The 137,589-nt window shown below is 40.0% G+C and overlaps 3 protein-coding genes and 1 pseudogene across 3 annotated transcripts; 1 reads left to right on the forward strand and 3 right to left on the reverse strand.

Annotated features, from left to right (window-relative positions):
• The first annotated feature begins 961 nt into the window (after nt 1-961).
• EIF3J (eukaryotic translation initiation factor 3 subunit J) lies at nt 962-20,539 on the forward strand. The gene is made up of 8 exons (XM_049613540.1): nt 962-1,097; nt 1,185-1,288; nt 10,121-10,175; nt 10,673-10,764; nt 15,900-16,014; nt 18,394-18,555; nt 20,013-20,086; nt 20,401-20,539. Exons 1-8 carry the CDS (start codon nt 1,061-1,063, stop codon nt 20,530-20,532), a joined length of 771 nt encoding a protein of 256 aa, XP_049469497.1. The 5' UTR covers nt 962-1,060; the 3' UTR covers nt 20,533-20,539.
• Nucleotides 20,540-22,086: 1,547 nt separating this feature from the next.
• On the reverse strand, nt 22,087-108,147 carry SPG11 (SPG11 vesicle trafficking associated, spatacsin). The gene is made up of 40 exons (XM_049613539.1): nt 107,858-108,147; nt 105,198-105,382; nt 103,979-104,203; nt 102,356-102,557; nt 94,570-94,707; nt 93,928-94,376; nt 92,503-92,648; nt 82,143-82,275; nt 76,725-76,880; nt 76,132-76,307; nt 73,654-73,830; nt 72,740-72,811; nt 72,327-72,454; nt 71,853-72,028; nt 70,732-70,945; nt 65,645-65,848; nt 64,246-64,352; nt 62,653-62,798; nt 60,908-61,069; nt 58,645-58,711; nt 55,462-55,627; nt 54,078-54,283; nt 53,706-53,814; nt 52,528-52,687; nt 51,653-51,925; nt 50,829-51,029; nt 49,957-50,064; nt 39,637-39,799; nt 37,223-37,437; nt 36,026-36,776; nt 30,234-30,373; nt 29,139-29,337; nt 28,600-28,737; nt 27,550-27,683; nt 26,727-26,834; nt 25,042-25,210; nt 24,517-24,605; nt 24,159-24,314; nt 23,337-23,488; nt 22,087-22,708 (listed from the first exon to the last, which is right to left on the reverse strand). Exons 1-40 carry the CDS (start codon nt 108,049-108,051, stop codon nt 22,528-22,530), a joined length of 7,275 nt encoding a protein of 2,424 aa, XP_049469496.1. The 5' UTR covers nt 108,052-108,147; the 3' UTR covers nt 22,087-22,527.
• Nucleotides 76,793-82,136, reverse strand: LOC125909952 (F-actin-capping protein subunit alpha-1-like; annotated as a pseudogene).
• Nucleotides 108,148-110,449: 2,302 nt separating the features above from the next.
• PATL2 (PAT1 homolog 2) lies at nt 110,450-120,088 on the reverse strand. The gene is made up of 16 exons (XM_049613542.1): nt 120,008-120,088; nt 119,662-119,752; nt 118,861-119,078; nt 118,134-118,214; nt 117,300-117,463; nt 116,710-116,787; nt 116,336-116,477; nt 114,938-115,058; nt 114,741-114,838; nt 114,475-114,528; nt 114,240-114,373; nt 113,938-114,097; nt 113,311-113,451; nt 112,139-112,236; nt 111,148-111,297; nt 110,450-110,704 (listed from the first exon to the last, which is right to left on the reverse strand). Exons 1-16 carry the CDS (start codon nt 120,086-120,088, stop codon nt 110,686-110,688), a joined length of 1,830 nt encoding a protein of 609 aa, XP_049469499.1. The 3' UTR covers nt 110,450-110,685.
• Between the last annotated feature and the right edge of the window lie 17,501 nt (nt 120,089-137,589).

Consider the following 137,589-nt stretch of genomic DNA (forward strand, 5'->3'; position numbering starts at 1 on the left):
GTCTTTCAAACTCCAGGTTCCGCAGAACTTACCCCAGGAAGCCTTTCATGCATCCTCCCGCCCCCCGCCTCCGCCGTTAAATTTACCTTTTTACATTTAACCTCATAATGCTTCTTTTTGTTGCAATCATCACACTGTGTCGAAATTTTGTTTACATGTCTATCTTTGCTACTTGATTGTGCGCTCCTTGAGGACAAGGCTAGAGAGGACAAGGCCTAGCGCAGACCGACTTCCGAAATTATTCTGCGAAAGAATCATGTACTGGCTGGCCTCAAGGGGCTCACAGGAAGGGACAATCCTCGAGTTCTGGGGCTCTCTTCGATCCCTTCGTGAATAACTCAAGGCAAACGCGCCAGGAGCTGAATTCGAGTACCTTGGCTGAGAAGGCCGCCAAGAATGCGGCCCTGTCCACTTGCTCCTTCCCGGGCGCCCGGTCCTAGCCGGCGTCCAGAGCAATCTCCCCTCGTCCAGCGCGCGACGCCTCCTCCGGGGGTCGGGGCCGCGGGTCCGCCGCCCCCACTGGCGGGCGCGGCTTGGAAAGCTTGGGGGTCTCCTTGGTATCCGCCAACAGCTCCGGGCGGCGGCCACAGTGAAGACAGGGAGGGCGCACCCGGCCGGTCGGGGCGGGGCTGCAGTTGGCAGGGAAAGGGTAGCAACGACGGGCGAGCACCAAGCGCCAAGGAAGGCGCGCTTCTAACTTCCTCGCACGTATGTTTCCTCGCCGGGACCCACGCTGGGGCAGCCGTCTCCTGTGCGATTCCTCTCTCCCCGCCCCGCTACCTCCAGGACCACTACCTCCACGCTGTGGGGTAAGGAACACTCAGTCTCCCTCTCCCGCCGACTCCCGCGCTGTCGGCCGCATTCCACGCCCCCTTCACGCCCGCGCGCGCGTCGCCGCTGCCGCCGCCGCCAGAAGAGGCGGGGCCTGGGCCCCGGCGCAGAGTCAGCCACGGTCCCAGCCTGCCCCGCGCCGGCCAACGAGAGCAAAGTCAGTGACTCACCTCCGCCGCGCTAACTCCTCGCTAGCTCTCCCCTCACACACGCTCACACCCGGTTCGAGATGGCGGCGGCAGCAGCGGGGGACTCTGACTCCTGGGGTGAGGGGAAGTTACGAGGGACAGGGGCTGGGCCGGCGCTGGCCCCAAGCTGAATCGGGCACTAACGCGGCTCGCTCTCTTCCGTAGACGCTGACACGTTCTCCGTGGAAGACCCGGTGCGGAAGGTGGGGGGCGGCGGCACCGCCGGTGGGGACCGCTGGGAAGGCGAGGACGAGGACGAGGACGTCAAGGTGGGTGCGGGCCGGTACTCCGGGCCTCGCGGGAGCGAACTGGCGCTGTCTCGGGCGGGGATGCCCGCCGAGGGGCGAGCTGGTGGACTCTGGGCCCAGGGGCGCCGCCCGAGCCTGCGGTCTACGGGTCCAGACGCGAGCGTAGGGCCCCCCGGTGCCCTCCTCCCCTACGCTCGCCGGCCATTTGGGCCGGAGTCGAGCAGCGTGGCCTTTTGGATTTCCTTGGCGAGGGCGGTGGCGGCCCCGGCCCCAGCCCTTCTTTAAGGGTCTGCGTCCCGGCCTGGATCCCACCCTCCAGTTGGCGACGGGAGGTGACAGCAGCGGCCGGGCCCGGCCCACGTGCAAACTTCGCGGTCTGGAGCCACTCGCCAGAATGATCTGGGAAGTTGGGCATTGAGCCCAATGGTTTATCCCATATGGAAAGTCTTACAACCACCTGCCTGTTTGAGCTCAGGTATCCCTAGGGACAGTAACTCATTTTTGTTTCTGAAGGCCCATTTGTAGAGTTTGTTGGAGCAGTTTGATGAATGAAATATTGTGCTTTAATTTTAGCCTTCCCCCCCCCCCACAAGACAAGTAGAAACAGTAAAGTTTACAAAATAACTTTAGACTACCCTCTCCCCACCTTGTTGTAAAAACCGAGTACTGAGATAGCCAGCAGTTAAGTTGTCAGAAACCTAGGTAGTCCTGGGAAAACGGAGAGTTGACGGAGTGAGTTATTTATTCGCATACGAACGACGCTTAAGAAAATATTGGTTAGAATAGAGGAGGGGGCCAGTGTTTTTTTCCTATGCCTTGTTGATCTGAACCAGATTTATCCTTATCGTTTGTTGTTGAAAACTCCTGGGGACTCATATTGGTCCAGATGACATTATGACTAGTGCATTCATTTTTTTTTTTTTGTTTTTAGTAGTTAACAAACATCTCAAGCCCAGAATGTTAAGATTCTTTCTAACAGAACTCTCAAAATCTTTTTACATTTGTGCAGAGTTTTTATGAATTGAGAAGATGGTTTCTCTTGGTTTTGATTCACTTAGTGTTTTACTTTCCTGACTTATACCCTTCAACACATATTGGGAGTCCTGTTAAGTCCTTCTGCTTGAGCTGAAAAAATTTAAATAGGTATCACTATGAACTTAATACTACTTATGTTTGGATTTTTTTTTTCTCCTGAGTCTGATGAGGTGGATGTCTACTTTATTGAACAGCTTGAGGTCCAGAAATAATGTGAGTTCTGCACACATTGGGGTTAATAAATGAGTAGTGCTATTGTGCATATACTTAGATGCTTCATTTACTTGTTGTATAGACATGGGAATGGATTGTGTATCATTCTCATTGCAAGATATTAGTTACCTTACTACATTGTAACAGATTTTCTATTTTGAGCATTTAGTTCACATTTGTCCTTTCACTTTTTCTGTGCTTACTGGATGCAGCAGTTAGGACATCTGTTCTGACTATTGGGAATAATTCAGCAAATGAGTACCAGAAAATGAAGCTTGAAGGGAGTAGTCTGGACTAATGCTATGAAGTAACCTGTCTGTGATTATTGGATCTAAATGGTGTCATTCCTGATAAATATAATTCTTACCACTTGGAACTAATTTTGGAGATTTACAGGTTGTAAGGGACCATAAAGGTCATCTTGTCCAGTCACTCTTTTAGTGCAGAATTTTTCTTTTATGCAAATATCTTATTTCTTTTACATAAACATTGAAGTTGATCTTGGAGAAAAAAGCTGAACTTGTCCATTTTATTTCTCACTTGAAATGTTGGTTTATTTCTATTGAATTTCTTCAAGATTCCCAAGGTATTTTATTCATGGAGTAATTTGATTCCTCTGCTTTAGAATCAGACAGACCTAGGTGTATATTATTGCCTTGACATTTTCTATATTTGTGGTCATAAACAAGTTTTTTACTCTTTCCTTTTAGTTCCCCAATCTAAATTGTCCTTACAGGAGATAACTTCAGGGGGTTGTTCTGCATTTTAAATGATCTAATATGTCTAGCATTAGGCATAGTTGCCTAGCACTTGGGAGGCACGCAAACGTTAATACTCTCTTACTTCAGGATGTTGCCTTAATTTTTCTGGCTTGTGGGAAATACCCTGTTTAGATCCAGTATCTGGGTTTATTTTGTGCCACATTTTGTGATTTCCTGAGCTCCAGGGGACTCTCCACGATGGCTCTTTACTGTGAATTTTGTGTTTTGAATGGAATGATTAACAAGCAAGTTTTTGCTTTTTCAGTTTACCAGTCTAGAGTTGAATTTTGTCACTTTGGATGGTAATGAGTAGTACCAAATTTCTGAATTTTGATGTTTTAATACATAATCCTTTTGTAAATATATGAAAACAAAGCTTAGTTTTCACAAGATCAAATAATCATAGCCTTTAAATAGTATAATATATGCATTTTTTTAAGTCTTCAAAGGTAAGATGTAGAAACAGAATAAGTTCTTTGCTTTGTGTTGTCATCTAGTGTTTAACTTTTAAGAATATAGATTTAGTGTCATTTGTAATATCCTGAGAAATGAAAGGAAAACTGAGGTCTTTGTTGCAGTAATTTGCTTCAGTAGTTTACTGTTCTTCAGTAGACATTATAACATTTTGCTGTCCTTGACTTAGTTGTCTGGCAGTGACAGAAATGGATTTAGGAGAAACTATAGAATTGTTAATCATGAGGAGAGAAGGGAGAGAAGCTGTGCTTCTTCCCAATTAAAAACAAGAGAACTAGGTGTGCCTGCTTGGCTCAGTCAGTAGAGCATGAGACTCTTGATCTCTGGGTTGTAAATTTGAGTCAACTGTTGGGTATAGAGATTACTTAAAAATAAAATCTTAAAAAAAAAAAAAAGAAAAGAAAAGATGAGAACTAGGAAAATAGTCTCATGTCACGGGCTGGCTTTATTTTACCTTTCTTGCTATCCTGATGTTATGCAGAGGTAGGGAGGAAGTGTTCACTTGGCATATGTCACTGGGCTCCTTCCCCATTGCTGGAGTGATGTGTAGGTTGTGTTAAGGCAATGAGTGCATATCCCCTGCAAGCAGGGACAATACAACTTTTACTTTATTTTACTAGTCTCCTAGTATTTCAATAGAATAGACTAAAAGCCGGATTTATTCAAGTTGTATAGAATTGTTTTGAGAAAACTGGCTGTGTTCAAGCATCTCTGGCATTTGCACATATAATGTTATTATACAATTCTTTTTAAAAGATCCGAGAATAAACTTAGTTGAAAACTGCCTGACTCATCCTACCCATTCAACTATCTGTTAGGATCGTATCCTGCTTAATAGCCTAAATCTACCAGAGTAAGGACATTTTTCAAGCATTAGAAATAGCATTTCTGAAGAAGGGGAGATTTTTGGGAAATACTCAGAAGGTGGGCATTTTGCCAGGAAATGGGTATCTTGAAGTGTGTAAGTTCTCATGAAAAATTCCAAACATAAACAGAACTAAAGAGAAATTTAAATAAATCCATGAGCAATCTTATTTCTTCTGTATCTCCACTTAACTATTCTCCCCTAACCAGGTTATTTTGAGGAAAATCTCAATTATATCATTTCAGTACCCTGACGGTTTTTATAACTAGTAAGTTTTTAGTTAGGAAGTGTTTTGTTTTGTTTTTTTTTAACGTTTATTTTTGAGAGAGAGAGGGAGACAGAGGATCCAAAACAGGCTCTGTGCTGTCAGCACAGAGCCCAATGCAGGGCTCGAACCCACAAACCATGAGATCATGACCTGAACCGAAGTGTAACGCTTAACTGACTGAGTCACCCAGGCGTCTCAGTTAGGAAGGATGTTTGGTGTTGAAAATGTGTTTGTCATGCTGGATGACTGAAAATAAATAAGCCATTTGTTTAGTGTTCGTTGTCTTGATATTGCTTTAGCCAGGCATTTGAAGTAGGATTGATTAATAATAGTTCCACATGTGAAACTGGTAGGCATTGAGATGGAATTCAACGGAGTGCTTAGCCATAATACATAGTAGGATGTTAAAAACTTAATGAATAGAATTAAATGAAGTAGACTTTAGAGGCAGGTACCTTAGCTTCCAGAAACCAGCATAGTTTTGAGATGATGGAAGAACATTTAGGCTTCTTTTAGGAACTGAACTTTGCTGGGAAGTCTAGACTTGCCAGAAGCCTGTTACACAGTTGTGAAGCCTCTTAGAGCACGTCAGTACAGCTTACAGAACATCAGTAAAAGACTCTTTTTCTGCAAAAGGTTATTTATCTAAACCAAATTACTTAAAGGGAAGTAAAAGAGTATATGTTAATTAATGGACTCTTGCTATGGGGCAGAAGAATTTTACTGCTCCTTTGAAGCTACTTCTGTTTGATGATCTATAAATACATCTTGCTTAAGTTGGAAAGCATTTTCAGCCCTAAATGTGTTCTCTGATTGCATGTGACATTCTGTAGTTGTGCATTGTAAAAATGACAGATCAGCCAACTACTGGCTGTATTATTAGAAATGTTTAAAAAGCAGGGTTTAAAAATTTTGTTTTCAGTTCTCAGTCATGTTCAATTGGGAAGTAGGTTTTAAACTTGAAAAGCAGCCATCTCTTTCAGAGCAAAGGCTCAAATGATGTTGGGTGTGTATCTGTAGAAGAGTGTAGATTAGCAAGAGATTTATAAACTGCCTCTGTTCTTTTTTTTTTCTTTTAATTTTTTTTAATGCTTATTTTTGAGAGAGAAACAGAGCACAGGTGGGGGAGGGGCAGAAAGGGAGGGAGACAGATTCCAAAGCAGGCTTCAGGCTCTGAGCTGTCAGCACTGTGCCAGATGTGGGGCTCGAATCCACAAACCATGAGATCATGACCTGAGACGAAGTTGGACGCTTAACTGACCAAGCCACCCAGGTGCCCCTAAACTGCCTCTGTTCTAAGGAAGGTAGCTAGCCATTTTAGGAGAGCAGCCTGGGTGGCTCAGCCAGTTGGGTGTCCAACTTCAGCTCAGGTCATGATCTCCTGGCTCGTGAGTTCAAGCCCCATGTCAGGCTCCGTGCTGACAGCTCAGAGCCTGGGGCCTGCTTCGGATTCTGTGTCTCCCTCTTTCTCTGCCCCTCCCCTGCTCACGCTCTGTCTCTGTCTCTCCTTCAAGAATAAATAAACATCAGAAAAAAATTTTTTAATTGAATATTACAGTTGGAAGATCTATTAGCTACCAAAAATTGGGTAAGGAATTTACTTGGTTATTGATAAGTATTCTCTGGAACCAAATAACCATTTAGAGCTTACTAAATTACAGACTTACTCTCTGTTTAAACGTGTTAAATTTTAGGTGTTTCTCTAAGAACGTTTTTTAAATTTTATCTGAACTTACTGTCAGCATTTACAAAGTCCTAGTGTTTACAGCAAATTGGGCAGATTTTGACCTTACGTTTACTTTTTAGGCGCTGGCAAATTTTATAACTAAGGAAACAAAAACTCTAGTTCTTGGGGAAAACTACCTGGCCTTATGCTGTGGGAATTACGTCTATTTGGAAGTCTCTCTGTTGACTTCACTATGCTCCCTTCTTTGGGGACTTGTCCCCAGTCAGGGCAGCCTTGTTTCAAGCACTTTGGGGTGAGGGTGACAGGCAGAGCTTGCCTTTCATGGTCCTTTTATGAACGCAGGAGCAGGTGCCATAGCTGTTCCCAGGACTTGTTGATAGGACCACTGCTTTTGCTACTAAAATCCATTCTGTGGTGGAATCTAGGTAGCCTCATTATGTCAGCCCTGATGGGACAGTTTAACTTGAGTGTCTGGAATAAGATTTATACTTTGATTTAGGGAAACCAGGAACTGGGATAGGGGTGGTACATAGAGTTGGTATAAATGAGATATTGAGGGCGCAGGGATATGGATGGGGGTTGGGTGATGTTTTACTGGGAAAGGGAACTGAGAAATGCTCCTGATGTATCTGTTTCTCCATGTTGGAGGTATTGGGATGGAGCTGCTCATTTTTAGCTATACCTCTCCCCTCTTGGCCTCCTGGTACCAGAGGCTGCTAGACTTGTTTCTTAAAATTAATAGAAAACCATCACAGGCAATTTGAGGTAGGTAACTGGTATAGTTGTAGCTGGACACATCACTCTGTGCCATACCCTTCCTTTGATGAGCTTTCCTGCAATTCCAGGGGAGCTCATTCCAGAACTGATTGATAGAATGAATTTTAGTGGGGAGGGACCTAGTTCTCAGATAGTTATGGTATACTTCAGGACTCCAGTAAGAAGTTGTTTACTATGACACTTTAAACCTGGTTCCTTCATTTGTTTTGTTTTGTTTTGTTTTGTTTTTGTTGGTTGGTTTGGTTCATTCATTACTTTTCACTGAGATTTTGGGATAGCTATCTGAGGGCCTAATGTTCTTACCTATAAAATGGAGAAACCACCATCTTACAGGACTTCGTGAGGGTTAACTGTGTTACTACATGTAAGGCCCTTTGCACAGTGCTTGGTGCAGAGTAAACACTTAGTAAATGCTTTATCATCATCATCATCATCATCATCACTATCATTAATAGAGAGTGGTGAATATGTACCCCTTTGAAGTAAGCAAATGGTCTTCCTGTCTGGAGCACCACCTAAGCAGGATATCACTCACAGACCCAGCTTTCTATATTATGTGAAGATTAAAACAATAACAAAAAACTCCTAGTAGTTAATTTTTATTTTCAACTCTAGGGTTCCTTTTGTACTGTGGTGTATTGATAACAAGCACTTAAGCAAACCAGTCAGATTATACAAACATTTGCTTTTTAATTTCTAACTCTTGTGTCTTAGATGTCCAAATAATGACTAGCAGGTTTGTTTTCAGTCTGTTAACCTTGACCTGTGAGTTAAATTGCCAAGGTGAGGTGATTATAAAAATATTTTACTTTTATCCAAATTTCTTTCTACTCTGCTTGCAGAGCCTATGATAGCCTTAATCAGGATTTTTTAGTTCTCTGGTGGACTTAGAGAGTTTTATTAAAATCGAGGTTTGGTTAGTTTAAATACCTAGACTGATTCATTATGAGCTGTCTTGTTATAAAACAGAAGCTTGGTGTCATAGTTATGGCACATTAGTCAGCCTCTACATCTTCCAGCAGCAGCAGAGCCTCTTGCAATCCTGTGGTTCAGCTTCAAATGGCTATCCCTATTAAACTTAAACATTCTAAAGTCTCTGGAACCTTTAGAAAATTGTTTGATAATCAGTTTATATTTAGTTCAATGACTGTGTTAGGTGTAGAAAAGACAAGAGTGTAGATCAACCTTAAAGTGCCCTACCCAAGTTAGGGAGTGGGTTCAATAAGCTATTGATCAGCTCTTGACTGCTCTTAAATACTGGGCTTAAATATTATATAGATTTAATTCATTAATCAGGGTTGTGTTGTATACCAATAATTGTGTTGTATAGGTTGTGTTGTATATCAGTAATTGAGCCATTGGCTAGAATGTTGGATGTTTTCACATTTGGGAAAGTAAGAAATATAAAGTCCTTTTAATTTTTTATTTAAAACAACTGCAAATTACTTTAAGAGAAGTAGTTTTGGCTTGGTTGTCTTGTGTTGTGTTAACAGACAAGTTGATATACAATTTCATATGGAAAAACAAACATGCAAGAATGGCCAGGAGAACACTAAAAAGCCTGAAAACCTATAAGAGAGGGAACCAGCCTTGACCTACATAAAAACATACTATAATTAATTAAAGTAATGAAAGCAGTGTGGTATTGGTGCATGAAGAGACAGTAGACCTGTGGGAAAGCAGAAGTAGACCAAGTACCTGTGAAAACTTAGTATGTGGCAAATCACAGGGCTCAGGTATACTTTTTAATAACTGAGGCTATGACAATTAGGTAACCATTTAGAAAAAGAGTTAGATCCATACTTCATACCACACAAAAGAAAAAATTCCATATGGACTAGAGATCTAAATAAAAAACAATGAAAGCATACATGTTTTAGAAGAAACTGACTTGATGAAATTCACCGACAATAAAAAGAAAAGACTGATAAATTTTACTGCATAAATGTGGTGGGGTGCATATGCTTCGTAGGGAAACACTAGAAATATTTCCATTAAGAACAACAAGGCAGGGGTGCCTGAGTGGCTCAGTTGGTTAAGCTTCTGACTCTTGGTTTTGGTTCAGGTCATGATCTCAAGTTTTGTGAGTTCAAGCCCTGCATTAGGCTCTGTGCTGACATCACTGGAGCCTGCTTGGGATTCTGTCTCCCTCTCTCTCTGCCCCTCCCCCACTTGCTCTCTATCTCTCAAAAAAAAAACCAAAAAACAATAATGATGCCCATTATCTCTGCCATTATTCACAGTGTACTAGAGGTTTAGCCAGTGCAGTTAGATAAATCAGTTGTGGAAGCATAAGAATTGGTAAAGAAGTAAAGCCATTTTCATTTACAGATGATATTATAGTACACCTGGAAAACCCTAGAGAATCAATGAAAGTGAGAAATTAACATGTAAAAACCAATTGTATACACAAATAATAACCAGTTAGAGGACATAACAGGGAAGAAAAAAAAAAAACCCTCCAATTTACAGTAGGAACACATAAGAGAAATACTTAGGAACAAACTTGAAGAGAAATTCACAAAATCTCCAAGAAGGAAACTTTAAAACATTCCTTGAAAGATACAGAAATAGACTTGAACAAATGGAAAAACAGCCCTTTTCCTTGGCTAGGATGGCTCAACATTATGAAGATGTGCATTTTCCTAACATTAATTTACAATTTTAATGCAGTACAAAAAAAAAAAATACAAACTTCTTTCTGTGGAGTTAGATAAGTTGCACATGGAAAAGTAAACAGGCAAGAATTATTAATAGAAGTCCTTTTCTTCAGGATAACTGGGATGATGATGATGATGAAAAAAAGGAGGAAGCAGAAATAAAACCAGGTGAGCCACTGGGGTTCCTTCATTTTTGGTTTTATATCTTGGTGAGCATGTAATACTTAAGACAAATGACAAAATGCTTGCAAAATTGAAAATTTTTGTGTTGAGAAACCAAACACCCTTCCATTCTCACTTTATTCTCTTCTCCTCCCATCTCTTCTCTCCCCTCAAAACATAATCAGATTGGATACTGCCTGCCACTTTCTGTTTGAGTGCTGCTGTTAGGAGACAGTAGAGAAGGGTGTGATCTCATATTTTAAAATCTAAATCCTGCTGAAAGCACTGGGGAAATATGAAGGGAGATGTTTGGGTCCTAGGGGTCAGATCAGAGAAGAGAAAGGAAGCGTCCCAGAACTTTCCCATTGTTATTCACGAGTAAATCACCATACGAAATTGGAGCTAGGAGAAGTTTGGTCTTTTGAAGTATATTATTGTTATGTCTGTCTCATCCACAAACTGGAAAATATTCAAGGTAACTGTGATTAAAACATTTCTTTCAGAAGTAAAAATTTCAGAAAAGAAAAAAATAGCAGAGAAAATAAAAGAGAAAGAACGGCAGCAGAAAAAAAGGCAAGAAGAAATTAAAAAGAGGGTAAGTAATATTCATTTCCTGAAATACAGAATTCTCACATCAGTAATGCTACATTGTCTTAATAGACAGTAAGTATTACCTAGCAGTCTGACGGGCTTTGTAAAGACTATAAATGGACACTATTAGAGAAGTAAATCCCCAAACTGAAATCTGTGTCTCCCTCTCTCTTTGCCCCTCTGCCTCTTGCGCGTGCTCTCTCTTTCAAAAATAAATATTTAAAAAAGCCCCTCAAAATAAAAGTAGATAAATTATCATAATGAATAATCATGTATGTCACCTAAATTTAACAGTTGCTAATATTTTGCCATATTTGCTTCATCTTTTTTTGTTAAAATCAAGTAAATAAAATGTGCATTTTATCTTTAAATACTTCAGTATGCATCTTTGAAAAATCAAAGCTGTTTCTCACATGATTACGTATCTAATAGGATGAACAGTAATTTTTTAATGTCATCTAATATTCAGTGTATATGGGTTGGTTTTTTTGTTTGTTGTTTTGTTTTATTTTGTTTTTTGAGAGAGAGAGAGTGCACAGACAGGGAAGGGGCAGAGGAAGACAGAATCTCAAGCAGGCTCCACGCTCAATGTGGAGTCTAATGTTGGGCTTGATCTCATGACCGTGGGTTCGTGACCTGAGCTGAGATTGAGTCGTACCCTTAACGAACTGAGCCACCCAGGTACCCCTATATGTGCCCAATTTCTAATTGTCCCAAGATATCTTTTACATATGGTTTGTTTAAACAAGGACCTTAGATTCATTGCATTAGGTTGTTAACATATCCTAAGTCTCCTAGAGTATCTTTCTTTCTGTCTTAAAATGACAGTAAGGGCGCCTGGGTGGCTCAGTTGCTTAAGCATCCAACTCTTGATCTTGGCTCAGGTCATGATCTCATGGTTCATGAGTTCAAGCCCTGCATCAGGCTCTGGGCTGATAGCTCAGAACCTGCCTGGAGTTCTGTTTCTTCTTCTCTCTGCCCCTCCCTTGCTTATGCACATGCATGTGCTCTGTCTCTCAAATACACTTGAAAACAAAAAGTAAAATGACATTCACTTATTGAAGGGAGGAGCCCATTTGTCGTGTAGAATATCCCACCTTTTTGATTTGTCTGATTGCTTACAGTTGCAATTTCCTGTAACTTGGCCAGTAAGTCTAAAAGTTTGATTGGATTCAGATTAAACATTTTTAATTGGAATGCTTTAGAGGTCATGCTATGTGCTTCATATTGCATCATATCACATCAAGAGTCACGTAATATCTGTCCTATTATTAGTGATGCTAAAATTGATGACTGGGTTAAGGTGGTAACAGTCTGATCCTTCTATTATAAAATTACATATTCTTGTAAGTAATCCAATTTCACATCAAGCTCCCACCCATTAGTTTAGTGTTAGTAATGATTGTTGCCTAATTATTTTATTATGGACTGCAGAATGGTGATTTTTCTCATCCAGTGACTTCTCTTCCATTTGTTACTGGCTGGCTTTTCTTCCTCCTCTTCTACTTGCTTTGCTGTTTGATTACTTTGATATGGTTTGTGCTAGAAAAGCAGAGTAAAAGCTTAATTGTTTTCTTGTGATCACTAATTTCCAGAGTAAGGAGGGAGTGTAATAGTAACTTCAAAGGGTTGAAAAATGAGGGGTTTGTGGGTTTTTTTCTTTTGAGTAAATTTGTAGATGTACAGGTTTTTATAAATTTTACTCAGATACAGTAATTATTCTTTTGATGCTCAAATTTTCCCAACTTTGGCCAGTAGGAAACCCTTTGAGTTGTTCTAATGTTCATCCTTTTGACAGAACCCTATTAGTCTTTGAAAATTTCTTGCTTTCTGGCACAATAAGTGCTGGGCTCACCTGGTAAACTCTCTTCTTTAAGCCTGGAATGTGCTACTTCCCTGAGGTTTTTAGTGGAAATGATGTTTAGAAGCCAAATCTAGTTGCTAGTAGTACTCAGCATTATTGAGGTGGCCTTGCCTTCTAGACCCATTTTTATAGGTGAAGGTAGGAAAGAAATAAATGCATGAGTATATGTGTTGTGTATGTCAGCGTTAGTTCATGGATTCTAATAATGGTAACATAATTGTTTATTTGCTTTTCTACAATACCAGTAATACTAACAATGTTTGTAGGATTTCTTTGCAATTCTTTTTGTATTGAGAATATATCCTCTAAGGATGTATAATTATGTTCTGGGTTCTAAAGTCATTTGTATTATTTTGTGTCAGTATGTCTTTTGATACACATTTTAGAGTCATTTGTTACCGTTTCCATTTTTAAAGTTTTATTTTTTATGTAACTTTATTTTTTAAACATGAAATAATGTTCAGAAGGCAAAACCATACAAAAATGGTACACTCAGAAAAGTCGCAAACATCCATTCCTGTCCTGTCCTCTCCTCTCCATCCTGTTCCCTGTCACCACCTATAAGAAAGCATTTTCACTAGTTTTTGGTTTATTCTTTTTTTTTTGTTTTTTGTAGCTGTATGGTATTCTGTTGCTACAAATATGTACCATATTTTATTTCACCAGTCTTCTAGTCATGGGCAGCTGGATCTTTTTTCCCCATTCCTGTACTTGAACTAACAGTGCTTCCATGAATAGCCGTATCTGTGTGTCATTTTTAATGGGTATAGTCATATTTGTAGGATAGATTGTCAAATGAGAGATTGATGGGTCAGAGGGCAAATTACATTTGTAGTCTTGCCAAGGGTTCTCAAATTGCCCTCTGTATGGGGTTGTACCAGTTTGCATTTGCCAACAATGTATCAGAGTGTGTTTCCCCAGTCAGGGACATTTTAGATACTTTTAAAATAATTTATACTTGCATATCAAAAATATTTACATGTGTGTTTCTATGATGGGAACAAGCAATAGAAACTTAGAACTCAGTCTAAGAAGCCATCTTGGTTAGATCTTTCTTGGTCATTGAAGTTAGAATTTGTACTTCCTTTGTTGGGTCTTGGTATTTATATCCAACAAAAAGAAACCTTATTAGAGTGTGCTCAGTTTGTCTTAAGTAAAATATTGAGTTAAGATGAGTTCAGTTTTGATGCAGGAAATACTTAATAATGTCCAGGTCTACAAAGACAGTTGAGTCAAGATATTTCCTTTTTTCTTTCTAGAAAGTATTCTGAGATTTCCTAACTTGGCATAATGACATTTCTCATTTTATCCTCTCCATGAGAAACAAAATATGATGTATTTCAGAAGTGGACTTGTGAGTCAGAATCTGCAAGCTGCATAGACATAGTTAACTATGAATAGCACAAGTTCCCTTTACTTTTTTCCCACTTTAATGAATACTGTCATAGATTCTCCTTCATAGTAAAAGTGATACATTTGTTGTAGGAAGTATCACAGTATAAAGAAATGATATTCACTAAACTGTTGACTGTCAGAGAAGTAGAACTGGAAAATAACTGACAACTTCTGTTGTGTGTCTTTAAAATTTGTTGACAATGATAATGTGTTACTTTTATAATAATATAAAAATGTAAAAGGAAAACTTTTTTTAAATTTTTTTATTGTGTATTTGCTTTTGAAAGACAGAAATGGAGCATGAGTAGGGGAGGGGCAGAGAGAGAGGGAGACACAGAATCTGAAGCAGGTTCCAGGCTCTGAGCTGTCAGCCTAGAGCCCGACATGGGGCTTGACCTCATGAACTGTGAAGTCATGACCTGAGCTGGAGTGGGATGCGTAACCTACTGAGCCACGCAGGTGCCCCAAGAGGAAAACTTTTTTTGGTGTTTTTGTTTTGTTTTGTTTTGTTTTACATTTTTATTTATTTTTGAGAGACAGAGACAGAGCAGATCTGGGGGACGGGCAGAGAGAATGAGACACAGAATCCGAAGCAGGCTCCAGGCTCCAAGCTGTCAGCACAGAGCCCGATGCAGGGCTCGAATTCACAAACTGTGAGATCGTGACCTGAGCCGAAGTCGGATGCTTAACTGACTGAGCCACCCAGGCGCCCCCAATTTTTTTTTTTTTTTTTTAATTAGAATGTGTGTGTGCACAAGTGGGGGATGGGCAGAGGAAGAGAGAGAATATTAAGCAGGCTCCTCACTCAGCATGTAGCCTGATGTGGGGCCCCATCCCATGACCCTGGGGGATCATGACCTGGATGGAAATCAACAAGAGTTGGATGCTCAACTGACTGAGCCACCGTGTGCCCCCAAAACATTTTTTTTATGTTTGCATAGTACAGTTGGCCTTTGAACAATGTGAGGGCTAGGGGTGCTGACCCCTGCACAGTCAAAAAGCTACATACAACTTTTGACTTCCCCCAAACTTAACTATTAATAGCCTACTATTGACTGGAAACCTTACTGCTAACACAGTCATCACATAATTTTGTAGTTGTGTGTATTATATATCATATTCTTCCAGTAAAGTAAACTAGAGAAAAGAAAATGTTAAGAAAATCATGAAGAGAAAAATGCATTTGCTGTACTGTAAATACCAGAAAAAGTCTGAATAAGTGGACCCATGCTTTTCAGACCTGTTTTATTCAAGGGCCATCTGTATTGTCATATGGCTGTGCCATGTTTTATTTATTCTTTTGTTGAACATTTGGGTTATCTCTAAATTTATTGGAAATTATAAGTAATACTCCAATGGACATCCTTGTGGCTAAATGTTAGTGTGCATCTTTGGTTTCTTAAGATAAATACCTAGAAGTGCAATTGAGTCCATAAAGCATATAAAAGTTATTTTAAGACTTGATGCACATTACCAAGTTGCCCTAGAAAAGTTGTTTCAATCAATATACAGTCTTTAGCAGCAGAATGTGAGTGTGATTTTTCCCTTGTCTACAGTCTCAATTCCATATTTTTTAAAAAGGCTGTGGAAATAAACTCAGTCTTCTTGGGTTCTTAACTCAGCTCTCTCACATTAGCAGCTGTGTTAACCTTCTGTTACCATGGACAGGTTGCTTAACCTCTCTGTGCCTCAAATTTTTTTGTGTAAAATCAGGATAAGAACATCTGAGGTGTTTAGAAGGATGCCTGAAATAAACACTTTATAAGTATTTGCTATTATTTATAATTTTGTGTTTATTAAAAAAAGTTCACACAATTCAAAAATGTACTGGTCATTCGTAATCCCAGCCGTTTTAAAATTTTCTTTCTATCTCATTTTAGTTAGAAGAACCTGAAGAAACTAAAGTGCTAACACCAGAAGAACAATTAGCAGATAAACTGCGGCTAAAGAAATTACAGGAAGAGTCAGACCTTGAATTAGCAAAAGAAACTTTTGGTAAGGTGCAGGGAGGGGGTGATTGCAGTGAAGTATTGAAGTTCCAAGTGCATGCGTGGAAGTCTTACTAGTTATGAAAGTTTAGAAAACATCTCCATTTTTGGCATAACAATACTGGTGAACTTAGATATTCAAAAGTAGTTTTTATTTTATATTTGAGGTTTCATTGCTTAAGGCAGAGTGAAATACATTTTCAGATTTTTTAATGATTATGTTCCGAGTATCACATAAAAGGTTATTAAGATAAATCATTGGACCTTTTCAAATAAAGTTTCCTGCTCCTTTAAATATATCAGCTGGATGAAATTTGGATGAAATGTGAGGTCTGTAGCTTTGAGGTTTAAATATTGAACTGACTATAGGGCTGTCCTATTGTCTTAAATCTGGATAAGAATGTCCCTGTGGCGCATTCACCTTCAGCTGTGCCTCTGCTCAGGATCATTCCTTTCTGTGACCCTTCTTGGCCCTCGCCATACCCAGTCTTTAGAGGGCTTCCATTTCTGTGTGTCATGCTACAGTTGTGAGTGGTACATGAGATAAAAAACATATTCAGGATCCTGTATGTATGGAAGTTCAGAGTGTTCTAGGGGGAGAGTAACATGACATGAAGGGGAAAGTAAGAAACATGGCCAAAGAAATAGTTAAAAGTTCTCCCTTTGTTTAATTAAGCTCATTGTTGTCATTACCTATTGTGTACTTTTCAGAGTAGAAGATTATGTTGAAAGAGTTAAAGAGCTTTGAAACCTATAGCTAATTGTATCCCCATCCTTCCTGTTCTTTAAAATGGATCAGGAAGGCTGACAAGTGATCATTGTCCTTTCTGTGGGAGATGTGATTTTCTCACTCCGGGAGTTGCTGGCAACCTGAGGAGTTACTTTGGGTGCTCCTGTGCACTGGCGTGTGCTTGGCAGATCTTAACCTGCAGAGGGCAAGCAGCCATTATCCAGTGTCTTCATAGCATGGTAACAGCCAGCCAAGTGTTTATTAAAGAAAAGAGTTTACATGCTACTTAAAAATTCTAAAATGGGACAATTATGGATTGCAAGGCAAAAACATGGATTCATACAGCCATCATTTAGTTAATAGGGTTTTAATGTCGTATTTCTCATACTAAAATACTAAATCAGTGATACTGTTAACTCAATTTGCTATTGAGGAAGATACAAAGTGTACTGTCTCTTAGCCTAGAATCCTTTTAGGCCAGATTCTTTCTGTTGGGATTTTTTAAAAATTTTTTTAAATGTTTATTTACTTTTGAGAGAGAGACAGAGCATGAATGGGGGAAGGGCAGAGAAGGAGGGAGACACAGGATCCGAAGCTGGCTTCAGGCTCTGAGCCGTCAGCACAGAGCCCGACGCGGGGCTCGAACTCACAGACCATGAGATCATGACCTGAGGCGAAGTCGGATGCTTAACCAACTGAGCCACCCAGGTGCCCCTCTGTTGGGATTTTAATACATGGCTTACCCCTCTTAGCTTCTGGAGTCAGCTGCATACTTTGACAGGAGCCATCTGGGTTTTTGTTTTGTTTGCTTTTTCCTTCTCTCCCCATTTTACTGTGGCCTATTTTTTTTTTTTTTTAAGTTTATTTATTTTGAGAAAGGAACAGGGGAAGAGGGGCAGAGAGAGAGAATCCCAAGCAGGTTCCATGCTCAGCATGGAGCCCGACGTAGGGCTTGATCCCATGACAGTGGGATCATGACCTGATCCGAAAGCAACAGTCAGCCAACAGTCAGCCGCTCAGCTGATCCACCCAGGCCCTCCCCTGCTGCAGGCTATTCTTAGACATAGACTTTAAAAACATCCTTTTTGTGCCAGGGACGCTTTTGGTGCTGTGGTGAAAACTACAGGTTTCCTCTTAATATGATGTTTTTTTAAATGCAGAAAATAAAATACATAGAATTTTACTTACTAAGGAAGTCTGTTATATTGAAATAGGTATAATGTTAAAAAGACGAGATACAGTAATAATGTGTTTTTATTAATGCAGTAAATAAGATCTAGTGGCAGGTCTATCTAATAAGTAATGTGATTTGAAAGTAATGATGACCGAAACAATATTTTAAGAGAACTACAACTGTAATGTGATATGAAAATATCTGATCTTTACTAGTAACAGGTTTTTGCTAGTTATAACCACTGTGATTTATTGCCTATAATCAAAATGGAAGGAAATGCTAAATTAGAGGTTAATGAAATTAAAGTTGTAATCTTTGATCCAAATTTGCAGACCTGCTGAATTCTGTCCAAGAACTCCAGTGGACCCAGGTTAAGAAACTCTGCTTTAGCATGAAATAACAGCGTTGTTCAGATACCGAATTGGTTTATAAACCTAAAAAAAATCTTTCTGATATTTTTAGTGCTCCCTCTTCTCCTGCAGGTGTTAATAATACAGTTTATGGAATAGATGCTATGAACCCATCTTCAAGAGATGACTTCACAGAGTTTGGAAAGTTACTAAAAGATAAAATTACACAATATGAAAAGTCACTATATTATGCCAGTTTTTTGGAAGCCTTAGTTCGAGATGTGTGTATTTCACGTAAGTAATTCTAATCTCTACTTCTGTAGGTGGATTTTAGTAACAGCCCATCATAGGAGGATGGAGGTTGAGTTTTTTTGGGATGCTATAATAGACTTAGGATTTCCTTTTCAGAAGTTACCTTGGGAATGTTCTGCAAATACCCAGTGAGTTTGAGTGGTTTTGTTTTTTTGAGGCTCTCTTCTTAATTTTTTTAAAATGGCTTCCCAAAGGGACATCTGGACTTTGCTGATACAAAGCTGATAAAACACTAGCTTATTCTTTTATCTAATTATATCTTTAAAAAAAATTTTTTTTTTAACGTTTATTTTGAGACAGAGAGTGCAAGCAGGGTTGGGGCAGAGAGAGAGGGAGACACAGAATCCGATGCAGGCTCTGAGCTGTTGGCTCCCCTTATCTAATTATATCTTAAATGGACAAGGAAGTATCTTTTGGGGAAAATTGTCTCTCCCCATACGGAATTTTAGAGCTGAGTGCAACCATAGTAAGTGTTCATTTTACAAACAAGGAAGCCTGTGACTCTAGGTTTAAGTTGCTCAACAGAACAGGTACCTATATTCTGGGTCTGTGGGTGTGGTGCCATGCCCTGAAAGGAGTCATACATTTCAGAGACAGGGTGTGTGGGAGTAAAAACCAGGGGTGGTGTGGCACTAATGTGGAAGGGACTGTTTTTGCTAGCACTGCTGTTTTTAAGATCGAGAAAAAGGAATTCTACACAATGAACTTTCAATTGGGATTTCCTTGAGAAATCATTACTAATTTGGGTGTTCTGAATTTGATTAGTGATATACCCATAGTTGGTATTTTATTTACATATACTTTTTTTCTTCTTTTTGAAGGTGCTCTCCAACCAAAACTGAAACTCTTTTTTGGTAGCTAAAAACTGCTGTGTTTCAGCTTGGTATTTTTATAAGGATCAAAGGATGTGTTGTCCACTAATCAGACTTGTCTCCTAGTAGGATACTGAGATTTCTGAGATAACCTGTTTTCATTCTGGTTCCTGTGGTAGAAGTGGTAGAAAATAGAGACCCTAAAGGGTGGGGAGTTGTAATTTGTAGTTTTAAGAATGGTTGTTCCATGTTCATTCAGCCACTCCTCAGTGTGCATCGAGGATGTGTTGTGGAAAGGCATGGTGGTCCTCCGTGTGTTTATTTTTTTGCCCCCTCACATGTTTAGATTGAGTTAAGGAGGTATGGTAGGGGACAGTATGAGCTCTAAAGACACTTTGGGTTTCTTTTTGAACAATGGTGTCTTGGTTATTTCAGGTCATTATAAAATTTTTGTTGCTGAGTTTTCTATTTTACGTTAAATAGTTCTGATTTGTGAGCCTAGCCATAGACTGAATCGTGATTCTTTACCATCTTATGTTTAACAGGACAAATTCATAGCCTTTTTAAAGTTACTGAAGCTAATGATGGACAAAGTAGAGGTGGTAATTCCTTTTTCTTTTTTTTTAGTGGAAATTGATGACTTGAAAAAGATTACCAATTCATTGACTGTGCTTTGCAGTGAAAAACAAAAGCAAGAAAAGGTAAGGGCAAACATGCAAGGGAGATGCCTATCACATTAGGATGGGGGTGTGGGGCATAATATTCTCAGTGTACTGGGAGCCTGAACTAAAATTTAAATTGGAATAGAGCTGGAGCCTGAGTGCCATTACTGTCCTTTTGTTCACAGACATGGTCAGAGTTTTCTTTTGGAACAGAAATTGCTTTGGGTTAGGTCTGAGATCTCCCCTAAAGTTTTTTTGTTGCCAGAGGCTTTAGTGTCTCTGTGAGGGTTTCTGTACCAGAAAAAGGTGCCCACAGTGGACAGTCTCATGAATTAACTCTCTTTTGTCCTTAGCAAAGCAAAGCCAAAAAGAAGAAGAAAGGCGTGGTTCCTGGAGGGGGATTAAAGGCCACCATGAAAGACGATCTGGCAGATTATGGTGGTTATGATGGAGGATATGTACAAGACTATGAAGACTTCATGTGACATTTTATCTTCTCCTGGTGTCTTCTTTCTGTTGCCCACAATCCCTTCAACATGTAGCACAACTTCCTTTCCTTTCAGTTCTGCCAAATGCTACAATCAGAAGTGCAGTATCTTTTGTGCTGGTTATTTAACCCCTTGACACTTAGGTGCTAATGTGCGAATGAGGGAACTTGGATCTTGCTGCCAAGGGGTTAAAATTGGGAACCTCAGTTGCTACTAAATCATAGTTTAAAAAAAACAAGCGTAATAATGTTGTCATTGTTGCTCTCTGATTCCATAGCGGCAGTCACTGAATTGGAAACAAAGGTTGCAACATGACAAAAATTGTGTAGTATTTACCAGCACCATTCAGTAATACAGCCTTAACCATACCTCCTTGAACTACTTCATAACTTGTCAAGAAAAGCAGTTTGCAGCAAGGGCATGCCGTGTGCACCTAGTATTAAAATTGCTTTGTCTTAAAATTGAGCGTGAGGATATTAAAAATACATTGTGAAGAAGACTGCTTATCTCAGAGTGAAGATACAACGGCTGAAAAGCACTAGCTTGATACTTAAAAATCAAATGACCAAAACCCTCCAACTTTGAAGCTGAAGAAGGTAGACCTCCATTATTGTGTTGCATTACAAGTTGTGGAATCTCTTGAATGCATAGACTGTCTAGTTTCTATTTATCAGACTGTTCTGACGGAGTGCTTCAGACGGGGGAGGGAAGCTCTTTACCTGTTTCATTTCCCTGATTTCAGTGTCTGAACAATCCTCCTTTGTTCTCCTGGGCTGCAATGGAACAACTTTAACAGGGTTTTGGCATTTCCTTTCCTTTATAAAACATGCTCAGCAAACTGCACCAGTTGACTACAGTTTGGTAAATTGTTATGTTAACAATTATGACATCTGCAATGTTTTATAAAGCAACTAATTTAATAAAATCACTATTGTGAGGACTTAAATTTTGTGTTAACTCCCAAGAGATATTTTTGGAGAGTATAGAACAACAGCTCTTGGGACTAGAGTTCTCTGTATACTTACAAAGCTATTAATAAATGCCTGATGAGCAGTTAACAGCTTTAAGACAAAAATGATGTGCCAGGCCTGATTAGTGTCACCCTAGAGCGACAAAGGTATAGGGCTGCCTTCCTCTCTTTATTTGGGCAAATTATTTGCTTGTTTAGATAGTAAGGCCTAACTCAGTACGGAGAAGAGCTTATTTATTTGGAGTAATTGAGCTTATTACTCAGGTTACGGCTGTAAAAGCATAGATTGGGTGATCCTCTTTATTATATATTTTAAGTAATTTAACCAAATTTGTGGTTGGAGTCTTTTTGAAACTGTCAGAGAATCAAAAGTAGGGACAACAAAACATGTTTTAAGTTTCTCTTAAATAGGAAATAGGAACCTCAATCAAAGCTCTGTAGACTACTAAGTGTAAGAACCGTCTAAATGATTGGAGGAATTAACAGAAAGCAATGACTACACAGCAATAATTACAGTAAATAAAGATTGTTTTAGGGCAGACAAGGGCTAAGATTTCCTTGGCAGTAATGATGACATACAATGAATTTAAAATCTATTTTATTATAGAGATCAGTTTCTAACAAATGGAAATGTATCATCTGTTCCTTAACTGTGTAAATAATATTAAATTCCTTTGAAACTGGAATCTGCAGGCACAGATATTCTTTAATCAATATTGCATATCTAAATAGAAGCCATCTTCAGGAAGATGGAGCTTTTGATCTTTATACCAATACTATACTATCTGAAGTGGTATAGATGAACAATCACTTTTAAGTAAGAATTTCCTCGTGAAAATTCTCTCATTTACCCACTATTCACAGAGGACTGGTTATGGTCAGTCCTGGGGTTTTACAACTTGACAACACATACCCCCACCACATTATTCTGAACAAACATCTGTCAGTACCTCACTTCAGTACAAGAAAACAGGCATCTATGACATCTCGGCAGTAACCACCCTCCTATCATCTGCATCCACCTAACCTGCTAGCATGTCCTTTAGACAGCAGCCAGTTTGAGGGTCCTTCAGAAGCATATTTACAATGTCATAAAATTTGTGTTCGTATGCAAGTTTGTAATACAAGTAGACATCTTCACAATAAGTGAATAACTTCTTCAGGTTTTTCACAGCTGTGTCAGTAGGCTGATGCTGTTTGTATCTAGAAAAGAAACAGAAGAATGTACAGGTTAAGATACTGTATCTGAGTGAGAGCTGTCTACTCTGACACAGCTACTTACATAGGAGATGATGCTGGAATCTGAGAAATTCGATCTATGGTATTAGGGGTCCTGGATAAACATGAAATTATTTCATTAAAAATGTTATCTTAATGCTCACTTTAATTGCAGTAAGTTCAGTACTCCAAAGGAGGCCTCTGAGGTTTACAGTTTGGCACCTTGGGCAAGCTGAACAGCTGTCCTCCCATTTTAAATTCAGAGTGCTGTAAGTAAACTGTTCTCATTCATCTATTTGCATACGTTTGTTAAAAAAACATCCAGAAGCAAGAGATCTTTTAAGTTGATTTATTTTGAGGGGAAGAGAGAATCACACACAGGCTCTGCACTGTCAGTGCAGAGTCTGACGCAGGGCTCTACCTCACGAACTGCGAGATCATGACCTGAGCCGAAACCAAAAGTTCTGATGCTCAACCGGCTGAGCCACCCAGGTGCCCCTGGCGATTCTTGACATCTGTTTGCCATCTCAGAGAGGCAGCTACAGACATGTTCTATTTAGCCATAGAATTCTTAACATGCCTTATCTCAAAGCAGAGTCATTTTAATACTTACTTTTTTGAAATCTCTTCAAATACACTAGATCTTAATAACCTTTGCTGCTTAAATTCTTCCAAGTAATTAAAGTCTCCTTTAACAATCACTTGTTGGTATAGAATTTCAGCCCAATCAGGAACAAAGTCATAGGCCTCAGCCACAATAGAAGCCTTATAAAAAGGATGGAGGGGAAGAAGGATACCATTAGAACCCTATCTGATATAAAATTGAAGGCAAGGGGTTCTAAAAAACAACTTCCTACTGTTACATTCATGGTGAATGTGACCATCAGGAAAGACTATTAGCATTAGCATTGGGAAGTTTGGTGTTCGTTTGACATTTCTCTTCCCTTAAACCCCAAACATTTTCCTGCGGTATTTTTAATCTTCACAATGAGTTAGTAAAACTACTGAGAAATGGTATTTTTCCCACTAACTCAACTGTGTAAGGAACAGGGAAGGGGCTGATTCCCTGGTAACCTAAGTGCTAAAGCCAGCCTCCCAGCAGCCCTGATCCCTATGCTAACCCAGGTGTCCCATCCTAGAAACAGTGGGGCTAAGAGATAGCCCATTAGCAGGAATGTTTCTCCAAAGGTTGTCTGCCTCTCTGCTGGCCTAGCAGCAAGCTCCAACCTCTGTCCAAACAATGTGCTAACAAATCCTGCCATGAAAAGCAATTTGGTGTATCGGACAGCTAAAAGTAAAAGCTTAGAATTACCCTGATTCTGTCTCTAGTCCTGACATTCCAGGCAAGTGACTCAACCTGTGGGCCCCAGGAGAGGGGTGGCAGGAAGGGGTGCTGGCAACAAAGCTGACTTCTAGAGTTTCCTTCCTTGCTTACCTGGTAGAACCGAGGTAGAGCAATGATGCAGTCCATCAGCCTGTGGCGGCCCAGGTTGATGAGCATTGTGTTCTGGCCAGTGTTCAGAAAGTGAATCTGCAGTGTTATCAACTTGGTGAGCCGGTGACAGTGCAGGGCCTGTCGCACACAGGAGTCCTGAGAGACAAGGGTAGAGGGAGGCACAGGGGACATGTTGGCATGTCCCCTGGGAACCTTCCAGCAACCGAACTCACCCCTTCTGCCCCCCGTTGGCCCAAGGCTGCGTCTCCTTTCACTTGGAAGAGCCCAGGGAGATCAGATAACTCCTACTGCAGACACCAAGCTCTAAGGCCGTTCTGGAATGAGACTCCACTGTTACCTTGGCATAACTCTCTGCTGCATCCAGCATCAGAGTCAGGGCTTTCAGCAGCAGCTGCTTCAGGTGGTGCCCGTCCTTGAGGCGGTCCTCTGCGGGAGAGAAGGGGAAACCTGTGGGGTGTGTCTGACTCTGGAGACGGGCTGCTCCCATCCCACTCAGTGATGGTGGGCTGGACTAGAAACATCCAGCTCACATTCACTAGGAGGCAGGCATGTCTTACTCAGCTAAAGGCTACTGGACCAGAAGCACACACTTTGGAGCAGGGTTCATCTAGTTCTCAGAAGCATCAAGGCAGGCTCACCCAGCCTAAGTGTACACATTGCTTCCGGATGGATGTCACCCCGGGTGCATGGGCTACAAGAGGGGCAAATGCCTTCCAAATCCCCTTCCGTCTCTTGTCTGCCCAGCTGGGGCCCCACTGAGTGGCAGTTAATAGCTGAAGTGGGTATTAATCCCCTTCTTAGTCCCAAAAACCTCTCCTGGCTGGCAGCACTGGCCTGAGGGCACTGCTGTGACCTCTCTCACCCCAGGGCTGAGACTCGATCAATTTCAGTTGGATGCAGGCAGCTGCCTCGTGATTCTCCCCGATCTCCCGGCACATGCTGAAGCACAGAGCAATCATGTTGTGCTTCTCACTGTCTCCCGGGCGACAGCGTTTGATGTAGTCCAGCAGGGCTGTCTTCAGGGTACCGCTCTGCCCAGGGAAAAAGGGGAGTACCAAGGTCAACCAGTGACTGCGAGGGGGCATGACTGGCTGAGTCCCTTGGTTCTGAAAGTTCCTTGAAAACTCCCAAGAAAAAGGAAAAGATAAGCAAAAATGAACACAAAAGTTTATGCTACCCTAAGAAAACAGGCACATCCTCTCTGCTGGTACAAATGTGAACGGTGAAACCTGTCAGAAGGGAGAACCCTCAAAAATGTGCACATGTGCATTACTCTAACAGTTCCATTTTTTAGGAATCTATCCCTTAAGAAGTAAGCAGAGAAACGTGCTGAGATGGATGTACCACAGGTATTCAATAGCAAACAACTGGAAAGAATCCAGATGTCCAGAATAAGGACTAAGAGAATACCATGTAGCCATTACAGCCAGTGTTGGTTTGGGAAATATTCATGGCATGCTTATTAAGTGAGAAAAGCAGGCTATTTTATATCTACACACCATGATAAAAGTTTTGCTAAAAAATACATAACTATGTGTATATATGTTTCTGGCTACATGTGCAGAGAAAGGGCCTACACCAGACTGTTAGCAGTGGCTGTCTCCTGGTGAGGACTTTTTTCTGTGCATTGTTTTCCAAGCGTCTCTATAGTGAATATGCGTTACTTTTGTTATCAGGAAAAAAACTTATTAAAAGAATATTTACATGCACAAACCAAAATGCCTTGGAAACAATTTTAAAAAAACCCTCTGGGGTATCCTGCAGGTGTACCTCGGCCCAGGACTTGCTCCTCTCCTGACAATTGGACTGGTCTGTCCTGAAACTAGCCCAGCACTGGGGAGAGTTTTTCTGCTTTATCTCTTAGTCCTGATTGGCTGAGCTCAAGTTCCCAGAAGCCAAAAATGTGCCTTGGTTTTTAAATCTTCAGAGGTGAAAGAGGCTGAAGCAATCAATCAGCCAAATGAATGATTTGGGAACAGAAGCTCCGTAAGTGACATGCCTGGGGTCACATGGCACGCCGAAGACAGAGAAGTGCCCGGAGCCTAGAGGGCTGACAGGTCAGGCCTTGGCTTCCAGGCCTCCTTCCTGGTCATCACTGTAAGCTGCCCCACAGCCTTCTAAGCCCAGGCCTGGGCATTCCATTCACTTCCTAGCGGCTCTTGGCAACACGCAGTCTCATGGTCCCTTGAAAACTCTCCACTCAAAGCCATCAGACACAGCATTCTGAGCTGGTTAATCTACTTTCGCATGGCTCCCAGGAAGGGTTTTTGCTTCCCCGGAGCCAGCATTCAGACAGCCGAGGCAGGTGACAGGCTGACAGGAAGTGCACAAACTTGTTTTCCTCATTATTTAACATCTATCGGCATAATTGCTACCTAGTCTGAACTCTGTAACTTAAAGCTACTGGTTACGGTGTGTGTCCTAGGAAGTTCTTTAATTCTCTCCCTTTGATCCCAGGGGGCCGCCCTGACTGGGATTATTCCTGAGAAGTCAGCTGTAAAGTCAACAATATATGCCGTCCTGGAGCTCAAAATACTGTACACCTACCGGATCCAACTTCTTCCTCATCAGCACTTCAAAGTAGTGCTTTTTATGCAGCAAATCAAATATGTAGGTCATCTCATTGTACCTTCCAATGCCAGTGAGCAGGCGCACCTGGAAAGGGTGAGGGCAGCTTGCATCAGTGTCAGCTGGATCACCGCTGCTCACATCATTTCGGTTGCTTTCAGATGCCAACCTCCAGGGAGCAGAAGGGCTAATGGCAAGGCTGCCATTCTTAGCTCCCTCCCTCCCTTCCCATGTACCCATTGGGACCTCCTCTGGAGGACTCAGAAATGCTCGCCATTGGGTCACCACTGGCTGTTGCCTCCTCAGTCGTCTATAAACCTAAGTGTTGACGTGACATGGTAGGCAGGCACGCTTCCTCTTCCCACCACGCCTTATTACAGGGCCCGGTGGCTTGCTCACCCACACGGGTCAGTTCCAAGCCTGGGGAGATTGGGGAGGCACAGGAGGTGTGAGCTGTCAGCTCATTTCAGTTCAGAGACAACACTGAACCTTGTTTTGGGGGGAAACAGAGCTGTCTCAGCCCTCTAGATGAATGAACTGCCCTGGCAAGGGGGAAGGACAGCCCTGGAGCATGGCACAGACCCTCTTGATATCTGCTCCTTTGGGGCAGTCTCTGCTCTGATTTTGACAGTAATCCTAACCTAGAGCAGAGGGTTGAGTTGCCCAGCCAGCTCCCAAGTAGGCAGTGGTATCCAGAGGAGCAAATGCCCTAAGACCATGTCAGCTCTGAACTGGTCCCCGGCCTATCTGTTCTCTCAAAGGTAGCCTCAGAATGGAGGGTGGGGGTTCAGGGGTGACTTACCATCAGCCCATACTCCTCACTGGGGGCCAAGTGTTTGTCTGTAAGCAGCCGGGCAGCCTGCAGGACTCGGCTGATGCCCTCCATGTGGCATGTCAGCGTGAAGCAGTGATGGGCCAGGATCAGCAGCTCCGTGGCTGGATAGGTGAGGCAGTCAGGGTAAGAAAGGATTGCGAACCCTGGCAGCAGGGTGGAGGGGCCTATATAGACAGCCTGTCTGGAGAAGACTCTGAGATCCCTGACCTCACCACCTTTGGAGTAAAGTGTGGCAACAGACATATAAAGCTAAAAATAGGCATACTTTTGAATCAGGAATTTATCTTAGGGAGATAATCATGAATGTGCATATAAATGTGCCTATAAGGATGCTTGTCACGGTGTTGCAAACAGAAATTTGGAAGCAATCTTAAGGTCCCAAAGTAAGGTATAAAATGTTTTAATTACATGAGAAATACTGTGTAACCAGTGACAATGATATAGAAGAATATGGTCATGGAAAGATGTTAATGACAGCATGTCCATAAAGTAATTATAAACAGTATACACAGGATAATGCCATTTTTGAAAAAATGCCTATAGACTTCCATAGAGAAAGATCAGATGGACACATACTCCCGAATGCCTAGAATGAACTAGATATTGTGGAAAGCGAGCAGGCTTTCAAGTCACAGGGACTGGGTTCAAGTAACGCTTCTGACACGTAACAGTTACAAATCAATCAACTTCTCTCAGCTTCAGTTACCTTCTAAAATGGGGACTGTAATATCCCCATTTTAGGGGATAACGTGAGAGTAAGGTAAGGTAAATGTTATATAAATGTTATAAGGTTACCTTCTTGTGTAAATTTTACATTTTGGGCAGCATTCCCATATTTATTTTCTGAATTTTCTTCAATGACTGATGGCTCTCCACCAAGAACTTATAAACTATGCTGGAAGGGAAGGGATCCAGAGAGGGAACAAGGATCCAAGTTGTTTTGGAAAGACTAACTTGGGGAGACTTCTTGGAGACCGGCTTGGGCCCAAACATGTAAGAAAACGGCCAACAACTTACTGCAAGACAACTCCCCATGGGGAACGGAGGAAATCTTGTCTAATAGCTTCATGCCTACCAACGTGCGGTCTTGACACAGAGTGGTCAGCTGAAGAAACGTCTGGCTTTCCTCTGCTGGGGTGAACATCTGCTTAAGTCCTGTATAAAAAGGCGGTGAGAAAGGGGCTGCTTTTAGCCTTGAGAGTTGAGAGAAAGCTAAGAACCCCATGCCAGGCACTCTGCCCAGTAATGCGGAAGGAGCTCCCAGTGCAGCTGTCTGCTTCGCTGAGCTCCGACACGTTGGCCTAGTGGTCACCTTATAGGTCAGCAGGAGTTCGTTAGCTCCAAGAAAGGCATAGTTACTCTAAGTATAATCATAAAATAATAAACAAAAAGCAACAATAACAAAATAAATGCAGTGTGTTCTCTCCTCTGACAAGTGCAGCCTGGTAGTCTCAGAGGCAGCATGCACGATGCACATGAACATGACATCCAGATTCCTTATGCTGGCAACGTGGGAATGTGGTCTGAAAGACGTGGAGGCATGTAGGGTGGAGCACCTGTTCCCTCCAATGGGGTCAGCAGCTCCCGGGTCACCTCTTCGGCCACAAGTTCAGCCACTGTGTCTGGCTCGAGGCCCTGGGTGCTGATGAAAGCCTGGGCCTGCCTGCATCGGTCGGGCCGCTGAGAGGCCAAGATCGTCCTGAGCATGGCCTCACCGTCCTGAGCGGCCACATCTGCGTAGGAACAGCCCAACTCCTGAGAGGAAGGCAAAGTTGGTCAAAGCTACTGTTAGGAGCCAGGAAAAAAGCTAGCAAAAGGCATCCCTTTCTGAAATCCCATGTGGACAGACTCCACTATTTTTTCTGAGGTTAAAGATCCCTCACCCTGGGCAGAAACCTTAGAAGAAGGAAGCACTGTTTTCTAGCCCTTTCTTTCTCTTCACCAATGAGCTGAATCCAAGCAAGAGAAAGAAAGGCTTGTCTTCAGAAACCATCAGGTGACTCACCTCTTGTTGAACACTGAGCTTTTCAAATGTTATGAAATGTAAGAAAGTTGAATAAAAGGCAAGAGCCTCAACTCTGCTGTTCCCACAGCAGCAGCAAAACCCTCAATCTCCAAAGAAGCCCTTCCAAAGGGCTTTAGTGCCTGCCATTATTTCTCCTGTGTTCTTCCACTTCTCAGTGTCTATTATTTTCTCCCCTCAATCAGCTCAAAGCCACAAACAATTTCTGGCTGCTCTGGTTCCTGTCTTTACAGTCATCACATTCCATTTTATTTTATAACTTATTTTAGGCTCTCCCGCATATGGAGACCTCCAAACAATCCTGAAGCTAACTAAGATATTATGGCTAGAAGGGACCTTCATGATTAAGTCATTTATAGATGGAGAATCAGGAGCCCAGAAAAGTGAAATTTCTTGCCCTCACTTCTGGTTGGCTGGGGCACAGCCAGGACTCAAAAGGCCTGGCACTTGGCCTGGAGTCCCCGGTATTCCCAGGGATGGATTTACAGGGGCTGACATCCTGATGAGCCATCTGCCCTCATGTCATGGTTATCACGTGAAGGGCCAACTTGGCAGCGTTCAAAATCTATCTCCATCTTCCTGCTTCCCTCCCTCAGCTGCCCCAGAGGCCCCACCATTGGGCACATACCTTGGCAAGTTCATACAGACACAGGACCTGCCGACAGTAGTTCTTCCCATGGAGGCATTTGCTTGTCAGAGTTTCCAGATTAGTCACCACTTCATCCCTGGGGGGCAGCATCACAAGTGACTGACTATCCAAACTTGAAGCTGGAAGCAGATACAGGTTTGAGGGGGCTTTAAGCTGGCAAGTAAAGGCCTCTCCCAAGCCCCCTATGGCACAATCTGTTTGCTCACACTTTCCTCCCGTTACACCTCCATGACTCCCCCTGGGTCTGGGACCACTTGTGACTGGGCCCACACCCCACTATTTCATTGCCTTCTTCCAGGAAATCCTGGCCAGGAGACTTCAAAGGCCTCAGAGGCTACACAAGACTCCAAGCCACCCAATGAACACTCTAGATAATTACCAAAGATGTCTGCTGAACCCTCCTCCACACACCCTCCCAATTTCCTCTCGTACCACCTAAGTCACCAGATCTAGCTGACTGAGTCTCTAAAACATCTCCCTGGTCACTGCCTGAGGTACAGTCTTCACAACCCTGCATCTACGAGGCTGGCACCAGCCCCTGCCGCCAGCCTCCCCCTCCCCAACTCAATCTTCTACGGACCCTGAAGGATTTTTCCAAATCAGAAATGAGAAAAACCAAGGGTCAACTGGATAGAGGCCTGAAGCGCATGATAAAAATTAAAATCCATTCCTGACTTAAAAAAGAAAAAAATGAAAACAACCTCTCAGCCAAAAATAGAAGAAAGTGGTCTTGAATTGAGAAAGGGTTTCTATTAGGAAAAAAAGTAGAAGGGAGAATTTAGATCACAGTGTTCCTAACAGCAAAAACAAAATTGAAGAATTTAAGTATGTATCAATACAGTACTATTGGGGCGCCTGGGTGGCTCAGTCGGTTGAGCAGCCGACTTCGGCTCAGGTCATGATCTCGTGGTCCATGAGTTCGAGCCCCGTGTCGGGCTCTGTGCTGACAGCTCAGAGCCTGGAGCCTGTTTCAGATTCTGTGTCTCCCTCTCTCCGACCCTCCCCTGTTCATGCTTTGTCTCTCTCTGTCTCAAAAATAAATAAACGTTAAAAAAAAATTAAAACAAACAAAAATACAGTACTATTAAACAATAAAGTCTTAAGTAAAATTAGTGTATTCATATAGAATGCTCTGCAGCCATTAAAAAGAATGAGGTCCAGAGGTGCTGGGCGGCTCACTCAGTTAAGTGTCCAACTCTTGATTTTTGGCTCAGGTCATGATCTTGCAGTTGTGGGATCGGGCCCCGTGACAGGCTCTGCACTGACAGCTCAGAGCCTGCTTGGGTTCTCTCTCTGCCCCTCCCCTGCTTTCTAAATACACAAAAATACACCCGGTACTAAAGTGACAAAATGTTGGAATTACCATTTATTGAACAAACTATCTTTCAAAGTAGCTATCATACAAATTGTTCCAACAAGCAATTATAAGTGTTCTTGAGACAAAAAGAAAAACAGAGTCTCAAAGAAACAAGGTATAAAGGATAAAATAGAAATTCTGGAAGTGAAAAATAACTGAAAATTTAAAAGCACAGAAATAAACTCAAGAGCAGCATGCAAATGCCAGAGAAAAGAGTCCGTGAAATTGAAAATGGACAGACAGAAATGATCCAATCTGAAAACAAGGAAAGAAAAATGATCCAATCTGAATAAAGACGAAAAAAAATGAAAAAAAAACTGAATAAAGTCACAAGAACTTGTGAGACAGTAACAAAAGTTCTATGATTTGCATCACTGGAGTCCCAAAAGGAGAGGACTATGAGGACAGTATTGAAAAAATATCTGAAAACATAAGGTCTGAAAACTACCTACATTTGGTGAAACACATAACACCTAAATGTTCAAGTAATTTCAAGTTGCATCGTGGACATTTTGAATAGTATGAGACTCTGATTCTTGTTTAAATCTTATGAAGAATGTTGGTTTTGTTTTAAGCAGGCAGTTGACCTGGTTAGGTTTCCGCTACGATATCCAACCCACGTTCTGTAGACTGTGTCGGTTCTTTTTTTTTTTTTTTTTTAAGGACCATTTTTTAAAAATGTTTTTTTTTTTATTTTTTTTTAATGTTTATTTTTTGAGAGAGAGAGAGTGTGAGCAGGGGAGGGGCAGAGAGAGAGGGAAACACAGAATCTGGAGCAGGCTTCAGGCTCCGAGCTGTCACCACAGAGCCGACGCAGGGCTTGAACCCATGAACCATGAGATCATGACGTGAGCCTAAGTTGGATGCTTAACCAACTGAGCCACCCAGGCACCCCATGTTTTTTATTTATTTTTGAGAGAGAGTGAGAGTGTGAGCAGGGGAGGGGCAGAGAGTGAGGGAGGCAGAAGATCCAAAGGAAGCTCTGCCCTGACAGCAGACAGCCCAATTCAGGGCTTGACCTCAGAACTGCAAGATCATGACCTGAGCCAAAGTCGGATGCTTAACTGACTGAGCCACCCAGTGGCTGTGATTTTAATATCAGTTTTCAAATCCTTTGCAGTGCCATTCAGATCTAGCCTGCATGTGTGTAACATCCTATGCTCAGTCTGCAGCCTGGGTAGTGTAGTTGTTAATTCAGTTCTCAGAGTCTTGATATGCTGATTAGGAGCAGGTCTATATACGCAAAGCCCAGGATTGAGCCCTGGGCTTTACAATTTTATTGTCGGGTTTCCTGAATCTCTCTCCCAAGTATTTTCCGGTTCCCTGAGGCTTCACTTTTCAACCTTCTGGCCAACAGCTGGAAGTTTAGCAGCCTCATTCTATCCTGCACTTTCCCTGACTGTGCCTGCATCCTGGGCCAGCAGACAGGATAATGCAAAAGAGAACAGGGGTTCACTGCATCGTCTTGAGACCAGGACACCTCGAATTCAAAAATAAAGTTCCTCTCTGAGTTTTGGATCTTACCAGCTGCGGCTCCAGCCTCTACTACTACAGCCAAAGGGCTTCTTAGGAGCTGAGATTAGAGAGAAAGGGTGTTAGGAGTTCCCTTTCCTGCTCCTTGAGCCCGTTCTACAGGGCTTCTCCTGGAACACGTGCTCTGTCAGGCTTAGTGCTTAGTTTTGGGTTTCAGACAGCATCACATTCAGGCTGGAGGTGATGGGAGGTGGGGGCGGGGGGGGGGGGATCATAATTTGTGTCACTCAGTGCTGCCTGCTGTGTGCCAGGTTTTACGTTGATTTCAACAGGTAGAGCGAGCTCGTTCTGCCTTACCTACAACCACAACCCCAGGGAAGGGTTTTAAGCAGGGGATAACGTGGTCTGAGTTGCTATTTACTTTTTTCTTTTTAAGGCATATTTTTAATATGTAGTATCTTAAATGCAAAAGTATTACATGCTTAGTGTAATGAATCACAGTAGAGAAGTGCATAAAGTAACAAGTGAAAGTCATTTATCCATTCAATACCACCCCCACCAAATTTGCCAGAATAATGTCTCTTACTTGCTTGGTATGCATTATTTTCTGTGGGTGGGTTTGCACAGGTACATGGGCACATGCACACCATTTATTTTTTACAAAAATAAAGTTACGTTGTTGTACATTTTTTCCTGTCAGTACACATATATTGACCTCATTTAAAGAGAGAGAGAGAGAGAGAGAGAGAGAGAGAGAGAGAGAAAGCATACACACACAAAAAATTCAAAATGGATTAAAGACCTAAATGTCAGACCTGAAACCATAAAATTCCTAGAAGAAAACATAGGCAGTAATCTCTCTGACATCAGCTGTAGAAACCTCTTTCTACATATGTCTCCTCAGGCAAGGGAAAAAAAAGCAAAATTAAACTATTGAGACTAACACCAAAATAAAAAGCTTTTACACAGCAAAAGAAACCATCAACAAAACAAAAAAAAAGCCTATTGAATGGGAGAAGATATTTGTGAATAAAATATCCCATTAGGGGGTTAATCTCCAAAATATATAAACAACTCAACACCAAAAAACACAAATAATCCAACTAAAAATATGTAAGATGTGAATAGACATTTTCCCAAAGACATCCAGATGGCCAACAGACACATGAAAAGATGCTCAACATCCCCCTCATCACCAGGGAAATTCAAATCAAAACCACAATGAGATATCACTTTACACCTGTCAGAATGGCTAAAATAAAAAACATAAGAAATAGCAAGTGTTGGTGAGGAAAAGGAACCCTGGTGCAATCCTGCTGGGAATGCAAGGTGATGCAGCCACTGTGGAAGACAGTATGGAGGTTCCTCAAAAAATTAAAAATAGACCTACCATATGATCTAGTATTCCACTATTGGGTATTTACCCAAAGAATACAAAAACACTAATTTGAAAAGATATACGACCCCTATGTTTACAGAAGCATTATGTATAATAAGCAAGATATAGAACCAAGCCAAGTGTCCATTCATAGATGGATGGATAAAGAAGATGAGGTATATACACACAATGGAATATTACTCAGCCATAAAAAAAGAACACAATCGGGGTGCCTGGGTGGCTCAGTAGGTTGAGTGCCCAACTTTGACTCAGGTCATGATCTCACAGTTTGTGAGTTCGAGCCCCGCCTCGGGCTCTGTGCTGACAGCTCAGAGCCTGGAGCCTGCTTCAGATTCTGCATCTCCCTCTCTCTCTGCCCCTTCCCTGCTCATGCTCTGTCTCTCTCTGTCTCTCAAAAATGAATAAACATTAAAAAAAAAAAAAGAAAAAAAAGAACACAATCTGGCCATTTGCAACAATATGGATGGATCTAGAGGGTATAATGCTAAGTGAAGTAAGGTCAGTGAAAGAAATACAATTTTACTCACGTGGAATTTAAGAAACAAATAAAGAATAAAAGAGGCAAAAAAAATAGACTCTTAACTATAGAGAACAGGGGAGCCTGGGTGGTTCAGTCAGTTAAGCATCCGAGTCTTGATTTCGGCTCAGGTCATGATCTCACAGTTCGGGGGTCTGAGCCCCACATTGGGTTCTGTGCTGACAGTGCAGAGCTTATTTGAGATTCTCTCTTTCTCTCTCTCTGTCCCTCCCCAACTTACACTGTCTCTCTCCAAATAAATAAGTAAACTTAAAAACAAAGTAGAAAAAGAAAAAAACTATAGAGCAAACTGGTAGTTACCACAGGTGAGGTGGGGAGGGGGGATGGGTGAAATAGGTGAAGAGGATTAAGAGTACATTTATTGTGATGAGCACTGAATAACGTATAGAACCGTTGAATCATATTATATACCTGAAACCATGTAACACTGTATATTAATTATATTTGAATTAAAAATAAAAAGACTGAATGCTTTCTCCCTAAGATCAGTAACAAGGTAAGTATGTCCACTCTTACCATTCTTCCCCAATATCATACTGGAAGTCCTAGCCAGTGCAATAAAACAAGAAAAAGAAATAATAGTCATTCAGATTGGAGAGGAAGAAATAAAACGGTCTCTATTCACAGAGAGTATTGTCTGTAGAAAATTCCAAGGAATCTATAAGAAATCCACTGAGATGAGCAAGTTTAGCAAGGGCACAGGATACAAGATTAACACAAAAATCAGCCTATGTCTATATACTATCAATGTATAATTAGAAACATGATTACTGGTACAGAAAAATTTCAATGGAGTAGCTACAAGTCAGATAGATTCCCTCTAACTTTGATATACAGCTAGTTAAAAGACACAAGTGTTGCTATTTCATTGACTAGTTAATTACCTAGTTTATGGATTACCCTGAACTTATGTAACTAGTATGCCAATAGGGACCCTTTCTTTCTGGGAAAGAGTGCCAACAGCTCCATTCAGGACTCAGGGAGGTTTGATCTCTTTCACTTACTGCTCCGGGCTTTCCTGAGTGGCATGCCAGGTTCCTCCTCGTCAGGCAGCTCAGCACTTTGCAGGACAGCATGGACTTCTGGGTGCAGGTCACCCACACTAGCTTCCCCTGAAGCCAGTGCTCTGCAGTGCAACACCAAGGCAACATCTTGGTTATAGAAATGAAAATACCGACATATTCTACTTGCTTCATGCACACACCCAACGTCCAATAGGCGCCCGATCAGGAAGTTCAGCGATTCCTGCTCCTTCCGACCCAGTGTGTTATCACAAGTCTCTTTGGATGGAAGGCCATTAAGTTCTAAGTATTTTGATGTGTTCAGAGCGGCCAACATGGAGATTGAAAACTCACTCGCTACACTTTCAAAGGAAAGTTCCCCACTAGTTGAGATCTGTTGAGAAAACCTGGGCTCTGTTTCCTCTGGGTTTTCCCTGAGGGTGTGCTGGGCGATGCGGCAGAGCCAGATCCGCTTCTCCAGCTCCTCCAGCTCATCCACGGGCACCAGGCCCTCCTGAGCAAGCCAGTGTGCAGCCAGTGTCAGCAGCAGATGGGCCTCCTCAATGCTGCTCAGTGCCCCCTCAGCTGGGCACTCACATGCCTCAGGGGCCTGGGCTGAGAAAAAGGAGGAAGCTGCTTTGCTTGAAATGGAATTTCTCTTAAAATTCTCGTGACATTTTTTCCAGAAGCCAATTCTTGCTTGTTTCAGGGACCACTGGTCAATGTGTTTTAAGGTCTGCATTTCCTGTGTTATCTGTGAAATTTAACAAAGCAATTTTTAGTCCTTCCTAGATATAAAAGTGTCACGAATGCGAATGCTCCGAAGAATGCCATACTTGTCAAAACCAAATCAAGTCAGAGAACATGAGACTTGGCTACAGATGATCCTGAATATCTTATCTGGAAAGTTAAAGTATGAAAAGCAATTCTCAATTTATGTAATTGAAGGGGGGTTCAAGATGAAGCCACCCTGTATTTAATTCTATTCAAAGCACAACAGTTGCAGCATATCCTATAAGCTGACCTGAATTTAAAACACACACTCTTTGCTAACGGGCATCCTAGGCTCATCCATTTCTGAAAGTAAGGTGTGTGTCAAAAGTAAAAAACCCTCTTCTATAAATCATCTATCTCATTTGATTCTGTTTAATGCTGGTTTAAAAAGCTAACATTTTAAGTAACTTAAGAGACTAATGATACCTCTTCAATAACCAAGTTGTCCACAGGTAGCTCAGCTAATTCTGCTACCCTCCTGGCCAAAGCAAACTGTCCCTCTGTCTCCAGTTTTTCCAAAATAGATCTGCATTCATGCTGAAAATTCTCAGGGCTGTAGCTGCTAATAACTACAGGATTAATGGCTATGGATGTATCCTTCAAAATTTTGCTAAGGACACAGAGCTTCTTCACATCTGGACCTGTGCCAAAGAGAAAAGGATATATACATTTAATCAGGAAAATGCTGCCATGGCCTTTCCAGAGTAAATATCAGGGGGAAAGCATGTATGTTTAACACAATTACGTAATCAAAGGAAAAACACAAACCTATTTTTCTTCTCTGGTTTGCTAGCAAATGAAGCTATAAGGGCATCTCCTACATCGTAAGAACCACTAAAGATTCGCGCAGGGACTCCATCTACACATGTGGCTTTATATACACGGCAGAAGTTGGTGGCCTGCAGTAGCAACTCAGTCGACCTTGGGAAGATCTGACCAGTCATTCAGGCTAATCCCAACTCTTTTGGATTCTTCTCCTACCTTGAACAAATCTGTTTTTATGATTGCTCACTTGCTCATTCGGTGCAGGCATCATGTGGATTAAGACACAGAACTGGCAGGACAGTTGAAACTGTAGCTGACCAATAGCCAAGCCCCTTAATGCAGCACACCGTATCCAGAATGGAGCATCACTTTCTCCTTCGCACAACTGCTTAACCCAGGGAGACCCAGCTGAGTTCTTCTTCATATCCCTAGGAAGTCCTTTTCCTCAGTGACATTTGGAATTCTCTGCCCATAGCAGACCTATGTGGCTGGGTCTGCTCCCATTCCCACATAGTCTGTGTAGAGCTGATGTGTGCCCTACCATAAAAGAGGGGCATGAAAAATATTCTGTAGGGGCCATCTGCTGGGCTGCGGTCTGATTTAGGTGGTTCTGGGGACAGTGAGACACCTTGCACAATAACCACCAGTATGGAGATGCTGGGCTTCTTTTCTTCATATAAAACACAGGTTTTTTATAGGAACAATTTCTAGGGGCACGTGGGTGGCTTAGTCAGTTAAGCATCTGACTCTTGATTTTGGCTCAGGTCACGATCTCATAGTTCATGAGTTCGAGCCCCGTGTTGGGCTCTGGGCTGGCAGTGAGGAGCCTGCTTGGTTTTCTCTCTCTCCCCCTGCCCCACTCTCTCTCTATGCCCCTCCCCCTCCCACACTTATTCTTTCTCTCAAAAATAAACTTAAAAAACATAATTTCTTTTCTCTAAGCACATACATGTTACACACAGAGCACAAATGTTCTATAAAAACAGAAAATGTTTATATGAATCAAAGCATAATAATAGTTAACAACACAATCCTTATAATTTCTCAAGGATACAGTAATTCTGGCAAGAAAACTGGAAATTCATTTCTGAAAAAAATTAAGATTACTACAGACCAATAAAAACACCTATACGTAAAAAGGATCTATTTGGTGTACAAAGTAATTGACAAGTCCCATGTGACATACACTGCATTTTGGAAACACCCCTCTTTATTTCCAGTCGTCAGCCCTGAGAGCCTACAATCCAGGCATTGAGCCCAGTATTCTGTCAGTGTTTGGTACAGATGTGAGTTCTCCAGATGAATATCTATGAATTTAAATGTGATAAAATAACCCTAGTAGTGAAAATGTCAGAATCTAGTATAAAAACTTGAAATTATCAAATAGAAAAGAGGGTAAGGCAGTAACTGGTTTCTTTCAATCCGTAACAACCTTAGAGACTGCCCGTGTCTGGAGGAGTCTGCAAAAAATAAGCATAATTTGTCTGAAACCTTCAAAATGAGTTAGACATTCCTGAAACAGTTTGTGACCCTGAGCAATGATGACATGTTAAGGTGACTTGTCAGAAAAAAGAATGACAGTGACAGGGTGCAGACTAGCCAAGGGGAACGTAGCTGACAAGGACTCAGAAGGAGCAGACAGCTGTATTATTTAGGTTATATCTTGTTGTGCTATGTTTTGAATGTTTTCACCATGATTGAAGATTCCTGTAACCTCTTCTTCATACCTCATTATGGACTATAAATGTAATGTTATATGTATTTTATTTTCCTGAATGCCCTTCTAAAATATTTTCAAGATTAAGAAAGCTAATTTGGGGGTGCCTGGGTGGCTCAGTCGGTTAAGCGTCTGACTCTGTTTTGGGTCCTGTCATAATCTCATGGTTTGTGCGTCCAAGCCCCACATGGGGCTCTACGCTGACAGTGCAGAGCCTGTTTGGAATTCTTGCACTCTCTGCCCCTCCCCTGCTTGCTCTTTCTCTCTCTCAAAATAAATAAACTAAAAAAAAAAAAAAAAAAAAAAAAAAAAAAAAAGCTAATTTCCTAACAACTTTAGTTTAAGGACTGTCTCTTACCATCACAGAAGAGATGTTCTATTCCAACAAATAGCTGTAAAAGCTTCCCCAGTTCATACTGGGTCCCACACTGCTGCAGCATAAGCTTCAAAAGAAAACACACCTGCTCCTTCAGCCACGCAGCAGGGATGGTAGCATGGACCCTTGTGGCTGTTGTTTCAACCTATGAAAATAAAAGGGGGTCAGGAAAGGTGATTTCACAGCAAATCAAAACCCCCAAATTTGGGAACGTCTAAGAAAGCCAAGGTACCACCAAAAGTCATTTCCTGTCACAAAGGGGGACACTTATTCAGGTCCTTTCCACATGACAGGAAATGGAAGTATGCCTCAGAGGAGTGCAAAAATAAGCCCTCCTTGGCAGCTTTGCAGATACGCTGTGAGATGTCCTGCTGTAGAGAGCTGTGTGTGTCAAAGTCAAAGATGGACTAGAGACCTAAAGACTGAACGCTAACCATGGAGTGAACTGAGGCGAATACCCCCAAGTCAGTGACAGCCAAACTAACAATGCTGTGAGTTGCTGTGAAATTAAACTGACATGTTTCACCTAACAGCTTTGGAGAGGGATCTAGGGCTGCCCTGGAGTCCAGAAGATCTGAAATTCATATATCAAGACCTCTTAGAAAGATTTAACATTGCCCAACTTGTTCTACCACTTTGCATGTAGTTTATATTATCATTAGAAAAGGATCTCAATTAAGAAGCCTAGACTTATGTCATTACAATCAAATGCTGGCAATATTAATAGGAAGATGATCCCAAGTAGCAGGCTACATTAGTTTGAATTAGAGAATTAGTTCTTAGTCTTTATTTACTTGTTTACCTACTCCTGCTGCTGTTACAAGAGAGTCTATAGCAGGCAGGTGATGGAACTGGTCAGAAGAAAAGATACATGAAAGTAAAGGGCTGAGGCAAGGATGGAACAGGTGCGCTGCCCCTCCACAGGAAACTGGAGCAGGAGCAGTCAAACAAGAATAAGAACTACCTGGGAGGACCTAAATATAGAATGAAAAACTATATAACTCCTAAAAGATTATACAAGAGAAAACTTAGATGACCTTGGATGATAATCTATAAAAACATAATTACCCAGATTGACTTCATTAAAATTAAAAACTTCTGCTCTACAAAACACAATGTCAAGAGCATTAGACGACTAGCCACAGACTGCAAGAATTTGCAAAAGACAAATCTGATAATGGGATGTTATCCAAATACACAAAGAACTCTTAAAATGAAACAATAAAAAAACAATGCCATTAAAAAAATAGGCTGGGGGCACTTGGATGGATCAGTAGGTAGAGCATGCAACTTTTTTTTTAAATGTTTATTTACTTACTTTTGAGAGAGAAAGAGAGAGAGTGCACAGCAGGGGAGGGGCAGAGAGAGAGAGGGAGGCACAGAATCTGAAGCAGGTTCCAGGCTCTGAGCTGTGAGCAGACAGCCTGATGCAGGGCTTCAAAACATCAACCGTCATCATGACCTGAGCCAAAGTTGGACGCTTAACTGACTGAGACACCTAGGTGCCCCATGCATGCAACTCTTGATCTTGGGATTGTGAGTTGAGCCCCATGTTGGACATAGAGTTTACTTTAAAAAAAAAAAAAAAAAAAGGCTGAAGACCTTAACAGATACCTCACCAAAGAAGATATATAAATGGCAAATAAACATAGGAAAAGATGCTCTGCATCATATATCAGGGAAATGCAAATTAAAACAGTGACATATCACAACATACCCATTAGAACGGCCAGAATCTGGAACACTGACAACACCAAAGGCTGGCAAGGATGTGGACCCACAAGAACCATCATACATTGCTAGTGGGAATGCAAACGATACAGCCACTTCGGAAGAAAGTTTGATGGTTTCTTACAAAACAAAACACACGCTTACCATTTGATTGAGCAATTATGCTCCTTGGTATTTACCCAAAGGAGTTGAAAATTTTGTTTAGAGCACGTCTATTCATAATGACTAAAACCTGGAAGCAATCAAGATGTCCTTTAGTAGGTGAATGAATAAATAGACTGTGGTATATCCAGACAAGGTAATATTCAGCACTAAAAAAAAATGAGCTATTAAGCCATGAAAAGACATGACAGAAACTTAAATGCATATTACTAAATGAAAGAAGCCAATCCTAAAAGCCTACATTCTATACAATTCCAATTATACCACATTTTGAAAAAGGCAAAACTATGAAGATAGTAGAAAGATCAGTGGGTGCCTGGGGTTGGGAGTGGGAAGGGATGAATAGGTAGAGAAGATTTTTTAGGGCAATGAGACTTCTATGTAGGATACTGTAACACATATATGTCATTATGCATATCTCCAAATGTATACCTGAAGAATGTATAACACTAAGAGTAAACCCCAAGGTAAACAATGGCTTTGGGGTGTTATGATGTGTCAGTATAGGTTCATCCTTGGTAACAAATGGACCATGCTGGTGTTGTGATGTTGATAACGGGGAGAGTCTATACAGGTGTGGGGGCAGAGGGTATATGGAAAATCCCTGAAACTTCCTCTCAATTTTATGATGAACTAAAACTGCTCTAAAAAATAAATTCCTTTTGAAAAGGTGGTGTGGAGGGAAGGAGCAGAAAGCACCAGCATCTCTCTCTTCACCTAGACAAGAACTGCACTGGCAAATCAGTTCAATACAATCATTTTGGAACTCTGCAGTGTGTTGAAGGCTTGTGAGTTCCAGAGGAAGGCCTAATGGCAGGTAAATTGCTGACAATTTTGATCAATTTCAGTCCTTACCACAGTAGCTGCAACCCACTCCTCACCCCTAGCCACAGGGGAGGCAGTTGTGTATGCACATGTTCCTAGAGCAGCTCGCACACAGCTTGCAGGAGTTGTGGGGGCAAAAAGGACCCTGTCCTCCAAATATCAGAAATTGGTGCTCTGATCCCCAGTTGCTGCTTCCAGCCACAGAGGTGTAGACAAAGAAGTGGGCAGTTGTTGTTTCACCTCACCCACTGTTGCAAGCTCCACGGAACTCCTCCCCTGACTTCCAGGAGATTTAAAGGGCTAGCACCCTTTTCCTCCCCACTCCCTTCATTTTTTGCTTTTTTCCCTTTTGGGAGCCAGACATAAAGACTGAGACATTTAAAAACAACTGCATATATGAGGAAAATTAGAAAATTACTGTGTATGTGCAGGGCAAGGCTAGAAAAGACCCAAGAAGACCTTACTTAGATTTACATTTCGTGCTGACCCTTGGCACAGAAATGACTTCTGGCCACCCAAAACCCAAAATAATAACAAAAAATAACAAACCCTGGGGAAGGGGGAGAATCTGACTTCTAGGGTTACCACATCATTAGATTCAAATGTCCAGAGTTCAACAGAGAATCATAGGGCATACACATAAGCAGGAAAGTAGGGCCCCCAAAGAAAAAAATTTTGACATAACCAGTCCCTAAAATAGACCTAACGGCAAATACACCATTAAAACAACTGTTTTAACTGAGGAAGAAGTGCAGAAAATCAAGAAAATGATGTGTGAACAAAATGGAAATACCAAGAAAGAGAAAACCTAAAAGGAAACAAATTCTGGAGCTGACAAGTAAAATAACAAATTCACTACATGGATTCAAAGGTAGATGTGAGCAGACAGAAGAAAGAATCAGCAATCTTAAAGGCAGGACAATAGAAATTATCAAGTTTGAGGAAGAGAAAGAAGATTGAAGAAAACCAAACAGAGCCTAAGAGACTGATGGGACATCATCAAGTGGACCAATGTAAGCATCATGTGAGTCCTAGAAGACGACAGAAAGGTGTAGAGAGAATATTTGAAGACACAATGGGTGAAAACTTCCCAAACTTGAGGAAAGACATGAATATAAATATCCAAGAAGCTCAGCAAACTCTAAGCAAGGTGAACTGAAAGAAACCCATAATGAGACACATAATAATTGAACTTTCTTAAGGCAAACAACAACAACAACAACGACAACAACAACAACAACAACAAGAATCTTGGAAGTAACAGGAGAGAAGGGACTGGTCACATATAAGGGATCCTCAAGAAGATTATCTGCAAGGGTCTTATCAGAAACTGTGGAGGCCAAAGACAGTGGGATGAGATATACATAGATACACACACACACACACACACACACACACACACACACACACACATTTAAATGGGTGTTCCTTTTTAAATTTTTCTAATTTTTTTTTTTAGTTTTATTGTTTTATTAAATTCTTTTATTTATTTTGAGAGAGAAAGAGAATGACACAGGGGCAGAGAGAGAAGAGGACAGAAAATCCCAAGCAGGCTCCACACTGTCAGTGCAGAGCCCAATGTGGGGCTCGATCCCATGACCTGTGAGATCATGACCTGAGCCAAAGTCAGACATAACCGACTGAGCAACCCAGGCACCCCATGGGCTGATATATCCAGCAAAACTATCCTTCAAAAGTGAGGGGGAAATTAAGACATTCCCAGGGAAACAAAAGCTGAGGGAGTCTTTGACTACCAGACTGTTCCTATAAGTGGTGCTCAGGGGAGTCCTGTAAGGTAAGTGAAAGGACACTAGACGATACCTCAAAGTAATATGGAGAAATAAAGAACTCAATAAACATAAATACATGGGCCATTATACAAGCCTGTATTACTGTAGCAAGGGGTTTTTACTTTCCATATGATTTAAGAGACTAATGCATTTAAAGAAGAAAAGAACAATTATTAGTATAAAAGCCGGTATTGCTGTAACTTTGGTTTGTAACTCCAACTGTTGTTTTCTTCATAATTTAAGAGACTAAATGCCCTTAAAGGAATTATTTATGTCTTTGGGCATATAATCTATAAAGACGTAATTTGGTGACATGAACAACTAAAAGGGGTGAGGTTGGAGCTGCAGGAATACTTTTTGTTACTGAAGTTAAGCTGATATAAACTCATTGTAACCACAAAGAAAATAGCTACAGGATAGGCACAAAATGAAATCAGAAAGGAATTTAAACATTTCACTACAAAAATCAACTAAACACAAAAGAAAACAGTAATGAAGGAAATGAGAAACGATAAAGCTACAAATTATAAAGAAAACCAACAGCACAATGGCAGAAGTAAGTTCTTCCTGGTTAGTAATTATTTCAAATATAAATGGATTAAGCTCTCCAATTAAAAGACAGAGATCAGAATAGACAAAAACACATGATCCAACTATGTGCTGTCTACAAGAGACTCACTTGAGATCCAAAGACATAAACAGGTTGAAAGTGGAAGGATGGAAGAAGGTATTCCATGCAAATAGTAACCAAAAAAGAGTGGTGGAGGTGGCTATACTAATATCAAACTAATATCAAACTTTTTTTTTTTTTCAACGTTTTTTATTTATTTTTGGGACAGAGAGAGACAGAGCATGAACGGGGGAGGGGCAGAGAGAGGGAGACACAGAATCGGAAACAGGCTCCAGGCTCCGAGCCATCAGCCCAGAGCCTGACGCAGGGCTCGAACTCACGGACCGCGAGATCGTGACCTGGCTGAGGTCGGACGCTTAACCGACTGCGCCACCCAGGCGCCCCTAATATCAAACTTTTAATCAAAAAGTTTACAGAGAAGGAGAGTAGATACTCATAAAAGGTTTAATACAGCAAGAAAATGTAACAATTATAAACATTTACATACCTAATGATGGATTTCCAAAATACATGAAGCAAAAGCTGATGGAATTGAAGCAAGAAATAATAATAGCTGGGGACTGCAATACCTCACTCACACTAATGGATAATCAGACAAAAACAATACAGGGCTTGACACAATAAACTGAATAGATTTAACAGACAGGGGCAGAACATTTTACCTAAGAACAATAGAAAACATATTCTTCTCAAGTGCACATGAGGTATTTTGCAGGACAGACCATACATTAAGCAACAAGTTTCAAGAGATTTTAAAAGGCAGAGATCATACAAAGTATCTTCCCTGACCACAATAGGATAAAGTTAGAAGTCACTATCAAAAGGAAGACTGAAAAAATAAAATTGTGGTTTTATTATTGAAATTAAACATTTTTTTATAGATAGAGGTCTCAAATTACTAAAATCAGAAATGAACGTGGGGTCATTCTACAGATAAAAAGGATTATTTATTTCTCGAGTGGGGCTCGAGCTCACCCAAAGCAGGGCTCACGCTCTCCCAATGTGGGACTCAAACTCACCAACTGTGAGATCATGACCTGAGCTGAAGTCAGATGCTTAATGACTGGGCCAACCAGCACCCTCAAAATAAATAAACTTAAAAAAAAAAAAAAAGGATTATAACAGAGTACTATGGACAAAGAAAAGCCCTGGACACGATGGCTTCACTGGTGAGGTCTAAAAACATTTAGAGAAGAACTACTACCAATCTTTTGCAAACTTTTCTAAAAAACTGAAGTAGAAGGAACACTTCCCAACTCATTTTATGAAACCAGCATAATCTTAATACTAAAGACAGATGAAGACACTACAAGAAAATTATAGACCACATCCCTTACAAACACGGATGTAAAAAAAAAATCCTCAAAAAAATACTGGCAAACTCAGGGGCGCCTGGATGGCTCTGTCGGTTAGGTGTCCGACTTTCACTCAGGCCATGATCTCACAGCTTGTGAGTTTGAGCCCCACATCAGGCTCTGTGCTGACAGTGCGAAGCCTGGAGCCTGCTTCAAATTCTGTATCTCCCTCTCTCTGTCCCTCTCCTGACTTGTGCTCTGTCTCTGTCTCTCTCAAAAATAAATATTAAAAAACATTTAAAAAAAATACTGGCAAACTGAATTCAGCAGCATATTAAAAGGATTATTCACCATTACCAAACAGGATTTATTCCTGGGATGCAAGGATGGTTCAACATACAAAAAACTAATCAATGTATACATCGTATCAACAGAAGATAGGAAAAAAAAAACCCACACGACCATTTTACTATTGATGTAAAAAAAAGTATTTGGCAAAATTCAACACTATTTCAAGGTTAAAAAAATAAACAACTGGGGATAGGAAGAAACTATCCCACATAATAAAAGCCACATGTGACAAACCCAGTGAACATTTTACTCAAAGGTGGAAGACTGAAACCATTCTTCTAAGATCAGAAACAAGGCAAGGATGTCTGCTTTCATCACTTCTATTCCACCCAGCACTGACTGAAGGTTCTAGCCAGAACCTTTAGGCAAGGGAAAAAAATGCACCAAATTGGAAAAGAAGAAAATAAAATGATCTTTTCAGAAAGTATGATCTTACATGTAAGAAAACCCTAACAATTACACACACACACACACACACACACACACACACACACTCACACAACTTGGAATAAGTGAATTCAGCAAAGTAGCAGGATAAAAAGTCAACACCCCAAAATCAGTTGGATTTCTATACACAAACAACAAACAACCCAGAAAGGAAATTACAGAAACAACTCCATTTCCGAAAGCATCAAAAAGGATAAGTTACTTAGGAATTAACTTAACCAATGAGGTAAAAGCCTTGTACAATGAAAACTACAAAACACTGCTGAAATTAAAGACATAAATAAATGGAAACACATGCCATGCTCATGGGTTGGAAGCCTTAATATTGTTAAAACATCTATACTCTCCAAAGTGATCTTTGGATTCAGTGCAATCCCTATTAAAATCCCAATGATGCATTTTGACAGAAATAGAAAAACCATCCTAAAATCATATGGAATTTTAAGAGACCCTCAATAGCCAAAATAATCTTGAAAAAGAACAAAACTGGAGACCTCATTCTCCCTGATTTCAAAACTTACTACAAAGCTATAATAATCAAAACAGTATGCTACTAGCATAGAGACAGACATAAAGACCAATAGGATAGAACAGAAGGCCCAGAAATACACCCTCACATATATGGTCTAATGATTTTTGACAAGGGTGCCAAGCCATTCAATGAGGAAAGGACAGTATTTTCAACAAATGGTGCTGGGAAAACTGAATATCCACATGCAAAGAACGAAGTTGGATCCTTATACAAGAATTAACTCAAAATGGGCCAAGGACCTAAATATGAGACCTAAACACAATAAAAACTCTTAGAAGAAAATATAGGACAAAAGTTTCACAACTCTAGATCTGGCAATAATTTCTTGGATAGGACACTAAAGGCACAAGTAACAAGGGAAAAATTGGGCAAATTGAACTTCGTGAAAACTTAAAGAAAGACACTATTGACAGTAAAAAGGCAACCCAGAGAATGGGAGAAAATATTTGCAAATCATATGTCTGATATGGGATTAATATCTCAATTATATACAGGATTCCTAAAACTCAACAACAAAAATAACCCAATTCAAAAATGGGCCAAAGGCTTAAATAGACATATTTCCAAAGATGATATACAGCCAGTAAGCATGAGAAGATGCTCAACATCATTAATCATTAGGGAAATGCAAAAAAACTACAATGAGATACCACCTCACACCCATTAGGATGACTACTATCAGAAAAAACAGTAATCTCGGGCACGTGGCTCCAGATTCTGTGTCTCTCTCTCTCTCTTTCAAAAATAAACGTTAAAAAATTAAAAAAAAAAAAAAAGAAAAGAAAAGAAAAAACAGAAAACAATGGGGAGGCTGGCTGGCTCAGTTGGTACAGCATGCAGCTCTTGATCTTGGGGTCTCCACACTGGGCACAGAGCTTACTTAAAAACAAAAAAGAACAAAAAACAGCTAACAAGTGTTGAAGAGGAAGGATGTGGAGAAATTGGAACCCTTGTGCATTGTTGCAGCGATGTAAAATAATGCAGCTGCTATGGAAAGCAGTATGACAATTCCTCAAAATATTAAAAACAGAGTTACCATATTGTCTGGCAATTCCACTTCTGGGAGGATTCCTCAAAGAACTGAAAGCAGGGTCTCCAAGAGCTATTTGTATACCATGCTCATAGCAGCATAGTGAAAACATAGAAGCTACCCAAATATTCATGGGTAGATGAACAGAGAAGCAAAATGTGGCATATAAAACACAATGGAATTTTATTGCATTTAAAAGGAAGGAAATTCTGCAATATGGTACAACATGGATGAACCCTGAGAATGTCATGCTAAGTGAAATAAACCTGTCACAAAAGGACAAATACTGTATGATTCAACTTACATGAGGTACTTAAAGTAATCAAATCATAAATACAAAACGTAGAATCATGGTTGCCAGAGGCTGGGGATAAAGGAGAATGGGGAGTTATTGTTTACTGAGTACAGAGTTTCAGTTTCACAACATGAAAAGTGTGATGAGGATGGATGATGGTGATGGTAGTGCAATAATGGGAATGTATTTAATACCACTAACTAACCACTAACATTGAGTATACTCAATGGTTAAAATCGTGAGTGGTATGTGTATTTTGCTAAAATAAAAAATAATGTCAAAAGGAAAAGAAAAGAAAAGGAAAGAAAGCAAGAAAGAAAGGAAAAGAAAAGAAAAGAAAAGGTATCTAGCAGAGCCCCAGCCATGGAAAAGTGCTAGACTTGAGGACATTAATGTTCCTATTTGCTGTGATTTTGTAACCTCAGGCATATTTCAGTAATTTATTCAATATTTTCAAATAATTTAACTTTTAAATCTTCATTACAGTTATTGATTTACAGCAAAAGCCTATACTGGTTCCACTGTGATATATTTGTTGGGTAGAATCAGTATATAGTTTTGTGTCCTTTATCATCGAGTTCTTTTGGGGTTAGAGAAAGCAAAAGTGCTAAAACCCCACGGAGGACTAAGGCACATCTCTTTTCCTTCCTTATGACTTCCTCTTTCTTCCATAGGGTTAATTAGCTCCACATGATAAACAGGCCTGAAACAAGTACTGAAACGGTGAATCCTGAAATGGACCACAAGGCTCAGCATCATTTGGACAGGGACTACGAGGACTCTGGATGGAAAAGGCCATTATTTTCTGCCACAGCAAATACAGCAGTATTACGCACCCTTCACACTCAGTGCTGTTGGCAGTTCTGTTAGAGTGGCAAAGTGTGGCTCACACACCACCATACTCCTCTCAAGCATCCATAGCAGATCCTGTTAATCCCTTTCCCACTGAGCTTGGCTGCAGCTCGGGACCCTGATTAGAATTAACACATTAGATGAAACCTCTCTGTCATGCCTGGCAACTGAGGTGCTGTAAGCAAGGCCGCTGTGACTCCTGTCCTACCCCCACCCCCCGCCTCTGGAACAGTACAAATGAGTTGGTATGAATTATGACACATACCAGCCATTCGCCTGTCATATCCTGACTACTAACAGATGATGGGCCACGCTACCCAATTTCAGATCAGCCACAAAGAGCAGTATGATTCCAACTTACAGTCTCAAAGCTTTTTTCGAACTCCAGAAGTTTAACTTCAGCTTCCTTATAATTCTTAAAGAACATACATAGTTCATACATCTCCATTATCAACAGTAGTGGGGAATCCTTTAAGAAAGAGTTTGAATGAAATTACAAAATCGTGAATTCAATCAATACTATTTTCTCAATGAACAATGCCAATCAATATAAGAGGTTAAAGTAAAAACATAAGTACTAATAGTAACAGTTTCATCGTAGAATTAAGCCATATATGTTAAAAAGAAAGATTAAATTTATATTTCTTTTATCTTTTAGAAAAAAGATATTCAGGCCAGGTACACCTACTCAACAGTCCATTTTCTGTCTACTGTATGTATACTTGGTCCACTGCACACAAGCTGGAGATGTTCCACTAGATGGCGCTAGGACACCTCTACATACACTCCTGGAAAATGGGCTCCACAGAGCTGCCAACCTACAGCTGTCTGGGGCATTTCTATCACTTTGGTGAAAGCTTTTCAGTCAGAAGACAGGAGTTTTGGAATGAGAAAGTATAGATCTGAACTATAAATATACTACTAAAATACTTTGAGGCCCTGGGGAAAGATACTTAAGTTCTACAAGCCCAAGCTTGTTACTGTATAAAATGAGGATAATACCATTTCATAACATCTTCATATAATACTGTCTTTGTATTGGATTATTTTGAGAACTGGCTAAAATAATAAATTTAAAGCTCTTTGCTAAATAAATGGTAGTTCTATTATCATTATTTGTTGTTGGCTAAAAAACTCCAAAAAACCCAGGGTTACAACAATTGAAAAATCCAATGGGAAAATTCTGAAGTAACCTTTTTAAACTCAGGAAAGAAATGAAGTGACTATCACTACCTTCAAGAAAAGGTGGAAACCTCTGATGAGAGTTTTGCTCTTCCGCCTTGTTAACAATGTTTTCCAGATGACTGAGAGGTCTTGAAGCTCCCACATGTGGCCCTCCACTGAGCCCTGAATGTGTCCTGTTGCTTCGGCTGCAACACTCTCCTCCACAGATGTGATGATCCAAACACAGAGACAATGAATAGTACTGGCACCCTGCCATTGGATAAAAACTTTTCAAAATAAAATAACAATTGTGTCTGGATTACCTGACAGAGGGAGTTGGGAATTGCCAGCAATGCTACAACCATGGATGGATATGTCCTGTTTAGAACAAGTCACCTCACCAACAATAAATTGGTTAAAATAGCTTGAAAAGCCTTCAAACATGAAATAAACACTAATAAACAACAAGGGATTATTATAAACTATTCTGCAGAGTGTAACATGTCAAAGGACCAAGAGACTGAGCAGGTATACATGGAAGTTGTGGAAATACAAAGTATAAGAAAACAAGACAGCCTTGCACAGAAAGGCTGATCAAGGGGCTGGCTACAGCATCCCACTTCTTTGCTCAAGAGGCAGGGTCCCTTCTCTTTGCCAGCCAGGAAGCAAGGCTCTGATCACCTGAGTTACTGAGTATCAACGTACAAGAAAGTGTACTATTAGATGGCCTGGAGCCTAAGCTGGAAAAGCACAAAAGTGACAGTGGCCTTGAAAACACAGGCTGGAGCCTCACATCATCACCCCACTTCCTCTCTGATTATCAGCCTTCCCAGTCCCTCTCCACTGTTCTCTTGCTCTCTGGGTCCTTAATTTAGGTTTTTCATTATCCTCACCTGGAGACATGAGGCCAAGACACTAAGGATAGGGGCCTGTTGTTTCACCGCTTCAGCTAGGAGCCAGGACCCGGAGTTTGGCTCCTCCGAGCACTGGAGCAGAACTTCAAAGAGATCAGTCATCTCTTCTTTGTTTCCCTGGAATTCCTGGGGGGACCTGTTGCAGACTTGATCACTGTCCATCCTGGAGTTGGACACTAAGGGCAAGTTCTCAAAAGCCAATCTTAAGTGGTCTTCAAGGACAGGACTGAAATATTGAAGAAGAGATTTCACCTAGAAAACAGACGATTAAAAAAGACAACTGTCAATTTCACCTGGAGCTGAAAAATGTTAGAGAAAAGCAGAGGCAAATTGTTCTTTCTCACCCTGAACTGCATGCAGGGGAAGTGACCATGGAAATTTACAAAGTAATTTATTGCTTTGGAGTGAATTTCCATATTCAATCTGGAGTCACAAAAACCTCTTCCTTCAGCTCTTTAATACTAATGATTAGTCCTTTTTTTTAAAAAAAAATTTTTAATGTTTATTTATTTTTGAGATAGAGCATGAGGGGGTGAGGCTGCAGAGAGAAAGACACAGAATCCGAAGCAGGCTCTAAGGTCTGAGCTGTCCTCACAGAGCCCGACGCGGGGCTCGAACCCACGAACCGTGAGATCACAACCTGAGCCGAAGTTGAACACTTAACTGACTGAGCCACCCAGGCACCCCTAATGATTAGTCCTTTAACTGAAGCCAATCCACTGAAATCTTAGTAAAAATAGTAGCATCATATAAAACAAAAGCCTAGGTATACACAACAGAAAAAACACTACTTTTCTTCCCAGAAGTCTTCTAATTTCCTCTTCTTGAATAGTTGGGAACAAATGGTGGCTTACCTCCTCTGGGGGATAGTTATGGAGTTGACTGTGAATAATGAACTGTAACCAATCATTTGCTTTGGCACATTCTCTGAGATAAGACGTGCTCAGTTTCACATTGTGGATCCTGCAGAACTGTACCGCTAATGCCCACTGGCTGCTAGATTCACTAGATATCCTGTAATTGGGCAGTAGAGGAAAAAACAAACTTGTTAAGATATAGCTTTAATTTTAAACTGGAAAATTAGTAAACATTAAATAAATTTAACCACAGCATATGTTCTAAAAAGCCTTTCAACAAATATCAATGTTTAGTAGGCTGTTCTGGAAAACAGTGGTGGGAAAAAAGAGGACTCCTGTACCCATAACACAAAGCTTTCTTAGTATACTAGCAGAATTCATTTCTATTATCAGCCAAGTATCTATCAGTAGATATAGTAGCTATATACCATCTTAAGGAGAACTGCATAAACAGTCAGTCAAGACACTTCCTGAGTGCTTAACTGTTTTTGCATGATTTACAGTATCAGAGTCCAGACAAGTGCATGGGCTTCCTAAGTGGGGAGTACCTGTTCCTAGATCAGGTGCGTTCAGGGTGGTATGGCTGTAGACAGGGAGTACCTGTTCCTACTGGCAGCAGGAAACTGCTGAAAACAGAGCCATTGACAGCAGGTATAGGAGAACAGTGTGCCTTCCCACAGTCTGGGGTCACCCCAGGGTTACCCCAGGTGGCGTAGCACAGAGGAAAGATGGCATAAATGTGTATGTAGAGGGGTTTTTGTGGATAGATGGTCACCTCAACTTTCATTATCAACTGACATACATTAGGAAGAAAAAATTAAGGACATCACTTAGAGTCAAATTTTGTGAGATCCATCCACATCTTCTTAAATGATTTCAATATGTGACACTTAGGAGATTCCTCTGACCAGCAGGACAGTGGAGGAGACAGAGCACTTTTCCATCTCTTGGAAACTCTATCTCTAAAGAGTGAATAATTATCTTCACCCTCCTTTTACTAATGGCAAGAAGAAATTAAAATCCTTGTCCATTTACCAAGTATCTGCTATACGCTGGCTAAGAAGACTTGAAAGGATTGATAAAAATATGTGAGGCGTTAGAAGAAAGACTAGGCAAACACAGCTTGGAAGATTAAAGCTTGCTGGAAAAAAGACTGAGGTTGCAATTCAACAAACCTATTTATTTCCTGCTGCTGAATGCTGCTCCATATACCTTCTTCTAAAAGAATAAGCAATTCTTCTATGGTTGCCTTTTCACCCATAGCCAGTTTAGATAGTTTTTCAGCTGTAAGAAATATAAACAATAAAATATGGTGAAGAGAAAGGGTCAGGCGCTGGGAATTTCTGTTTGAAGAGTGTGGCCTTGGGCCATTTCAGAACCTAATTAAAAGGCCCAAAAAAGTGAGATAAAGTGCAAACATTCTGCCGTAAAAGAATGAGACAGGAAGGTAACTGTTTCTCCCCCAACCACTCATAATCCAGTGCCTCAGACCTATTCATCCCTTGTCCCCTGAACAAAACAAACCCCAGATAGAAAAGGTGCTGTACCTAGAGACTCTCTGACACAGCTGTACTGAGCATCTTCATTTCTACACTTGTAGCTCAAAATTATATTGGCCACTTTCATATCAACTCTGAGCTTTAGGCTGTCGAGGCCAAGCAGTTCTAAGAAACAAACACACGCAGCTGCTATTGAAGGTATGTAGAAGGAGGAGAGTCCTAAAACATAGGCTTCATTGCTTACTTGCTGGACCCTGAAAAAGGAAGGAATCAAAATCACATCAGGATATGAAAATTGTTTCTCAACAGGAAGAGCAGCCAGAATTACACAGTGATACATGAAGCGTCAGACACCTATGATTGTTGCCCCCTGCACACACCCATTTAGTTCTTGGCAGTTTTTAGTTGTCTCCATAGCTCCCCATTCCCTTACATTTCACCTTCTCCTAAAACACCTGTTTATAAGCCAAATTATTCTTGCTTCCAACTTCATCCAAGGAACACAGAACTTCTGAAAGACTGTCAACTTGTGATCTTATCAATTATGAATATATATACATACTACCAAGAAAATTAATGCCAATTAAACTTGACATATTAGGTTTTAAAATTTCTTTTTAATGTTTATTTTTAGATAGAGAGCACACACACATGGGAGGAGCAGAGAGAGAGGGAGAATCCTAGGCAGGCTCCATGCTGTCAGTACAGACCCTCATGCGGGGCTCGATCTTAGAATTGTGAGATCATGACCTGAGCTGAAATCAAGAGACACTTAACTGACTGAACCACCCAAGTGTCCCCATTTATATTAGTTTTACAAGCGTAGACAAATTTCAAGGACAGATGCACACAAAAAAAACCGTATTAATTTACTATGTAGGATGAAGACAGGAGACTCAGGGACTTTTATCTTTCATTTTTCACCATTCTGAATTACTTGAACATTTTTACCATAAAAATGCATTACTTTGTTAGCTATAAGACAAATCAATAAATAAAGTAAATCTATATTTAGCTGATTATATAAAATACTTCTCCAAATTCTGTACTTTATAAAAGTGAATTATAAAAAATGAAGATCATAAATACAGAATTCACATCTTATTATATATACAATTCCCTCTTTAGAGGAACCACTAATATTTGGCAAGCTCCTGGGTCATTTTTTTGTTTTAAACAGAATTTTAAAAGACATAAAAAGAATCTTTTAATATTATCTTTATTATCTTTTTTCCTATTAACAAAGATACACTAAATTCCCCACACTTGGGATATACAGAAAAGCACAAAGGGGAAAAAAAAGAACACTAAATTACTAGCCAGATATAATTATTTAACTGTGATATATTTTCAGAATTTTTTTTCAAATACATGTGAAAAATACTCAGATATGCCTTTTATTAAAAGTACAAATTATGTTTTAAATACTCACAGCTGCTTGGGAGTCTTGCTCTTGGTTAATTCCTGGACCAGAAAAGTACCAAATGCAAATGAAGGCCGTCCATGTTGTAAATAATAAGCAAAATTCAGACGTTCCACTATAGCATACTTATTAACCAGGTCAGGGCTAGAAAAATGCGGGAGATGACTCCCTGCATCTGGGGAGAAAGTAAAGCAATATTAATCCTCTTCACTTCACCATGATCAATTCCAAATTTGTACATGGGAAACTTAACTCTGCAATGGTAAAAGAAAACCAGTTGTTATTGTCATTTTGTACCACCGTGTATTACTGTGACCCACCAAAATGTAATAGTTTATTTTAATGTGAAGAGGTAGCCCTCCATTTTACACAAAAATATGTACCTGAAATGCTGCATAAAAAACTTATAATTTATGCTTTTTCCTCATGGAACTTATTTTATATGCCGTAATTCTATATTTGATGATCATTTAAGTTCACAATGGCAATAATCCTTTAGCCTGTAAAATCTCTGCTGATGATCTGCAAAAAGAGCTTTATAATTCATTCATGCAGCTCATAACACAATGAAATCCCTTCATAACGTATTTATATGAGTCCTCTATTCACCAAGGCCAACTCACTATACCTTCCTCCAGTAAACAGTTTTAAGAACATCCTTTTCTTCATATTAATACCGTTCTACAATTTCTGTTTATCACTAGCTATAGTTTCTGATGATGTTTTCATAGAGGACCTCATTAGCTATATGATGATACCATCTTTCTAAGATTAGCAGAGTAGCTCAGTTTAAAGTTACTCTGTGTCCATGAAAATAACGAAAAAACATTTTTTCCTCTCTAGAGAAATCTGAAGTCAGAAGATGTTTGCGTGTGACAAGTTAGTATGAAATAACCACTTCTGTCAAGCCCTAATCTTTAATTGCCTCTTAGGCCACTCACTACCCATAAAAAAAAAAAATGAAAAAAACATTTTTTTCTTCTAAATGTATATTTTTAACATTTATTTATATTTTTGAGAGAGAGAGAGAGAGAGAGAGAGAGAGAATGAATGTGTGCATGCAAGCAGGGGACGGGAGGAAAGAGAGGGAGACAGAGAATCCCAAGGACTCCGTGCTTTCAGTGCAGAGCCAGATGCGGGGTTCAAGCTCATGAACTGTGAGATCATGACCTGAGACAAAATTGAGTTGAATGCTCAACTGACTGAGACACCCAGGCACCCCTGAAACCACATTTTGAACTGTCAAAGGAACAAGTTCTTGGAAAATTTCATCTGCTCTTATTTTCAAAGTTCAAAGCCTATTTCTGAAAAAAAAAAAAAAAAAAAATTATCCTCCAAAAAAAAGGATTTTTTTATACTGTGACTTGGTTCTTAAAAAAAAAGAAAGAGAAAGAAAGACAGACAGACAGACTTGAAGAGAGGTGTCTGTCATCTAACAAAGCTATTACTTAAAAGTCTACCACCTTTGAGATTAAAAAATTGTCACATGCCTTATCTATATTCTTTGTACGAACACAGTGACTTTGGTAACTTGTAATTACACATACAACTGTTCATTCACTCATTAAATATTTGCTGAATACATGTGAAGTATATAGCACTGCCTGGCACCAAATCAGCTAACTTTAGTTTTTAATTCAAGTAAGACCATGATCTTTTAGCAGCTGGGGGCTAGTATGGAGAGGGTATACAAGAAAAAATTCTACCCAAAAGGTAATTTTCTCTGGCCTGACACAGAAGCCAAGTCACCTCGCAGTCACTCTACATCTCTTTTCAGTGGTAAGACCATATGAAAAAAAAAGTAAACATTCTAATTAAATACAATTCTCCAATCTCATAAATCCACATTATGTTTTTATAATTGTTTCATTTACTTTATGCTTTATTTCTTCAAATATTTCCCAACACCAGGCAGGGAATATGCCTTTAACTTCCTCTCTTTTCCCCAAGTGTACCCAGTACGGTGCTCAGTCTCCAAAAGGGGGTCAGGATTCTGGTGAAGTTGTTGGAGTTGGAGGCATTAGAACAGCACAGGGGAATCAGTCTACACTCTAGTAGTAACTTCACTGAGATTAAGAAAGTATTTTCATTTGAGAATGCAATACGCACTACTATATTCAGCCATCAACAAATATTTATTGAACATCTATTACAGGTCTGGCACTGCACGAGCTCTGGGCAGTAGGTGAGTTAAATATATTGAAATTTGAAATTACAAAATGGACACATTAGAAAATTCATTTTTATGCATGTCCATAAATATTTACAGGGTATACATTATGTGCAAAGTGCTAATCTGAAGCCTACTTTAGAGTGATATCGGCAGAGACACCACAAGTACCATGACATTAAAGGCTAACCCTAAATTTAAAAGTAAAAAAGAAAAAGTAGAGTTTAAGCATGGCACCAAAAAAAAAAAAGATCAGAGAAGTGCTTCTGGTCTAAAAAGAACAGCAATGTGCATGCCTCTGGTGCTTACCATGCGCCAAGAGCTCCAAGAGCTTTTTAAATACTTTGTCTCCTGTCATTCTCATGTAATACGTGAGGTGGGCACTGTTATTAACCTTATTTTGTAGGGAACTGAAGAAAGCTTACATCACTTACCCAAGATCGAGCCAGGATTTGTCTAAAGCCAACACCTATGCTCTTAATCTTATTTATAATACTATACTGTAAACAGGGATTTTTGGAAAGGGAGAAATTTAAGCAGATAGATAATACAGATACACTTTAGGATAATACATCTTATATTTCTCGGCAAGAATAGCACTAGTGATGTATTACAATTACTTTTAACTCACGAAATGTTTTCAGTTCAGTCTCCTAGAAAATGTTTTCCATCGGAATGCATCTTTATTTTTAAAATGGAAAGCAGTGAGGGGTGCCTGGCAGCCGTCAGTTAAGCAACCAACTCTTCATTTCACCTCAGGTCATGATCTCATGATGGGTCATGAGATCGAGCTCTACACTGGGCTCCACACTGGGCATGGTGCCTACTTAAGAGTCTCTCTCTTCCTCTCCATTGTCCCTCCCCTGATCACCCACTCACTCGTGCACATATGCTCTCTCTCAAAAAACAAAACAAAAAAAAGCAGAGAAAAAAACTGGATTGGCCTTACATAAATTAAGTTCTACTGTCAACACTGCTGAGATACTTAACTTCTAAAGCCCTAAATACCTGTAATGACTTACCTCCTATAGCCAGTGTGTTGGCAGATTGCCAGCCAAACAATCTGCTAGGATCAAAGGGCAATAATGACTGAAAAAGGGGAGAAATCAGAATTAAAAGTTAATTGACTCTAAAATAAGTGAACAAAACTGTATGAAAAGACTTCACAGGTAGTCTGCTTCCCTTCTTCAACCTTATCTTTCTGAACATAAATTCTCTGAGCGCAACTTACAAAAAAAAAAAAAAAAAAAAAAAAAAAAGAATGCATGAGACACTTTCCTACGTTAATAAAAAAAAGAACTGGCTGTGTTCCTTTTACAGACTCCCCTCACTTCAAACTACATCTGCAAAGTGTACTCTCTTTCGGTTCAAACAACATCAATCATAATGTAAATGGATTTTTGAAATACTTTTGGAATCCAAAAGCAAGAGAAGAGGCTAGAAAATGTTACCATGTAAACAAGACAATGTTTTGTTTGCTAAAAGGACTAGAAAGGAAAGAGGAAAAGTAGATCAAAGGTTAGAGGAATGTGGTGAACGAACCACCACTGCCATCAAAGGAAAAAGAGGGCAGGAAGTTGTTAAGCCAGTCAGAAAAGGTTTGAAAGCTGGGAGCCATAGCTGTTTGAAATTTGTCTAAGCCAAAGATTTAGCAAAGATGATCAACAGATGGTAGAAAAGATAAAGGAGAAAATAAAACTTTTAAGTCAAGATGTGAGTGGCTAAGGAAAAAGCAGCTTTGATTTAAAATTAAATAAGAATTTGTGGTGTGTTAAGGAAGGGCTACTTTTCATAAAGTAATACGACTAAAAAATTGCATCAGTCAACTTGAGAACAGAACAAAGAACAACCTGAACCACTTATGTTCTAGGCTGGCTGAATCCAGTTTAGGCAGTGCAACTGCTTTGGTATAATCCACTTAAAGTTTATACCAGTGCTACTGGTCTGCAATAAGATAAGCAACTTGCAATAACTTTAAATCCAGCTAAATGCTTCCTGCTTCAAGAGTGTCTTGCTACACAGATCAAACAACAAAACAAAAAAACACAACAAAAGCCTGCTGAACTGAACCGTGTACTTAGTAACATAGATTTATATAATAGTTCAAGATCCTAATCTCATCACATCCCAGCAACAAGCAGTTCATGGAGTGGCACCCACATGGGGAGTGAGCATTCTGAGCAGGACTACTCTATAAATTAAGGACTGTTAACACTGGAGAAATTTTGTACCTTTATAGATTATAGGTTTATGTTGAATTAAAGACCCTAATGGGAAATATGCGCACCTAAAGAAAAAAAGCAAAAGCCCTCTGAAATGAGAAATGAACAAAAGAATGTGTTCGTAACAGAAGATCCCTGAATAGGTTTCAGGGTATATGAATTCCTTGAAAATATATGCAAACTTATACATATATGTGCAGTTTTTCTGGATAGAGGACTCACATTCTTAAAGAGGTTTTGTCCTGAGAATGGTTAAGAAGCACTGATTTAAATAAATAACTCGATTCACTGAGAAGAGAGAGAGACACAAGTTATCTGTGTAGAATGAAGTGGCTTTCGATGAAAGCAGCAGACAAGTATGCTGGCCAACTATCTGCTTTCAGATCCATTTCCACCTTTCCCCTACAGAGAACTGCATTGCCCAAGCTCATTTGCCCTTTGGCTACCAGTAGGGTTAGCCCAGAGAACAACATGGATACTAAAGGTGGGAAGAGGGGAGAAACCAGGTTTTTTTTTTCCTTCTTTGTTTTCTGGGGTATCTCCTCCAAGGTTCCAGCTCCACCTTCTGTTTCCGGCTCTCATTAGACAGCCAGGTTGTCAGATTAGCTCCCAGAGACAGCTCCAGCTTCTGGGTTCTGATAACACCACTTTCTTGCACTGTTCTTGCAGCCTTAGGAGTGTTGACGGCTTCCTTCTTCGTCAGTTTTTGGGTTGTCTCACCAGGGCATGTTTGGATTCTCCTTTCTGCTGTTACTGTGTAATTTCCTATTTGAAAGACCCAGGGTAGGAGCAGCTGGGTGGCTCAGTCGGTTAAGTGTCTGACTTCGGCTCAGGTCACGATTTTGCGGTTGAGGCGTTTGGGCCCCACATGGGATCTGTGCTGACAGCTCAGAGCCTGGAGCCTGCTTTATTCTGTGTCTCCCTGTCTCTCTGCCCCTCCCCTGCTTGCACTCTGTTTCTCTCAAAAAGAAGTAATAAACATTGAGAGACCCAGAGTAGGTTTCTGTTTTCCTGGCTGAATCTTGACTGATACCCCTCAATACTATCCACCTAAATACTGTACCTGCATAAGGTGGTAAAGTGTAATATCAGGCGGCAGGACGTTAGAGGCAGTATACTGTGGGAATAGAGCAGTTTTTAGCTTGGGATAAGGAGTTAATGCCATCTTCAGTAACTGGGGATCTACTTTCTTCAAACAGGTCTCATTTTCATCATTCTGAACAACCTAAATAAAAAGATCACATGGTACAGAGTAAGGGTTTTCTCTTTCCCAAATTTCAGGTTTTTGGTTTTTTTTTCACAAGAATGAAACAAGGTTAGCTTGAAAAAATACATGGAAGTGAAAAAACCAATGGTCAAGGAGTTAGAAGCCAAGAGTTCTCATTCTGGTTCTAGGAAAAACTAGCTGGTGACCCTGGGCCAGATATTCAACATCAGGCCTCAGTTTCCTCATCTATAAGATTAGGAAGTTCAACTAGATCAGTGGTTTTCAAACTATATGTGAAAAAACTGTTTGAAAAAAGGCTCTGCTACTAAAATGTTCAGAGTATTTTTTATTTTTTAAAATTTTATTTATTTATTTAGAGAGCACATGTGTGAGCAGGGGAGAGGAGCAGAGGAAAAGGGAGAGAGAGAGAGACCATCTTAAGCAGGTTCCACACTCAGCATGGAGCCTGACATGAGGCTCAATCCTATGACCCTGGGATCATGACCTGAAGTGAAATCAAGAGTCAGATGCTCAACCAGCTGAGCCACCCTGGCACCCCTTAAAATATTTAAATAGTAAATAGTAAATATTTTTAAAGGAAAAAGAAAACCACTTGACTAGATGACTTCTACCTAGGTTTTTCTCCCTCAGTGCTCAAGTTATTCTATGACTGTTTTTTGACAGGTGATTATAAACAGAGGAATAGATAACCATATGAATTAAATACATTGCAATAATCTGGAGGATGTAGTATTATATTAAATTAGCATCAGTAAGAAGCTTTTAAGGATTAGATGTTAAACAGCATCCTTAATTCAGTTCCCTCTAACCAGGCATACTATACTTTCAAAGAAGCAGAGATGGGCAAATTTCCACTGGGTCCCTTAAGAGTTTATATGGATAGCCAAAAATTATGATTTCCTTTTTGCCTAAGAGTACAAATAGTAGACAGTAATTCCTAAGCCACACATCTAAAATACAGTTACTCCCAGGAGCAATCAGAAACTGACATGCTATCCTTAAAATAAACCTGGAGTTTAAAAAACAAAGGTAAGGGCACCTAGGTGGCTCAGTCAGTTTAGAGTCTGACTCTTGATCTTGGCTCAGGTCATGATCTCACAGTTCATGAGTTGGAGCCCCTCCTAGGGCTCTGCACTGGTGGTGCGGAGCCTGCTTCTGTCTCTCCTTCTCTCTGCTCCTCCCTTGCCTGTGCTCTCCCTCTCTCAAAAAAATAAACTTAAAAAAATAAATAAATACCAGATATACACACACACACAATTGATTCTGTTTCTCTGGAGAACCCTGACTAATACAAGGCTTCTGAAATCCAGAGAGAGAGAGAGAGAGAGAGAGAGGGAGAGAGAGAGGGAGAGAAAGAAAAGATAAAAAAAATCTACACCACATATTAGTTCCCTTTCAACTTAAGAGGATATAATATAAAATATAAAACTTCAACCTTTGTTTTATGCTCTTTAATATAATGAGATACTTATAAGCAGTTATACTTGAATATCACAGGAGGTCTAGAAAATCCATAGATATTTCTGCTAAATTTAAAATCAGTCCTATTTTGCAATAACAGGTAAAAGTGCTATCCGTACCTGGCTGACACCCCCAGGGGCATACATTGTAGTAGCAAGGGCCAGGAGAGTATGTCCTTCCAACAGCATACTGCTTACACTGGCCTGGTTGCTGGGAATCAGTATCTGAGCATTTGCAAGGCTAGCCTGGAAGATCAATTTGGGATCTGGAAAACAAAAGAGTAGGTTTTTTTCCTTAAGAGAAAGAGTTACATAATTCTGAGAAGAAAATTTTCACTATCCACAGTATGAAGGACTTTCTAAGTTTAAAAGCAATAAGAAAACATCAAAAAGGAAAATGAGAGATTTGTCCAAATAAAAATAAACTTCTATTTAAACAACTGAGACAAACAACTGTTCAAACAACTGAGATAAACAAAACTAAAAGGCAGTAATGAACGGGGGCGGGGGGGGGGGGGCGTGGAATTTTAACAACAAATTAACAACAAATGATAACCTAAAATTAATGTCTTCAGCAAAGAGCTCATACAAATCAATGCCTGAAATACTGACTCTCACAGATAGACTGTCACGATGTGGGAGCTTAATAAACATTTGTTGGATGAATGCAGGCTAAAAAAAAGGATAGAGAAAATAACCAGAACAAAATACATGAAGACAGATCAAGAGTTGCCTGTGGATGATTATCTACCTAGGCTATCTACCTGCAGAGTTTTACCTTTTGATAGTTGTCTGTGGCGTCCAATTTTTCTTTACAATAAACATATTATCAACATCAAAAACAAACAGAACAAAACAAAAACCCCAACCCACATTATGAAAAAATTCTTTATATTGGAAAAAAACCCAGAATTACATAAAAGTGAAAGATTGGCTGTTGACATTCCTTGCCTGTGTTAGTGGCTTTGCCTGTCCCCTTTCCCAAGTGGAGTCTCTGGAATAATACCAGCTAAACCCTCAAGGGGGGCAGGGGTTACAGGGCTTTTCTGATTATAACCAGAGCAAAGCTCTCCTTCAGCAGCTCTACTACATAAGACAGAACAATCCAGACATACTGTGGTTTGTTTTTTTTTAAATTCCATCTGGAGTTACTTACTAAAGAATTCAGGGCAGACACCTGGAAGACAGACCACTTCTTCATAGAAAAAGGGTGTCATTACCAGAGAGCAGGAATTCACCCTGTGATAAACTGGTAAGATGAGACATATCCAGAAAGAACAAGCCTGAGGCTGAGGGGGAAGGGAACACTGGCACACAAGCTGTCTGGCTTTTCTTGGCTGGCAAGAGGGCAACATTTTTGGTCTTCTGCTTTTTAAACAAAGCTTGAATCTAGGTTATAGTCAGATGTTTGTCTATAGACAAATGATTTATTTAGAGAACACAAATTATGTGCCATTTAACAGATCATTTAGCCAGACTTTTTTTGTTTTTGTTTTTTTGTTAAGAGACAGAGCATGAGCAAGGAAAGGGCAAAGAGAGAAGGGGACATGAAATCCAAAGCGGGGTCCAGGCTCTGAGCTGTCAGCACAGAGCCCAAAGAGGGGCTTGAACTCATGAACCACGAGATCGTGACCTGAACCAAAGTTGGATGCTCGACCGACTGACCCACCCAGGCACCCCGACATTTTTGTATTTAATACAGTACACCCATACCTGTTAAATTACCGGAAACTTGTCGACACTGAACTAAAAATTCAAACCAAGGGTGAGCTTCATATAATTCACTTTTTTCCAAAAAGGGACAATTTGAAGGATTAAGTCTGTATATAAAACAAAGGAACAAACTCTGGTTAGCACACAGGATAAGACGGTTACAATCATGTTTGCTCCAGATGATAACTAGCATTTAAAAAAGGAATTTCAGAATTAAAAGTAAATATAATATACTCCAATCTTGTGTTGTGTTTTACTTATTACTTACGATCTAGAAATAGAGAAAAATTTAGAGACAGATAATTTTATTTATAATGTGTTTACTTCCATGATGAAATTTTACCAACTCTGTAAGATTAACAGATACCTTGTCCTATTTTATTATTTTAAACAACAAAAACTTGTCAGCATTTTCAAACTTCAGAGGCTTTTAAAAACTTCCACAACTACAGAGAAGCTAGGACTGAGGAATTAAGTCTCAGGATAGATCCTTTGAATATATGACTTCTAAATCTTCTCTTACCAGCAGCTTTGGGGAAAACATTTCTGTGTCTAAATAAGCTTCAATGATACGAACCAGAAAAACACCATCTATTTGAATTCTTAGTCTTTAATACACAAAATAAAATAAAAAGGTTCTCATTAGCACCTAAGGGTGGACTCTGGAATCAAATCTAAGTAGAATTAAATCTGGCTGTGCCATTTATGAGAGCCATGTGCTGTAAGTAAGGCACTTGGCCTCTCTCAATGCTTCAGTTTCCTCATCTGTGTAATGGAGATTGGAATAACCACCCGATAGGCCTTTTGTGAAAATTAGATGAGATAATGCACGTAAAGTACTTAGTCTAGTGCCAGGAACACTGTAAGTACTCCTATATTAGAGACATAGTCTTGTTAGCACTGACCCAACAGCAATTCAGAGCAGCCAGAATGATCTTGGGCAGTATACACTGATGTATATCTATCTATCTAAATATCAATTTAAGAGTATACCTAACATATCTTGCAGTGGTTATGAACTCATAACCTTCTGTTAATCTTACAGAATTGTTTAGCATTCATTTGCCTGGTAATGAAGGTATCAAGTAACTCCAAGTTAACTTTCAGAATCTTCCTCTCTTTTAAACTTTTAAGGCATTTCTTTCATTTTATTCTTTGTAGTTATAGGTTAACAGACATGTTACAGGATTAACATCAACAAAAAACACATGATAAGCAGTTAGCTGAATGCAGCACTGAACTAAGGTACCAAGTATTGGAGTGAAGGGGCACTATTTCAAAAAGATCAGTATTCCTCAAGGGAGTGTTTAATATTTTCCTAAAAGTCACATTCAGAAGTAGTATGGAAAGAAGAAACTGATTTGTGCTGCTCAAGGACAAATCAATTCTCAATACTCACTTGTAACGGTCAAGATAGACATAGAGAAGATACTGCAGACTGTGTTCCAAACAATAGAGAATGAAGTGAGAATGGAAATCCCAACCTTCTTTGGACCTGTAGTTTTGAACGGGGAGAGTATCTTGCATCACACCTCCAATGCGGTTCAGTCTTAGGAGGAAGAGTTCAAAGTCTTCTAGTTCAGACTGAAGAAAAATCCCACTCCTGTTGGGCAGGTTTCAGAGGTGGCAAGTTACCAAGTTGCTACACTCAGGGCAGACCAAACCACTTCCATTGTGGAAGTCTCAGCTACTTAAAAATAAGGATTTACAAATTAAGACTGCCAAGTCTTGTGGTAGGGTCCCCTCCCTAATGTAAGAAAAAACAAACCTCAAAGCAACCTGGCTATATGTGTATGTGACAACATCCCTCACAACCTTTTAACAGGAGACCACTTAACCAGACTACATGTTTGTGTGTTACCATATATAGGAGACAAAGAAGTAAAAAGTATATAGAAAACTACACCACGTGGTGTTCAGGGCTCAGTTCTCCAGGTACGAACCCAACTGAGCAATGCTGGCAGGAATAAAGTTACTTCCTGGAAAGAAAAGCCTCAGCGTCAGGACTATCTGTCTGAGAATCCTGCTACAGTCTCACTCTATAAATCTGTTCTGACACATATATATTTTGCTAGTTTCTGATGAAGACTGGTGCACCATCTTAGTATTTAAATCACAGTCTAGAGTTATCTTCATTAATTCAAAAACGTAATCTAAGCTATCTCCATTTTTTTATGATTTTAACTAGAATTGCACAATCCACTGTGGCAACAGTGGTTAGCTCTTGAAATTAGATGTTTTAAGCACTGGGAATTTCCAAAATTTAGAAGCTAAAGCAGAATAATTTAAATAGACCAACAACTAAACAAGAATAGAAATTTGCATTTAAATATTACTTTTTACAAATTTACTGTTAAATTTATACACTATACAGAGGACAATAGGAAATATATAATGTGGCATGTACAGAAACACTATGTAACCATCACCCAAATAATAGAATATTATACCTTTGTGTATTCTTCCCCCATGCATGTCCTTTCCTACCCCCAGAGGTAACCACTATCCTAACTTTGTAATAATTATTTTTTAAAAAATTTTTGTAATGTTTATTTTTGAGAGAGACAGAGACAGAGACAGAGTGCAGGTAGGGGAGGGCAGAGAAAGAGGGAGATAGAGAATCTGAAGTAGGCTCTAGGCTCTGAGCTGTCCACCCAGAGCCTGATGCTGGGCTCAAACTCATGAACCATGAGATCATGACCTGAGCTGAAGTTGGATGCTCAACTGACTGAGCCATCCAGGTGCCCCCCTGCCCATTCCCAACTTAAAAAAAAATTTTTTTTTGAAGTTTATCTATTTTTGAGAGAGAGAGAGATAGAGTGCAAGCAGGCAAGGGGCAGAGAGAGAGGGAGACACAGAATCTGAAGCAGGCTCCAGGCTCCCAGCTGTCAGCACAGAGCCCGATGCATGGCTTGAACTCACAGACCATGAGACCTGAGCTGAAGTTGGACGCTTAACTGACTGAGCTACCCGGGCACTCTTGGATTTGCCTATTTTAAACTTTATGCATAAATGGTACCTTCTGGATATATTGTTCTTAGTCTCATTTCTTTTATTCAACATTGTGTGATTTACCCATGTTAATACCTGTGACTACAATTTGTTTTCATTATTTTTTTTAATTTTATTTTTTAAAATTTACATCCAAATTAGTTAGCATATATTGCAACAATGATTTCAGGAGTGGATTCCTTAGTGCCCTTACCCATTTAGCCCATCCCCCCCCCACACCCCCTCCAGTAACCCTCTGTTTATTCTCCATATTTAAGACTCTCTTCTGTTTTATCCCCCTCCCTGTTTTTATATTATTTTTGTTTCCCTTCCCTTATGTTCATCTGTTTTGTGTCTTAAAGTCCTCATATGAGTGAAGTCATATGATTTTTTTCTTTCTCTGACTAATTTCACTTAGCACAATACCCTGTTTGTTTTCATTGTTATATAGTATTCCACTGTAGGACTGTAACTACATTTTATTTATCTACTCTCTACCTTTGATGGTCAGTGCAGCTACTCCTAGATTTTTGTAAAATAATTTTACATTTCCATGACTACAAATGAGGAAGACCATCTTTTCGTATGTTTATTGGCCATTTGTGTTTCCTCTTTTGTGAAATGCCTATGTATGCTGTTATCTTCCCCTCCAGATCCAAGCTCTACTCTTCTCCTATCCCTGGAGGCTCACCTGCACAGAAGACCCTAGTACCCTCAGACTTCCATTTTGTTTTGCCTATGGGAGACCCCCATAAGAAGGTAAGAGTCAGAAAGAAGAGAAGATGAGGATACCTTGACTCTTTTTGTGCTGGGTGACTGCAGGTTGGCTGACACTCTCCACTAAGGGACACAACTCTTGCCAGGCAGCTCTCTAGGTCTCAGTAACCATTCTCCTTGACCCCTTAGGCCGTTTAGAAAGCATACCCTACTCCCAAGGTCATGAAAATATTCTTCCATATCTTCTAAAAGTTTTATAGTTTCCAAATGAAATCTACTTGGAATTGACTGTATGCATGAGAGAAGGCAGAAAGTCCAATTAAAAATAAAAGTCCAGTTTAAATCCAACCCCCCCCCCCGGCCACAGCTATTTTGTTACCCCAGCTCCCATTTGTTGAAAAAAATGTTCTTTGCCCACTATTCAGTGCCACCTCTGTCATATATAAAGTGAGCATGTATGTAGAAGTTTGTTTCTATGCTCATTATTCTGTTCTCTGGTCTATTTTTCTATCCTTGAACCAATACTCTGTCTTGGTTGCTAGAGCTTTAGAATAAACTTTTATATCTGGGAGGACAAATTCTTTTTCAGGGCTATTCTTGACCCTCTGCATTTTCATATAAATATTTATAATCAGCTTGTTAAAATCCACATGAAAACCTGCTGGGATTTTTATTGAGATTGCATTATATCTAAAGATCAACTTGGGAAGAATCGACAACAGGCTTGTCATGCTCCAAATCTAAATAGAACGTTTGTGGTGTTTCACCATCAAGCATAACGTTAGCTACAAGATTTCTTTAGATACCCCTTTCACATTAAGGAAATTTGCATCCATTCTTAGTTTGCTAATATGTAGCTTTTATGATAAATAGATGCTGAATTTTATCAAATGCTCTTCTGTATCTAACAGGGTGGTATGAGTTTTTCCTTTTATTTTTTTTTTTAATGTTTATTTATTTTTGAGACAGAGAGAGACAGAGCATGAATGGGGGAGGGTCAGAGAGAGAGACACAGAATCTGAAACAGGCTCCAGGCTCCGAGCTGTCAGCACAGAGACCGACGCGGGGCTCGAACTCACGGACTGCGAGATCACGACCTGAGCCAAAGTCGGCCACTCAACCGACTGAGCCACCCAGGCGCCCCTGAGTTTTTCCTTTTAATCTCTTACTGTAGACCTAATTCACTAATGTCATATTCCTGTTGAATCACACACATACTAGCTTTTTAAATAAATAAATATTAAGCCAAATATTTGACAACCATGCTAGTTATATGCAATTTTACTTTTAGTAAATAAGGAAAGGATTTAGTGCAATAGAAGGAACAGCAAATAGAAAGTCAGAGGTAAAAGAATTGAAGCCTGTAAGTAACTGGCTTGGGCAAAGCTCCTAACTTCTCTAGATTTCACTCTCCACATCTTCAAATTGATTAGGACAATACAGCTACACTTCCCTAATAAGCATAAATATAAAATAAAATAAATACATGAGGAATATGCTTCAGAAACTTAAAAATTAATATATATGTTATTGTCTCATCATATTATTTTTATAGCCTTAGGAAGATAGGTTTAGTCTGTGAAATTGCTGATATTCAACCATTTTTGACCCACACAAACGGCAAGTTCACATGGTTCAATCTAACAGAATTGTTTTTAGCAATTAATTAAAAATTTAAAGTCTTCACATCACTTCAAGAGCTACTGACCCTTCACTAATTTTTTTCTTTTTTTAAGTTTATTTATTTTGAGAGGGAGAGAGAGACAGAGAGAGTGCAGGGCAGAGAGAGAGAGAGAGAGAGAGAGAGAGAGAGAGAGAGAGAAAATCCCAAACAGGCTCTGCACCATCAGCACAGAGACTGATGCAGGGCTTGAACTCACGAACCACGAGATCATAACCTCAACTGAAATGAAGAGTTGGACACTTAACTAAGCCACCCAGGCATCCCCTCACTGATTTTTTTTAAATTTTTAAAAATTATTTTCTTAATGTTTGTTTATTTTTGAGAGAGAGAGAGACAGAACGCAAACGAGGTAGAGGCAGAGAAAGAGGGAGACACAGAACCCAAAGCAGGCTTCAGGCTCTGAGCTGTCCACACAGAGCCCGATGCAGGGCTGGAATTCACCAACTGTGAGATCATGACGTGAGCCAAAATCGGATGCACCCCTCCCCCTCACTAATTTCTTAACTGAACAGTCCTCTTTAGTTAAAATCCACAGGCAGCACACAGGTGCAGTGACAGTAATGAGAAGAGTAGAAGACATTACATGACATTAAGGCATCCTCTTCTCAGCTCTTGCCACTTGGTCCTTGTAGCTCCAATGACAGCTGACCATGTCAGCTACAGTGTGAGAACCTATTCACTAACACATGGTGTTAAATGCATATGATTTTAAATATTTTTTTTAAATTATTTATTTTGAGAGAGAGAGAGAGAGAGAGAGCGCGAGCATGAGCAGGGGAGAGGCAGAGAAAGAGAGGGAGAGAGAGAGAATTCCAAACAGGCTCTGCACTGACAGCGTGAAGCCTGACATGGGGCTCAATATCTCACAAACCATTAGATAGATCATGACCTGAGCCAAAATCAAGAGTTAGACACTCAACTGAGCCACCCAGGCACTCCAAAATGCATGTGATTTTAAAACCTCAATATATGGTAACACTATAATTTTAAAATACTATGAAACAACATTGCATTGGATTTATGGCATTTCAGAGCAAAATTTACACCATTAGTTTTTTATTGCCCTTCCTTGTATTCATCTCCAGTTACAATACCTGGCCAGCTTATCTAAAATTTCATTCCTCATGTAGTTGTTGCAGCAAGTATTCTGATCAATAACATCAACAGTCAGAAGGGGCCATCTGTTCTGCTGAAGTGAAGCACAACTGTTCTGGGTCTGAAATTCTCCAATCCACAAGATAATGCTTGACCAATCATGGTGAGCTGTGAGGTATCTCCAGAGGGCTTCGGGAGAATATGATTTGTACTCTGCATTAAGAATAAAATACATTTTAAAACAGCAATGAATTACGATTATTGACACAAAACTCAATAATAATTAACTTAATAGATTCTTCTTCCCTTTTCTTTTCTTAATATAAATAAAAACTTTGGGGGCACATGGGTGGCTCAGTCAGTTAAGTGCCTGACTTCTGATTTCGGTTCAGCGCATGATCTCATGGTTCATGGGATCAAGTCCTACATTGGGCTCTGCACTAACAGCACAGAGTCTGCTTGGGATTCTTCCTTTCCCTCTCTCTCTCTGCCTCTCCCTGGCTCATGCTCGCTCTCTCTCTCTCTCTCTCTCTCTCTCTCTCAAATTAAATAAACAAACAAAATAACTTTGGCTGTAATAGTTAACATGAATTTAACATTCTATACATAACTACTATTACTTGTTCCCCAGAGCCCTCATGTGATACAGATCCTTAGTTTACACAAGAAGAAACTCAAAGACTATTGGAAAAACACAGATGTCACTTTGAGGCTGGCTAGAGAATTCTTAGCCTTGAAATTTCAATTCACTAGACCATATGGCTTTTCTCTTTCACTGTCACATTATAAATCTCTTACAAAAACCTTGAGATATCCCAGAGTCATGGGATTGAGCCCCATGTTGGGCTCCTTGCTGAGCATGGAGCCTGCCTAAGATTCTCATTCTCATTCTCTCTCTCTCCCCCTCTCTCCTCTGCCCCTCCCCAGCTCATGCACACACTCTCTAAAAATTAAAATAAAAACCTTGAGATAAGAGGTCTTCATGCAATGACTTGCATTTTAAAGTAACTGAGTATTCTTCCTCCAAAAGGAATTCCAAAATGGAGACTCACCAAAATATTCAAATGCCTAATTTAATTCTCATACAATATGTTTAAATTTTAGGTTCTTTCACACTTGCCTTCTGGACTTATCCTGGGGAGAAGGATGGATTCTTGTGTTAGTTGATTCCACCACTGAGCCCAATTTAACACAACTCTGTGGTCCTGTTTGTTAAATTTATCTTTAGGATCATGTTTCAGGAGTGAGTCCAAAACAGATTTGTGCTTGAAAAAATCCTGTTCCTTCATCCTATACCTGAAACAGTGGTATAAATTTTTTTAATTTTGGAGGGAAAATCTGCTCATGAACTTCAACTCTTTTAGGAAACACATAATTCAATACTATAATTTTTGTATTTATTATCTTAAAAATATGTAATTATACAAATATTGAAATGAGAGGAAATTCCCTGAGTCCCTTCTGGATGATACAAGTTTTATCTTCATAGAGAATGTAAGCTCAGTTCCACATAAAAAACCTGTGCTCACTAACAATTATAAACAATGTCCACAATATTTTTTCCATATTATTGAAAGCAGGCTAATAAGACTACCTGGCAAAGGACTGGATCTGCACATTTTCTTGAAAATGTCCTGAATAAAACTTCTCAACTTGATGCACGAAGTCTATAGTTCTCTTTTCATTTTCAGAAAAATAATTTTTTTCTTTTAAAATTTCAACCTTGAATAAAAAGTAATTAAGCAGTGACCTCACAAAAATCAATCACAATTGCAAAACAAATGTCATGAGATTAAATGCCATTTAAGAACTGTATTTTGAATTTTTGAAGTGTATATATATTCACACAAATTTTCTTTTACCACAAATGCAAAATGATCATTAAAAATAAAAGGAATTCTAATACTTTTACTTACTAGACATTAGTCGAATATTAAAATAATTCATTTTGAATTTTCACCAAGGTTTACTAGAAGATGTAAACTACATAGCCTCACCTTTACCTACCAAAAAGTCCCGTATATCTTTATCAGTTGTATAGAAGCAGATCTTGAGCAACTGGTCTTTTACATCAAAGCCCTGTAATAAACAGAAAAATTGAAAAACCTTTACATTTTGTAAAAGGACTATTTTAAACATAAATACATGTTGGATAAAGAAATACTCTATTACAGACATGTACCCTGTTAGAATTCTACACCTTTTCTGCTCTTGTGAACACTCATACTCTAGATTTACCTTACGTATACACTGCCTATCCCTAAAGTCCTTAGCCATTTTGCCAGAACAAAAGCAGCAGATAGAACAATTTAAGGTAATGCTAGGCTACCATGACCAAAACTGCAGGTATCTGCTATAATGATTCACTTGAAAACAAAAGTCAATGCAAATCACAATGCTTGCATGGTTTCACTCTGTACCTCTAGAAAGTTACCATGGACAAGCCACGACCATGCAGATTAGGGCCAGGTCTCAGCTTAGTCCAGGAGGCCTACCTCTGGGACTTCCCCTTCTCAAATGAAGTAAAACCACAGAGCACGAAGTAAAAGTATAAGCCATTAGCTCAAATGGAGACGTAAGGGGTCACACGAACAACCCAGAATGTTTCCCAACAAACGAGGTTCTGTGCACACTTTGACATGTGTGAAGCCTTCTAGGAAAAACACTGTCTCCTTCTAGTCAAAGTGCCAAGTATAACAGAGAATAAATGATGGAAACTCCCAATAAAAAAATTTCTTCAAAAAAGTTCTCAGTACCAAAGAACATTTCTGACTATTTCCCAGTAAAGGCTATATAAATTTCTTAGTTTCTGACACAACTATGAATACAAATCAATTTTTATATCAATCAGAAATTGCATTCAATATAGAGGATGTTTCTTCCATTAGAGACTTTAAGATCAGACAGTTTATGCAACTCACCATGTTCTTCAAAAGTTCAGAGGCTTCCTTTATGTTGTTCTTTTTCAAATTGTCAAAGACCAAATTTAGGCCTATTCTAATCAGCTCCTCAAGTCTTTGAGCAGAATGACTGTTAATCCTGAAGAAAGCCTGTGCCTCTGGTATTCTGTTGCTCAAAATAGCATCGGCAATAACTTCCTAAGAAAATGAGGAAACATATTTGCCTTTTAAGTTCCTTTTTATTTCCTTATTATGATTATCAACATGGGACTGATATATTTATTGAGCACCTAATAGACTTTTATTGAAAATCAACCACTAGATTTGGTGCTTTGCACAGGACAGATGAAGTTGACCAAAATACAGGCTATTAGACTAGTGGAAAATATACAAATAAAGTATTGAGTATAGTCTTGTATGATAAAGGCAATGATGCAGGTATCCCAGGGTGCTAGATAGGAGGGTCCAGAAGAGGAGCATCTAAATAAAAGAGGTAACAACAAAAGAAAAGTCTTCCTAGTAGAGAGGACTAATGAGGTGAAATTTAAAAGGCAAGTAAGCATTACATACATATATTGAGGAAACAGGACAAGTGTCCCAAAAAGAGGGAATATATACCGAGGTATAAAGGCAAGAAACAGTATCACTCTTTAGGAAACTCCAAATTACTCAATTTAACTGGAGAAAAAACTGGACATAGGAGCAGATGAGATTTGAAAGAAAAGCAGAGGTTCCATCATGAAGGGTGTTATATGTAGGAGATAGATTGTATCCTGAAATTTATGTGGAAACACTGGAAGATCTTAAAAGCTAAGGGTGACATAACCAGATACATATTTTAGGAAGAATGTTCAGGTAGCAATGTGGAGAATAGACTACAGGGGATTCAAGCTCAAGACAGTAAGGCATTAGAAGGTTACAGCAAAAATCCTAGTAAGAAGGAATAAAGACCTACACTGAAGACCTATACCTTAGACAGAAGAGGGACTTTTTTTTTTTTTTTTTTTTTTTTTGAGAGAGCGCACGTGCGCAAGTTGGGAAGGGACAAAGAGAGAGGGAGAGAGAAAGAATCCCAGGCAGGTTCCACACCATTAGTACAAATCCCAATGCCAGGCTCAAACTCACAAACCAGGAGATCATGACCTGAGTTGAAGTTGGATACTTTACCAACTGAGTCACCCAGGTGGCCCAAATAGGGGCATTCTTAACCCGGGGCTTTCAAGGAGTAGGTAAATCCCATGAAGACTTATGCAAAATTGTATGCATGTGTACATGCACACAATCACATGTATATTTTTGGAGACAGAGTCCACAGCTTTCATCAAAATAGGCTATAACCTTTCAAAAAGTTAAAAATCAATTATTTTGAGCAAAAAGACCAGAGGACCATGGATGGTACCTTGGAGCATATTAAAGAGTGAAAAATAGGAAGTGAAACCTGCAAAGGAGACTGTAAAAGAGAAGCCAAAAACAGTAGAGGGAAAATCAATTAACTTTCGGATAGAGAATAAGAGATACAGAAAAAGCAGTCACACCAGCTATTTCCCTGTTCCTCCACCCCAAGAACAGCAGTCCTGCGAACCTGACAGTATGTCAAACTTATCACTTTCACTCCCTGAGTTTGATCATCTGGGTTAAGCTATTTTGGTCTTTGTCTTTCCAAAGCCAATACTCGACAGGTGGGTGGAGGGATTCTTCCAGTCCCCAGTCATAAAGAGGGCAGCAGCACAGTCTGGTTGTACTAACTTCTATAAAAAGAAAGTCAAGGGGCGCCTGGGTGGCTCAGTCGGTTAAGCGGCCGACTTCGGCTCAGGTCATGATCTCACGGTCTGTGAGTTCGAGCCCCGCGTCAGTCTCTGTGCTGACAACTGGAGCCTGTTTTGGATTCTGTGTCTCCCTCTCTCTCTGACCCTCCCCCGTTCATGCTCTGTCTCTGTCTCAAAAATAAATAACTGTTAAAAAAAAAAAAAACAAAAAAAAAACAGTCAAGCAGGTGAGCTAGAAAATTTAACTGGCAAGATATCTTAACTGGAATCTGAGATAGGACTCAAACTGAGTATATGTCCAAGAAATAATGCCATAAAATAAAAGTTTCCTAAGATCAAACTACCAGCAGCAATGTGATTTACCCAAAGGTCAGGCAGAATGCTTAAGTCCAAAGTGCCAGGCCCTAGCCATTGAAGAAATATCGTGAAGAGTGTGCCACTTCACATAGTTTTGGGGTTGGGTGCTTGTCCCTGGATCTAAGTGGGCAGATCTGGCATTAAGAATTCAGAGGGAACCTCTCTGTGTTCTCAATTAAATACACAAGCTTGTAGACATAAATTTGAAGTCATGCCCAGAGATCTCCAAATCTATAAAACCTAAACTCCAAATGTATAAAACCTTGCTAAAGATTCTGAATCACAAATGTACAGATTCTAAATTCTGGTTTTCAAATTGTTTTCTCAGATCCTCTAAATCTGGCAAATAAAAGAAGTAGTAATTACTCATATTTACCTCAACACTGAGTTTCTTCCATATATCGCTTTCTCTTACTTTGGGGACATTTTCATTTACATCATATTCATCTACGGTATCTATTATCTTCCAAGGAAACTTTATCATGAAGGTTCGAAGTTCATTAATGTAGCTGGTCAAAATGTTCACTCCCTGCTGTAGATGTTCATCTAGTTCTGTGGAAAACATCAATTTGCCAATTTCATGTATATAAAAATGTACGTGTGCATATACATATAGAGAGAGCAAGAACTGGAGAAAAGGAATAAACCCTAAGCTGTTATAAAGAATTCTAGAAAAATGCCGAAAAATTAAACTTGGTGTTTTCAAATTTCAAACAAAAAAATCTGAGCTTCTTCGTATTTACCAGTAGCTCTGTGTTTTAACATAACCCTTTTCACAATAATTAGTCCCTTCTGTCAACTTGGCCAGTATTGGAACCTATTTCACTCAATCAATTATATACACTGACTCTTCTCAGCTTTAGGAAATAGCAGTCTCTTGGCTTATATTTTCTCGGGCAATAGGACCACTGGGATCTCTGTCCTGACACAAGGATAGGGCAGTTGCACCCCTCTTTGCTGCTATCTTACCTTCATTGTGAAGAAAAAGCTCCTTTATTTGTTTATTAAGAAAAGACAGTGTAAGATTAAGCAACTGTTCTGAAAAGTGTTTGCTTTGGGTTTCAGAATCACTTTCTCTAATTGCTGAGCAAAGTAAATCCAAGGCTGGTGTCAGCTTTTCCACATCTGAGAAAGAACCAAAGAAATTAACATGAACACCAGTATTCTTCTAATAAAACTAACATAATCAAAAATATGTTAAAATTTTTTAGGAACATAACAGATATATGTCTACTGGACTACCTGATATAGAGGATAGTGCAGTATGAATGGATACTATGAAAGACACATAATACAAATATATTTATTTTTATTTGAGAGGGAGTGCGTGCGTGCACTCATGCAGCAGAGGAAGGATGGGGGTTGGGGGTTGGGGGGTGGGGCAAGGAGATAGATGGGGAGGGAGGGAGAGAGAGGGAGGGAGAGAGAGAAAAGAATGAATCCTAAGCGGGCTCCACACCCAGCTTAGAATTCAACTCAGGGCTCAATCCCACAACGCTGGGATCATGAGCTGAGCCAAAATCAAGAGTTGGATGCTCAGCCTACTAAGCCACCCAGGCACCCCACAAATATACTTTATTTGAAATAAAAATTCTTCCACAGCTCAACGGGTAACTTGGAAACAAGCTTGTTTGACTGTATTACTGAGCAAAAACAAAGCTGAAGCACAAACACCCTTCTGTTTTGACATGTATTTGGAGATAGGTAGGAAGACACTACTTATTTTAAGAACTGACCTTCCCTTAAGGCCTGGTCATGGAAGTGTAAACAATGTAAATGAATCCATCATTATCAGTTGTCATATTGTATCTATGTCATTCTGATATCACACATATACCAGCCAGTATACTAGGGAAGGGTTGCTATATCACAGTTACATTTGAGTTCTTGGCAGACATGAATGAGAAAGAGGAATCTGCAACAAATTATACATCCTATTTAGAACAAATCAGTAGCATTCCCTTAAATAACAGGTTACAAGAGAAGGATATTGCCTGGAACGTTATCCTTTTTCACTTTGGTTCATTTTTAGTTTTTGTTTGTGATTTACATAGTTGTCTGATTCATCTGCTTATAGTATAATCCTGCCACAAAGTATTAAAACACAAGATAACTATTATTCCTTCAACATCTGCATTTTTCAAGTTTTATACCCTACTACATCCCTATTATGTCAGCAGTTCTTGAACAAAAAACAGTAAGTGGGTAAAACTCATCTAAACACACAGATGTTAGGGTGCCTGGGTGGCTCAGTGGGTTAAGCATCCGACTTTGGCTCAGGTCATGATCTTGCAGTCCATAAGTTCGAGCCCTGCATCGGGTTCTGTGCTGACAGCTCAGAGCCTGGAGCCTGCTTCAGATCCTGTGTCTCCCTGTCTCTCTGCCCCTTCCCCACTCATGCTCTGTCTCTGGGTCTCAAAAAATGAATAAATTTTAAAAAATAAAAAAATGCAGATATCTAGAACTGTATAATGGTGGTAGAGGGGAAGGAGATAATGAGGGAGGAGAAAAACACATTCATGTGCCAATACATTAATGTGCAGGGAATGTGGTTCAACTCTTTGCACTTAAAAACAACTTCCCCAGGGAAGCTGATTATAATGGTATTTCCAGAAACCTTCCTTTGCCCCCAGAAAAGGATCTGAAAAGCCCAATCCAAACTTTTGAACACTACATTTATGAGATGCAGTAAATGATGATCAAAGCAGTCAGAGGGAGAAGGATAAACATGTCTTCCATTCAGCTAGTTTGTAACATAGCCTCTTTGGCTGCTGGTGGCTCAGTAAAAACCACTGAAGTACCGGAAGTGCTTTGAAGGATAGGGGTAGAAAAGTACCGACCATATTACCTTTCTTTATCAGTAACAGGGCTTCCTGGCTAGGAAAATTTTCTAAACGGTAAAATGACTCCAGGATAGATCTCCTTCTCCATCATTAAATGTGGCAGAATTAAAAAAAAATTTTTTTTACAAGTAGATATAGTGAAAACAAATTAAAAGGCAGAGAACACAAAAGGATCAAGACGATGCTATAGGTTCAACAGTACTCTATAAGGTTAGAAACCTGCTAACTTTGAAAGCCCTAGCAAAATACCACTTTAAAATTTTTTATTTTTATTCTTAAGTAATCTCTATATTCAACACAGGGCTCCAACTCACAACTGCAAGATCGAGAGTTGTAGGCTCTACTGACTGAGCCAGCCGGGCACCCCAAAACACCACTCTTGTTTAGAAATCACTTATTCATCATATGATCACATGTTGAATCCTTTCTCTCCACATACTGAAAAATCCTACATTCGGCCTTTAAGCATTCCTCATTTCTTTGCCACTCTTGTAGCTGAGTATCTTGTTCCAGTAGATTTCTGTGTGGGTAACTGGAAGCTGCTGGCACAAGGCCTTGAACGTGGTGCCTGACACTGTTTGATAGTTTTCACTAATTGCGGTATGATAATTACTTTCCGCATGCTCAATGACTTGGCAATCTGGACTTCATTTGAAACAATTACTGAATCCTATACATCTTTATGACTAACCAACTGAACATTGTCATCTTAATAGTGAAAATGATTTTTTTTAATTTTTTAAACTTTTTAAAGTTTATTTGGAGAGAGAGAGAGAGAGAGAGAGAGAGAGAGAAAGCAGGGGGAGGGACAGAGAAAGACGGAGAGAATCCCAAGCATGCTCCCTACCATTAGCACAGAGCCTGATGCAGGGCTCGAACCCACAAACTGTGAGATCAGGACTGGGGCCACAATCAAGAGTTGGATGCTTAACTGAATGAACCACCCAGGCACCCCGTGAACCTGAATCTTAAGTACTCCAACCACCTGGGCTGTAGGTGGTGTGATGGTGAACTTCCACTCTGATCTCTACCATTCCAGAAGTTTTTAGGCTGAAACTGATGGCTTCAATGCATACAATAATGGTCTGTTGCCTGTCTATAGTTTTAGCATAAATCATACAGAAGCCACTGGAATAAAGATCTTTCACGTTGGCCCTTAAAGCACTGTCACATGGTTCTGTCCAAGACTTCAGACTTCCATCTACATCCTCTGGCTGGGGGTCACTTGCTTCTTTCCATAAATGATCAGACTTAAAATTTTGTTTCTTGGGTCTAAAAATCTATTACCCAGGTGACTGTTCTGTAATGAAGACCCAATCTTCTACCTTCTATCTTCACAGGTGTGAACTGACACATGTTATTCTAGGCAAACGCATGTGCTACCCCTTCCCTGAGGAGATCATCAATTAAGTAGTAGCCAGACATTGTTGAACACCTCATTAAATTCCCCTGGGGGTGCATGAGTGATGAATTTAGCAGCTATGCGTACCTTCTCCTCATCCGACACCCAATCCTCGAAGTTGGGCATCTTGGGCTGCCTGGACAAGCAAAAAACAAGGCCAGTATCCTCCTCTCAAAAAGTTCACAAAAATTTTATGAAGTCTTACCTGCAAACGTTAGTGATTCTACTTACTATTAGTCATTGTTTACTGGTATTGTTAGTAACCACCTTTTACTGACCACCTATGCTATATCTTAAGTATCAGGCTTGGTGTTTTATAAGTGCTATCTCATTTTTTTTTCATTTTCAACAATGCTGAGAGGTAGGTGCTGTAGCCGTTTTCCCATAGATGAGGAAACTGAGGTTAAGAGGGATTAAAATAATTTGCCCATGCTAATTTGGTAAGTAAATGGCAGAGCCAAAATTTGAACTTCAGCCTGTTTCCAAAACCATTCTCTTAAACATGCAGGTGAAAGCAGGAAGTGCAGGCTCCTGAAGCCTCCATTTGCCAGCTTCGGGCCCTAATAAAGGGATTCCTGTTTATCTCAGCATTGGCCCCACCTGCAGAATTGCATGAGCATGATGAGAAACCTAAGATTGCCTTTGAGACAGCTGGTAAGCTATTCCCATGCTGGTTTCCAGACTCATCCCCACCATTTAGGGCAGAGCAGTGCAGGCGAGAGGGGAAGGAGGAGGAATCACTGACCAAGACCAAATAGTAGAAGTGAATAATGACCAGACAATTGCTGAGGGAATTCCACTTACCACAAACCAGGCCTTTTTCTATAAATTCAAGCAGACTTAAAAAAAGAAATCAGATTGGTGCCTGGATGGCTCAGTTGGTTAAGCGTACAATTTCAACTCAGTTCATGATTTTCCTGCTTGTTTTGTTCTAGCCCCACGTTGGGCTCTTGCTGACCGCTCAGAGCCTGGAGCCTGCTTCAAATTCTGTCTCTGTCTCTCTACCCCTCCCCTGCTCACACTCTCTCTTTCTCTCAAAATTAAACATTAAAAATTGGAAAAAAAAAAGAAATTGGAGTATTAAAAAAAAAGTTAGCAATGCAAAAGGAAAGGGCAAACTGGGCAAGCAAGATGAAAGAAAATGTTTTTTAAAAAAGAAAATTTCGAATCCACAGTGTCAGTGAGAACACTGTATTGATGGAAAAAAAGCAGGCTGTTGTTTTCTCCATGTAACTAGAGTACAAGTTGATAAAACTTTTCTGGGGGACAATTTCTCAAAGCATTTAAGAATATAAATCATGTGTCTCTTTGACCTGGAAATTTCACATCTACACATTTATCCCAGTAATTGTATGTATGTGAAATTACACACACACACACACACACACACACACACACACACACACACACAGCATTTATAGCACACTACCAACAATAGTAAAAATTGGAATCAATCAAAAATCTAATAGGAGTATGGTTGGGAAAATTATGGCAAAGCCCACAGAATGAAATTCTAGGCCACCACAATTAAAAGGGGATCTATTAACAAGAAAGAGATCTATACCAGCAAGAGACCAAAAAAAAAAAAAAAAAAAAAAAAGATTATAAAACTGTAAGTGTAAGGAAAAACATACTTTATTACCCTGTACCTCTAAGGAGAGGATGTGCATGGCTACCTGGTTGAAGAATAACAACTAGGTTTCCTGTTTATTAAACACGAAAGCCAAATCTTGAAAAGAAGCGTTGGTAAAGCAGCAAATAAGCAGAAGAGTTAAGCTGAAAAATTTATATATAACAAGTCTTAATCCATAACTCAGGCATCACTAAATATCTCAGACAGTTGCAAGAGTGAGCAATTTTGCAAATGAATTTTGTTCTCTTTTGAATGAAATTCTCTTGAATTTGAAAGGCCATTTCTTCCTTGTATACTAAAAATACAAAGCATAGTACAGGATATGAACAATAAACAATCCACTTAGAATGAGAACATTTACAGATTCTTACAAGTCTCTCAAGATTCCACGAAATACATAAAATGTCATGATTGACTTTTGGCAAGTCAGTCACCAAAAAGCACAATAATTTGAAAATGACTAAAAAGGTAAAATGAAAAATACAAATGCAGAAGACTTTTCTACTTACTTTTTAAATATAAATGAGATGGAAAATGATCCAACTGATCAGGTACAGAAGATTTTGAGGATGGATTCAAAAGATTTTCTTTGCTCTTCAAAAAGAAATCTACTGTGTCCAGCTGACGATTTTCTATCCCAGCCTGAAACAGGAGAAAATCGGGAAAACTTACAATAGGAAAAAATTAAGGATATAGATTTTTTTTTTTTAACTTTATAACTTAACATACTGAGACTGCAAGAGACACAAGGCGCTCTACCCTGCAGCAGTACCCCGGTTCTGGTGAGGATTCTGACAATGACTAACCATGCAATCTGCCCAAGTCTCCAACTTTGCTGAACATCAGTTTCTGCTTTGGTAGAAATAGGAGGTTAGATTAGAAAACACTTCCAGCTCTACCATCTGTAATTCTAATTCCATTCAAAGCCAGGTTCTTGGGGACTATTATTACAGTTAATTTACAGTCCATTTGAATTAAAATGTTAAAGCATTTTGTGATATAAACTTCATGATACAAAGTTTACTGAAAAAGCAGGCTAAAGACAGAATCCCAGGGCGCCTGGATGGCTCAGTTGGTTGAGGGTTCAACTCTTGATTTCAGCTCAGGCCATGATCCCAGGGTGATGGGATCAAGCCCCATGTCGGGCCCTGCCCTGAGCATGGAGCCTGCTTAAGATATTCTCTCTCTCTCTCTCTCTCTCTCTCTCTCTCTCTCTCTCTGTGTCCCTCTCCTCTGCTCATGCTCTCTTTATAAAAAGATTTTTTTACTAAAAAAATAAAAACAGACTCCCATTTCTGATAAGGCATATTAAGGAAGCTTTCCATACAGTACACTTAAAAATCACAGATTAAAACACACACACACACACACATTTAAATGCTCAGTTGATGGGGCGCCTGGGTGGCTCAGTCGGTTAAGCGGTCGACTTCAGCTCAGGTCATGATCTCGCGGTCCGTGAGTTCGAGCCCCGTGTCGGGCTCTGTGCTGACCGCTCAGAGCCTGGAGCCTGTTTCAGATTCTGTGTCTCCCTCTCTCTGACCCTCCCCCGTTCATGCTCTGTCTCTCTCTGTCTCAAAAATAAATAAACGTTAAAAAAAAATTTAAAAAAATAAATAAATAAAAATAAATGCTCAGTTGAAATGCAAACAAAAAAATTTTCCCGGGATAACAATGAGGGGAAAGACAAATCCAGAAAACTGAATGCTCTAAAACCAACTGCTGTCTGAAAGATTCTGCAAATTTCTTTTTCTTTTTTTTCTCGCTAGTGTGCTTTTTCTTTTTTTCTTTTTCAATGTTTATTTATTTTTGAGAAAGAGAGAGAGCATATGCACAGCAGAGGCAGAGAAAGAATGGGAGACACAGAATCTGAAGCAGGCTGTAGGTTCTGAGCTGTCAGCACAGAGCCCAACGTGGGGCTTGAACTCACAAACTGAGATCATGACCTGAGCCAAAGTCAGACACTTAACCAACTAAGCCACCCAGGCACCCCAATTCTGCAAATTTCTAACAGCCTAAAGCAGGGATTGGACAACTAAGACCCACCAACCAAATTTAGCCCTTGCCAGTTTTTGTAACTAAAGTTTTATGGGAACATAGCCACACCCATTCACCCATTCATTTACATATTGTCAATGGCTACAAATGGCACCTCTGAGTAGTTGCAATAGAATCCTACCAGCAAATCCTAAAATACTTGCTATCTGGCTCTCTGCAGAAAGCTTGACACTCTTACCCTAAAGCACTGTGCTTAAGAATGACCCAGAGTAAATTGCTAAACCCTACCCGCAGAGTTTCTGATTCATTAAGTCTGGGGTAGGGCTTGAAAATTTGCACTTCAATAAATCCCTAGGTGACGGTGATGCTGTTAGTCTGGAGACTAACTTTGAAGTTCTGGGTGTAACAGACCAGGCAGGTTGAGTGAGAGGTATTGGTAGAAGTTACACATCCAGGAAAAGAGGATAAACCTAGGGCTCATGACACTCTCCAAAAGTGGATGGACTAGAAAAACAAGTGCCTCCAAAGAGAGACCATAAAAAACTGTCTTTGGTCTGGGTGGTGGGAGGGAAAACTGAATTGTGTATGATTAAATAAGAGAATATTCTTGTTCTTAGAAGATATACGCCAAAGAACTTAAAAAGTTACAAAGTTAGTAACTTTTAAATAGTTTGGCAAAAATAAAAAGTACACAACCAGTCAAGACATATGTGGCAAAATGTTAACAGCTGGTGAATGATGAAGGGTAAATGGATGCTCATTTTACTATTTTTTTCAATTTTTCTGTAAATTTGAAAATTCTCTAAATAACATATTTTAAAACAATGACCATAGTAATTCTAGAAATAAAAAAATAAAAAATGAAATTAGATACTCGAAGGATGTGTTTAGAACAGATTAGACACAGCTGAAAAGAAAATTGGTGAGCTGGGAGATATAAAGAAATTATCCACAATGTAATAAACACTCATAAAGGTAAAAGAGAAATTGAAGAAAGTATGCAAATTATAATTACTTTTGATTGAACTACACTGTGATGTCACAGGATGTGGGGGTAAAATGCACATTCAATGTTCAAGTACATGGAACAGTTATGAAAACTGAGTACTTACTAGGCTAGAAAGGAAGTCTCAACAAATTTTAAAGAATTTGTATCAGATAGACCAGTATTTTTCCAATTAAAGACTATGATTCATTAGTGAGACATAAAATTGGTCAAACTGCAGAACACTAAAAACAAAAAGATCACAAAAGTAGCCTGAAGGGAGAAAATAAACTATCCTCAAAGAAACTGATTTCTCAATGACAATGGAATCCAGAATATAGGACAAAGTGATCAGGAATGTTCTGAAGGAAAACTGCCTACCTAGAATTCCACACCTTCCAAAAATATCTTCCAAAAATGACAGCAAAACAGATGTTATTAGTTAGATAAAAACGGAGAATTCAGCACCAGTCAGATCCTCACTAAAAGAGATTCTTAATGATACACTCCAGGCAGAGTGAAGGCCTAAAATGGGAGAAGAAATGAAGAGCAAAGAAAATATATCATATCTGTGCAAAAAGAGAACTTTGAAGAGCACCTGGTTGGTGCAGTCAGTTAAATGTCTGACTTCGGCTCAGGGCATGATCTCACGGTTTTTGAGTTCGAGCCCCTTGTTGGGCTCTGTGCGGACAGCTCAGAGCCTGGAGCCTGCTTCAGATTCTGTGTCTCCCTCTTTCTCTGTTCCTTCCCCACTCATGCTCGTTCTCTCTCTCTCTCAAAAATAAATAAACATTAAAAAAAATTTTTTTTAAAGAAATGAACCTAAATACATAATAATGATGTCTACTTTGGTTTAAAAAAATAAAAACAATAGTAACTTAAGTAGGGAGAAAAAGTAAATAAAATTAAAGCATTCAACGGACCTGTATTATCAAGAAGGGTAAAGTTACTAACTTTAGTTTTGATCATGTAAATATGTACATTTCCTAGAATATCCTCTAAAAGAACATAAACTTAATATTTAATATCCAAGCTACTAGAGGTCACGGGAGCTTCTACAGCACTATGATGTTCTATCTTTTGAACTTGGTGGTGGTTACAAGACTTTTTGCTTTGTAATTATTTGTTAAACTGTATGTGTATTCTGTATACTTTTTTATACATGTTATATTTCACAATAAAAGTAAAATTGATTAATGTAGTTTATTACAGTAAATGAAAGGGGATGACTCATGATTATATCAAGAGATTCAGAACAAGTATTCAATAAAATTTCAATACCCATTCATGATTTAAAAAACAAAACAACACCTGGGGTGCCTGGGTGGCTTAGTCAGTTAAACGTCAAACTCTTGGTTTCAGCTCAGGTCATGATCTCATGGTTTGGTGGATTTCAGCCCTGTGTCCAGCTCTACACCATCAGTGCAAAGATTCTCTGTCTCCCTCTCTCGCTGCACCCCCCCAACTCACGCTGTCTCAGTCTCTCTCAAAATAAACAAACTTAAAAAAAAAAAAAAAAACTCATAGGAAAAAAAGAAAAGTCAATCTTATAAAGGTTTTCTTGATATACATGAGTGTGCACAGACTCATGTATATCAATATGGATAGATATTACAAGTATTCTTTTTTAAAATCAGGAATAAATAAGGATGCCCACTGTTACTTCTGAGTGATACTATGCTAGAGGTCCCAGCAACAAAATAAGGAAAAAAAGTTAGAAGAACAAGGATTTGAAGAGAAGAAACAAAACTGTATCATTCTGATGTTATTGTAGCTAAGTATATAAAAAGTTCAATAAAATCTAACAAATTATTAGGATAAGAAAACTTAGCAAATTCACTGGATACAAAACTCAGTATCTACCAGTTAAGAAATGAGAAGATATGAACAGACATTTTTCCAAAGAAGACATACAGATGGCTAACAGACACATGAAAAGATGCTCAACATCACTCATCAGGGAAATACAAATCAAACCCACAATGAGATACCACCTCACACCTGTCAGAATGGCTAACATTAACAACACAGGAAACAACATCTGTTGTTGTTGGCAAGGATGTGGAGAAAGGAGAACCTTCTTACACTGTAGGTGGGAATGCAAACTGGTGCAGCCACTCTGGAGAATAGTATGGAGGTTCCTCAAAAAGTTAAAAACAGAACTACCCTACAACCCAGCAATTACACTATTTACCCAAAGGATACAAAAATACAGATTTGAAAGGGCACATGCACCCCACTGTTTATAGCAGCATCATCAACAATAGCCAAACTACGGAAAGAGCCCAAATGTCCACTAGCTGATGAATGGATAAAGAAGATGTGGCATACACACACACACACACACACACACACACACACACACAATGGAGTATTACTCAGCAATCAAAAAGAATGAAATCTTGCCATTTGCAACTATGTGGATGGAGCTATAGTGTATTATGCTAAGCAAAATAAGTCAGAGAAAGACAATACCAAGATTTCACTCTTATGTGGAACTTAAACAAAATACATGAACATACAGGAAGGGGGAGGGAAGAGGAGAGAGGGAAACAAACCACAAGAGACTCTAACAATAGAACACAAACTGAGGTTTGATGGAGGGAGGTGAGTGGGAACGGGTTAAATGGGTGATGGGTATTAAGGAGGGCACTTGCTGGGATGCGCACTGGGTGTTATACCTCAGTGATGAATCACTAAATTCTATACCAGAAACCAATTTTACCATATATGTTAACATATAAATAAAAAGATTTAAATAAAAACTTGAAAAAAACCACTATATTAATGAAAATTATGGAAATCTCTGCACTCTCACCTATTTCCTGTAAGTCATGGAAATTGGAAACATATTGATTTTCTCCAAGTAACATAAAAGGTACAGAAATAAAGAAAAATTAACATATAAAAACTCAATGTATTTCTTTATACTGGTAACAAAATATAACTTAAAAATATACCATTTACAATATCAATATATAAAAGTTTTTAAATATATGTAAAGATATACTACATTTAAACATACAGTATTTACATATGTATACACATAAATTTAAATATAAATACATCCAGACCAAAAATAAAGCTAACAAAAGATGTCAAGCTCTTAATGGAAAAATTGCACAAATGATAATGTTTCATTGAAAGACATTAATAAAGACATGAAAAAATGGGAAAAGAGACTATGTTTATGGATAGGAATATTAAATATCCTAAAGATGTCAATTCTTCCCAACTTGATATACAGATTTAACCTAATTCTCATAAAAATCTTAACAGTTTTTCATGAAACTTGACAAGCTGATCCTAACAGATGGAAGAGGGTTAAGGAAGAAAGAATAATGAATACATCCTGAAAAATAATAAAGTGAGGGATTTACAATTAAGACTAGGTAGAATTGGCCCCAGATAGGCAAAGACCAATGTAACAAAATAGACCCCAGAAACAAACTCATGCATATATGGAGACCTGACACACAGAGATTTTGGGTAGTGGTAAAAGGAAGGAGTTTAGAAAAAAAATGGTTCTGAGACAAATGGTTATCAATACACAGGGGGTAGAAATAGGTCCCCACCTCACACCATGAATAAATACAAGTTCCAAATGATAAAGGACTTAAATGTGAAAATCATAATTTTTTTTAAAGTGTTTTAATTTTTTTTTTTAAGTTTTTATTTATTTTTGAGACAGAGAGAGACAGAGCATGAATGGGGGAGGGTCAGAGAGAGGGAGACACAGAATCTAAAACAGGCTCCAGGCTCTGAGCTGTCAGCACAGAGCCCGACGCGGGGCTTGAACTCACGGACCGCGAGATCATGACCTGAGCCGAAGTCAGCCACCTAACTGACAGAGCCACCCAGGCGCCCCAAAAATCATAATTTTAACACTTAGGAAAAAATACAAAAACATCTTTATGACTTCAGGATAGGAGAAGGCACAAATTACATGCAAAAAAGACTGATTAATAAAAATACACTAAAATTTAGAACTACATTAAAGACCCCACACAGAACATAAAAAGTCAAGCCACGCATTAGAATATATTCACCCCACTTAGAAAAAAAGATTAGTATCTAGAATATATCCGACATACAAACTACAAACCAGTAAGAAAAAGACAAACGCCCCAAGAGACAATAGACAAAAGACTTGAACAGTCACTTTACAAAAGAAATCCAAATGTCATATATTTATCAACCTGAATCATCAGGGAAATGCAAATTAAAACCCATTGTAATACCAGGTTGGCAAAATTTGAAAAATCTACAAATGCCAAGGGTTGGAAAAGACATACAACAAGAACTAACATACATTGCTGGTGAGAACATAAACTGATAAACCAACTTTGGAAAACTAGAGTGTTTACTTAGTAAAGTTAAAGATGCACATGTCCCACGACCCAGCATTTCTACTACCACCAAGGAGAAACTCTTGCACACGCGCTACAGTAGATGTGTACTGCTTATAGTGACTTGTCCATAATAGAAAACAACTGGAAAAAACCTAAAGGTGGATAAGTAAAGATGTATTGATACAATAGGATCCTATATGGGAGTGAAACTGAATAAATTACAGTTATACAAACTAACACTGGATGGATCACAAAATATTATGTTTAGTGTTAAAAAAACATTCCCAAAAGAATATATACCATGGTACCACTATATGCAAAATTCAACAATAGCCATAACTAAATAGCATTATTTGAAGATATATTTATGTGGAGTAAGATAAAGAAAAGCAAGGGCATGGTTAAAATTTTCAGAATTGTAGTTAACTCTGACACTGAGTGAGGTAAGAGAATAGGATGGAGAGGGGCACACATTCAAGAATGTTAATCCAGGGGCGCCTGGGTGGCTCAGTCGGTTAAGCGACCGGCTTCGCCTCAGGTCATGACCTCACGCTTCGTGAGTTCGAGCCCCATGTCTGGTTCGGTGCTGACAGCTCAGAGCCTGAAGCCTACTTCCAATTCTGTGTCTCCCCCTCTCTCTGTACCTCCCCTGCTCATGCTCCATCTCTGTCTCTCAAAAAATAAATAAATGTTAAAAAAAAAAAAAAAAAAAAAAGAATGTTAATCCAGTTCTTGCTGGGATGGTGGGTACAAGATATTTGCTTTATTATTGTTGTTGTTATCACTAAAATCATATATATTTACTCATTTGTATATGGAGTGAGACTAAGGCCAAGACAATGCTCCATTTACCATGCAATCCTTTATTATATGTTTCTAGGAATTGATCCATTTGTTCCAGAGTGCCCAATTTGTTGGCATATGATTTTTCATAATATTCTCTTATAACTGTCTGTATTTCTGTGGTGTTAGTTGTGATCTCTTACATACCATGCAATCCTAATTAAAGTCACACATAGGCATGAACACTATATAAGGACAGAGGCTCAGCAGTCATGCTGCCTAGGTTCAAATCCTGGCTATCACCATTCATGTAATATCGGAAAACACTATTCACGTATATCTGAATTAGATTTCCTAACCTGTCTGTGTTCCCTCATGAATAAAATGGGATTAATAACAGTATTTACCTTCAGGGTTGATAATATTAATGAAATTACACATTATTAACATTAATATTTAAGAAAAATAACCACAAGGAAATAAGTATGATTACTTCTGGATAATGGATTTATAGGTGACAAATTTTCTTTTTTTCCCCATTACTCAAATTTTCTCAATGATATTTTGTAGTGTATAAAAATAAGTTCTTCAACAAATGGTGCTGGAAGAAATGAGTATCCACATACAAAAGAATGAAACTGAATCCCTTGCTAATACAAAAATTAATCACAATGCATCACAGACCTAAACGTAAGAGCTAAAACGATAAAACTCTTGTAAAACCCCATTGCCTCAGTTTAGGCAATGATTTCTTAGATATGAACCAAAAGCACTAGAGATTAAAAAAAGTAAATTGACTATCAAAATTCAAAACCTTTGTATTTCAAAGGACATCATCGAGAAGGTAAAAAGAAAACCCACAGAATGGGAGAAAATATTTAAAAGTCATCAGATTCCAGTACCCAGAAAATATAAAGAAATTTTAGAACTCAATGACAGAAAAAAATTTTTAAATGGACAAAGCTTTAAATAGACATTTCTCCAAAGACATACACAAATGGACAATAAGCAAATGAAAACATGTTCAACATCATTACTCATTGGGAAAATGCAAATCAAAACCACAATGAGGGGTCCCTGGCTGGCTCAGTAGGTAGAGCAGGTGACTCTCAATTTTGGGGTCATGGATTCAAGCCCCACAGTGAGCATAGAGCTTACTTAAAAAAAAAAAACAACACAATGACTTAATTTTGACTTTACAACTACTAGGATGGTTATAATAAAAGGTGGACAATAACAAGTGTTGGTGAGGATGTGGAGCTCTTGGAACCCTCGTCACACACTGCTGGTGGGAATGTAAAATAGTGCAGCTGCTGTGAAAAACAATTTTGTGGTTCAAAAAGTTAAATGACCCAGTAATTCCACTGCTAGGTGTATATCCAAGAGAAATGAAAACATATAACACAAAACTTGTACACCAGTGTTCACAGGATTACTTACAATAGCTAAAAAGTGGAAACAACCCAATGTCCATCAACTGATGAATGGATAAACAAAATGTGGTACATCCATATAATGGAATATTATTCAGCCATACAAAAAAAGAAGTACTGATATATGCTACAACATTGATGACCCTTGAAAATATGCTATGTGAAAGAAGCCAGTCATAAAAGGCTACATATTTTATATTTCCATGTATAGGAAATGTCCAGAATAGGCAAATCCAGAGACAGAAGGCATATCATTGTTTGGGACTTAGCAGCCATGAGAACTGGTAAATGACTGCTAATGGATACCGAGTTTCTTTTTGAAGTAATGAAAATGTTTGGAATTACATAACAGTGATAGTTGTACAACCCTGAATACACTAAAAATCAGTGGACTGTACTCCTTAGATGGGTGAATTTTATGGTATGTGTGTTATACTTTAATAAAGCTGTCATTAAAAATACAAACTCACATACAACATTATTAACTTTTGGGGTCTGTGTGATGTACAGAAAAGTACCTTGACTTTGATTCTAGCTCCAGTTCTTGTTAGTATTGCTATGGGCCACTCACTCAACCATTCTGAGCCCAAGGTTTTTCATCTGTAAAATGAAATGAATAAAAACTATCCAGGGGCACCCGGGTGGCTCAGTTTAGCCCCGGACTCTGATTTCGGTTCAGGTCATGATCTCTCAGTTCATGAGTTCAAGTCCCACATTGGGCTCCATGCTTACAGCACAGAGCCTGCTTAGGATTCTCTCCCCTCCTCCTCCGGTGTCTGTCTGTCTCTCTCTCTCTCTCTCTCTCTCTCTCAAAAAATAAAAAAAAAACTTACAAAAAAAAAAAAAAAAAAAAAAAGACTACCCAAATCATCTCATGTTATTTTAAGACAAAACTAGATAATGCATATAAAAAAGTGTGAACTACAAAATGCTATACAAATTTTTCAGGTTATGCTGCTTCCATAGTTTGATTAGAAGAGTAGGGACCATAAGGTAGAAATAAAAGGTCACTTTTGTTTGTGATTTCCATAGCTTGCTTCTACTTCATTTAGTCTTACCATCTTATTGTTGCCTTCATTTTTTGCAACTTTTTCTTTTTTAGTTTTTACTATAATTTTTTATCTTTTAAGACCAAAAAGGGTAAGCAGAATTCCTAAGCAGAATTAGTGTATTGAAATAACCAGAACTAAGCAAATGGTTGGGTAAAGACTATAGCTCTTTTTGCTGCTAGGTTAAATGAATTCTCCCAAATCTTCAGTCAAGTAAGAGTCTATGACAGAAAATAATCAAGCAAAGTCATGTGGACATTTAATATTGTTACCTCCAGTGCATGGATGGGGATTGAGCATCTCTCCCAACCATTGAGATGGCAAAGAGAGTCCACAGTACTGGCGCTTCCATGGATCATTAGTCTATTTAAAAACTCCTCCTGAGTCAATCCAAACAAAATCAGAGAGAGTCCATTTTCTGCAGGAAAAATAAAAGTTACCTTAAATAAATTATCAGGATTTAGGTTTTAGGTTTATGACATGCATTAACTTCTAATTATGCAATACTTCAGTGCTATAATTACAAATATATGTATTTGGCACCAGGTACTACTATGACCATGATTAATCCATCATGATTTTTTAATGTTTTTAAAAAAGAGTTTTATTTTTTCAACAATGGACCACAGGGAAAATTCTCGTAAGAACACATCCTATGAAATAATACTAAATCTCACTTTTCTCCTTTACATTATCCACACAATCAATGCCTGGAATTTTTAACTATTTACAGAGATGTCATATATCCGATTCACTAAGGTAAAACCAATAGCACGCTCCTGACACACAGAAATATAGGATTTCCAAATATGGGGTATTAAAAAAAAAACACACACACATAGTTCAATTGCATCACTCAATAGCTTTGTAGGAGGTTATGGCATAACTGCTGACTGAGAAATATCAAACGGGTAGTGAGACAAGTACAAGAAAAAACTAACAAGAAAACAGCCCATCTAAGAGAACCAAAATTCAGCTTCAACCCATAAATTACTACGGAGGAATGCAGGGCTAGTGTTGCCAGATCTAATAATTTTTCAATAACAGCTAGAAATCCTCTAATTTTATATGTTTATAATACAGTCTTCTTTAAAAGCCTAGATAGTGCAAGCCCAATAGAATGAATCTGCGGTGCACATACATATGGCCCAGAAGCAGCCAGCTTACTACTGTTGCTTGCACAGACAAGTCAAGAGGAGACTCCCTGGGATAAAACCAACCTTTACTACTCTGACACTTCTCTGACTTTAGCGTCAGAGCATTGAGCTGAGCAAAAATAACCTTAATTAAAAATCAAATAGATGAGACAACAGTACCAAGAGTAACACCAAGTTTCCCCATGAAAGACTACCACTTAGAGGACAGTGTAGGCACTAACATCACCTGAGCAGAAGTAAAATATGTTAAGAAAGCACATCTCTCAGGGCGCCTGGGTGGCTCAGTCGGTTGAGCGTCCAACTTCGGCTCAGGTCATAATCTTGTAGTTCATGGGTTCAAGCCCCACATCGGACTCTGTGCTGACAGCTCAGAGCCGGGAGCCTGCTTCAGATTCTGTGTTTCCCACTCTCTCTGCCCCTCCCCTGCTCATGCTCACTCGCTCTCTCTCAAAAACAAATAAACATTAAAAAATTTTTAAAAAAAAGAAAGCAAGCACACCTCTTAGCAATGGGTTTCAACCTGACACGAGTTATTCTCACCTGTCAAAACAAGGCAGAGTTGTTGGTCTCCACAACTGTCTATAGGAATACACTTTTGGCCAAGGGAAAAGCACTGCAGGCCCTGGGTCTCCAAATCCCAAAGGACAATGGTGCAGCCCGTCCTTTCCACTGCCCAAGTAAACAGTGCACTGAATCCTGTCACAGACATACATTTAAGCTCAATAGGTTCCTCTTGTTCATGAATGTGCATTATTTTCCATGATCTTCCTGGATCCCTGGTCTTGGCATGATCTTTCTGTGGAAAATTATACTGGTTGTGCATTATGTCTGGTGGAATGAAGGCCCAGCCTGGCATACTGGTACTGGGGTTACCAGATTCAGGAGACTCCAAATGCAAAATATTCTGGAACCACGGAGCACAATAGGAAACCTCCAGGTTGGAACTCTTTATTGTTTCATTCAATGATGATAGCTGAGCTTTCCAAGACCTGGAAGATAGGGTAGAACTCACACCTGTTACAGTGAAAGGCACTACATAAAACACTATATCATGAAGAAGATGCATTAAAAAAAAAGTGTTTACTTCTGTAAAGCCCTTTAGTAAAAAGGTAGAGTATGACCAAAAAAAAAAAAAAAAAAAAAAAAAGGAATAAAGTAAACCCAAGAGGGAAGTTTCTGTACCTATCAACTTGAAAGGAAAACTTGGTCAGTTTCATGTTGTAGTCAGAATTAACAGGATCATCTTCATCTATCCCCTTAGGGCCTTCAACAGGCATGTCTTCTTGAGTTCTTTCACATAGTAGGTGTCCTGGGTGTTGCCTACATTTTAAAATGATAGCCATGGTCAACAATGATGATTGAATCCAAATCTGTGTTACTACTGTTAAATATTGAGGGGAAGGGTGTGTCACATAGAAGGAACAGTATAGACAGGTTTTTTGAACAGGACTCCTTCTCTCCATTGTTTATAGCAGAATGATAAAGTCAGCCCTAAGAATTTGACCCATTTGCAACCATGTGTGGTAATGGAAGTTAACTAGATTTATTGTGGTGCTCACTTCACAACATATACATATATTGAATCATTATGTTGTACACCTGAAACTAATACAATGTTGCGTGCTGATTATATCTCAATCAAGAAAAAAGAATTGGACATTTATGGGCAGTTAGCTTTATAAAGAAATAAGAACACTTATTTATGATAATGCAGATGTTGTGATTAAAACTTTAAAACATTTTGTTTATTTATTTTTGAGAGAGAGAGAGAAAGAGAGAGAGACAGAGTGCGAGGGGGGAGGGGCAGAGGGAGAAGGAGACACAGAATCCAAAGCAGGCTCCAGGCTCTGAGCTGTCAGCACAGAGCCCAACATGGGGCTTGAGCCCAGAAGCCGTGAAGACATTTAACTGAGTCACCCAAGTGCCCATAAAACTTTATATAAACTAAGCCTTTCAAAAACCCTATGAGGTAAACATACCCCCATTTTATAGATATGGAAACAAAGGCCCAGAGAAACAGTGGAACTGTAACCAGGTCAATGTGACCATAAAGCCCAGGCTTTTAACCGTTCACAATACTGTCACCACAAAGTAAGATTTAGGCTGAGATCAGGGGAATGCATACCAACTAGAAAGACAAAATGTAAGTGCAGGTGTAGGTGGAAGAGTATTTGCAGAAAGAGGGTTTTTCTTTGTGTTTTGAGAAACAAAAAAAGGCAAAGGTAGCTAAAGCATAGTGAATGAGAAGCAAGGTGGCCTGAGATGAGACTGGAGAGGTTGGCAGGAGACAGATGGTGCAAGACTCTATGGGCTACTAAGGATTTTTAGTTTTATCTTGTGGGGTAGGGAAGCTAAGTAAGGGTTTTAAATAAGAAAAGCAATATGATCAGATATAGAAGAGTAGCTGGGGGAGAAAGAGTGGCACTTAAACCTTGAGCACTTATACTGCTATTAACCCTTTCAACAATTTGAAGATAATATGTTAACATACATGTATCAAGGATTGATTTTTAAAAAGCTAGAAAAGGCAGGGGACAGGGAGAAAAGATGATGCATGGAGAAGGCAGTTTCCCATCCCCCCAAATGAAAGGTGGATACCTTGTCCCCAGGTGTTCATATCTGGCTGTTTCTCTGAGAAGATATGCATTTTAACTCATCACTCTGGCTACTTCACAGAGCATGAAGTTGATGGGGTAAGAGCAGACATGGGGAGACCAATTACAAACCATTACCTTACCTTAGTTCAGGTAAGTGATGACAGTGACATGGGTGAGAATGATAACAAAGGAGTTTAGAGTAGTAGAAGATTCAAAAAACACTTAGGAGGTAGAATGATTAGGATCTGGTGACTAATTAGATATGGATCTAATGCTTAAAAGAGTTTGGAGGGGCACCTGGGTGGTTCAGTTGGTTAAGCGTCCGACTCTTGATTTCAGCTCAGGTCATGATCTAATGGTTCATGGGTTAGAGCCCCACACCGGGCTCTGTGCTAGCAGTGTGGAGCTTGCTTGAGATTCTCTCTCTCTCCCCTCACCCTCTCTCTTTTCCCCTGCTCATGTTCTCTCTCTCAAAAACGAAACAAAAAAAAAAAAAAAAAAAAAAAAGAAAGAGGTTGGAGAAATAAAGAAAGCAAATGGAAAATGGTCCCTAAGAAGGAAGGAAAAGAATGGGATCTGGAGCACAGAGCACAGAGGCCTTCATGGAAGGAGGGGAATCTGTTTTAATAGGAGGGAAGATGAGGAGATGGGCACAGGAAAGTAGGTTTGTAACTTAATGTGAGAAACTGAGGGAGTTCTCATTAGATGGATTCTACTTCCACTATAGAGTAGGAAATAAAGTTACCTAAGAAGACTTGGGGATAAAGAGATGAGCAGAGGTTTGGGGAAAATGGAGGTTTAAAAACACTGTTATAAAAAAATGGGCTCATGAAAAATCATTGTAAAATTTCCAGACAATACTGAGAGACCAGTTGAAGGTAGCAAATGTGAACTCACAGTGGTATCGATTTTCCTTTGTGGTTTTCTCACAAGTGCCTGGTTGCTTGGGGGCAGGGGCAGAAAAGGCAGAGTGAAAAAGAAAAAAAAAAAAAAAAGATTTTGTCAGACCAAGTGCTACCACAGAGAGGAGCAAGAGTTTAGGGCACAAGCAAAAAAAAGTGATTGAAATGATGAGTCACAGAATCTATGCTGAGAAGGGAGAGGAGTGGGAGGGAGTAAAGACATGAGGAGGCTAGAGAGTGAAAAGTCAAATGAACTGGAAATTCCAATGAGGTCAGATGACAAGTAAAGTGGGGGTACTTGAGTAAGTGACACAGAAAATTCGGGAACCTGTGGTCAGGGAGTGAAAAGTGCAGGTAGTGATTTGAGGGAGGAACGGTTTCAAACAAAGACAAAGCCAGGGTAAGAGTATTGGAAGAAAAGTCACTGACAATGAACTGAAAGAACAGACCCTGAGTTTGGGTCCTCAAGTTGCTTACAAACTCTATAGAAAACATGAAAAAATTAGAGAAATAATACAAGACTACATAACTAAGTGCTAAACTGTAGTTCAAAGCAAAAGTGCTACAGAAGTCCACAGAGGAGAAAAATTATAAAATGAATATAAAATTACAAATCGAAGGGGTTTTAGTAAGCAAAGGCTTCATGAGAGAGGTAGATCTCAAAGGATAAAATGAAAAGGAGAAACCGACATTCTGTATCAGGGGGAAAGAAGAGCTAGAACTAGGAGTCAGGAAAGATAAAAACACTTTTAAACTTCAGAGCACAGGGGCGTCTGACTCTTGACATCAGCTCAGGTCATGACCTCACGGTTGTGAACTAGAGCCCCAAGACAGGCTCTGAGCTGACAGCATGGAGCTTGCTTGGGATTCTCTTTCTCCCTCTCTCTCTGCCCCTCCCCTACTCACACTCTTTCTCTCTCTCAAAATAAATAAATAAACATTAAAGTAAAATAAAATAAAAAATAAACTTCAGAACACACTTAGAAAATAAAATATGCAGAAAAACTGAGAGCTTTCCTCCTAAGGTCAGGAACAAAACAGGGATGTCCACTCTTGCCAATGTTATTCAACATAGTATTGAAGTCTTAGCCTCAGTAATCAGACAACACAAAGAAATAAAAGGTATCCAAATCAGGCAGGAGGAGGCCAAACTTCCACTCTTTACAGATGACATGATACTCTGTACGGAAAATTCAAAACATTCTACCAAAAAACTGCTAGAACTGATCCATGAATTCAGCAAAGTGGCAGGATATAAAATCAATGCACAGAAATCGGTTGCATTCCTATATACCAATAATGAAGTGACAGAGAAATCAAGGAATCGATCCCATTTACAATTGCACCAAAACCATAAAATACCTAGGAATAAATCTAACTAAAGAGGTAAAAAATCTATACACTGAAAACTATGGAAAGCTTATGAAAGAAATTGAAGAAGACACAAAAAAATGGAAAAAGATTCCATGCTCCTGGATAGGAAGAACAAATATTGTTAAAATGTCAATACTACCCAAAGCAATCTACACATTCAATGCAATACCTTTCAAAATAACACCAGCATTCTTCACAGAACTAGAACAAACAATCCTAAAATTTGCACGGAACCAGAAAAACCCTGAATAGTCAGAGCTCTTGAAAAAGAAAACCAAAGCAGGAGGCATCACAATCCTGGACTTCAAACTGTATTACAAAGCTGTAATCATCAAGACAGTATGGTACTGGCACAAAAACAGACACTCAGATCAATGGAACACAATAGAGAACCCAGAAATGGACCCACAAATGTATAGCCAACTAATCTTTGACAAAGCAGGAAAGAATATCCAATGGAATAAAGACAGTCTCTTCAGCAGGTGGCGCTGGGAAAACTGGATAGCGACATGTAGAAAAAGGAACCTGGACCACTTTCTTACACCATACACAAAAATAAACTCAAAATGGATGAAAAACCTCAATGTAAGACAGGAAGCCATCAAAATCCTCAAGGAGAAAGCAGGCAAAAACCTCTTTGCCCTTGGCTGCAGCAACTTCTTACTCAACACATCTCCAGAGGCAAAGGACACAAAAGCAAAATGAACTAATGGGACCTCATCAAAATAAAAGGCTTCTAAACAGCAAAGGAAACAATCAGCGAAACTAAAAGGCAACCGACAGAATGGGAGAAGATATTTGCAAACGACATATCAGATAAAGGGTTAGTATCCAAAATCTATAAAGAATTTATCAAACTCAACACCCAAAAAACAAATCATCCAGTGAAGAAATGGGCAAAAGACATGAATAGACACTTCTCTAAAGAAGACATCCAGATGGCCAACCGACACAGGAAAAAATGCTCAGTATCACTCATCATCAGGGAAATACAACTCAAAACCACAATGAGATACCACCTCACACCTGTCAGAATGGCTAACATTAACAACTCAGGCAACAACAGATGTTGACGAGGATGCGGAGAAAGAGGGTCTCTTTTGCACTGCTGGTGGGAATGCAAACTGGTGCAGCCACTCTGGAAAACAGTATGAAGGTTCCTCAAAAAATTAAAAATAGAACTACCCTACAACTCAGCAATTGCACAACTAGGTATTTATCCAAGGGATATGGGTATGCTGTGTCAAAGGGGCACATGCACCCCAATGTTTATAGCAGCACTATCAACAAGAGCTAAAGTATGGCAAGAGCCCAAATGTCCATCAATGGATGAATGGATAAAGAAGATGTGGTGTGTACACACACACACACACACACACACACACATACACACAATGGAGTATTACTTGACAATCAAAAATAATGGAATCCTGCAATTTGCAACTATGTGGATAGAACTAGAGGGTATTATGCTAAGCGAAATCAGTCAGTCAGAGAAAGACAAATATCGTATGACTTCACTCATATGAGGGCTTTAAGATACAAAACAGATGAACATCAGGTAAGGGAAGCAAAAATAATATAAAAACAGGGAGGGGACAAAAACATAAGAGATTCTTAAATATGGAGAACAGAGGGTTACCGGAGGGGTTGTGGAGGCAGGATGGGTTAAATGGGTAAGGGGCATTAAGGAATCCACTCCTGAAATCATCGTTGCACTATATGCTAACTTGGATGTAAATTTTTAAAAAATAAAAATTTAAAAAAATATGCAGGGGTTTCTGGGTAGCTCAGTCAGTTAAGTGTCTGACTTGGGCTCAGATCATGATCTCACTGATCCTAAGTTCGAGCTCTCTGCTGTCAGAGCAGAACCCGCTTTGGATCCTCTGTCTCCTTTGCTCTCTGCCCCTCCTCTGCTTGCGAGTTCTCTTTCAAAAAATATAATAAAAATTAAAAAAAAAAAAATTAGGGGTGCCTGGGTGGCTCAGTCGGTTAGGCGTCTGATTTCAGCTCAGGTCATGATTTCACACATTGTGTGAGTTCAAGCCCTGTATCGGTCTGTGTCCTGACAGCTCATAGCCTTGAGCCTGCTTCAGATTCTGTGTCTCCCTCTCTCCCTGCACCCCCCTCCCAACTTGTGCTCTCTCGCTCAAAAATAAATGTTAAGAAAAAGTAATAAAACATTTAATAAAAGTTAAAAAAAACAAGAAAATACAGTCTATTCCAGAAATTATACTAATTAAAGAGCATTCATGTAATTAGTAAATAGAGATCATTCATTTAGATTCCTAAGTTTACTGGTAAGCAAACACCAGCTCTTCTTTGGGTGATGTAACAGTAACTGAGTTCAATGCAATTTGTTCAAACAATGTGCATGGTGCAGTCTTCAGAGTTCTCTTGAAGTGTTACCAAAACATCCACAGGGGGGCACCCAGGTGGCTCAGTCGGTTAAGCAACTGATTTTTCGCTCAGGTCTTTATCTCACAGTTGGTGGGACTGACTGAGCTGACAGTACAGAGCCTGCTTAGGATTCTCTCTCTCCTCTCTCTCTGCCCTCCCCACTTTTGCTCTCTCTCTAAATAAATAAATCAACTTAAAACAAAAACAAAACAAAAAACATCCACAGGAATGTTCCCTATACTCAAGGATCAGAGTGGCTGAGTAGGCTTTCCCTCCTCTTCATCTATCAAATTATTTTCCAAGGTAGATTAGAACGTAATTCTACATACCAGGGTATGTTTCAGTCAGTAAAAATGGCCTACTGTAAACAAGCATATGATCTGAGAAAGTGCGAATCATCTTTGTTCAAAGATTTTTTTTCTTTTTTAAGGTCAAGTCCATTTAAAACAAAAGAAAAAAAAACACAGTAGGAAGAGGTTCAGTAGGTATGTGAAAATGAATTTGTCCTTTCTTGTGATCCAAACGATAGGCAATAAAACCCATCAAAGTGCCTTCCCAATTACTCAAGGATTTGTTTATCTCATTCATATTAAGTTAGGACCAAAAATCCTAATGGTTTTGAATGGCCCTGAAGGCCACAAGTCATAAATACGGACTAGCCTACTTTTAGATAAGTTGCAATGTACAGGTTGGGGTATTTACATATGCCTCTCACATCATACCTCTCTCAAACATTACAAAATCAGAAGCAACTTGAATATCTAAATCTAAAAGTAACACAAATAAGCCTCCAATTTTTACTAATATATTTAGACAGTAACTGGGGTGGGTCCTTCAAGGGAAACAGCTGAGGAAGTACTTAGCTGGAGAAAGCTACCTTAATATATATTATCAAAGTTCTTTAAGAGAAAAGTAATCCCCAAGGCTCCAGGAACCTAAGCCACATAAGAAGCAATTCTGAAACAGGGTAAATCCCATTTTTGTTCTACTTTAATGTAGGGCAAGGAATAAATAATGTGTAATAGTCAACTGTGCTATACTATACATTATGTACTTATTTTTAAAACTGTGCTTGATTACTTTGTAACTTACATGATGATATAAGCTATATGTAAAACATATATAAATCAAAACCAAAATCTTGATATAAATAAAGGTAGCCAACGATCATTTGCACAATTTTACAGTAACAACCTCACTATGTAGTTGCTAGAACATGAACTAGCTGAATAGAGAAATTAAACTGGTTTTTAAAAAAGCTAACAAGGGGCACCTGGGTGGCTCAGTCAGTTAAGTGTCCAACTCTTGATTTGCGCTCAGGTCATGATCTCACTCTCCTGAGATCAAGCCCTGAATCAGACTCCACCCTGAGCATGGAGTCTGCGTGAGATTCTCTGCCCCTCCCCCACTTGCTCTCTCAGGAAAAAAAAAAAAAGCTAGCAAGTACATTTTTTAAATTAAACGTTTTTATTTTAAAGAGAGAAAGTGTGAGTGGGGGAGAGGGACAGAGGGAGAGAGAGAGAACCTCAAGCAGGCTCTAAGCTCAGCATGGATCCCACGACCCTAGGATAGTGATCCAAGCAGAAATCAAGAGTCCAATGCTCAACTAAGTCACCCAGCTGCCCCCTAACAAGTACTTTTTAACCTCTTAAGGCTTTATTTACCTCAACTTAGAGACGGCAGTAATTTACATACCTGAAATACAAATTTAAGTTAAGAGCAATTGCAGAGTTGGAGGAGCTGATAATCACCACAACATCTAGGTCCTGAGACACTTTCAGCGAAGTAAATGAAGAAACCTTGGCTGGCTCCTGTTGCTGCTCATCACACATATCTTCTTGGTGAAGTGCTAAATCCACATGAGCTACATGTCTACCATCCACAGTGTCAAAAATGTCTTTGAGTTAGAGTTAAAGAAAATGCCAGTCTTAAGTATGCCCCAACACTTAAAATACAGGATGGGATGGAGCTTATAGACTTCATCGCTGCAACCTTATGGGTATAGTAACAAAAGGAAGAGTGGACACTAGAGGCAGCCCTGATCACAGTAACCAGCTGAATGTGAAGTTGGTGGCCCAATAAACAACCTGATACAGAGTTCATTCAGCAATACTTGCTGAAAATCCACTCTGTGACAGGCTCTGATACACTGCTAATATTTTCCACTACTGTTCTACAACAGTGTTTTCCAAGAGAAATAGAATGTGAGCCATATTTGTCATTGCAAATTTTCTAGTAGCCCTATTAAATAAGTAAAAAGAAACCAGTGAAATTAATGTTAGTAATACATTTTATTTAGCCCAATATATCCAAAATATTACCATCTCAACAGGTAATTTACATAAAAAATTGGGATATTTTACACCTTTTCATGTAAGTGTTCAAAATCTGGTATTTTACACTTACAGCAAACCACAGTTTAGACACTAAATTTCCATTGGAAATACCTGATTTGTATTTAAACTTCCTAAAATTCACATTTGAGAACTTAGATATACTTAAAAGTTCTCCAATAACTGAATCAAGTATCAGCTTTCAAATTTAAACTAATTAAGTAAAATTAAGAATTCAGTTTCTCAATCACACTAGCCAATTTCAAGTGCACAACAGCCATATAAGCCTAGTGCCTAACATGCTGGACAGCACCATTCTATAAAGCAAACAACAAAGATGAAGTTAATGCAACACTTTCTGACATTTTTACAAAATAAATTTTAATAAAGGCTATTTTATATCTAAAACCGACAAACCATCCCTTTAATTCAGAAATAAAAGTTCCAAAATCAATAAGGGGTCATTTTTCAAGTCTTCAAAACAATTTTGCTGATGATCTGATCTACAGATCTGCTGGAAACAAAAACTGTAATGTTTCCAAAACCAAATTAAAAGTAGTTAAGCAAACCATATGATTCACTAATATGATGGAATCATCATATAAGGAGATTATATTCATATATGAAAATGTATGCATCACATCATAAGCAGCCCTCTAAATCCTTTCTGGAACAAGCACATAGTAGATATTTAATAAGCATGTTTTGAATAAATGGGTAATACAGAGCATATATAATTTAAAAAGAACACAAGCTGGAATATTATGACTATGGAAAAAAACGTATATACTAAAAAATATTTGAATGGAACACAAAACAATATAGTTGATTATTTTAAGTTCATAAAGATCTTTTTCCCTGAATTAAACTGAAAATCTAACAATTCTATTTATATACCAGTCCCTAAAACTAAAAGCCTAAAAAAGGCTCATCCTTTAAGGCATTCTCCTCCCCTGCACATCCACATCTTTACTGCCAAGGATACAGATCCAGCCTAAACTACTCAAAACAAAGAGAATTCCTCTGCAGAGCTGCGTGTCAATAATCCTGTCCACTGCCTGTGCAGGCAAGGGTAATGTAAAACAGCTGCATACTCCAACCTCAGCATCTCTTTCAGGAAATATAAGGTGTACGATGATACATTTGTTGATGAGCAATAGTGAAGTGTTATCGTGAAATGACAGAATTCTCAAAGACAATATGGAAATACCTAGGAAACAAAAGCATAGTATTTCAAACTCACTGGTCACAATTTTACAGTTGGCAATTTTGATCTTGTAAACATATCATAAACAGATCAAATGAAGAAGAAATAGCACTTAGTCCAACTCTAGGCAGTTATTGCTCATACCCACCTAATCAAGTGGTCACTGGTAGGTAGGTAAGGGGATGAATAAAGGTAGCCTACAATATCTCTGTTCCTTCTGTTTATGGTCCGAGTCTGATAGTACACAAGATTAAAGAAAACAAAAACAAAAAAACCCCTACTTATCCTGGGAACCTCACAAGAACAATCACAGATTTTTTTTTTTTTTTTTTAACAAGATGGGGGAGCACCTGTCTGGCTCAGCTGCTAGAGCATGTGACTCTTCCATTGTGAGTTCGGCCACGTTGGGTGTAGAGATTACTTAAAAATAAAAAAAATCTAAAAAAGAAAAAAAAAAGAAAAAGAAGGAACCTTAAAATCAAGTGTGTCCAGTATGCTACTACTTAAATATAAAGCCTGAATGCTTCATTTCTGCTCTCTGCAGCCTTCAGGATGAAATAAAGTAAACAGCTGGGTAACCAGTCTCGATCAGCACTATCCAATTGAAATATATCAGCCACAAATGCGAACTGCACAAGGAATTTTAAATTTTCTAGTTGCACCAAAAAAAAAAGAATCAGGTGAAAGTAATTTTTATGTATTATTTACCCCATAATGTCCAAAATAGCATTTCAACATGTAATGAATACAAAAACCTATGAATGAGATATTTTACTTTCTGATCCTAAGCCTGCAAAACCTGGAACGTATTTAACATTTAGAGGACATCTTAATTCACATTAACCACACTTCAAACGCTCAAAAGCCTCATGTGGGTAGTGGCTATTGTACTTAACAAGGCAAATCTCCCTCCCTGATTTCATCTCTATAACAAGTTTTCCCGGAATATATAAGATTTCACAGTGATGTCACAGACTGACCACCTGTAAATACTTACTGATATTTTGATCTTCAAGGAGCTTTTGCAATGTCTCCTCACTACAGCTATACAAAATGGTTGCATCACATCTTCCATCTTTCAAATTAAATTCATAGATAAACAGTTCATAATTCTCACTAAGAGCAAGCAGTTTGGGCTTGTCTGTTGGTGAGCTGCTCTTATGAGACGCGTCCCATACAAAGCTAAGGAAAAAGCATAGATTATTATATTCTATTATCCACAGTAATATTTACCCACAATGGTGAGGGTAGAAGGGCAGAATGAGTAAAGAACAATTCTTTAATTCATGAAGTAGTAGCATTAGTCCTATACTGGCTTTAAGGGAATGTAAATTGCTCTGGGACTTTGCCCCTCTTCTACCTGAGCCCCCTTCAGGCTAACAATATACGAGTGACTGGTGAAAGGGGACATAGAGCAATAAATGATGAATTATCTTCCTAAATCCTGATGAAATGTTTAAAGGAACAGTCACAAGGATAAGTTTCAGCAACCAAATATGTGTATTTTTTATAAGAGGTGATGCTCAAACTTAACAAAGTAGGTTTTGCTAACTTAAATGTTTTCGAGGACTTAAAAAGTGACTGTTAGTATTTATAGACTATGAAGACTCGAAGATGGTATATTATAGAATAGCCCTGACAAAGAGAACTTTCCATTCCGTTGGTCAGAACTATTCTATATATCTGCACTGTCCAATACAGTAGCTAACAGCCACATGTGACTACTGAACAGTTGAAATGTGAGTAGTGCAACTGAGGAAATATTTAAAATTCACTGAGTCACATGTAGCTAATGGCTACCATGCTAGACAGCACAGTTACAGAAGTTTTACAGCAGTGTAATGATGGAAAGAGAATAGTGAATGATGCGACAGCTTCAAACTAAATTAAAAAAATAAAAGGACCCAATTGTGAAAACAATGGAATGGCAGGAGGCTACCATGCTGATAAAGCTTTATCGTTCAAAAAAATCTTTTTTTATATACAGAAGTAGTTAAATTTTATTTCTTAAAAAAAAAAATCAGACGATTTTTTTTGTCCTTATTAAAGAAAAATATTGACACATTTTATAATTCTATCTTTATACCTGGACTGATGATTTTTCAGGAACACTCAATTCCTGACTGTTTACACTGAAAATATGGAAAACAATAGGAATGGTCAAATATAAAAAATATTAAATTAAGATATATTTAAAAGGAAGAATACAGTAACACCATTAACATCAGTAGCATATGGACTATACTGTCACATGAAGACAGGAAATGTTAAATAAAAATAACTATAGAATGTACAGTGATTTCAACATATAAAAAGGGCCATATACACTTTGAGATAAGCCCTGAATACTATAGATTTATCCTTATTTTTTACCCTATGAAGTACTTGAATTAAAATTCAATTCAAATAAAAAATAAATCCCTCTTAATCCTTCTTCCTTCTAGTAATTTCATGCAGTTTACAAATGCCTTCATTTCATGTGTACATGTCTTCTGTTAAGTCTCAAACACCTAAAGAGTTCTGCTTTTCTCTCATTCCTTTCTTTAGGGGACTGTGACCATAGGTACTTAACGCAGTTGAATAAACTAACTTCCGTTATGGAGAGATTGTTCTTCCTATCAGCTAGAGATCAGGAGTAAAAAATACAAATACCAAACTGAGTAAACCAGTTGCTTATTTAACAAACACATCTCTACTGTCAGGCACTGTTACACAACCCGGAGATTCCAAGACAAGACCCCTCCTGACTACATTAAGTTTTAAAGAGGAGATCGTTTCCAAAATGTTTTCTGTTATTAAAAAGAGCCCAGGAGTGCCTGGCTGGTTCAGTCAGAAAACATACGATTTTTGACCCTGGGTTGGGAGTTCCAGCCCTATGCTGAGTGTAGAGATCACGTAAATAAAACTTAAGGGTTAAAAAAAAAAAAAATAAAGCCCAAAGACTCAGAGGACACTCTCAAACTTAATGACATAAACTCTAACTCCTGGCCGAACAGTTACACAAGTGGAAAGTTAGTATAGGATTATAACTAGGTGTTTTGTTTTTTGTTTTTTGTTTTTTTCGGTCTTCCCAAATCACGCAACCTTTGCTATTTTGTTCAACTTCTGGGGCACTGCTCCTATATAACAGTAAGCGTGTAATAAATATTTGTTAAGCAATAAATGAGTGGGCAAACGAGGTTCTATCCTTGAAGAAGGGAGGCAGGCGGGGGGAAGAGACCATGTGTGAAGGCAGTCGCTGTTTCATGCACAAGAAAAAGGTATCAAGATGATTCAAATTAGAGATTGTCCCCAACTGGTATCTTTAAGGGATTTAACTGAAAGAAAATGGGCACGGTACACAGCACAGTAACGATTAATCAACCTATGCTGACTTTATCCGCGCCCGAGCTGGGACCCACTCCAGGTTCCCTGCGGCCAGCAAAGGAGCTGAATACCTTCTCTGTTCCCACCCCCTACCCCTCCCCGCCCCTCACAAGGGAAGGGAGGGTGGGGCTGCAAAGCAAGAAAAAGGTTCTAAGAGGGCACCTAGATCACCTCTCAAGTGTTTATCACTCCTCTCCCCGCTACCCCCACACCCGGAGGGGTAGCACTGGGGCCAGCCGAACTAAGGCTCCGGACTCCTCCCACACTGCCCAGCCTTCCCGCAGCACTTACTGCCGAAAGGGACCATTGAGGCAGCTGGCACCCCCACTCCGGCCGCTCGGCGCCAAGGAAAGCACTTGCAGGCTGCCTGCAGCTGTTAGGCTCCCCAGAACCTCCTGCTCTCTGTGCAACTGTGCCCGGGATCCCAGCCGCCGTGTTGCCTCCGCTGGGACTGGCACCAACAACATAGGTAGAACCCGCTCCATGGCTTTAGAGCTGCAACTGCCCCAGCTGGCAGCCCTGCCGGCTGCTTATTCTGCAGCCATTTTGGTCCGGCCATTTCTTCCGGTCACCTGAGCCGATCTGCGTCCTGGGCATGCGCAGTGTAGCCGCCTCGCTCGCTGTCTCGTGACTCCGGCATAGACAGCTGAGCTGTCTCGGCTGATTGCATTTCTCGCCAATGGAGGCCGGCACCAACCTGACCCACCAAACTCCATCTGCCTTTTCCTCAAGTCTGTTTGCTTAACTACCCTGAAAGAATTAAGGACCAAATTTAGCGGCTTAAGGCAGGCTGCAGCAACTTGACTCGCTCTGGGGCATTACCCTCTGTATTTTTACTCTAAATGCTTTCCATCTGTTGGAACCCGGTTTCTGCCTCTCTCTGCCTCTCTCTCTCTCCTTTGCTTTTACTATCCTACTGTTATTTTCGCTTACAGGACCTAGGTGGTATCACGTCTTTGGTAATGTGGACTGCTCTCTTGTTAGGGAGTTGACCTGAATGTTGAAGTCAAATAATATCCATTGTAAAGGGCAAAGAAATAGGGTAGTAAAGGTGGGGTGATGGTAGAGTTTCTGTATCATTACTAGTCTTTTATCAAGGAAGTATGATGAAAAATCTTCAGAGCTGGAGCGGAACAGAGAGGGTGAAGAAATTAGAGGTGTGTAATAGGAATTTGGGAAGGTCTAATAAACATCACTATCTTAACACATTCACACACAGGTAACCAAAGGCCAACTCCTCCGTTTGTGCTTTGATTCACATCCTTCTCACATCCTTCTTGTTCTAAGACTTGGAGTCTGTAAAATTTTTTCTTCTGCATTGCTTTCTCCCCCTTTATTGGGGTGTTTGACATTATACCAAGTCCACATGATATTCTCAAAAGAAATCCTCCCTTAATGTACACAGACCACTACCTGCTGTCGTTTTTATATCCCCTTAAGAAAATTCTTAGTTGACTCTTCTTAACCACCCTCCCCAAGCCCTATTTTCCTTGTTTTTTCCCCCCACTTCAGTATGGGGCACCCACCATTCACTTTACTTGAAGTCATCCAAGTAACCACGGTTATCAAGCCTATCAACCCCCACTGTTACCAAGCCTATCAGCAATGTCTGCCAACTCTTACTTCCAAGACCTATTCCAAATTTCTTCTCTGCTTTCTCTGCCCCTCCTCTTCAAGTTTTGCTTGAACTGATGGAAGAAACCTCTGAACATTTTTCTCTGCTTTCTCCCTTCTTCCTCTAACAATAAGCAGGCCAGAGTGACCTAAAAATGAAGTCACATCACTTTCCAGTTTAAAATTTGGACTTCCCATTAGTTAAAATTCCAATATTTAAGTCATGGCTTATAAATCTATACCTTGCCTACCTCTCTCCAAACTCATCACCCTCCCACCTTCTCTGTGTACTTTAGCCATACTTTTCCTTCTTTTTCTGAAACACATTAAATTCATTCTCACTTGGCAGCTTTGTGCTCAGTAGTTCTCTGTGTGGAATACTTTCCCTTCTACCTAATTGTAACCACTGTTGACAGTCCTTCCTGGACCATTACACTGCAGTCACTCCTGACACACCAAGGTATTGATCACAACTTAATGTTTTGCATCAGCCCCTGACTAACCAGAATGTAACCTTCAGAAGAGCAGGGAGTTTTCACTGCTGTTACTCTACTACCTAAAATGTGCCTGGTTAGGGGTGCCTGGGTGGCTCAGTCGGTTAAGCGTACGACTTCGGCTCAGGTCATGATCTCACGGTCTGTGAGTTCGAGCCCCGCGTCAGGCTCTGTGCTGACAGCTCAGAGCCTGGAGCCTGTTTCAGATTCTGTGTCTCCCTCTCTCTCTGCCCCTCCCCTGTTCACGCCCTGTCTCTGTCTCAAAAATAAATAAACGTTAAAAAATAAAATTAAAAAAAAAAATAAAATGTGCCTGGTTCAAAAAAGGGATTCCAGTGATTAATTTAACTTGACAAACAAGGTCATGTATTCATCAACAAACATTTCATGCCCCAAGGGAGATATTTATATCCAATCCTATTAGCTTAAAGAGGGCTACTTTCTCTTTATACAAAATGGCAGTAGTGGGGGCACCTGTTTGGCTCCGTCAGGTAAGTGTCATGACTCTTGATTTCAGTTCAGGTCATGTCCTCACACTTTGAGTTCTAACCCCACATCAGGCTCCCCACTGGAGCCTGCTTGGGATTCTTTCTCTTCCTCTCTCTTTCTCTGCCCCTTCCCTGTTTTCTCTCAAAGTAAATAAATACACCAGAAAAAAAAAAATGGAAACAGTAAAGAAATTTCCAGGTCATACTTTTGTTAGGCATAACAAGACCTTGTCCCTTTTATTAAGGACTTTCTTAGGGCATTCACAAGTTGCATCTCCCAGCTTATAACAAGTTTGAACACATCATTCTTTTAGCTCTTTAATTATACCTTATCGTGTCATGCCATTTTAGGCATATCACATAGGTTTTTAATGCAAGCGTAAGAAAATGTTTTGGTTGGGGTCCTTCAATATATCAAGGCATAAGAAATGTCCTTGGACTCTCTGGATCTCTGAAGACATAGCTCATATAGCTAATGTCTGATGATTAAACTTTTCCTACATGTACATGTTCCAGAACTGGATCAGTAGATCCAAGCAAGCCTACAAAGAGAACAGATGTTAACTGTAAACAATTATATTTTCTAAAATATTTGTGTTATTTGATTAGTATCTGACTCCTTCCAGCAGATGGTAAATTCTAAGGACACAAGTGACCTTTCATGTTGTTCATGCTTTTATCTTAGAGTAGTTGTCCCTCAAATATTTCCTCAATTAACCATTCAGCTTCTATTCATCCTTGCCCTTAAGCAGTTTAGCATAATAAATGAGGAAAGCCATCTGGGAATAAATTAAAAAGTCTGACTGAAGAAATAGGCGTCACAGCCCTAATATGGACCAACTGGTTACTCAGTAAATGCTGATATCTGGAACAACTTCTAAAAACAAGGTATCCTTCATATTCTTAGCTTAAAACAAGAACAAAGTGACAGAACCTAGACTGGGCTTGAACAAGGGGCTAGGACCTTGTTTCTGCCATCACTTACTCCATCCTCTCCCCTAGCTGCTGTACCAATTGTTTGTCCACATGGTGACAAAACAGAGGAAGAAGGTTGCTGGGGAAGGCTAAGGGTTCTGCCAGAGAGGCTGTCGGCATATGGGCGATCTCCCAGGCGATCAGAACCACCATGTCTGTCCTGGCGGGCAGAAAAGACAGAAAACCTCAGAGTCTTTGTATTTATGTAGTAAACAGAACTCAAGGCCAAGGTTCCTAGTTATTTTTCCACCACCACTATCAGCCTTTGTGCTTGTAGCAATTAAGGGAACATTTGCAGAGTTTCTATGTGCCAAACAATACTTAGTGCTTTACATATGCTCCTTCTTATATTAAGAACTCTGAAGTTCCTTGCTTCAGATTCTCAGTCACTCCGCCCCTCCCCTGCTCATGCTCATGCGTGAGCAATATAAGTATTAAAAAAAAAAAAGAAAAAACAAAAAAAAGGAGCACCTGGGTGGCTCAGTTGGTTGTGTCCAACTTCAGCTCAGGTCATGAGCTCACTGGTTATGAGTTTGAGCCCCACGTGGGCTGACAGCTCAGATCCCGGAGCTTACTTCAGATTCTTTGTCTCCCTCTCTCTCTGCCCCACCCCCACTCATATTCTGCTTCTCTCAAGTATATAAACATTGAAAAAATGTGGGGGGGTTTGTGCCTGGGTGACTCAGTTGGTTAAGCGTCTGACTTCAGCTCAGGTCATGATCTCATGGTTTGTGGGTTTGAGCCCTGCGTCAGGCTCTGTGTTGACAGCCTGGAGCCTGCTTCAGATTCTGCATACTCCCCACCCCCCCCACCCCCCCGCCCACCCACCCTCTCCCTGCCCCTCACATGCTCATGCTCTGTCTCTGTCTTTATACAACTTCCCTTCTCTATACAACTTCCTTCCCAATACTAGAATATACCACTCAGGAAATATCTCATCTGACTCAGCCTATACATCCCAGGGGTACTGACATAGTATTTACAAGGCCATAAGATCTTACCAAGCTGAATTATCACTATTGGACTCCTTAAGAGAAGACTCCAGGGATACCAGCTGCTCCCCATGACTCAGCAGGGCATAGAGCAAAGAAATTCCAAACTGCAAGTGATAGAATATCCAAGGTAAGAGGAGTTCACCATAGGCAAGCAGTGCTTTCCTGGCTCTGCCACGTTCCCAATTAAAAGGGAAGGTTCACATGTAAAAATAGAGTACAACACTTGTAAAATGGTCAGGTTTTACAATGGCTGGCCAAAGAACTCTCAGACCTTTAGAAGGAAATCACTGCTTTCAAGTTTCCAGAAGATCCTTGTGGAGAGTTGATTAAATGCACACTTGTGGGTTCTACTCTCAGGAGTCAGAGTCTATACATCAGGAATAGACCCAGGAATCTGATGCAGGTAGTTTGTGGACCCCACTGAATGAAGCATTACTTTAGGCAAAGATCTTCAGAGAGGGGTTCACAAGATATACCATTGGGGTAATTAGAAGGTATCAGAACTTTCACATCTAGAGTCTTCACTTAAGTTTTTCTATCTTTCAATTTACATAATAAAGGTATGTACTTAGTATAGTTTCACATGTGTAGGACCTATAGACAAGCACATGGGGGACATGATTCAGAGCTTTTTACTAAAAGAGATAATCAATAAAGTTTGGTGACGGGGCACCTGGGTGTCTCAGTCGGTTAAGCCTCCGACTTCAGCTCAGGTCATGATCTGGCAGTCCATGAGTTCGAGTCCCACGTTGGGCCCTGTGCTGACAGCTCAGAGCCTGGAGCCTGCTTCGGATTCTGTGTCTCCTTCTCCCTCTCTGCCCCTCCCCCCACTTATGCTCTGTCTCACTCTCAAAAATGAATAAATGTAAAAAAAAAAAAAAAGACAAAAACAAAAAAAGTTTGGTGACCTCTGCTCTAGAGGTCCACCTCAGCACCATCAGGGAGCTTGTTACAAAAACAAATGCATGGGCCACACTCCAAGTCTACTAAATGAGACTCTCTAGGGGTGAGACCAAGGAACCGGTGTTCTGTGAGTTCTCCAGGTGATCTTAGTGCTTACTAGATATGGAGGAGCACTGCAGCGAAGATGGAAAGTTAGCACTCCCTTGCTTATTCCTTGCCTGTGATAGCACCTGAAGGCCATCTGTGGCAAGAGAAAAGCCTCCACACTGTGTTACCTGGTTCTGAAGGATCACAGTGACTGGTCGCTCTGAGGAGCCAGGCGGAAACAGCATTAGCCCCTGAAGTCCTTGGAGGAGTTCATGGAAGGTCAAGTAACTGATACATTTGCCCAGAGGTTTGAATAACATTTGTAGGGCCTGCAAGAAGGTAAGTGCCTCTCTCAGATTTCACTACAACTTCACCTCCTCCTACTTTGCCTCTACCCCCTTTTCTTGCTGACCTGCTTTTGGCACTTTCCTGGTCAGGTTACTTCCCCAGCCTATCATTATTCATGTCTCTCCAACCTGAATACTGGTCTTCCAATACCCACTTATTTAGGATGTTAGGATTCCCTAACAAAGTTGGACATGGGGCTAGCACTTCTCAGGGAGTCCTTATCTTCTCAAACCTCCACAGCACACTCACACCTGTGCCGACACATGCCTGTATTTTGTTTATTGTACCTAAAGTTCATCAGTTGTTCCTATAGTAGTTTGTTCTGGAACTCACCCACCTGAGGGTGTCAGGTTGACCTCCCCCTGCCCAGCACTTTCTCCAGCATCTCTGGGGGTGGGGGACAGAGGATTAAGTGGAAGGATCCCTCACCCATCCACAAAAGTATCCTCTGCTCAGTGCCACAATACCTGATCGGCAACATCCCTTCTGACTAGGAGGGGCAAATGGTGGGTGATAGCTAGAAGAATGCTAACAGCTTGATCCTGGGGCAGGAAAGGGAGCAGCCTTGCCACCAGAGCTTTCCCCTTCCTCACGGAGAGCACCTGCAGGAAGCCATCTGCTGCCTCCCTACATGTGAGAAAGGAGAACATTTTCAGGGCTCTGTATAGAGGGCTCTGGCTACATGCCAGAAAGGAGGGGCAGAAGCAAAGTCAGTGTCTTTGCTCATCTTGCCCTTCCTGGGCTGGAGGTGTGACCCTCCCACACTCACTCCAGATTATTCTGCTCCTGGGTCTTTAAGGCCTGGAAGAGCTTCTCAACCTGGTTGCTCTTCTGTTCGGAGTAGCAGAGCTGTTGAGGCCCATCCTTCTGGCCCTGTTCTAGCTCTAGTAACTGAATGAACATCTGGCAATTTGAGGGTGGGAAAAGAGGAAGAGGTCAATATGAGCAATATTCCATTCTCAAGGGTCAATTAGGAACTCATCCCTAAGGACTTGATAGCTCACCTTCTCAATCCGGGACAACACCTGAAGCCTCTGACTGCTTGCAGCTCCCATCTCCTAGGAGAGAGTCCCAGGCCATCAGCCACACCTCCATAGCAGCAGCCCAGGCCTCAAGCGAGCTATAAATTGAGCCAGAAAGGCTAACACAAAGTCTGACCACACTTCTTTATCACTCTTAGGTCACAATCTGATCTCAAGCATGACAATGCCCCAGTCCTTTCTCCAAAACAGGGGAGAAAAAAAGGGTTCTGGAGAGTTAACACTTCTACCTGCTCTTGAGATCCATGGGGTACAGCATCAATAGCTCGACGAGGGCTAAAACATGTTGATACAGCTACCTGGCCCAGGGAACCCTCGATTCGAACCACTGCACAAAAAGGAGTCAAAAAAACACATTCCCTTCCCCTTTCCACCCTCTATTCATCCGGATGTCTATCCCAACCCACCACGTCAGCCCTGGTCCCACCTGACTCATAAGCCTCCGCCTTCTGAATGTAAGGTGTTACCAGCTTGAGGGATTCAACCTTGGTCCTTCGCCCAAGTAGTTCTTCCTCTGTCTGCTTCTTCTCTAGTTTCTGATAATATTCCTGAGAGTCCATGGAATAGAAAAATGTATCCTCATCTCAACTTAGAATTAAGGTTCTTAAATGCAACTTCTTAATACATCCTTTCCTACAGCATTCATTTCAGAAATGATCTTGGCACTTTAGGCTTTTCTGCCGACATCTTGAGTTGGGCATCGTGCCATCTGTATTGGGGTCTCCGTACTAAGGACCTGAGGAGCTAGATACCACCACCAGTTCTGATGAGAAGGCAGAGAACAAGGTGGAAATCCAGGAAGCAAACCTGTCCCAACATCTGCAACCTTCTTTCATTCCTTATTCCCAGTATACACATTGCACACATCTTCCGCCCCCAATCCCTGTTTGGTTTTGTGATTGTACCTGTGCTTTCCCAAATTACAGTTATCTGATGGCATGAAGAACCATGAGGAGCTTGCAGTACAGAGATGGCACTATTGTCAACTGGCCAGTAGCCAATAGCACTCTAGGCCAGTTTTATGCTTCTGAGGAATGGCCCAGCAGCTCTAGTATCTTCTCAAAGAAATCTGTAAAATCCCAAGCTAAATAAAGCCACTGACTGTGAGTCAAACAAGGATTTAAATAAAGTTCTTTCACTTAGGAGCAGTGCCAAAAAGGCAAGAGTATAAAAATATTTTGCTTTCAGTGATCTGGGCAGAAAGAAGAGTTTTTGAAGCATGGTGGAAAGGAAGAAAGAAATTAGTCTAAATAAGGGGTTAAGGGTCGGAAACTTGGTAGGGGGCTCATAGAAGTTAAGAAGAAAGTGGAACACAGCTTAGACAACATCCAAAATCAGTAGTTAAGACCTGCCTCATAAATAAAAGAGAGATAGGGAACAGAAGGTAAGGAGTGAAAATTTCTGCCGGCATTTATTCAGTTCAACAAATTGAATCCCACTATTTAGGAGATTCATGTATCATATCTAAAAAAGCACAAAGTAGGTGAAGGTTTATAACAAGACATTTCTAAGATCCACAAAAGTGTACAAAGGCAGAAAAGTTCTTATTTCAAGGCTGAGTAGGGGAAATTCTTGGCAAAGGATGAAGACAAAATGTCAATGTTTGGGGAATTGTAAATAATCCCATTTGTCTGAAGTGTAGGAGAATAGAGGATAACGATCTTGGGATGTCAGCTTTAGAAATATGGCCCCTATCCTGTAGGGATGGTCTCTCCCACCTGACTGGACATGGCCTCTAAAAGTTGGAAAAAAAGTTGGAAGGCTGATGGAGTCCAGGTCCATTTGACGCCAAGGTCAGAGGCGGAGAAGAGCACCTGGGGCTCACCTGGTAGTAATAGTCATCCAGGCAGGGGTTCTCACTCTGCAGCTGAACCATCTGTACTTTTATCACCCAGTCTTTCTCTTTTCGGGTCATGAGGTTAACATAGGGGTCTGGCTGCTGAGACCAAGGCTTCTTGGCTGGGGGACTTTAAGCCAGAAGGAACATTCCTTTAGACCTTCCCACCCCTGAACAGTGAATGTCCCAAGGAGAGTTAAGCAGGGAGTGGAGCCATCTGGGCAGGATGGAACAGAGTGCATAGGTGGGCAACACTGGGAGAGTGTTATTTGTGTAGGGGCTTTGGAGAGATGCCCAATCACATAGGAATACTCAGCATGCATACGAGCTGCCCTCAACCCCGCTGCCCATCCAGGCTTTACCTTGGTGTTCGACTATGTTGCTGCAGCTGCAAGATCCGTTGGTGCTGAGGGTGGAGCTGGGTCAGATGACTAGGAAGACTTAGAAGGAAACTTGGGCTGGGTGAAAGAAAGCACTCAGCTCCCTGCCCTCCCTTTCAATTAGCCTCTGGTAACCTCAGTTGGACATCTAAAGCAACTCCATCTGTTCATGTGCCTCCCCCAAAGTCAGCCACACAAAACATCACAACCCTAGCTCAGCAGGGCTCACTTTCCCCTCGAAGATACATTTTCCTGCAATTTGGCTGCGGGAAATCTTGACAAAAGAGAAAACGACTTGGCCTGGTTGTTGGGAGTTCTGTCCTAACTTGAGTTCTGCCATGCCAGCTAACCTCAAGTAAGTTTTTAGTCCTTCTTGGCCTCTATTTCCTCATCTGTGAGGGGAAAATGACTGGACCCTACCACACACTTCTCTTACTAAATTTCTGTAGGTGTTTTTCTGTGGCAGTTGGTGGAGTGGTTCCACCCCTCCTCAAACCACTACTTTCTGAACCCTCTGGAGAAGAGTTCAGCCTGTGGGAGACACTGGGATGCCCAGCTCACTGAGCCAGTACCTGAAACTAGGGGGCCATGAGGTTGGTGGGCTGCAGAAGAGAGTTGGGTCTGGTAGGAGAAGTCGAGGTCCAAAGTGTCGTGCTGGAGAACTGGTACTGGAAAAGGTAGTCCGGAAAGGAACAGGAGAGAGGTAGTCCAGCGTCTGAGAGAGGAATTTGGAGGTCTGGGAAAAGGGCATCTTCAGCAACAAATGCTGCTCTTGCTGCCACATGCCTTTCCCACCTTTATATTGTCACCTGCCTTTTCTCCCATAAGAACCTCACCCAACAGAGTTGGTCACCTCCTAGGGAGCAGCTCCTTAGTCCCTGATAGTGTGGGGGCATGCGCTTTTCCTGTCTGGTGAGTCATCACCGGTCTCCGTCTCTCCTCTCTGTGATGGTCTTCCCTCAGACTCTTGTGCCTTCAGCTACTGGGGCAATGCTTCTTTGCCTCTTTTTGGACTCCTCCTCCCCAGAGCTGCAATTGTCTTCTTATTCTCCCTGTAGGCTTTCCTGCAATTCCTCTACCCCATGCCATGTTCTCATTACACAGTTAACCTAAGGGCAGGTGCTCTTTCCAGCCCTAAGCTTAATGCTGCTCATCTGCTGAAACATTGGGAGGTGAAAGGATGGCTCTAGTTTGTCTTTTTCACTTGGATGGCCAGTTGTCCCCTGACCACCTCTACCATTTACCAACCTTCCCTAGACTATAGGTATCTCCTGCCTCCCATACCTGCACCTCACTTGGGGTGCTCCATTTCCAGAGCAAGGTCAAGAGCAGACTAAGGTACACTCCACATGCTTCTTCTCCACACACCATTACTTTCTCACAGGATGGATAATGAAGTGACTCACCTGCCACAGAAAGTGCAAGGAAGCAGGTGACATCCCCAACACACCAGAGGCCTTGATTCCAGGGGAGTTGAGAAGACCTCTCTAGAATGGGAGGAAGAATGAGGCTTGAAAGAGCCATGTGGTCATCAGCATCCACTGGGTTTGGGGTGCGGGAAGGCCAACCACTTCCAAAATGCAAGACAGTGGAAGCCTGGCCCTCCACTGTAATCAAAATCAACTGGATCAGGACCTCTCTGCTTCCTTTGAGGGGAGGCAAGACTTGTATCTCAGGAGTGGGTTGAGGGAGAATCTGAGTGATTTCATTTCTGTTTGGGAACCCTGGTCTCTCTCCACTGGTTGTGGGAATCCAGGGGAATAAATACCAGGAATGAACTGCTGAGACATGGGGCCTAGGGTCAAAGAAAACTCACCTTCAGCACCAGGAGCTGGACGAGCACCTATGGGCTATGCACAACCCTTCTAGGACCTGGTTTTTAAGGTGAAGACAGCATCAGAAACTAAGTGGGAAATAGGAAGAAGGAAGGAGAGTGTCTCTACTCAGGTTCAAGCCTAAAATAGAAAGTGTTAACCCAGAACTTATCTTAGAAAGGTGTGGAGGTCATGTAGTCATGGCCAAATGATTAAAGCGAGGGGCTAGAAAGGAGTGAAGAGAAGGATATTTAGCAACAGTCTGTAAGCCGCAGATGGTTCAGGACAACAGTTACCCCACCCCCTCCTGTCCTGGTACCTGAGTGCTGTGGACAGCATTGAGGACAGCTGGATCCCCGAGATCACTCTCTTCCTCATCCTCCTCTTCCTCCTCCTCCGGGTCTGGGGTTAGATCTGGATCCAAATCCATCTCCTGCTCCTCCTCCTCCTCGTCTTCCATTTGGGAGGCAGATACTGGCTCCTCCTCAGGAGCCAAGGAGCCACAGCACTTGCTCAGGCCTCGGTTTAAGTGGGGGCCTGAGGAGGGAGTAGATGGGGACTCAGGCGTGAAGAGTCTTTTCTAGAGAGGCTGCTTCTCAGTAGCACCTCTGTTTACAAGTCACCTCCAGCACACTCTTCAAACAATGTCTCCCCCTCGTTACCTGCCCCTAACCACTCCCCTAGCACAAATGGAACCTGACAGGTGCCAACCACTTTTGCTTTCCATATCTCTCCAATTGCCTAAGTACTACCCCAGGTTTCTCCACTTGCTTTCCCCCACATAACAGCCCTGAGTGCCTCCTTAACCAATCAAGTTCCAGCTACCAGGACCCACTGCAATTTAAGCCTACTATGCACCAGATACCTTACATGTATGTGTCCTTTTAATGCTGAGCAGTCCTGCAAGACTGTTATTGATAATTTCACAATGGAGCAGAGGAAAATAGGGCCCAGAAAAGTGACCTCAGTCACCAGTGTGATGTAGCTAGCAAGTCAAAGAGTTTGGAAGTCACTGCCAGTAATTCTGGACACCAGGCCCATAACCATCCACTGAACCAGACCATCAAGTCTCTGTACCCCAAGCCTTTTCATCCAGGTATCACAGCCTAATTGTCAATACCTTCAAGACATGTCATCTTTGCAGGCTTGCAGACTTCCGCCACGGCTGTTTCCTCTGATAAGATAACACCATCCGCCTCTGGAAGGTAAACCTGAGACAGGGAAGAAACCCAGAGACACCCTCCTTCTCAGTAAGGATGTCATGGCATCCATCCTCAAAGAACCATGATCTCCCCCTAGCAAGGTTGTCAGAGGAGTATTGGCCCAGCGTCTTGAAGCAGGATCCTGGGCTTTCAGACTATTTTAAAGCCCCATGCTGTGCCCTCACCAGTCCAGCTGCAGGGAGCAAAGGGTCAGAAATGGGACAAAGTTTGGAATTGGAGAAGCACTTCCACACAGATACACACCTGGCCTGGAGGCCTCACAGCTGCCTTGTTGTTGACACCCACCACTGGACTGTTGCTGTTCTTTCCACTTAGTTTAGCCATGGCAGCCTAGGCCTGGCTTGTTTGCTGCCCTGGCTTTAAGAGTCCCAGCCCCTCCTTTGCTGCCCCCTTAAAGGGCCAGCATCCCCCCAACCACTGCACCTTGATAGAAGTATGAGAATATAATCTAATAATAGAGAAAACTCTTGAAATGGCAAGAGACATAAATTCCATTTTTAACCACCAAGTTTGTGAGTACAGTTTATGGGGATTGATATTTGGGAGTAGGTATTTGTTAAAAGGATCCCTGTTTTCCACACCCTTCATAGGAGCGTTATGAGGTTATGTTCCCTTCAGTCCCTAGGTTTTGATTCATCAAAATTGGATTGGAAAGCCCTGGGGGCATTCTGAGGCGATTTGCCAGGAACCAAGATCTCAGCGCTTGGGCAGTGCACTTGTAGATCCTGAGTGCACCTGATGATGCTTGCCTTTCACTGGGTGTTCTGAGTTAAAATCTGCCACCTAGCTCTAACTGATGAGGGACCCCTGTGAATTTAGAAGCCAGATCGTCAAGGTTAAAACCCATTTGCATGAGTTACCCAGACAATCTTGTATCTTCTTGGCTACTCCAGTGGAAAACAGGTTCAAAAGCTCAGGAGTAATAAGAAAACAAGACAACAACAAAAATGAGCACATCAGTACAGCTGGTAGGAAAAACCTAAGACCCACCTGAGCCTCATCTAACACCTGAGTGAGCTGGGTTCTGTGCCCATATCCTGTATTTATTATGTTTTCTAAATTTTAGTTACTTAACATACAGTGCAATATTGATTTCAGGAGTAGAATTCAGTGATTCATCACTTACATACAACACCCAGTGCTCATCACAACAAGTACCCTCCTTAATACCCCTCACACATCTAACCCATCCCCCACCCACCTCGTTCCATCAACCCTCGGTTTGTTCTCTATTATTAAGAGTCTCTTGTTGTTTCCCTTTCTCCTCTCCCCCTCACTCTGTTCATTTGTTTTGTTACTTAAGTTCCACATATGAGTGAAATCACGTATTATTTTTCTCTCTCTGATTGACATTTCGCTTAGCATAATGCATTCTAGTTCCATCGACACCATTGCAAATGGCAACATTTCATTCTTTTTGATGGCTGAGTAATATTCCATTGTGTGTGTGTGTGTGTATATATATATATATACATATATATATATGTATATATATATATATATACATATATATATATATGTATATATACCCCATTTTATTTATGCATTCATACATTGATGGACATTTGGGCTCTTTCCATACTTTGGCTATTGTCAATAATGCTGCTATAAACATTGGGGTGCATGTTCCCCTTTGAAACAACACACCTGTATCCGTTGGATAAATACCTAGTAGTGCAATTGCTGGGTCACAGAGTAGTTCTGCTTTTAATTTTTTTAGGAACCTTCATATTGTTTTCCAGAGTGGCTACACCAGTTTGCATTCTCACCAGCAGTGCAAAAGAGATCCTCTTTCTCTGCATCCTCGCCAAAATCTGTTGTTGCCTGACTTGTTAGCCATTCTGACAGGTGTGAGTTGGTATCTCATTGTGGTTTTGATTTGTATTTCCCAGATGATGAGTGATGTTGAGCATCTTTTCATGTGTCTGTTAGCCATCTGGATGTCTCCTTTGGAGAAGTGTCTATTCATGTCTTCTGCCCATTTCTTAAAAAAAAATTTTTTTAATGTTTATTTTTGAGAGAGACAAAGCCTGAGTGGGGGAGGGGAAGAGAGAGAGAGGGAGACACAGAATCTGAAACAGGCTCTAGGCTATGAACTGTCAGCACAGAGCCCATTTCAGGACTTGAACTCAGGAACAGCGAGATCATGACCTAGGCTGAAGTTGGATGCTTAACCAACTGAGACACCCGGGCACCCCTCTTCTGCCCATTTCATAACTGGGTTATTTGTTTTTTGGATGTTGAGCTTGATGTTCTTTATAGATTTTGGATACTAACCGTTTATCTGATATGTCGTTTGCAAGTATCTTCTCCCATTCTGTCGGTTGCCTTTTAGTTTTGCTGATTGTTTCCTTTGCTGTTTAGAAGCCTTTTATTTTGATGAGGTCCCAATAGTTCATTTTGCTTTTGTGTCCTTTGTCTCTGGAGATGTGTTAAGAAGTTGCTGCAGCCAAGGGCAAAGAGGTTTTTGCCTGCTTTCTCCTCAAGGATTTTGATGGCTTCCTGTCTTACATTGAGGTCTTTCATCCATTTTGAATTTATTTCTGTATATGGTGTAAGCAGGTGGTCCAGTTTCATTCTTCTGCAAGTTGCTGTACAGTTTTCCTGGCACCACTGCTAAAGAGACTGTCTTTTTTCCACTGGATACTCTTTCCTTATTTGTCAAAGATTAGTTGGCCATATGTTTGTGGGTCTATTTCTGGGTCCTCTATTCTGTTCCATTGATCTATGTGTCTGTTTTTGTGTCATTACTGTACTGTGTTGATGATAACAGTTTTGTAATACAGCTTGAAGTCTGGAATTGTGATGCCTCCAGCTTTGGTTTTCTTTTTCAGGATTTCTTTGACTATTCAGGTCTTTTGCGGTTCCATGCAAATTTTAGGATTGTTTGTTCTAGCTCTGTGAAAAATGCTGGTGGTATTTTTTAAAGTTTATTTATTTATTTTGAGAGAGAGAGAGCACGAGCAGGGGAGCGACAGAGAGAGGGAGAATCCTAAGCGGGTTCCGCACTGTCAGTGTAGAGCCTGATGTGGGGCTTAAAGTCATGAACCATGATATCATGACCTGAGGTGTAATTTAGAGTTGGACCCTTAACTGACTGAGCCACCCAGGCATCCCAATGCTGGTGGTATTTTGATAGGGATTGCATTAACTGTGTAGATTGCTTTGGGTGGTACAGACATTTTAACAGTGTTTGGGCTTCCAATCCATGAGCATAGAATGCTTTTCCGTTTCTTTGTATCCTCTTCAATTTCTTTCTAAGGGTTCTACAGTTTTCAGAGTAGAGATCTTTTACCTCTTTAGTTAGGTTTATTCGTAGGTATCTTATTGTTTTTGGTGCAATTGCAAATGGGATTGATTGCTTGATTTCTTTTTCTGCTGCTTCATTATTGGTATATAGAAATGCAACAGATTTCTGCACATTAATTTTATATCCCGGAACTTTGCTGAATTCATATATCCACAGCCTGTGTTTAAATGAACCGCATGTGACTTTGTAGAATTTCTGAATAAAAATGAAAATGAAACTAACTTCTCTACATCAAAACCGCTAGATAAGTCCTGTTATCATGGTTTATAGGACCGTGATTCTTGGCTCCTCTAAAGAAAAATTTTGTTGCAGAAGTTTTGCTGTATGTTAGAATGATATAAGTCGGGGGAGGGGGGGGATTAAGTAGCTTAGTTAAGTTTAAGTTACTGAAACTTTTCAAATATCCAAATTGGGATCAGGCCTTTTTGGTAATGTCATTCAGCTGTTTCTGTCAAGAATTTCCTAATAGCTCACTTTGGTATTAAAAATAAAAGGGCCAGTGGTGAATGTCAGTGTTCCAGAAGTGATTTATTAGGTTGTTGTAGAGACCAGGTCTTATGAAGAGCCACCTGCTGCATGCATAGTGTAAAAATAACAGGATGTGTTCATTTTTAGAAATAAAAATCCCTTTCTTGTTTTTGTTTCTCATTTTAACTGCCACTTATCTCTCTCCTACCGATGAACCAAATTTCTGCATTTCCTCAACTCACATCATTCCTTCAACCATTGCTCTCTGGCTTTTGACTCCATCATAATGAGGGCACCAAGGGACAGATGAACAATTCCACAAGCTTCCCAACCCTTCCTATGGCCAGTTGACAGTTTTTCAACCCTATGTTAGTACTCTGCAAACACACTATCAAGACAAATCCCCTACCCTCACTTCTACCCAGTCACCACCCCTAAACACTACTTGAATGACACAAAATCTGGAACTACCATTGCCCATCACCCCTCAGAAACTATCCACAGTTACCAATGATTTCTTAACTCTAAGTGCAAATGACGGGTTTCAGCTCTTACCTTAGCTCAAGTCTTGACAGCATTTGACACTATTGACCATGTCCTCCTTATATCTCTATTCTCCCACAGCTTCCTAACACTTCAGTCTCCTGGTTCTTCTTGTATGCCTTGGGTTATCTTTCCTTTCTGCTGCTTGTATGCCTTTTTCCTGCTCTCCTCATCACCATCCAAATATCCTCTTCTTTATGCCTCTCCTCTTTCCCTTCTATGTCACATATTCTTAATTTGATAGTTGCCTGAAACTGTGTAGGTTTGTGTGATTTTTAACATGTACGTTTTTCTAGACAGACAGTCCAAAGCTTTCCTCACATTCTCAAAGGGATCAAGAATACCCCCATGCCCTGAATTGAGTCCTCTGCAACTTGGTATTCCTGGGCAATCTCATCCACTCATGTCTTCCTACCCACTACATGCTAGTGACTTCCAAATCCTTTCATCAGATCTGACACTTTCCAATTAAGCATCTCAGTGATTTTTATCTTCTGTCCATTACAGAAGGCATAAGATCCTTAAAATCTGCCTCTCCAGCCTCCAGTCTTCAAGTTCTCTGCCTTCTAGTTTGGGTTTCAGAAATTATAAACTATATTTGGCTGTGTGGGGAGAGTGGAATTCTGATGGAGCCCTCTCTCATAATCAGTGTACACCAGGATCTCTCTCCCTGGCCTGGGGGCCTCTCTCCTTTTGTCTGGGAGTTGTATTCAGTTGTTGATCAAAGCAGCTTCCTGTCCCAATTCTTTCTGTCTTTCTTTTCAATGATATTAAACATGTATCTTAACAGGCAATATGCTCTTCATTGTGTCACACAAGCAAAATGAATTTGCAAAGGAAGTTATTTTAACTGGAGGGTGATTTCAGATGTTTCATTAAACCGTCTTATTCTAATTTTCTAAATATTCAAATGGGGTTGAAAAACTTAGCTCTGGCTTCACTTCCTCCAGGAAGACTTCTCGGACACCCACCTCCTTTCCAGGCTGGATGAGATGCCCATCTTTTGTGCACTCATTGGTTCTTACACTATTTTCTCATAGCACCTACCACACTGAGTTGTAATGCTGTTTCTGTATTTGTCACCCCCATTTGAGAAAAGAGCTGTGTCTTCATCTTTGTGCTTCCAGCACTTAACACAGTATCTACAACAGGATAGGTCCTCAGTCTCCTTCCCCTTGGAGACTTTGTCAGATGCGGTTTCTAGCCTGCCACCTGGGTCTGTCTATTCCAGCCCACTTTCCACGTTGCTTCCAAGAAATGTCATTCTAAGAAAACAAACTTTATAATATCTAAGCCAAAAGTCAAAAAAGACAAAGATTTGACTAAAAAAAGTATAACTTCTATACTGAAGACATATTTATGCCAGCATAAATTCTTATAGAACAAAGATTTAAATAGTAAAAAAAAAAAATTAAACCTCAAGAATACTCAAAGTGTGAGTTTCTTTAAAAATGTGAGGGGCGCCTGGGTGGCTCAGTCGGTTAAGCATCTGACTCCGCCTCAGGTCATGATCTCGCGGTCCATGAGTTCGAGCCCCGCGTCGGGCTCTGTGCTGATGGCTCAGAGCCTGGAGCCTGTTTCAGATTCTGTATCTCCCTCTCTCTCTGCCCCTCCCCTGCTCATGCTCTGTCTCTCTCTGTCTCACAAATAACTAAACATTAAAATAAAAAATTTATAAAAAAAATTGAAGTAGAGAAGGTCCTTGTAACCATGACCTCAAATCCATAAACCATGAAAGGTGACTGGTAAATTTGTCTATGTAAAAATGTAAGGCTTCTGAATGGCAAACAAAATAAATTTATTTTTATCCGGTAATCTTAAATTAAATCTGTCTCTTAAGAGAGACAGAGTGTGAGCAGGGGAGGGGCAGAGAGAAAGGGAGACACAGAATCTGAAGCAGGCTCCAGGCTCTGAGCTGTCAGCACAGAGCCTGACTTGGGGCTCGAATTCACAAACTGTGAGATCATGACCTGAGCCGAAGTTGAATGCTCAATCAACTGAGCCACCCAGGTGCCCCTGCCTTTAAAAATTATTTAAAATAACTTTTAGATGAAGTTCTTTTTACTGTGTCTGAAGATTTTTGAGGGCTCAGGAAAGGAGAATTTATGCTAAGTCCAGATCCTTTTAGAAATACTTCCTTTACAACTCCTGATAATATTATCCAGTCTGCAACCATATCAAAATTAATGTAACACTGTTGATGGGTAATATAAACATAAGATTGCTATTTTCTTTCATATTTACTTTTAAAATCCTGTAACTTTAGGTAAGTGCTGGATGTCTGTTCACACAGAACATCTAATCCTTATGGAGACTAAGAAATCTTGGACCATACTATTCACTTCTTCTAAAAAAATAAAAGTCCTAATTTAAATAAGAAAAGTATGACTTTGTCCTAGTCCATTTGAGCTGCTGTAACAAAATAACAGAGACTGGGTAGCTTATAAACAACAGAAAAAAATTTTTTTCACAGTTCTAGTGCTGCAAGTCCAAGATCAAAGTGCTGGCAGACACAGTGTCTGATGAGAGCCCACTTTCTTTTCTTTTCTATGTGAGAGCTCACAGATGATGCCTTTCACTGTGTCCACAATGGTAGAAGGGAGGGGTGAGGGAGCTCCTCAGAATCTCTTTTATAAATTCATGATTCCCATTCATAAGGGCTCTACCCTCATGACCGAATCATCTCCCAAAATTTCCTCCTCCTAATACCATCACCTTGGGGATAGGATTTCAACATCTGAATTTGGGGGTGGACACAAATATTCAGTCCATAGCCATGACCTTGGGGGATATAAGTTAAGTATATAAAACTACTTACTATGTTTTTACCGGAATTTTACATTGAAATATAATATTTGGTTATTAAAGTCTCAAAATGGTTATTTTTTCTCAAAACTATGCTTCCATTTACATTATAGGAGAGGTGCAGGTGCAGACAAAAAAAAAGCTGAGACTTTGTCTTCCAAAATCTATATTCAATCCATAATCAGGTAAATCAACTTTCTGGGATTAATCTGTAATTGCCACATTTACATAGAAACTCCTGGTTAAAAGAAACTTTTCAAAACAGATTGTTTGGTGTTGCATTTAGGCTCAATGTTCATTTATTTAATTCACCTATGACATTTGGAAAAATTTTTTCAAACTTAGGAAAATGCAGGGCTTCACTGAATTATACATAAAGGCTGCAAAATATTTTTGTTACACAACTAAGTACAATTGAATAAATGCGATCAGGCAAAAGTAAAGACTTTCCTTTCACATTTAAATTATATTTGTTTGGGGTGTCTGGGTGGCTCAGTGGGTTAAGCTCACACTTCAGCTCAGATTATGATCTCACTGCTTGTGGGTTCAAGCCCGGTTCGAGCTATGCTGACAGCTCAGAGCCTGGAGCCTACTTCAGATTCTGTGTCTCCATCTCTCTCTTCCCCTCCCCTCCTCTCAAAAATAAATAAACATTAAAAAAAATTTTTTTAATTATATTTGTTTCACACATTACTGCCTGAAAACAAGTTGGAAGAGACTATTACTCATCTTGACTATGACAATTTGTTACATAGTTTGGCCTCTCTTTTTAATGTTAAATAGTCTGAGTTTCAAGTTCTTCTTTTATCTTTTAATTTTTTTTAATGTTTATTTATTTTTGAGAGAGACAGAGACAGGATGCGAGTGGGTTAGGAGCAGAGAGAGAGAGGGAGACACAGAATCTGAAGCAGGCTCCAGGCTCTGAGCTGTCAGCACAGAGCCTGACGTGGGGCTCAAACTCACAAGCTGTGAGATCATGACCTGAGCCGAAGTTGGACGCTCAACCGACTGAGCCACCCAGGTGCCCCTCAAGTTCTATTTTTCTATTAATCTTTAAACAGGTGGCTTAGTGCAAAACTTGAATAGCTGACGCCATTGACCACCAAATTGTTTGTGGACCAGAAATCAACTCTACCTTGTTGCTTCCTTGTATATTTCCTTCTACTATGAGCTTCAAATGCTCTAAGCAGAATTTGGATATCACTACATTTGCTTAACCCTGATTTGATGATGATAATAGTTCCATTGTGCTCCAGGATCTAGATCTTCTGGTTTCAGATCCAACACATCTGTGCCTAAAATATATATCCTCTTATTCTTGGCCCTGTTCTCCAGGATTAATTCCAAAAAAGTCATCTGTTAGGGTACTGAATATAGAGTCTCCATCGTGTGTACTTCACCTGGTTTTTTTCTGTTCAAGAACTGAGGTTTTACTTCCTGTAGAGGCAAGATGAAAGTCAATATCCTACTTTGTCTGAAACTTGTTAGTTGATTTCTAGTAAGGCCATCAGGGATATGGTCTGGTGGAAGTCGCTGTCCTGGAGGGCTGAGGCTGGCCAAGAAGCTGCCTGGCTCTTGTCACCTATGACGTGGGGCTGAAAGAGATAGACTCACTCATTCAAGATGGCTGAGAATCTCCAGGTGGCAGTGGCAACTGTCCTCAGAGTAGGGAGCAGAGTCTGAGAAAGAGAGGGATCTAGGACAGACTGTGGTTACTTCTCAAACCCTCTGCCTTTTCCCCCTCAGGGCTCTCTTCCTTCTAACATTTTATTTTGAGAAAACTTCAATCCCACACACAAAGTCCAGATGATGATAAATTATCTTCGGTGTATCCTTCACCTAGCAGTTGGTAACATTTGCCTAATAAATATTCTTTAAACAAACTCCTCTGTTCCATCAGGCAGTGTTTGTTCCCAGTGACTGGGGATTTTGGCTGACAGAATCATGAATAGGAAACTCATAGAACAAGGAACACAAATAGTAAGTAAACATGTGAAAAACCGTTCAACCTAACTGCCTTTTAAAAATATGAAGTCGGGGCAACTGGGTGGCTTAGTCAATTAAGTATCCGATTTTGGCTCAGGTCATGATCTCACAGTTTGTAGGTTCGAGTCCCATATCGGGCTCTATGCTGACTGCTTTCTCAGAGCCTGGAGCCTGTTTCAGATTCTGTGTCTCTGCTCCTCCTCCACTCATACTCTCAATCTCTCTCTCTCAAAAAATAAATAAACATTAAAAACTTTTTTAAAAAATTAGGTCAAACAAGGAGATGCAATTTTTCAATGATAATAACCTGCTTAGGGAAGGATGTGGGAAGATGAGCACTCTTTTTATTGGGCAGTGGAGGGTAACCTCATACAAAGTCTCTCGAGGGCAATTTCACAGTGTATAGCATGTGTTAGAATAGGGAAAAACTGGAAATGTCCCCAGTCCAGGGTTGGGTAAAAAAGTATGGTATATTCATATAATGAAATACAGTTAACCCTTGAACAATATGGGTTTGAACTGTGTGGGTCCAGGTATAGGTGGATTTTTTCCCCCCATAAATATAGTACAGTACTGTAAATGTGTTTTCCTTATGATGTTTTTAACATTTTCTTTTCTCTTAACTTTATTGTAAGAATACAGTATATAATACATATAACATACAAAATATGTGTTAATCATCTGTTTATAGTATTGTTAAGGCTACCAGTCAGCAAAAGGCTATTAGTGGTTAACCTTTTAAAGAATCAAAAGTTACATGCAGATTTTCAGCTGCAGACAGGGTGGGGCTGTGTAAGGGTCAATTGTACTATGAAAGCATGAAAAACCTACATAGATCTCTATTATGATAGAAATGGATATATTATCCATGATATATAGTTAAATTAAAAAAAGCTATTTGCAAAGAAATATATGCAGAATAATTACATCTTTGTAAACATGTATATCCATATGTATATCTGTATATGAATAGACAAAATCTGGGAACAAACATCAATTCATTAGCAATAGTTATCTTTGGGTGGTAGGGTAACAGAGAATTTAAATGTTTTTCTTTATTCTTACCTATATTGTCTGAACTTTTCTTTTTATTTTTTTTTAAACATTTATTTATTTTCGGGAAAGCACAAGTGGGGGAGGGGCAGACAGAGGGGGACAGAGGATCTGAACCAGGCTCTATGCTAATAGGCTGACAGCAGCGAGCCCTGCACGAGGTTCCAACTCACAAACTGAACGGCAAGATTGTGACCTGAGCCGAAGTCGGAACCTCAGTTGACTGGGCTACCCAGGCACCCCATGGCTGAACGTTTCATAATGAATATGAATTTTATAAGTAGAAAAAACATGAAGCTATGTGGAAAAGCTTTTTAAAATATCAAAGAAAAAAAAAGCCTCACAGACAAGTTAAAAAAACAAAAACAAAAAACAGCTTCACAGCACCTGTGTCATGATCTAAGGGATAAAGTCCACATTCTTTCCTTGGCACCAAAGTCCTCTGCAGGCTCTTTAACCCCTCCAGGTGGAGTTAAACTGCTTTCTTGGATTATAATTTATTCATACACCTATAAACCAGAGTCTCTGAGCCTTTGAGGAAAGATGTTCCCCCAGTGCCAATCCAGTGCCTAGCACCTAGCAAGGTGCTCAGTAAAGGTTAGTTGAATGACTGAAGGATGGCGATGCACACTGAGACCTGATGGATAGATTGGGGCCAGGCTGAGAAAAAAGAAGGCAAAGCTTTGGGAGACCTTTGTCCTGGGGACTAGAAGGCTCTTCCTGTTCCTCTCATTTTCTGTTTAACACCGGCAACAGCAGGTAGGGCAGAAGTGGTTTGGCCCATTTGGTGTGTGGTGTCTGTGAAATAGTCCAGAAAAGTGACAGCTGGGGCTGAGCCAAGTCGGTGAGGGTGATGATGGGAAGGGGAAGAAGAGCCAAAGCTCCTGACCAATGCAAGTTTCAGTACAACTTCTACCCCATCAGCTGTTGAACTGACAATAGCCCTCCCTCAAACATGAGTATACCAAAAATGCTCTATTTGACCAGAATCTGGTTAACTAACAGGTAAACTTGACTTTGAAAGGCAAATATTTTTACTGAACTAGGCTCCTGGCAACCAAGACCCAAATATCCATGATTCTGAAAAAGGGGCATAGATTGGTTTTTTCTTGCTGCTGTGACAAATTACCACTCACTTGGTGGCTTAAAACAATACAGTTTATCATCTAACAGTTCTGTAAGTCAGAAATCTAACCCGAGTTTCAGGGGGTTAACATTAAGGCAAGGCTACTTTCCTTTCTAGAGGCTCTAGAGGAGAATCTGTGTTCCCTGATAATCTCCCCATGGCAAGGTTCTTAATCATTACCACACCTGCAAAGTCCCTTATACCATTCACATTGATTAGGATGTGAACATCTGAGTGGATGGAAGAGTAGGGGGTTATTCTCCCTACCACAAGGTGTGATATGGAGAAAAGTATAAAATTGTTGGTAATAAGAAACCAGTTCTGTATATAATGACATAGAAAATAGCTATATTATTAAATGAAAATAATCAAGCCCAGTTAATATGTATAGAATGATCCAAATTTTGTGGAACCTCCCCTACTTCCTCTCACTAAACTCTGGGTGTAAGCTCAATGAACCTCCTTCCACCTGTCATGGCCTGGTTTTTTGGGGTAGATGGTGGAGCCCATCTCATCCACTCACACCCTCAGGGCATCGAGTGGCCAGATAGGCTAGTCCCACCTCAGGTTTTGATGTCATCAGTCATTGAATAAATAGATTTTTGGCTAGCTTTACAAATGGTAAACTGTCTTTTGGCAAACCATTTGTGGCAAGGTGATCTACAGTTAAAACAATAATAGTAACAAGGATAACGAAAGTAATGAAATAAAGAAAAATATCACAAATACAAATCTTTAATTTTCTGACTTCCTCCTTTGTACCTTGACTGCTTCTATGGTGTGTATGCGTGTGGTGGCTCCTTCACCTTTTTATATTCTTTTTGTTTTGAATTACTGATTCTTTACTAAAAATTTCTTCCTGGTTTCTTTGCAGTTCTCTTTTAGGAGAAGAGTTTAGAAAAGTCTAAGGAACCAGAGTGTAGAGAGCATATAGTCAAATGCAGGTCCCACATAGCAGGGGACAGCCAGAAGGGACCACATACACCAACTGGCCAGAGGCAAGTATCAGCTAAGCAAGCTGGAAAGTGGGAAGCTGGGGTTTAGAAAAACTTGCCAAAAGGGAAAAAGGGCATTTGAAGGGGAGTCCTGACTTTTTTAAGGGGGCTTCACGCCCAGTGCGGAGCCTGAACTCATGACCCTGAGATCAAAACCCAAGCTGAGATCAAGAGTTGGACATTTAATGAACTGAGCCACCCATGTGCCCCGAGAGTATTGATTTTTAATAGTGCTGCATGGAATCTAAGGCAGGATGGAAAATCCAAGTTAGAATTCTATAGTTTTAAACCAGAAACTGAGATGCAGACCCAAGGATCTATGAGGGGAAATCACTGATGAAAAGAGACTATGCCCGTAAGTTAGTTTCTGGGTATAATATCCCTAGGGATGGTGCCCAATTCTTGGCTCCTGAGGTTGTCCTGTTGCCCCCACAGTTAGGGGGTTTTGACTTCTGCATTTACTTAACCCTTCTCTCCATCCAAGTTGACAACTAATGATGCCTCTAATCCCTTTTATAGTGGGTGCTGTGTTCCAAACTATAATAATAGACTTTGTAGTCATTATTTTAAAATTCCTCACTTTCCAAACTGCGTACAGTATATAGCCATGAAAGGAGAAACGCTAAACTTTAACCATGGTTTCTTAGGGGAGGAAAATGAGATGAGAGGCAGACAAGGGAACTTTCACTTTCACTCTAATTGTTTGTATTTTTCCATTGTGCATACATTCATGTGTTGGGCTTGTAATTTAAAATAAAAAGTCCCTTAAATACCGTGCTTACTACTGGGAAGAGGATTTGAGAGAAATTGGAATTTCATAGGTCTGTACTATGGGTTTTTTTTTTTAATTTTTAATGTTTATCTTTGAGAGGGATAGAAAGACAGAGTCTGGTCAGGGGAGTGGCAGAGAGAGTGGGAAACAGAGAATCCGAAGCAGGCTCCAGGCTCTGAGCTGTTAGCACAAAGCCCGATGCAGAGCTAGAACTCACAAACCACGGGATCATGGCCTGAGCCAAAGTGCGACACTTAACAGACTAAGCCACCCAGGTGCCCCTGCTTGATGTTTTCAATACCAAATTTGTATGGCTTTCCCAGTAAAAACAAATTGGCAATTGAGAGAGCATGGTGGTTACACACAAACCTGAGGCCGATTCCCCACCAACCAGATATCTCCACTCTCTCATCTTGAATTTTCTCATGTAGTCTCCCTCAAACAGATATCATAGTACTTACGATGTATGGATTTTGTCAGGTTTTTCCCTCCTCCCATGAATGGTGTCTGACTTGGTAACTATCAATAAGAAAAAGACCTCACTCTGTGCTCCATTTGCTTTGGGCCTGTTGCCCATTGTGTAATAGCTTTCAAATCTGAGGATTCAATCAGCCCAGACACCTTAGGAGGGTGCTAATAAATTAATCATTGTACTGATTTTAACTCCAGATTGGAATCTCCTGGTTGGCAGAGTCTGTTATCCCCTTCTGCTTTATTGTTACAGTACTTACATTTTCCACAAAGCCTGCAGTCAACTGACATTTGCTCAATTTAGTGGAATTTAACACAAAAGATTGAGGATTTCCAGTTCCCAGACAGACTAACCAGGCTGTACTTTTGAGCAGGCAACAATCTTCAGCCTCCTCAAATTAAACCATTTAACAATATGCATCTTTGGGTTGGAGGATTGTCTGTTTTAATATTCTTTATAGTTTTTAGTATGTTCCAATTTTCTGTCATGTGCATATATCACTTTTGCGGGCAGAAAAAAAGTGTCAGTTAAAAAAATAATCCTACACATGTTGGTGCTGGTTCCTGTTTATCTACTTCCCCTTATCTTCTCATATGCTTTTAATCCTTGCCCTGATCTCTAAGCCAGGCAATGAATTGTTCCCATGAACCCTTTCTCAGAAAGTGATTTTCTAGTGGAAATTATGGGGCCTTTGGAATCAGATGGTCCACTGTCTGAATTTCAGCTCAGTATGAATGTGGGCAAGTATCTTACCTCTCTATCTCCTTATCTGTAAATGAAAGTAACACCTCCGTTCTAGATTGTTGTGTAGTTTGGGTCAACAGCTTCATAAACTTTAATTTGTATATGGATCACCTGGGGTGTTGTTAAAACGCAGACTCTGGTTTAGTAGGTCTGGGTTGGGCCCAAGAATCTGCATTTCTTTCTTTCTTTTTTTTAATGTTTATTTATTTTTGAGACACAGAGAGCCAGAGCATAAATGGGGGAGGGGCAGAGGGAGAGGGAGGCACTGAATCCGAAGCAGGCTCCAGGTTCTGAGCTGTCAGCACAGAGCTGAACAAGGGGCTCGAACTCACAGACCATGAGATCATGACCTGAGCTTAACCGACTGAGCCACCCAGGTGTCCCCCAAAGTCTGCATTTCTAAGAATTCCTAGGTGTTGCTGATGCCAGTGATGTATAGACCACACTTTCAATTACAACGGAGGGATTAATGACAGAACATTTGAAAAAGCCCAGGCACAAAGGTCCTATGCTTATTCCTCTCTGCTTGAGTGGGCCTGGCTTTTCTAGCTGTTTGGATGGGCCCATCTCAGAAAACTGCTGACTGAGATCCACTCACGTGCAACCCAACCTATTTGCATTTTAAGCTATTCCTATTTTCTCCCCACTTCAGTTATCATTCTTTTTCTTTCTGTTCAAGCACTCCATTCTTCTTTTGTCTAACAAAAATACAGGTGTGTTTTTTTTTTTTCTAACAGCTTTATTGAGGTATAATTGACATACAATAAATTACATTTAAAGTGTACAATTTAATAAATTGTAATATATGTATATATCCATGAAATCGTTGTCAAATTCAAAATAAACTCATATCCATCAACCCCAAAGTTTCCTTATGTTCCTGACTCTCCCCTCTCAAACCAACCCCCCCACCCCAAACCACTCATCTACTTTCTGTTGCATAGATTAGTTTGCCCTTTCTAGAGTTTTATATAAACAGAATTGTACAGTATATACTTTTTCTTGTCTGGCTTCTTTCACTCAGCATAATTATTTCATCTATGTTGTTGTGTGCACCGGTCCTTCATTCCTTGCTTAATGCTGATGGTATTCCACTCTATGGATATATTCCACAATTTGTTTATCCAATCACCTGTTGACATTCGAATTGCTTTTAGCTTTTGGCTATTACAAATAAAGCTGCTATGAATGTTTGTGTACAGGTCTTTGTATAGACAAATGCTTTTGTTTTCTCTTGGGTAGATACTTAGAGTGCCTGGACAGTACATGTTTAACTTTTTAAAAAAATTGTCAAATTGTTTTTCTTTTTTTAAAATATATTTTAATGTTTATTTATTTTTGAGAGAACAGGACAGAGCACGAATGGGGGAAAGGCAGAGATAGAAGGAGACACAGAATCTGAAGCAGGCTCCAGGCTCTGAGCTGTCAGCACAGAGCCCGATGTGGGGCTTGAACTCACGAACCATGAGATCATGACCCATGCCGAAGTCTGACTCTAAACTGACTGAGCCCACCCAGGCACCCAAATTGTTTTCCAAAATAATTATATCATTTAACATTCCCACCATGAGGACATGAGAGTTCCAGTTCTTGCACATTCTTGAAAATATTTACTATTTTGAATTTTTTTTAATGTTGTTTATTTTTGAGAGAAAGTGTGAGTGGGGGAGGGGCAGAGAGAAAAAGAGGGGGTGACAGAAGATCCGAAGCAGGCTCAGTGCTGACAGCATACAGTCTAATGCGAGGCTTGAACTCACAAACCATGAGATCATGACCTGAACCAAGGTTGGACACTTAATGAAGTGAGCTACCCAGGTGCCCCAAAATATTTACTATTTTGAATTAATATTCATTGTAAAAAAATTTTTAGGAGAGTCCTATAGGCAAAAAAAAAAAAAAAAAAAAAAAAAAGTACAGCTGCTATACCCACGACTGGGAAATAACACTATTAAATTGCCATGTTTGTGATTTCTACAAGCTTACCCTCCTAGACAAACGGTCTCAATAAAGCAAACAAACTTTATATCTCATTTTCATTCTCACTACTCAAAGCATGTCATAAATGGAAATTCAAGGAAAATACAGGAGTTCCCCAAACACAGAAAACTGGAAGATATACTTTTCTGTCTTTACTGCATTTTATTTTTTTTAAATTGTTATCTTTTTGTCTTTGCTGCATTTTAAAATTGCTTTTTAAATTGGTTTTCTAAGTGAATACGTCAGAATCTATCTATAATGAATTTTAAGTATAGTATTTCTCTATGATGTAGTAAACAGGGAATTTAGAGGTAAAATATAGCCATGAGTCTTCCTATACTCTCAGGGCACTAGAAAACACTTCAACACTAACATTTCAGGCCTTAAGAGCCTTAAATGAGTTAAACACACACACACACACACACACACACACACAAATGGGAGAAGCAAGAATTGGTTTACTTGTAACTTTATGCATGACAATTATTCTTGTACCACAAGAGAGTTATAGATTGAGCTGGTAGGAAAACTAGGTATGTAACAACAATAATCATAGTACATTTATTAAACATTATAAAACACTCCGCTAGGAACTGTGTGAGGCTCTCTGTGCATTATCTCATTTCATTAGATCTGTGGAGAGTATTCTTTTTCTAGTTCAGACGTGGCTTCCACATTAGGGGTTATTACGAGGTCTAAAAATACATAAAAGAAATCTATAACATAACATATTTGTTGGCTTTTTGGGGAATCACAACCCAACTCCCTTTAACTGAAAACCATGGTGATTTCCAAGATCTCCGTCTCTCCCGCCCCCATGGTTGAGAAAAGACTGCTGGACTGAGTTGTCATGTGATGTCAGCATCTTTTTTATGGTATGTCTGGAGAGTAAGTTTTCTTAGTGGGTCTGTCCAACATTGTTAAGCTCTTACAGTCAGTAGGTTTGACTTCTTTGGCTGGACCTATGGCCCATGCAATCCAAATTCTCACTAAAATTTCAGAGCCCTTATTTTCCAAGAGTCTAACGCATGAATGGCAATAGCATCAGGCAAGTTTGAATCCTAGTCTCAGCTTTTGTTATCCCTTATTCATAAAAATTAATGGGGTGATTCCTATTTCCTACCGCTTATTCACATATTTACCGGTTTGTTCATTCAATCATTCGTCCGTTCGTTCGTTCATTCATTCATTCATTCCATTTACGGAATACCTGCTATGTATCAGGCGCCATTCCAGTGTGGTAATTCCAAAGGAATGACGTACCTAAAGGGGTCTGTAAACTCTAAAGCTCTAGGCAGTTACTGCTTTGGCAGTGGTTGTTTTTCTCACAAATCAACAAAACTAAGAAAATTACCTAAACAACAGCAGGAAGATACAGGGAAAATTTTCTTGGCACAGGGCTTTACAAAAGCAAACTTTGGCCTGAAGGAATTGAGGAAGCAATAAGGTCCTTGTCCATTCTGGACAGTTCTCTGAGCTGTCCTCAAGAGACCTCGAGGCTTGGGGACTGTTTTTCTTACTCAGAGAACCCGTAACCCTACATTATATTTCCGGGGCCATAGTTCTTAATCGAA

Source organism: Panthera uncia (genome assembly GCF_023721935.1).
Source record: "Panthera uncia isolate 11264 chromosome B3 unlocalized genomic scaffold, Puncia_PCG_1.0 HiC_scaffold_1, whole genome shotgun sequence".
NCBI classification, from domain to species: Eukaryota; Metazoa; Chordata; class Mammalia; order Carnivora; family Felidae; genus Panthera; species Panthera uncia.

What these genes read in the sequence shown, in the direction of transcription:
- EIF3J (XM_049613540.1), top strand. Translation starts at nt 1,061, where the DNA reads ATGGCGGCGGCAGCAGCGGGGGACTCTGACTCCTGGG. An exon ending in GGAAGCAGAAATAAAACCAG is followed by an intron (nt 10,176 to 10,672) that starts GTGAGCCACTGG and finishes CATTTCTTTCAG; the next exon opens with AAGTAAAAATTTCAGAAAAG. An exon ending in AAAAACAAAAGCAAGAAAAG is followed by an intron (nt 20,087 to 20,400) that starts GTAAGGGCAAAC and finishes TTTTGTCCTTAG; the next exon opens with CAAAGCAAAGCCAAAAAGAA.
- SPG11 (XM_049613539.1), bottom strand. Translation starts at nt 108,051, where the DNA reads ATGGAGCGGGTTCTACCTATGTTGTTGGTGCCAGTCCCAGCGGAGGCA. An exon ending in CTCAATGGTCCCTTTCGGCA is followed by an intron (nt 105,383 to 107,857) that starts GTAAGTGCTGCG and finishes CTTTTTCCTTAG; the next exon opens with CTTTGTATGGGACGCGTCTC. An exon ending in AGTTTCCGGTAATTTAACAG is followed by an intron (nt 62,799 to 64,245) that starts GTATGGGTGTAC and finishes TTTGTTTTCCAG; the next exon opens with ATCCCAAATTGATCTTCCAG.
- PATL2 (XM_049613542.1), bottom strand. Translation starts at nt 120,088, where the DNA reads ATGGCTAAACTAAGTGGAAAGAACAGCAACAGTCCAGTGGTGGGTGTC. An exon ending in AAAGATGACATGTCTTGAAG is followed by an intron (nt 119,079 to 119,661) that starts GTATTGACAATT and finishes CTCCCTCCTCAG; the next exon opens with GCCCCCACTTAAACCGAGGC. An exon ending in CAACATAGTCGAACACCAAG is followed by an intron (nt 116,478 to 116,709) that starts GTAAAGCCTGGA and finishes TCTGGCTTAAAG; the next exon opens with TCCCCCAGCCAAGAAGCCTT.